Consider the following 117,928-nt stretch of genomic DNA (forward strand, 5'->3'; position numbering starts at 1 on the left):
GGAATGGAGGAGCTTTGTACTCTCTGAGTATTGCCCTCTGGCATACAAGTGGTTGTAGGAGAGGGCTGGACAATGCCCATGGCAAAAAGGTGATGTTGTAGGAGCTATGTTATGTGGTTGCTTTTTGCCTTGTGATTTCCATCCTCCATCTCCCTTGTGTTCTTCCAAAATAGGGCTTCCAAGGTGCACCTCAACCCTCGGAGCCTTTTCCTATCCCCACAACGTTTCCCTCTTGCTATGGGCTTCATACCCTGTGATCAGGTGTTTTGATGGACCTGTTTGTAACCAAGAGCATGGCTTATTGCACTGATTGCCCAGTGTTCCTCATGCTTGGTGTGTTCTGCTTGTGTAGGTGATGGAACCTGCTTTATCATTCAGCAAGACCTCGATTACGTCCTGGATCTCACAGAAGCTGACTGCGACCCTGTGTACAAGGTGAGGACTACAGTGTGTTACCCCAGCTGTAAGGAAAGGCGATGCCAGGTAGCACGAGCTGCCTTTATCTTGGAATTTGGCAGCCCTCACAACACGTTCCTTCATAAAACTCACTTTTAAGCTTAGTGGTTTCTTCCTGCCTGAATAATCTCTTACGTTCTGCATATACAGCTCTGCTGGTGTTATCTCCATCACGCAGGAGCCAACCTGAAGCAGTGGAGGAGCCTGGTTGTTGGAGTACTCTTGTAGAATGGTGTTTCTATAAAGAATGTGAATTAATTATACTGAGAAGATCAAGAGGGTGAAAGCAGCAGCGTGGTGCTGCCTGTCCTTTCTTGTCCCCTGGTGACTTGAGACCAGAAACTAGGTCTTATCCTTGCGTTCCCCACTGCGCCTGTGCTGCTCAGGGATCCCTGAGCTCAACCCAGCGGTGCTGGTGGGAATTAGCTCTTGGTTTAACCCATTCCTGCTCCACAGTGCAGTTCTCCCACTCCTAGCTGGCACCCCCCCCCCCCCCCAAGATTAACCCTCTGCCTTGCATAGATTTGACCTGCGCAACTCGTTGGCATGAGGAAAGCATGGAAAAAGTCATTTTCCCTTTTGGATCTAAGAGGAGAACATTGTGTGAGCACTCACTTCATCTCCCTGACCTCCTGGGGAAACCTTGAACTGGCCTTTAAATGCTGCTTGAGAAGTCACTCAGCTCTTCCCTCTATAGGAAAACTGACCCCTGAGAGTTTCAGCTGCTACTTGGGAAGCACTGTGCTTCAGTACTGCTTTTCGCCCATCTTTTCCAGGTAGCTTCCTGGGAGAAGCAGATTTACACGTGCTGCAGAGACGGGATAGTGAGGAGATACCAGCTTTCCAATCTGTAAGCACCTGGATCGACCACGTAGCAGAGGGAAGAGCCAAAAGGGCTCCTCCGAGCTGGTTTTCCTGTGATGGGATGTGGGTGTTTTGGAGGCCGCTGGGATCACCAGCCTGCGGAGAGAGGGCTTTGGGACACGAGTATTTCCTATGACAGCACAGCTGTAGTTGAGAGCGGCTCCCCGGCGCTGGGCAGGGGTCTGTGTGCCACCAATTCCTTTTTCACTGCTGGAAATCACCGTTTCTAGGAGAAGAAGGTAGCAAGGAATGGGGTTGGGAGGGTGAGGGGGGTGCTGCCTCGCCGCGAGCACTGAAATAAAGCAGCTGCTTTCACATCACCCGGGTGGAAAAGGAGTTTTCCGTGAAAACGGGGGATTTTGGTGGCGAAACCAGCAGCGGCGAACTACAACTCCCATGATGCCCCGCGCGGGCACGGACCGGAAGTTCCGGCCGCGCTGTCTCCATGGCAACGCGCGCCGCCATGGGGCAGGATTACTACGCGGTGCTGGAGCTGGGCCGCGGAGCCACCGCCGCCGACATCAAGAAGGCGTGAGGGGACCTTGGGGGGGGACCCGGGGAGCTGGGGGGGGGCCGGGAGGTGGGGATGGGGATGGGGAACTCTGTGTGTGCCCCGGGGCTTTGCTGCCCTCCCCGCAGCAGGGGTGCTGTGGTAGCCGGGCCCGGCCAGGAGGGTGCGTTCCCCGCTCTCTGTCCCGTTCCAGCTATCGGAGGTTGGCCTTGCAGAGCCACCCCTTGAAATGCAAGGAGCCCGGCGCCCCCGAGAGGTTCCGGCACCTGGCGGAGGCCTACGATGTGCTCAGCGACCGTAAGTGGGGCTGAGAGCTGGGGGGGGGACGACACACACACACACAGGGCTCTGGTGGGGCTGTGGCTGCATCCCCATCACTGCTGCAGCCAGGCTGGGGGCTGCTGCCTCCATAGAAGGGTTTGGGTTGGAAGGGAGCTTAAAGCTCCTGCAGCTCCAACCCCTGCCACGGGCACGGACCCCTTCCATAGAGCAGCTTGCTCCAAGCCCCTGTGTCCAACCTGGCCTTGAACACTGCCAGGGATGGGGCAGCCACAGCTTCTCTGGGCACCCTGTGCCAGCACCTCAGCACCCTCACAGGGAAGAGCTTCTGCCTTATCTCCAACCTGAACTTCCCCTCTTTCAGTCTGAACCCATCACCCCTTGTCCTGTTGCTCCAGTCCCTGATGAAGAGTCCCTCCCCAGCATCCTTGCAGCCCCCTTCACACACTGGAAGCTGCTCTGAGGTCTCCACACAGCTTCTCTTCTCCAGGCTCAACAGCCCCAATGTTCTCAGCCTGGCTCCATACAGGAGCTGCTCCAGCCCCTGCTCATCCTCGTGGCCTCCTCTGGATTTGTTCCAGCAGCTCCATGTCCTTATGTTGGGGACCCCAGAACTGCACCCAGTGCTGCAAGTGGGGTCTATTGCTGGGCACAGAGTTGTGGGGACCCCCCCTCTTTCCCCTCTATCCAAGTAAAACCTGGATCTCTGGCCTGAGATTCCCAACTCCTTGTTCCCTAAGCTATGAAGAAAGGCATCTACGACAAGTTTGGAGAAGAGGGACTCAAAGGTGGCATCCCCCTGGAGCTGGGTGATGATAACGCCTGGAGCGATGGATACGTGTTCCACAACGACCCCCACAGAGTCTTCAAGGAGTTCTTTGGTGGAGACAACCCCTTTGCAGGTACACAGAGGGGTCCAGGACCCATCTGTGGCTGCCACCGTGCCATGGCCACCACGAGAGCTTGAAGCTCTGTGGGGCTGTTTCCCTGCCCAGTGACTCTGGTGCTGCTGGTTCCTGGGGGTTAGATCCTGATTGGCCCCAGTCTCAGGTGGGAGGGAGCCCTGAGGGTGTGAGTTCAGGCTCTCTGCTCTCCCCATAGGCTGTTGTGAGCCTTGTCCTGGAGGATTTCCATCCCCAAACCCAACCCCAAAGAGGGCTTGGGGTTGCTGAGGTGCCGTAAACACGGGAGCAGGATGGAACCACGAGCAGGAGCGGGACGGTGGTCACAGGCAGAAGCAGATGGGAGGTTTCTGCTTCTCGAGGTGTATTTGGGGGGTTCATCCTCCATAGGAGACCCCCAGGGGCTCCCCGACCCCCGATCCAGGTGCGATGAGCCCCTCTGCTTGTTCACACAGAGTTCTTCGCTGAGGATGGCTCAGAGCTGATCCTGCCCTTCGGGGGGCTGCGGGGCCGAGGAGCCAGGAAGCAGGACCCGCCGGTTGTGAGGGATCTGTACCTGTCCCTCGAAGACCTGTTCCATGGCTGCACCAAGAAGATCAAGATCTCCCGCAGGGCAGTGACCGTGGGGTGAAGGGGGAGGCTGGAACCCCCCGCTCCTGCAAAGGGAGCTTGGCACAGGAGGTGCTGTGAAAGCTGGGGGCGAGGCAGGGCTGAACCCGGAGCTGCGCCGTCCTTTGGAGGAGCAGGACTTGGGGTGCTGGGTGAGGAGGAGCTCCCCATGGCCCGGCTTCAGTGTGCGCTTGAGCCCAGAACCCCCCCGTGTGCTGGGCTGCACCCCCAGAGCGTGAGCAGCAGCTCAGGGAGGGGATCCTGCCCCTCTGCTGCGTGAAGGGGAGACCCCCCCTGCAGCCCTGATCCAGCTCTGGGGCAGCAGCACAAGAGGGACGTGGAGCTGTTGGAGTGAGGCCAGAGGAGGCCATGGAGCTGCTGCGAGGGCTGGAACAGCTCTGCTCTGGAGCCAGGCTGAGAGAGCTGGGCTGGGTGAGCCTGGAGAAGAGAAGGCTCCTGAAGGGGAGACCTGAGAGCAGCTCCAGTGCCTGAAGGGGCTGCAGGAAAGCTGGAGAGGGGCTTGGGACAAGGGCCTGTAGGGCCAGGCCAAGGGGAATGGCTTGAACCTGCCCGAGGGGAGACTGAGCTGAGCTCTTAGGCAGAAGCTCTTCCCTGGGAGGGTGCTGAGGCGCTGGCACAGGGTGCCCAGAGAAGCTGTGGCTGCCCCATCCCTGGCAGTGTTCAAGGCCAGGTTGGACACAGGGGCTTGGAGCAAGCTGCTCCAGTGGAAGGGGTCCCTGCCCATGGCAGGGGTTGGAGCTGGAGGAGCTTTAAGCTCCCTTCAACCCACCCCGGGCTGTGGCGCTGTCAGACCCGGTGGCAGCTCGGAGATCCCTGCTCCATCTGCAGGGCTGTGTCCGCACTGCAGGGTCCCGATCCAGCACAGCCGGACTCGGTGCTCGGTGCTGGCTGCTCGGGTGGCCGAGCAGAGCCCGTACCGGCTCACAAACGCTGATCCCCTCTTCCCGTCCCCCCCCCTCCAGGTGATGAACGAGGATGGTCAAACCAGCTCCATCAAGGACAAGATCCTGACCCTGGACGTGCAGCCGGGCTGGAAGCAGGGCACCAGGATCACCTTTGAGAAGGAAGGGGACCAGGTAATGCCTGCGGTGTGGAGCTCCGGGCCACGTCTCCAGCTCTCCTGGTGCCACGGGCAGTTGGGAGCGTGGTTAATGCAGCCACTCAGGGTCACTGTGCTCCACAGCGCTCCGAGGAGCCCTTCCTGCCTGGGTTATCCTTAGGATGGATGAAGCATCACTGAAAGGGGGTGGATTTCTGCCTGATGCCTGCTTTCCCCTGCTGAGTCTTTGACTGAAGCCTCCTTTTTCCTTCCCCTCTCCCTCATTTTTAGGGCCCAAACGTCATTCCAGCTGACATCACCTTCGTGGTCCAGGAGAAAACCCACCCGAGGTTCAAAAGAACCGATGACAACCTCGTCTTTGTCGCCACCATCCCCTTGGGGAAGGTAAAGAGCCCTGGAACCAGGCTCTGTGGGGGGCAGCAGAGGCAGCTCAGCTCCTGCTCCGTGCCCTGCAGGCACTGGTTGGCTGCACGGTGGAGGTGAGGACGCTGGATGGGAGGCTGCTGAACATCCCCATCAATGACATCGTGGAGTGAGTGCCAAGGGGGAAAAGGCTGCTGGGCTCAGGGGCCTTCCTGCACGGTTCGGAGGCCAAGGAGGTGAATGGGCACTGGGAGGAGCCTCAGCACTGATGTGTTCCTGCTGCCTGGATCACTGGGGTGCTTCAGCAGCTTTCCAGGAGGTTTGGGGGGCTCCTGCCTGCCCGAGGGTGCCCACAGTGGGCTCCTGTCAGTGTCTGTAATGGGGCTGTGCTGCTGGTAATGGAGAATCAGGGACTCCCTGGGTTGGGTTGAAGGGGAAGCAATAGAAGGGGCCATGGGGCTCCACAGGGACCCGTTGGGGCTTGGAGCCAGTGTTGGGATCTCCCTGCAGCTCCTCTCAGCCCCTTCCTTTGCTCTGCAGCCCCAAGTACTGCAAAGTGGTGCCAGGGGAGGGGATGCCTCTGCCTGGGGACACCCAGCGCAGGGGTGACCTCCTCCTCTACTTCAACATCTGCTTTCCCACGAAGCTCACACCTAACAAGAAGATGCTCCTAAGAAACGCCCTCCTGTCCTAGGGGCCGATGCCCTTCTCCTTCTCCTCCCACCAATAAAGCTCTGGAGCCCATAATGGGACGGGGGGAGAGGAGGTTCCATGTACGGGGCACGCTGAAACACAAGGATCATCCCCCAGCAAGAGCCTTGAGGCTGTTCCTGCTGCCCTCACTCAGCTTTGCTTTAGGGACTCTACCCCTTGGCTGCCACCCTGCAGCCATCCAGGGGGTGATGGAGGATCTGGGGGGGGGGGGGGGGTTGGAGTCCTCCCTGCTCCTGGTTTGGGGGTGAAGGAAGGACCAAAACCAAGGAGGAAAAGACCCCAGGATGTGCTCAGAGCCTCACTGTGCTCACTGCAGCTTTCTCCTTGCTGGGCACGGGTGATGCCCTTCCCTACGGCAGTGACAGCCCCGGGCTCAGGGACCTCCTGCCAGTGGCCCCCAGGTCCCATTTGAGCCACTTGTGATGTTCCAGGAGAGGAGGCACAGGAGTGAGGGCACAAAGGGGCTGGAACAGTTGGGATCAGCACATCCCGTACGGTCCTGGACCTCGTGTGTGAATCCCAAAGGGGTTTGGGTTGAAGGGACCTCAAAGCTCCTCCAGCTCCGACCACGGGCAGGGACCCCTTCCACTGGAGCAGCTTGCTCCAAGCTCATTCTTATCCCTACATCCCTTGTCCCAAGCCCCTCTCCAGCTTTCCTGCAGCCCCTTCAGGCACTGGAGCTGCTCTCAGGTCTCCCCTTCAGGAGCCTTCTCTTCTCCAGGCTGCCCCAGCCCAGCTCTCTCAGCCTGGCTCCAGGGCAGAGCTGCTCCAGCCCTCGCAGCAGCTCCCCTGGACCCAAGTCCTTCCCCTCAGGCTCCATCCCCTCTCCCCCAGCCTGTGTCTGTGCTGGGATTGCCCTGGGCCTGCTGGAGCCCCGTGAGGTTCCCCCCACATCCCTGGGGCAGAGGCAGCAGGCACAGCCCCGAGCCAGCCCCGAGGCGAGGAGCAGGGGAGGCCGTTGCTGTGCTGGGATTTGGGAGCCTGGATTATTGTAGGGATGTGAGCACCAAATCCCTGATGTGATCATGCAGCTCTTAGGGGCTGCAGAGCCCAGGGTGAGCGGATGAGGCCCCCTCCTTGGGGCTGGGGGTGCAGCAGGTTCTTTGCACCCATGGGTGCACCCATGGCCATGAGCCCACCGCGCTCCCATGCTTCTTTTTCCCTGACACTTGGATAAGCTTCCCCTTTTCCAGCAGCATCCCAGGGCTGCGAGGACAATCATAAACCTCCCCCAAAGTGACGGATCAGACCCCATAGGGGCTGTTTATTGGAAGCGTCCATAAGGAACAACAGGAATGCCCCCTCCCTGGCTCCCGTGTGAGCACCAGAGGGATTTCGAGCTGGTTTCACACCCTGAAGCCACCTTTGCTTCTGCTGCTCACCTGCTCCTCAGCACCATCCGGAAGTGCTGCTCTTCCCAGCTGGAAAACCATCACCGCTCCTCTCCTCCTCCCTAACGTCCGCCCTGGAAACCTCCCCTCCGTTCTCCCACGTTCCTCCTCCAATGCCATTGTTTGTCCTTCATCCATCCATCCATCCATCCATCCATCCATCCATCCATCCATCCATCCATCCATCCATCCATCCACGCAGTCCCTCTCAGGGGTCCCGTTGGCATCGCTGCTCCCCACGGCTTCAGTTAATGGCAATTAATGTAATTGAGTGCAGGTCCTCGCCGAGGGGCGAGCGGGGCCGGGTCAGGAGCGGGCCAGCACCGCGGCGCGCTGCAGCTGCTCGTAGGAGACGAACATCACCACGTTCCAGGAGCCCAGGCGCAGGAAGGAGGGCACGAACCTGCACCGGGACAAGCGGGACATGGGGAGGGCATCCCAGGGCTGCCCTGCCTGGGGCTGGGGTGGGTGCATCACAGAGACACAGAGGGGTTTGGGTTGGAGGGAGCTTAAAGCTCCTCCAGCTCCAACCCCTGCCTCGGGCAGGGGCACCTTCCACTGGAGCAGCTTGCTCCAAGCTCATTCTTATCCCTACAGGCCCTTGTCCCAAGCCCCTCTCCAGGATTCCTGGATTCACTGGAGCTGCTCTCAGGTCTCCCCTTCAGGAGCCTTCTCTTCTCCAGGCTGCCCCAGCCCAGCTCTCTCAGCCTGGGTTTGTGCTGGGATTGCCCTGATCCCAGGGCCTGGTTGAGCTCCATGAGCTTCACACTCTCCCACCCCTCCAGCCTGTCCAGGTCCTTCTGGATGCCATCCCTTCCCTCCAGCATGGCACAGCTCGCTGCTGTCAGCAAACCTCACAGCACGCTCCATCACTCTATAGGGTCCTGGCCCCAGTACAGACCCCTGAGGGACACCACTCGTCACTGGTGCCCATCCAGACATGGAGCCGTTGACCAAACGCTCTGGCATTCCCTCACCCCCCACCAACCCAATTCATCTCTCTCCAGTTTAAAGGGAAGCACGCGGTGGCTCCGGCATCAAAGGCTTGCTCAGGGCCCCGCTGTGCTGCTGCTCAGCACCGTCACCGCCAGCCTCACCCCTTGTAGAAGCCAGCGAGCCCGTCCTGCAGGAGCAGCGCCAGCAGGCAGCTCAGCGCGCTGCGGTACTGCCCGGGGCCCGCGTTCATGTACCGCGTCTTCACCACGTCCACCGGCGACGCCACCACCGTGGCGCAGAACCCGGCGCCGAAGGCGGCCACGAAGTGACAGGGGACGTTGTCTGTGGGGCACAGCACGGGGTGAGGGCCATGGGGATGGCACCCACTGCGTCTGCCCACACCCCCCAGGCTCAGCACCATCCTGACCTGTCATCAGCTGCGCCCGCAGCAGCGCGTCCTTAATGAGGTCGTAAGTGACGAGCTCCCCGCAGTTGATGATGGCGTTGCGGGCGATGTTGGGCAGCGTCCCTGCGCGGGACAGGGGTGGCAATGGGGAAGTGGCACGGCCCTGAAGGGAGCACCCTGCGTGGGTGCCCCGGCCCTGCTCTCCTCATCCCTGTTTCATCCATCCCCAGCTGCACCCCCCAGCCCATCGTTAGAAACAGGGAATGGTTTGGGTTGAAGGGAGCTTAAAGCTCCTCCAGCCCCAACCCCTGCCACGGGCAGGGACCCCTTCCATAGAGCAGCTTGCTCCAAGCCCCTTCCAAGCCATTCCCCTTGGCCTGGCCCTACAGGCCCTTGTCCCAAGCCCCTCTCCAGCTTTCCTGCAGCCCCTTCAGGCACTGGAGCTGCTCTCAGGTCTCCCCTTCAGGAGCCTTCTCTTCTCCAGGCTGCCCCAGCCCAGCTCTCTCAGCCTGGCTCCAGAGCAGAGCTGCTCCAGCCCTCGCAGCAGCTCCGTGGCCTTCTCTGGATCCACTCCACAGCTCCACGTCCCTCATGTGTCGGGGATACCATAACTACACACAGTCCTCATTGTCCCTTTCCTCATCCTCATCCCCATCCAAGGGTTGGAAAGGACCTCAAGATCATCCAGTTCCAACCCCCTGCCATGGGCAGGGACACCTCACACTAAACCATGGCACCCAAGGCTCTGTCCAACCTGGCCTTGAACACTGCCAGGGATGGAGCATTCACAACCTCCCTGGGCAACCCATTCCAGTGCCTCAGCACCCTCACAGGAAAGAACTTCTTCCTTATCTCCAGCCTGAACTTCCACATTCCCACCCCACCCCTGCCTCCATCCCCATCCCCATCCCCATCCCCATTCCCTTCCTACCTCTCCATAGCCCGCGGACCCCCTCCTCCCTGGCGATGGTCCGATAGGCATCCACGGTGCCGCTGTACCTGCGGGCACCATCCAGCAGCGCCCCGTTGGCCTGGAACCGCACCTTGACCACGTCGGTGGGCTGGGCACAGGCCACGGCCACCGCGCCCGTGGTGCAGCCCGCCAGCACCCGCGGGGCCAGCCCGGTGCCTGCAGAGCACAAGCACTGGGAGCCCCGGCTCTACGGGTCCCCCACCACCCCATTGAGTGCCCTGGGGCGCGGGGGGGGAGCTGCACGGAGGGTGGGGGCTCATAGGGACAAGGGGCGTGCAGGGATGGGGTGCTCCTGGACACTCACTCTCAGCACCCTTGGGGGTGTAGAGCTGCTTGACGGAGTCATAGAGGCCGATGCGGATGGAGGCGAAGCTCATCTGGCGCTGGAGCCCGGCCGCCAGCCCGCGGTACAGGCTGCGGGGTCCTTCCGTCCGCACCATGGTGCTCAGCGTCCCAAACACCCCCCGGTACTCCACGGCGCCGATGGGCCGGGGGATGCGCACCTCGCCCTGGATCTGAGGGACCCCCGCGTCACCCCAAGCACCCCCCGGCTCCGAGGTGCGCACCGGGGGCACCCGTGGTGGGTGCTCGCAGGGATGTGGGGCGCTGTGGGTCCTACCTGCAGGCGCACTTTGGCGGTGTCCAAGGGGAAGGTGCAGAGGTCGGCGATGCACCCGGCCAGCCCCGCGCTCACGAACTTGATGCCGGCTGTGGGGGGCACCTCGGGGGGCTTCAGACCCACCATGGTGGCTGGGAAGGAAAGGGGGCTTGAAGATGGGGAGCACTTTGGGGGCAGAGGGTGACAACGTGGCCTCTCGCTGCCTTCAGACACCCCAAAAGCCCAACTCTGCCCTGGTCCCTCGCCTGTATCCCTGGGGAAAGGGAGGCAGGGGCTCCACGCTGAGCCCAGGGATGGCACCGGATGCACCCACCCCATCCCGGACACAACAGGGGTGCTCGGTGGGGCCGTCTCTCCCAGGGTGACCCCCTCCATGGCCTCACCGTTGGCAGCCCAGCTCCTCACACGGGCATTACCTGGCTCCTTGGCTCCCCCTTATATAGCACCGGGACGGCATTCCAGCCACCGGGATCGGGTGACAGCGAAACCCAGGTCCCTCGCTGGCATTTGAACTGAGCAGAGTGGGGCCACCCGTGGCTGAGATCCAACCCTTGGGACCTGCCCAGACCCCCAGCACCCATCAGGGCAGGATCCTGCCCGTTTGGTGGCTGCTGGGATCTCAGATGGGGAATCCTTCGGGATTAACCCTAACCGTGCTTTGGGAAGGACGAGATGCAGCGACCACCTGAAGGGTTGAAAAGCGACCGGCTCAGGGCCAGGTTGATCCCCTCTGCCCCTGGCAGGGACCAGGGAGCTGTAACCCATTCCAGAGAGCAGGATTTCCGTGGCTTGCTGTAACGTGCCCCCCGAGCTCACGTGGAGCAGCAAAGAGGCTCCGGGCTGAAGCAGGATGTAAACCAGGATGACCTTTGGAGTGTGGCTGAGGGGAGGGATGAGGCTGGAGACCGAGGGGGGGTGAGGGATCAAGGAATGTCCCTTTCCCTCCAGTTCCTTAGGACTCCGTGTTTAACCCTTGGTGCTATTGAGCCCTACACCCACAAAGCCCAAAGGGGCACATGAGCTCACCCTGTGTGTGAGTACGGAGCAGGGATTTGGAGCTGGCTCAGCTCCAGAAGCCACCTTTGCTCCAGCGATGGGCTCCAGGCAGAAGCTCCTCACCGACCCCTGGTGTCCGGGGCCTTGTTGTCCCGTCTGGCTGGACCTTGCTCCATCACTGACCTAAATGCAAGAGGGAGAAGTTGTTTGCCTCCTGCCTGAGCTATAACCCAGGAGTCAACGTTGGCACCTCCACTGCTGTGCTCCCAACCCAGCTGGCATCCAGCCCAGGCTGTGCTGGGATCAGCTTGAACCTGCCCCAGGGGAGACTGAGCTGAGCTCTTAGGCAGAAGCTCTTCCCTGGGAGGGTGCTGAGGCGCTGGCACAGGGTGCCCAGAGAAGCTGTGGCTGCCCCATCCCTGGCAGTGCTCAAGGCCAGGTTGGACACAGGGGCTTGGAGCAAGCTGCTCCAGTGGAAGGGGTCCCTGCCTGTGGCAGGGGTTGGAGCTGGATGGGCTTTAAGGTCCCTTCCAACACAACCCATTCCATGACTCCATGGTGACTTCAGAGGTGGGAGGAAAAGGGATGCTGACGCTTTGGTTCCTGACATCCTGAATACAAAGAGTGGTTTGAATCCAGCACCTCACTTGGAGCACTCCCTCTCCCTCGAGGCCCACTCGCTCCAAGCTGATATCCAGTTACTCTGCAGTGACCTTTCCATGTGCCCCTGTGGGAAACATTCCATGACATCCTCTCCCCTCTGGCGCTGGAGGCTCCTGGAGGAAGGAATCCCATCCACCTGCCAACGACGAGCTCCAGCCCCAGCGGGGACACCTCGCACTGGTACAGCAAGAAACGTTGGGAATTTTATTGACACACAAACAGCATGAAAGACCTCAGCTCACTTTGTATCCAAACCCGTTTTCCAAAAGGCTCCTGACCTAAAAACGTACAAAAATAATTTAGGATAGAAAATTCCATATTTCTAGTAAAATCCTTCTGTACACATCCCAGTATTTTACAGTATCCTTGGCCTGGGCTTCCACACCCCCCTGGCCACATCCATTGCTCCAAGAAGGTGCTTCCCAGCGTGTGTTTTTGGAAGGTCCATGGGGAGGGAGCTCATCTTCCCACTCCTTCCACAGCAGCCAGGTCTCTGCTTGCTGATGGGCATCAAAGTTCTCCATCCTCCTTTGGTGGATGCTTGACAGAGCATTGCTGGATGCATGGAGCATCCATGGATGGATGGTTGAAGGAGCTGTCTCACTCTGTTGACTCATTAAAGGTTAATTAGAGAAATTCCCTATGATTTAATCCCAGAAATGGAATAACTGCAGACCAGAGGACAGCTCCTTGCCTGAGAGGGTGTCCCACTGGGGGCCTGCCCTTGCAAGACATGCTCTCGGCTCCTCCCAGGCCATCGATGGGATACCCATGTGGATCCACGCGCTCTTCCCTGGTGGAGGTGGTGCACCAAGGCCGTGGCTGGGGAAGCAGCAGCTCTGGGCGGGCTCTCTCCAGCATTATTCCTTCTTGGAAAGCCGAGCAGAGAAGATCCTGGCGATTCTCTGGGTCTCCTCTTCCGAGATCTGAGCTGCGGGCCGGGGCCGCTGGGGCCGCCGGTAGGGGATGCCCTGCAGCAGGGCTGTGCTCTGTGGGGACAAGGGACAGCAGTTAGGAGCCAGTGCCCACGGGACGCCCACTGGGGGTCCTGCAGCAAAGGAGACACAGGGAAAAAGTGGTTCCTGCTGCTCAGCTTGAGGGGGTTTCTCTTGCTCCTCACACTGAAGAGCAACGGCTTGGATAAACCCACGTTTGGTCCAGGTGTCTGGATAAAACCCCTTCTTTGTTCCAAGTGCTTGGGCAGAATCATACCCACCATGGTGAAGCACTCCCCTGCCTGACACAGCATCAGCTGCTGCAATGCTGGCTTTTCTCACCACTGCAGAAAGCAAAAGGTACAGACCTGTATTAGGAAGGTTTTTGGCACATGAACTCTCGATCTGTGCCTACCCTCCGCCAAAGGAGCCAGGGGAAGGTCTCCACTGGCTTCTGACACCCTGAATATTGGGGTTTAATCATTCAATCTAATTATTAATTAATGTAATTTGTAACTTTACTTTGCAGAACCCTAAAATGCAACCCCCTTTGCCACGGAGAGGCCAGGCTGCAACACAACAAATCCAACCGTGCCGACCACAGGAAGCCACACAGGAGCAGGCACTGCAAAACCATCCCGGAGGAAAACCTGGCCTCTCCTGCTCTTGCCTGCTTGCAGAAACTGCAACTGCTGTTAAATCAGCTTTTGGTTAACGTCCTGTGCTGGGGCTGCAGCAAACACAGGGACAGGCAGGATGTGCTGGGCACTGCGCCTCGGATCCTGTGTTCAGCTCTGGGCCCCTCACAACCAGAGAGACCTTGAGGTGCTGGAGGGGGGTAGAGAAGGGCAGCGGAGCTGGTGCAGGGCCTGGAGCCCAAGTGTGATGGGGAAGGGCTGAGGGACCTGGGGGGTTCAGTGTGGAGAAGAGAAGGCTCAGGGGGGACCTGATGGCTGCCTACAAGTGCCTGAGAGGAGGATGGAGCCAGGAGGGGCTGGGCTCTGCTCCCAAGGAACAAGGGATGGGACAAGAGGAAACGGCCTCAAGCTGCCCAGGGCAGGTTTAGATGGAGCTGAGGAACAATTCCTGCCCCAGAGGGTGCTCAGGCATTGGAACAGGCTGCCCAGGGCAGGGCTGCAGGCACCGGCCCTGCAAGTGTTCACACCCCGTGGAGACGAGGCCTCAGTGCCATGGGGCAGTGGTGGCCTTGGCAGTGCTGGGAATGGTTGGACTGGATGAGCTTAAAGGGCTTTTCCAACCTGGTTGATTCTGATTCTATGTAGACATCAGGGTGTGTTTCTTTCTACCTGCAGTGTTTCCCCTAAGGCTCATCCCCAGCGCTGCTGTCACTGGTTAATACAGTTAACACAGCTGAGCCTGTGAAGCACAGGAAACCAAACACAAACATCTCCAAAACCACTTATTCCTGACCAAAAAACCACCCCCATTTCCCACCCCAAAGGGTGAGGTCAGAGCAGGAACAGGATCCTGGAGCTGCATCTCACAGCAGGGAGCCCATCACCTCAGGAGCCCTTTCCAGTGCTCCCAGTGAGGCTGAGCCCGGGATGCAGGCGAAGGCTGGAGCAAGGGATTGGCTTTCAAACCAACCCTGGGTGCCAGGAGACCCAGTGAGCAGCACAGCCTGAAGCAGCTCCGCTTCTTTAACCCCCTGAGGGCAGCTCAGGCCACATCTTTCCTCTCTCATCTCAGCCTCCCCTCGGGCAGGTTCAAGCCATTCCCCTTGTCCTGGCCCTACAGGCCCTTGTCCCAAGCCCCTCTCCAGCTTCCCTGCAGCCCCTTCAGGCACTGGAGCTGCTCTCAGGTCTCCCCTTCACACAGCAGAGGGGCAGGATCCCCTCCCTGAGCTGCTGCTCACGCTCTGGGGGTGCAGCCCAGCACATGGGGGGGTTCTGGGCTCAAGCACACACTGAAGCTGGGTCATGGGGAGCTTCTCCTCACCCAGCACCCCAAGTCCTTCTCAGGGCTCCTGGTCTCCCCCATAGCAATTAAATTCCTCAAATCATCCAATTAATGCTATTCCAAAGGGCCACTGAACAGCGTTTCCTATCTCTCACTGCTCTCCTCTCAGCTGTATTCATGCTACACACTCCTTGTGCACCATAAGAACAGGGAAACAGCAACCCACATTTGTAGACATTAAAGGAGCTTTCCTCCTTTGTCCTCACAGTGAACACTCCACAAGGCTTCTCCTGCTTGAGGGGAAGCCAGAGGCACACCAAAGTGGAGCTGTTATGGTCTGAGAGGCTGCTGGAGGAACCTGCCCCTCGCTCCCATTCTGCCCCCAGTGCAATAACATACCCCAAAAGCACACTGAAAACACGACACAGGAGCAGGTGCCTGCTGCTGTTAGATGACACCGAGGGGATGGATTGCAGCTTGTGTGCTCCTGACTGCCAGTAAATGAGGTGTGCCTGGAAAACACTCCACTTGCAGCCTGTTTCAGATAGAAGAGGCTGAAATCCTCCTCCTCTTACCACTGGCTCTGGTTGCAGCAGTGCAGAGGTGTTAAGATGTGTGTAACTACCCCAAGGACCTTCCTGCAGATGAATTTCCAGCTCTAGGAAAGGTTTAGCAGCTCTTCCTGCTGCTCTCCTATGTGCAAAGGTGTGAAAGGCAACGAGAGAAGTTTAAAGGGGCAGTTAACACTTGAGCCTTGTTGGACCCCATGAGGTCCACACGGTCCCACCTCTCCAGCCTGTCCAGGTCCCACTGGATCCCCTCCCTTCCCTCCAGTGTCACTGCACCACACAGCTCGGTGCCATCAGCAAATGTGCTGAGGGTGCTGGATCCCACTGTCCATGGCACCAACAAAGATGCTGAACAGGATCAGTCCCAGCACCAACCCTGAGGACACCACTCCTCACTGGGCTCCATGCAGAAGAGCTCCAATTCCATACCTACCTCCACATAAAGCTACTCTCAAACATGCACACTCCTCACACAACAAACATTTATCAAGACCTTCTATGCTGCATCTTTAAGATGCTCCTTTGATAGATCAAAGGGGCTAGTTCAGAGATTTAACCCTCTTGGGTTTCTCCCCCTCTGTCTCTAAGCCAACACTGTCACAGCCTCCATGTACCCAACACTCAGCCACGGTTGCACACATTAATCAGGAAGATCCAAGAGGAAAGAGGACCTGGATTATGGAACTGCTGAGTGCCAGAGGCTGGAGGAAAGCAAAGAGATTCATAAGCATTGCTCAGGTTTTGGGGGATGAGTTACTTCAAGGTCAAAGAATCCTGGTACCGGAGGCGGGGAAGGCTTCAGCAAGTTGAACGTCTGGGTTTGTTTGTGCACAGGGCTGAAGGAGTGAAAACAGATCTGTGTTAATAGGCTAGAGCCTCCCCGTGCCATGACCTTGTACCTACTTCTGCTTTCTGGACAGGAAAAGGTTCCTATCAAAGCATGGACCAGAGCCAGCAACTCCAAAAGGGACGTCAGGAATTCAGTCCCGCAGTTTGCTGTCCTGCTTGTGAAAATGAAAGAGAACATCAGCATTTCTGTTCCAGGGGACAGGAGGGTGAGTTTAGAGACTAAAAACCTTAACTCTGCTCCCTGGGTAAGCTGAGGGAGAAAGAGAAGAGCTTTAGTGGCTGTGGCTGAAGTGGGAGCAGGTCAAGAGGAAACATTCCAGCCAGTAAAGGCTGTTTGGAGAGTTGGTGGCCATTTATAGAACAGATTAAGCCCTTTTCACCTGAATCTGTCAAGATCTGTGTTAGAAAAGTGTTGGTTCTAGTTTACACTGAAGGTAAATCTATGTATGTACAAATATGAATTATTCTATGTAAAACTGGTTCCCATATTGCTTGTCGTTCTGGAATATTCATAGAGGTGGGGTAAAACAAATCCAAGATATTTTAATGAATATTCTATTAACTCTCCAGCTCTTTAAATACTTCCTCCTGCTCCTCCAAACCAGCTCCATGCCCATTAGACTGGGCTGACTCTGAAAGGCAGCAGCCTGGCTATGGGTATCCCCATACCCATAGGTATGGTTTCAATGTGATTTCAATGTGATTCACTGGAATCACATTGGAATGTTTTCCCTCTAGAATATGATTGTCCTGAACCTTCCCAGAACCAGAAAGAGTAAATGTTGGCCCTGGAATATCAGCCATACTATATAAAATAATATGGAACATAGGAATGCAGTAAAGGTGAAGAGGGAGAATGGAGGCTGGAGCAACAGTCAGACATAAGACTTGGATAGTAATCATGGAATGGTTTGGGTTGAAGGGAGCTTAAAGCTCATCCAGTTCCAGCCCCTGCCATGGGCAGGGACACCTTCCACTAGGGCAGCTTCCTCCAGGCCCCATCCAGGGCTTGGAAAAGCACAGAGCTGCTGCTGAACCTGAACAGCAGCAGAAGTCACCCCAGGGCAGGTGGATCAGGCAGGACAGGGGGTGTCCAGTGTAGAAGAGAAGAGCTGGGAAGGAGCTAAAGAACTGGAAGCCCGAGTCTGATACAATGGAGATAAAAGGTCTCAAAAGGAAAGATTTCATGAGGCTCTGCAAAACTGAGGTGTCCAGAAGGTGACCACAGCATCCAGGCTGAGGCTGGAGCTGCTGTGGCACCTTCTCAGAACCTCATGTCCTTGCAGCCAGCTCCTTTGACATGAAGGCTTCCCCTTCTCACCACTTCTTCGTCCTCTGGAGGAGGAAGACAGGGAAAGCAGGGAGTCAGACAAGACAGGGGGAGCTGGCAGGAACACTGGGAAGGCCAGGAGAGAAGTTTGCCAGCTGCCACATGAGTGAGAGGGGACTGCAGCTCTTCAGACAACAACAGCTCTGATTTCAGCCTTGCTGTCACGCTCGGTGTTTGCTGAGCCGTGCAGAAACCAGCCCAGGTTTAGAACCTGAGGTTCTTAGAGCTAATTCAGGACAAAACTATGAGAAAGCAGTTTTCCTGAACTCTGTTTTACCATCAGCATAGGGCGCAAACTCATTCTTCATCCAGGGCGTTTGATGTTTGATGTGATGTGATGCGTTGTGCGCAACACAAGGCACAACTGAGTCCTGTCTCAACAGACCCCTACAAGTGCCACAGGGAAGGATTAGGTGTAGCCAATCCTGGAATGAAGCTGGGTTAAGGTCAGCTATATCCAAATAGTGCCAACAATATTCTCCCTCATTATTACTCACTTTCAGGAGGGTGTTTCAGCCATTAAGCTTAGCACTGCAGAGAGAAGGAACTCAAAGTAATGCTGGTGTTAATATTAATCCATGGGTCTGAGCGATGATTTGCAGATGCTCAGGAAGATCTGGAAGAACTGGAGCTAAGTCTGTGAAGAAAGCAAAACTCAGAGGCAGGGAGATGACAACAAGGCAGAGGAAAGGGGGAATCGGTGATGGACAGAGGCAAACACAGAGGATTTGGAGGACATTCCAAAGGAGTAACACAGCTGAGGTTCTGCTGCTGATTTCATTCGGAATATTTAGGCACAGCACAAAAAGCATGTGCCAAGACATGCTGCAGACTAGGTGTTAGCATCAAGACACATCTGAGGATCCTTGAAGCACACTGTACCCAAGTCTCCTCTGATAAAGGTTTCTACTTCCATAAGGAACAAGTTCCAAGAGCTTTAGGAAAAGGTAATATAGGGTAAATCAGGAAAAAAAAATCATTTTTACAAGACAAACCAGCAACAAGTGAGGTATTTCACCTGAGCTGTAAACATGTTTATTGATCTAAAATAGTTTCCATTACTTCAGAGCTATTACATCCTGCCCGTTTCCCTGCTCTTTAATCAAGCAAGCTGTTCCCAGTGACATAAATGTTCCTTAAAGCACGTGTTTCATAGGTCATGAGGAGGGGAACCAACACATTATGTATTCTGGGAGTAGTAAACAGACAGCCCAACTGCTGCAGCACCCAGACCTGCACCAACATCCATCACAAAGCTGGGGCTGGAAATGAATATTACGTGGACCCCAAAACAAGTGAGCCACAAACCCTTGCACTAAATACATGTTGATGCACGTCAAACCAATGACAAAACAGGAAAAGCAATCAACAGCTTTCCTGTATGAGGAAGAATCACTCCAAGTATTCTACTATCCCCTCTGTTGAAGACATGCTATGTGATGCCCCTTCAAGAGAGGCTTTTGCCACAAACTCCCTCATTTCATCCTCATCTAAAAGACACAAACTGGAGCTGTTGTTACACGTTACAGGTCGTGTCCTTGAAATCAGAGAATCATAGAAAGGTTTGGGTTGGAAGGCACCTTAAAGCTCCTCCAGCTCCAACCCCTGCCACGGGCAGGGACCCCTTCCACCAGAGCAGCTTGCTCCAAGCCCCTGTGTCCAACCTGGCCTTGAGCACTGCCAGGGATGGGGCAGCCACAGCTTCTCTGGGCACCCTGTGCCAGCGCCTCAGCACCCTCACAGGGAAGAGCTTCTGCCTAAGAGCTCAGCTCAGTCTCCCCTCGGGCAGGTTAAAGCCATTCCCCTTGGCCTGGCCCTACAGGCTCTTACCAAAGTTCTTACCTCACATTAAAGCCTGAAGAAGTGCAGAGTGAGCTCCAGCCCCTTTCACTGTCCCCACTGCAGAGGAGCAATGTCCACAGAGTATTTAGACACACTGGTTTATGTAAACCCTTAAGCATCACAGATGCTGCTGCCATGAACACTGAAAATGATTCTCACAGAGAGAAAAGGTATCAGAAAGATTCTCCTTGACATGATTTGTGACCCTGAGTGCTGACAGGTACTTTTGTTCCTGCTTTAATGAATGGACTCTGCTGAACTAGGACAAGAAAGGAAAGGATGTCCCATACTTACTTCTGGAGCTGTGGAGGGACGAGAAGAAATGCTGAGCAGTCTCATGGTGGCTTCCATCTGCTGGGGTGGAAGGAAGAAGTTGGGAACAACAACAGGATCAGATCTGAACAGAACTGTTAAGGTACAACCTCTGGCATGGTGTAGCTGCACAGAGCCCCACTGGAGCTGCAGATGTGGAATAAACCTCACTGCAACAGCTGTTAATGGCCTCCAGATGTTGAATCTCATTCATTTTAATCCATATTCTGTAATTCTCAACATCTGGTTCTCTCACCTGGCCTCACAGAGCAGGGGCCACCAACTTGCTTTACAGTAATACCTCACATACGTGTAGAGTGCTTCATCCTGCAGAAATCCCAACACAACTTAGTGAAACGGAATGGGAGATCTGGGATCTGGGCAAGAAATGTGGGAAAGAGCAGAACAAACTACATGAATACAGAAGAAACACAAGAGCTGTAATCCATGGGGAAAAAACATGGGCAAGAAATGGAAGAAGACAGGCTGACACTACCCAAAATGAAATACCTCGCATGGATATTGGTGACAAATTGCAAGGAAGCCATAGTATCATGGAATGGTTTGGACTGGAAAGGACCTTAAAGCTCATCCAGTTCCAACCCCCTGCTATATACAGGGACACCTTCCACTAGAGCAGGTTGCTCCAAGCCCTGTCCAACCCAGCCTTGAACGCTGCCATCACTACATGGTGTGAAACACAACGTAACAGGGTCTTCTGACACCTTCCCAGGTCACCAAGTCTCACTTCCCAGGGAAGAGCTCCCCACAGTGTATTTCTCCTTGAATGCAATGTGTGTGTAAGAAAAGGATACAAAACAATCTTGGGTTTGACAGCCTTTTCTGACTCTTCCAGTGGGTCTTCACTACTGTCATCAGAAAAGCTCTCACTGTTTCCTTCCGAGCCTGCTTGGGCTGACACACTCTTAATACAGCTCTCACCAGAACCACTTTCTTCCTTGTCTTGATGATCTTCATTTACAATCTCCCCCTTTTCCTCCTCTTCCTTTCTTGCTGTGTTTTCTGGGTTGGTCAAGCCAACATCTCCTGGAAATGGCAGTTGTTCTGTGGAGGCTGCTGGAAACTCTACATTTTGATCTAGAGGTTTAGCATTCAATGCTTTATCCCAGTTACAGGTTCCACCTTCTAAAGACCCATTGGCTGTTTGATGCAGCTCTGATAAGTGAGCAGGGTGAAACAGCTCCTTCTCTGTTGCTTCTGTGCCTCTATTCAAGCTCTGAATTCCTTCTGCTGCTGCCCAAGTACTGCTCCCATCTGCATGGAGGCTAAAGCACGAGCTAAAGGTGGTGAGCAAGCTTTGGTTGTCACCTTGGAGCATGCCAGAGAAGGTGCTGCTCTGTCTGCTGTTTCCTATTTGGAAACAATCAGTGTCCACTGAGTGTTGTTCTTCAGGCCTCAAGTCTATGGACTGCAGCTCAGCCCCCTGCTCCCCATCAGACAGCACACTGGACCAGGGACTGGTTTTGTCTGTCATGGTTGTTATATCATTGAGAGTTCGTGGTTCTATAACATCTTCTTCATACTCTTCTTCACTGTGTGGTTGGACAGCAAAAGCACCTTCATGCTCTTGGACAGAGCCCCTTGGCAAAGGATGCTCCTCATCAGGGACAGCTTGGTCTAGAAGCTCATGCAACATGTGTCTGTCAAACACAGGTCTCCCAAAAGAGCACGGCTCTTGTGTATCACTGCCAATGCTGGAGGAGTCCAACTCAAGTTGGCCTTGACACACTTCAGGTCCAGCTTCATCATCCTTCTGGCCCGGGACACGTGTAACACCCAGCTTTCTGCTGCTGTCTTGATGCACATGAGATGATTCTTTGGTGGTTTTAGTTATAGTCTGTAAGTCTGATGAACAGAAAACAGCATCAGTAAATGCACCGAGCCATGATTCACTTTTTATGTGATTTATTTGGGCTTTCTGCAGAAAATCCTGTATGTAAGAATGGGTTTGAGCTAAATGTGCACTGCTTTGTCAGACACTCTGCTGATGAGATCACATTCTGCTCTCTATCACTGACAAGGCCCAGAGAAGGGCAGAAATCTGAAGGGAAAAGGAAATGTTCAGGATTAAATTACAGGAAAATAACTGGAAATACCCAAATCCATGTACAGGAAAAAACTGGACAGTGAAAATACTCTGATACAGAGGACACCTAAAGCCAATGGAAAAAACACCTATTGCTTGGAGTGGCTGAAACCAGACTGGACAGCTCAGACCACATAGGAAGAGAAGAGGAATAATCTAGACAGGAAAGGTGGATAATCTTACCAGCTCTTCCTCTCACAGCTTCCCTAGTTTTATGCCCAGAAGACACAGTTGCTACTGATATTCTCAACCTTTCTGCTCAATTTAACAACTTGAATCAAATGACAGACAATTGTTAATTCAATATTTGAAAAACAGAAATTCCCTCCTTCCAAGTCCAGGTTGGACACAGGGGCTTGGAGCAAGCTGCTCTAGTGGAAGGTGTCCCTTCCCATGGCAGGGGCTGGAAGTGGATGAGCTTTAAGGTCCCTTCCAATACAAACTACTCTATCATTCTATGATTCTATGACTGATGCTCAGATGTGGTGGTAAAATTGTAAATGCCTGAGAAGAAGGAGGTGCCTGTGCTCCTAACACAGGTCCTGGAAAAATGTGACTGCAACAGTAACCTAAACATTAAAAAACCTCTTTGCAATCCTGGAAACCTCTGGGGATTTGACATTCCTTAAAAAGCCACAATCACCTATTTTTGGTTCCTAGTTAGCAGATCTTAGCAATTTCTTAGATAATACAGACTGGTTTGGGTTGAAGGGACCTTAAAGCTCCTCCAGTTCCAACCCCTGCCACAGGCAAGGACCCCTTCCACTGGAGCAGCTTGCTCCAAGCCCGTGTCCAACCTGGCCTTGAACACTGCCAGGGATGGGGCAGCCTCAGCTTCCCTGGGCACCCTGTGCCAGCGCCTCAGCACCCTCCCAGGGAAGAGCTTCTGCCTAAGAGCTCAGCTCAGTCTCCCCTCGGGCAGGTTAAAGCCATTCCCCTTGGCCTGTCCCTACAGGCCCTTGTCCCAAGCCCCTCTCCAGCTTTCCTGCAGCCCCTTCAGGCACTGGAGCTGCTCTCAGGTCTCCCCTTCAGGAGCCTTCTCTTCTCCAGGCTCACCCAGCCCAGCTCTCTCAGCCTGGCTCCAGAGCAGAGCTGCTCCAGCCCTCACAGCATCTCTGTGATGATCACTTTTCCACAGATCTCCCTTTTCCCACTGAACAGACACTGAAATTCCAGTGGAGTTCAGGCTCTATGGAGAGGGCCTTAACTCCCACTGAATCTTCTTTCTCAATGTTTCAGTTCAACATTGTCATTTGTGAGAGGGGTTTGGAAGTCTCTACAAGCCTTTCTCCCTCTGGACCAACACGCACTGATCACCAACACAAAGAAATGGTCCTCAATAGAATATTTGCAGATCCTTTAAGGCAGCTTCTGACAACAAACTCTAAACCAGGTGACAACTTACCACTGATGAGGCTGCTGACCTGAGACACCAACTGACTAGATCTTTCTAAAAGATGGCATCCATTGGGATCCACTTCTCTGCTCACTGAACCCCGATGATCACTCTCCTGCTCTTCATGACTTGGTCTGGATGTGTTCCCATAACTGAAGTCAGGAAAAGACTTGGTCAGCTTCTGATTGAAGTACCTTTGCACCTCATCCAGCTCACTCAAGTTTTTTCTGTAAGCAGAGGGAAGAAACTGGGTAAGAGGCAAAAAAGAAAGCTTGTGACAGAGTGGTTCCATTTGTATCATTCTAGACAATAGCATGTAAATATGAAATATGAGATTAAAGGTTATTACTGAAAAAGAGACCAGCAGGCAAGTGCTGAGGTTGACAGGATTAACACTCAGGAGCAAGTGCCCAATTAGGTATGAAACTTAGGCTGGAAGACACAGAAAAGAGCTTGCTTTAAACTTAAGGAGTTGCATTTGAGATGATTTTCCAACTGAAGTCATAAAGACAAGAATATTAATTGACAGAGGATTTCTACTTTATTAAGATCTAAGGACATTACTGATTTTAGTATCTATTTGAAATATACTTAGTGATATTTGGCTTGTTCACCCTGGAGAAGAAAAGGCTCTAGAGAGATGTTAGAGCAGCTCCCAGTGCCTAGATGGGCTGCAGGAAACCTGGAGAGGGGCTTTGCAAACCTGCTGCTTTGCTCACCACGTTGGTAGCAGATCTGCTTTACCTGAGAGCAGTGAGAAGAGAAGCACGTGAGGACAGTGACAACGAGTCCATCTTCGCTGCCCGTTGGGCATTCCCTTCTGCTTGCTGCAGGGATTCATGGAACCTGCGCACGTTCCGCATGTGCTCTCTGTGCCGAGGAGTGTGTGCCCCAGAGGGAACGGGTCGGTGAGAAACAGGCCTATGGGTAACAGAAAATAGGGTAAAACCTCTAATTGTGAGAAGTCTGAGAGCTGGGGGTATCCAACATCAGTGAAATGCAGCCCCAGAGCGTGAGCAGCAGCTCAGGGAGGGGATCCTGCCCCTCTGCTGCATGAAGGGGAGACCCCCCTGCAGTCCTGATCCAGCTCTGGGGCAGCAGCACAAGAGGGACGTGGAGCTGCTGGAGCGAGGCCAGAGGAGGCCATGGAGATGCTGCGAGGGCTGGAGCAGCTCTGCTCTGGAGCCAGGCTGAGAGAGCTGGGCTGGGTGAGCCTGGAGAAGAGAAGGCTCCTGAAGGGGAGACCTGAGAGCAGCTCCAGTGCCTGAAGGGGCTGCAGGAAAGCTGGAGAGGGGCTTGGGACAAGGGCCTGTAGGGACAGGAATGAGTCTGGAGCAACCTGGTCTAGTGGAAGGTGTCCCTGTCACTCCATTTATGACTGGTTTTGACAGTGGGAAAGGGATAGAATGACTCAGAAAGTCTCTTTCAGTCCTATATTTCTGGAGATAATAAATATTATTCTCCTAAATATATACCTGATTTAAACCTGGAATCTGATCCTGCTGTAAACTACACTGACAGCTCTTAATCAGTTATTGTGCATTTTCCTTTTCAGACCCAAACCATTCTGTGATTCTGTGGTTTTATGCTGAAGGCCTGGAAGAAGCACCTGACAGTTTCAGCAATGGCACAGTGTGAATCCTTACACTGAAGGGTGTAAAGGAAAGAAACTGGCAAATATTAATGAGAAGTAAAATGCACATCTGGGTTTAGTCCACAGGAACCTCTCTCGGGCAATCTCCTGGGCCACCCTCACACTGGTAAAGGGAATTTGGTGTAATCTTTAAGCCTAAACACAAGGAAAAACCTTTGGCAGGGTTTGGTGTTTTTTCACTAAGCCAACAGGCTTCAGATAGGTTGATTATTGAGCTCTTAAAGTAATCAAACTGTTGGATAGCCAGTGCACTTACCGCTCTCGAGTCGGAGCACTGACTTCCTTTGACAAGGTAGTCATCTGCTTGGAAATGCTTGTAGCATTACTGGGGAACTTTGGAATGTTGGCCTTCACCTAGAATAAAGAGGAACATTGTGCATGAGTCTTCCACAGCAAGAAAATAGGGAAAAAAAGCAGTATCTTCTTGAGGTATCAAACAAAAAGGGGGCCTATGAGGATGCTGGGGAGGGACTCTTCATTAGGGACTGTAGTGACAGGACAAGGGGTAACGGGTTAAAACTTAAACAGGGGAAGTTTAGATTGGATATAAGGAGGAAATTCTTTCCTATTAGGGTGGTGAGGCACTGGAATGGGTTGCCCAGGGAGGTTGTGAATGCTCCATCCCTGGCAGTGTTCAAGACCAGGTTGGACAAGGCCTTGGGTGCCATGGTTTAGTGTGAGGTGTCCCTGCCCATGGCAGGGGGGTTGGAACTGGATGATATTAAGGTCCTTTCCAACCCTAACTATTCTATGATTCTAAAACCTGAGGTTTCTAAATAGCTTTGAAATTCCAAAGGATTTCCCAGCACTGAGCCAAAGCACCACTTCACAACACTCTCATTTCAGAATTATTGGTAATTCCATCCACACCACTGGGGAGTAAACTGATGGTAAATAGGGTGTAGATGCTCCATTACATCTGTGCATCACTCCCCAGTGCGACTGGAAAGGCTAGAGAATAAGACAATCCCACAAGAAATGGCAAGTCTTCCCAAACCCAAGGATTTTTACTAAATTAGACATTTCCTAACCAGTGAAAGGATGAATTTATAGTGTTTGGGGCATCAGTTGCAACCCAAAGCAGCAAACAGAACAATGCCAGGCTCACAGACATCCAAACCCACAGAATATTCCCCTAACAATAAAAAAGAACACCACAAATACCCAAGAAATGACAAGGGAGTGAAGCCTTTGGAGATGCTCATGACCTAGGGTTGAATGAGTGCTCTAAGCAGTGTTGGTCTGCAGCGACCATGGCAACACACAGCAGAATCCTTAAGGAAGTGTTTCCTAAGGTTTACACAGACTGATCCATGACAGTGCTTTTGCTATTTGCTCATCAGCACAAAGTCAGAGAATCACAGAATCACAGAGTCATAAAATAGTTTGGGTTGGAAAGGACCTTAGGATCATCCAGTTCCAACCCCGCTGCCATGGGCAGGGACACCTCACACTAAACCACGGCACCCAAGGCTCTGTCCAACCTGGCCTTGAACACCACCAGGGATGGAGCATTCACAACTTCCTTGGGCAACCCATTCCAGTGCCTCAGCACCCTCACAGTAAAGAACTTCTTCCTTGTATCCCATCTAAACTTCCTCTGCTTAAGTTTTAGCCCATTACCCTTTGTCCCATCACTACAGTCCAAGTCAGTGCTGATTATGAGGAATCTGATCAGATATGCAGTGGGAGGAAAGTGAAGCACATACTGCAGAACTCGGTGGCTGGCTCCACATCCTTGCCTGTCTTTCTTCTTTGAGATGACTTAACTTTTGAAGAGGGGAGACTGCTACTTTGATCTGCCCTCGGCACTGTCCACTGAAGTCTGTGATATTGTACCACCCACACACGAGCTGGAAGCCAGAGAGGAGAGGAGACAGGTCCACTGATGCAAACCCTATCACTTGCTCAGTCTCTGGGGAAGGACAACAAAACCTGTGTATGAATTTGAACTGCATGCAAACAAAACATCTTCAGGAATGCTAAACATCAGTTGTACAGCCCCAGAAATATGTTTAGACTTCACAGGGAAAGGGACTGTACAGGAGTCGACATGCTGGAGGGAAGAGATGGGACCCAGAGGGACCTGGACAGGTCAGAGAGAAGGGACCATGGGAACCTCATAGAGTTCAACCAGGCCAAGGGCAAAGTCCTGCCCTTACGTCAGGGCAAGCCCCAGCACAGACCCAGGCTGGGTGAGACCAGATGGAGCAGCCTGAGAAGGACTTGGGGTGTTGGGTGAGGAGAAGCTTCCCATGACCCAGCTTCAGTGTGTGCTTGAGCCCAGAACCCCCCTGTGTGCTGGGCTGCACCCCCAGAGTGTGAGCAGCAGCTCAGGGAGGGGAAACCGTTCCATGATTCTATGAAATACAAGTCAGGGGTGCAGAGAGGACACTTCTCTCTACACTGCACTACAAACTGTACCTGCTTTATGCCACACTTTGAAGACCAAGGTTTGCTGTGGATCCAGCAGAAGCTCTTTGGATAACCTGTTAAGCACAAAACTCATTTGATACAAAGCAGGAAAAAGGACAAGCCCAGTAAAACGCCTCTGAAGTTTCAACCCCATTGTATCTATCCAGAGAAACCAGTTTCTTTCTGGGCTGATGGAGGAGAATGGAATACAACAAACCCGCAAACTATTGAGCCCTCAAAAGCATAACTATTTTTACATGGCTTGGGCTTTTGCTTATTCAAGAAGTATTTCCCTCTTCTCACTCTTGTAAATTTAAAAGCTAGGACAATAAACCCATGGGGAAATGGAAACTCAGTTTACTCATGACTCAATCATAGGGTGACAGCAAAGCTGCAACGTTTGAAGTTGATTTGTGGAAAGAAACCAACTGAAAATGCAGTGTCAAACATAGAACAGCTTTTACGTTGCCTGAAGCAATTCAGAATTGACTCTGAGCATAAGCAGACCCTGCAACAAAACACTTGAACTCCAGCTCCCAGTGGCTTTCATGAATTAATCTTTATAGTATAAATTCCCTAATGCCAAAATCCACCTCAGCATTCTGGTAGAATATCCCACTCCTCTGCAGGCACTGCTATATATTTGTGGGTGTCAAAATGAATTCACTGTGCTTCTTGCTGCCTGTAACAGATTTGTTCCACCTTGTTTAGAAAATGCCTTTGCCTCCTGCTTTGGAACTAGTTTAAAATCTGGTGTAGGAACACAGGAGAAGGCACAAGACCACAAAGACAGGGTCAGTACTGAGTATTACCATGTGTAACTTGATCTGATGGGGCTCCCTAGGAAGGTGAATTCATCTGCTAGAATTTAGGCTCAGATACCTAAGTCTGAGCTATGATTCCTACACTATTTTGGCAGTCACTGGCAAGAAGCAGGTATCCTTAGGGAATTTTGTCCAGAGCTGGGTCTTTAATACAGGTCAAGTGACTCACCATGTGGAGGTGCCTGCAGAGGAGGCAGAATCAGAAACCTAACTTCCCAACATATGAAGTTTCAGTAGGTGAACCCAAACTTAGACCTCTGCTCCCAAACCAGGGCACAATTTCTAAGCATGAAACAGAGTAAAACACACAGAAAAAGCTGGGAAATTGGATCAGGTCTAACTTAACCTTCCCATGAGTCCTGCAGCAACTAGCAGCATCTTCCTCTAGACAGGGAAACTGCAGATGGGTGGAAATGCACTGAGACACCCAAAGGCTTAAGCCAAAATACAACAGTCATTGGGACAAGCACTGTTCAACATCTTTGTTGGTGTCGTGGACAGTGGGATCCAGCACCCTCAGCACATTTGCTGATGACACCAAGCTCTGTGGTGCAGTGACAGTGGAGGGAAGGGATGGGATCCAGAGGGACCTGGACAGGCTGGAGAGGTGGGACTGTGTGAACCTCATGGAGTTCAACAAGGCCAAGGCCAAGGTCCTGCCCCTGAGTTGAAGTAATCATCAGAACAAACACAGGGGGGAGACTGGATGGAGCAGCCTGAGGGGAAGGACTTGGAGGTGTTGGGTGAGGAGATGCTGCAAGGGCTGGAGCAGCTCTGCTCTGGAAGCTCTGTCCTTCCTCCTGTTAACTTGAAGACCAAGCATTCTCAAACAGCTTTTTGCTCAATATGGAAATGTGGTGATTGTAAAACATGGGCACAAGCATTTTTAGCTGAGAATACAGGTCAGTAAGTAGAAGGCACTCCTAATGGCTATGTCCTTTTCACACCTAGCCTGGCTGTCACATCCAAAACATGTCTGTGCGAGCCCACAGCACTTACCTTGCTTCTTGCTGAAAGTCCCAGACTGGTGAGTCTGTATTGTCCACTATAGAAGTGGTTACTGGAGCATCTGCACCAGCAACAGCAAATGAGACGCAGCTACTGGGGGCTGTCACTTCACGTTCTGTCAAAGGACTCCCTAAAATCATACAGAATTAAATACAGATTTGTTATTAACATTTAAAATAAATACCTAAGTTCAGAATTAAAAGCATATAATTACACAAAGAGACCCACCATACAGGAAACACTGCTTTCCATTGATGGAGCTGAAAATACTTTGTATTTACAATGGGAGCAAACCTTGCATGAACCTTTTACAGAGCAGAAACTGGAATATTCAAGGGAGAAATGGGAAAACCACTTGATCATCTGAGGAGTCAGAAACAAAGCAAAGGAATAAAACCCCAATCCACAAGACCCTATTCCAGTGCTTGATCTGTCCTTCATGATGGGCCATAGAACTGGGCAATCCTAGCTGCATAAACAGAAAATACCCAGTGTTACAAAAAGCATTTTGACTTAATAGTTGACTTAATCCCAAGAAGGACATGGAGCTGTCAGATCAAGGCTCCAACAGAGGAGTCCATGGAGATGCTGCAAGAGCTGGAGCAGCTCTGCTCTGGAGCCAGGCTGAGAGAGCTGGGCTGGGTGAGCCTGGAGAAGAGAAGGCTCCTGAAGGGGAGACCTGAGAGCAGCTCCAGTGCCTGAAGGGGCTGCAGGAAAGCTGGAGAGGGGCTTGGGACAAGGGCCTGTAGGGCCAGGCCAAGGGGAATGGCTTGAACCTGCCCGAGGGGAGACTGAGCTGAGCTCTTAGGCAGAAGCTCTTCCCTGGGAGGGTGCTGAGGCGCTGGCACAGGGTGCCAGAGAAGCTGTGGCTGCCCCATCCCTGGCAGTGTTCAAGGCCAGGTTGGACACAGGGGCTTGGAGCAAGCTGCTCTATGGAAGGGGTCCCTGCCCGTGGCAGGGGTTGGAGCTGGAGGTGCTTTAAGGTCCCTCCCAACACAAACCACTCTGCAATTCTGTGACCTTCTCACACATTAAGCTGCTGAGTGTTCCTTTCCTGTGTTATCACCTGGACTGTGAAACAATTAATCTTAAGAGACATTTCCAGTCACCTCACCTCAGGTCAGTTCCTTATTCCTGTTTGTATTTAGGCAGTGTGCAATGGCCCAAACAAGATCAGATCACTCCAACTGCTGAGCAGACCTAAAATGGTTGAGTCATGCAGTGCTGGTGGTGCTCAAGGTGAAGGGGAGAGCACCTGATATATTAAAGGGTTTAAGTCATCTTTAACGAAGAGATTAATCCCCAGAGAGCAAATTGAGGGGAAAACCAAAAGGCTTCAAACCCCTGCAAATTCACCAAGTGCGTCACATCACTGAACATCCAGAACCAAACATCCTCCTAGGATGGAATATTTTAATACATTTAGCATAATTTAAAAGCAAAAACCAATTCTTTGGTGCCCCTCAGCAAAGTGATGAGCCTCACAACTGTAACTCCTGCTCTGCAGAGCAAGAAGCAGTGTGTCAAGCCTGGCTGAGCTCAGACTGCTCTGCTCTTATGCTGCCCTTCCTCACTGCTGTGTCTGGCAGTCTCCAGATAGCACAAGCAGTGCAGCTTTACACATTGATTACACACTAGGAATGCAAATTGGGAAGAGCCTTGGACATATGAGTGCCTGCGGGTGAAGTTATCCACACAAAGCTTCATTTCAGAATTCAGCTGTCATCTGCAACAGTGACCACTGCATTATTTATAATTTGGATTTTCTTAGGACCATAGAATAGTTTGGGTTGGAAGGGACCTTAAAGCTCCTCCAGCTCCAACCCCTGCCACGAGCAGGGACACCTTCCACTAGAGCAGCTTGCTCCAAGCCCCCATGTCCAACCTGGCCTTGAACACTGCCAGGGATGGGGCAGCCACAGCTTCTCTGGGCACCCTGTGCCAGCGCCTCAGCACCCTCACAGGGAAGAGCTTCTGCCTAAGAGCTCAGCTCAGTCTCCCCTCTGGCAGCTTAAAGCCATTCCCCTTGGCCTGGCCCTACAGGCCCTTGTCCCAAGCCCCTCCCCAGCTTTCCTGCAGCCCCTTTAGGCACTGGAGCTGCTCTAAGGGCTCCTCTTCAGGAGCCTTCTCTTCTCCAGGCTGCCCCAGCCCAGCTCTCTCAGCCTGGCTCCAGAGCAGAGCTGCTCCAGCCCTTGCAGCATCATTTTATTAATAAAGGCTGAACAGTTTAACCTCCTGCTTCTCCTGTACTTTACACGATGCAATCAATGCTCTTGGGGATGCAGCACTATGAATCCAAGTTCAAACCCATCACATCCCTTCACTGTGCTGCAGTAAGTCTGAGGATTAGTTTTTAACTTGGTCCATTCAGCCATACCTGGTCTGAACGGATCCCAGGAAATAAAAAGGGAAATATACCTTTGGAGGTGGTGATGTTACCTTTTAAACTCAGATGCATTGCTCTTTCCACAAGAATATTGACAGCAACTGTGTTTTCCAGTAACATCACATCATCTTCTTCTTCTTGTGGTTTGCCATTGGTGATTTCTGAACTTACACCATCCAGTTTGTGACTCTGATCTTCACAGACCTGTTGGCTCAGAGCAGGTGCCGTCCCTGTGCCTTCATCTTCACTGCTGCTGTATTCCTCAGCATAGTGAAGTCTGCTGGGCAGAGCAGAAGTGGTAGAAAGGACGATGTGAACACGTAGAGCAGCTCCTGCTAGGTTTGCAGCATTGCATCTGAACAATGGATAAACCCCTGCAAGAGAATCCACAAAGAACCAGCTAAGCAAGCCAAAGGACAAAGAGATCTTGGAAAACTTCCTAGAGTTCATTAAAGGAGACCCCCATCCCTAGTAGTGTTCAAGGCCAGGCTGAATGGGGCTCGGAGTAACCTGCTCTAGTGGAAGGTGTCCCTGCCCATGGCAGGGGTTGGAAGTGGAGGAGCTTTAAGGTCCATTCCAACCCAAACCATTCTATCATTCTGTGGTGCAGACAGGACAAACCAAAACTGAACATGTTTTTCTTGAAGTGCTTAGAGAATTAATGGAACTAAAACATCAATAAAGAGGGATGAAACATGACAATGTTCTTTGGAACTTACCACTGACACTTATTGTTTTCCTCGACCTTTCTGCCAGTGCTGCAAGGTCAACATAGGCAGATCCAATGAGACGATCTGTATCAAGTGGTCTTTCCACATCATTTTCTTTTCCATATGCCCACCACACCTGGATTTCTAATTTCTCCTCTCTGAGGAACCAATGCAGCCCATGGCTCCTTCTGAGCACCACCCTGTTTGGTTTCTTGAAGTTTATTGTAACGTTCTTGGTGTCATCACTCAGTTTTGGCCTTTTAAGCACAGTCCAAGTGGCTTCTTGGTTATACAGTTTATACCTGAGGTAGCAATAAGTGCTTTCATTTAGGTGTGTCTGGCCTGCAAGCAGCAAGCAGTGGATGGGCAGCCATACTCTTGGGGTTGAGATGGTCACAGTCACTGGCTGGGCACTCTGCTCCCACTCATCACTGTCATCTGTGCTATCCTTATGGATCTCCTCACTGTTCCATCCCAAGAGCTTAGCAGCTTCCAAAACACGCTCCCTGTCATCCTGATGAGCAAAGGTGACAGAGAGTTCCAGTCCTCCCACAATGGCCTGCATGATGCTTGTGCAGTGAGGAGGCATGACATCTTCAGGCAGGGTAACTGGGTACCAGCCTGAAATACCTTCAGGAAAAAGAGATCAGAATTAGACTTATCCAGCCTTTTGGAAAGCATCAGTAAAGGGTTTTCCACTCTCTGGTCATGGACCAGTCCTTGAGCTGTTTATTTCTTGTGAAATATGGAATTTGGCCAGTAAATTCTAACCTGAAACAGCAGCAAGCTGTTAGACCTCAGAAAAGCTCAGCAGTAGTTGTGATCCCAAAGGCATTTTCCTCTCTATTTCATTAATGATACTCAGTTTGCAATGAAACTATATCCCATGAATCTCCAGCTACAAAATGAGATATTTTCATTGCTTTCCTCCTCTACTTACCACTAAAAATAGACCCCAAATTTCGTGTTGAAGAAAACAATGACTGCACTGAAACTAAAGCAGAACTAACCAAGGCAGTAATGAAAATGTCATTATTACAAACATAATCATCACAAACTAACACTACACAGAGAAGCTATTTTAAATTTTGTTTAAAAATATTACTCCTGCTGCTTCCTAACTGATCTAAACCCTCTGTTTCCAGCTTGGACATCTGAAAAGCAATTACTAGTCCTCCACTGAACACTACAACTCTTGGACTGTTCATCTTGAGGTAGAAAATAAACAGCACAGAATAAAGAAATAAGGCATTGGGCTGGGTTTAGCTGGGATGGAGTTAAATTTCTTCATGGTAGCTTCATAATATTCATTCTCCTATAGAGCCAGGCTGAGAGAGCTGGGCTGGGGCAGCCTGGAGAAGAGAAGGCTCCTGAAGGGGAGACCTGAGAGCAGCTCCAGTGCCTAAAGGGGCTGCAGGAAAGCTGGAGAGGGGCTTGGGACAAGGGCCTGTAGGGCCAGGCCAAGGGGAATGGCTTTAACCTGCCCAAGGGGAGACTGAGATGAGCTCTTAGGCAGAAGCTCTTCCCTGTGAGGGTGCTGAGGCGCTGGCACAGGGTGCCCAGAGAAGCTGTGGCTGCCCCATCCCTGGCAGTGTTCAAGGCCAGGCTGGACACAGGGGCTTGGAGCAAGCTGCTCTAGTGGAAGGGGTCCCTGCCTGTGGCAGGGGTTGGAACTGGAGGAGCTTTAAGGTCCCTTCAACCCAAACTAGTCTGGGGTTCTGTGATTCAGCTACTATACATCATACACCCTAAAACCAGATCTTCAAACAACAACTTTTATGTAAACTTTCTAACACAGGATTTTTAAAGACAACATGTGCAATGTCTGAAAGAACTCTAAAAACCAAACAAACCCACAAGAACACCCAAAATGGGAATGAAAATTGTTTTAAGGAATTATAGTAGCGTTTACGCAGTGTCAGCATTGTAACACTGCTGTGTTACCTGATCTTCTTCTCAGCAGGTCCCTGGTTGGAATTGTGACTGTCCCAAGAAGAGAATCTCTTGATGTCCGAGGTGCCAATCTGTCAGTGGCTGGAAAAGAAATAGTTGTGCAAATGCATCAAACTGTAAGACAAGATTTAAAGTATTGCCTCAACAGCAAACCCTCAGCTGCCATTCTGGAAACACTTTTAACCCATGAGGAAAGGACAAATGCCAACATAAATTGCTCAGAACATATCAGACCAAAATCAGTGAGAAACAGGGGTATCAACAAAACTTGTCTGTTGGCACATTCAGGACATGCTGCAGCACCACTGAAACTGGAGAAACATTAAGGGAATACTTCCATCATAGAATCCCAGAGTGGTTTGGGTTGAAGGGACCTTAAAGCTCCTCCAGTTCCAACCCCTGCCATGGGCAGGGACCCCTTCTACTAGAGCAGCTTGCTCCAAGCCCCTGTGTCCAACCTGGCCTTGAACACTGCCAGGGATGGGGCAGCCACAGCTTCTCTGGGCACCCTGTGCCAGTGCCTCAGCACCCTCACAGGGAAGAGCTTCTGCCTAAGAGCTCATCTCAATCTCCCCTCTGGCAGGTTAAAGCCATTCCCCTTGGCCTGGCCCTACAGGATCTTATACAAATTTCTTGTAAGACCCCTTTAGGTATTGGAAAGTGTGATCCAGTCGCCTTATTTTAGTTTGGAATAGAGACTATCTATAGAAACATAGAATGATTTGTGTTGGAAGGGACCTTAAAGATCCTGGCAGGGGGCTGGAACTGGATGAGCTTTAAGGTCCCTTTCAACCCAAACCATTCTATGATTCTTTGAGTGTGCAACAACATTCAGTCCTTGCAATCAAACTAAGGTTCTCCTTACCTGACCTGGTGCTCTGATGATAGATAGAGAAGGTGATATCAGCAGACTGCAAGAGCTCCCCTAGACAAGAGGCTTCTCCACTGCTCTTCTGAATGATGAGGTTACAGGGAATCTCCACGTGATGCTCAAACACAGGGCAGAAGGAACAAGCCACAGCTCGTGTGTGGCGTCTCTCTGCCTCAGGTAGGAAGGAGAGGTGCACAGAGACATAAGCATTGACTCCAACACCTGCACAGTGCTGGAGGGAAGGGTTCTTTTGCGCCACAGCTCTTGATTTAGGATATAAAGAGAAGAAAGGGAATGAGTATAATGTGCAAGGAATCTAGGAATCGACAGAATTAAAGCAAAAGTTGCAAGACTTTATGGTGAAGACATGGGACAAACCAGTGGATATCTGAAGTCAAAACACATGTGGATTCTCACTGTATATTATCTTTTACCATTTTTTTTGTCATCTGATCATCCTAGAAACAGATATTAAATGGTGAGAGTAGCTATCACAAGGTTCATCACTGGTGGCTGAGTTCTTATCACTGTCAGGATCTGAGACCAAAGTGGTTGAGAAAGTAGTGAGCATCTTTAAACATATCCCCTCTGCAGAAAAAGCTGTAGGGTAACTGTAGGAGAACTTGCTTTAGAAAGATGCAAAGGCAAAGCCAAATTATTTTTAGAGAGCAGTACTGCCAAGCAAAAGGAGGTGAAATCAGCAGATGGAATTATTTACAAGTAACACAGACAGAGGTATTTCTCAGGTCACAGAATCCCAGACTGGTTTGGGTTGGAAGGGACCTTGAAGCTCATCCAGCTCCAACCCTTGCCACAGGCAGGGACACCTTCCACTGGAGCAGGTTGCTCCAAGCCCCTCTGTCCAACCTGGCCTTGAACACTGCCAGGGATGGGGCAGCCACAGCTTCTCTGGGCACCCTGTGCCAGCGCCTCAGCACCCTCCCAGGGAAGAGCTTCTGCCTAAGAGCTCAGCTCAGTCTCCCCTCGGGCAGGTTCAAGCCATTCCCCTTGGCCTGTCCCTACAGGCCCTTGTCCCAAGCCCCTCTCCAGCTTTCCTGCAGCCCCTTCAGGCACTGGAGCTGCTCTCAGGTCTCCCCTTCAGGAGCCTTCTCTTCTCCAGGCTGCCCCAGCCCAGCTCTTTCAGCCTGGCTCCAGAGCAGAGCTGCTCCAGCCCTTGCAGCATCTTCCACTTTCTTTACTGCTCCAAGCACCATATGCTAGTGATCCTCAACCAGCCTACTGGAATTAAGATGGATCAGGAGCTCAGCAACATATATAGAAAGGGCCAGTGAACACTGCTCTAGAATGACAGGAGCCACTCATCTCTTATGGAGTTAACTCCCTCTCTTCTAGCTCTTTCTTAATTCTTGAAAATCCCCTACTGGAACTCAGTTCAGGTCATACCATGCACTTAGAGCAGCAGCCTTCTGGTGAAATGGAACATGTTTCATTTACTAGATAATTTACTGATGTTTCCACAGTGAAATTCAAGGAAACCAATCTCAGCTAGCTCTTACATCAGTAACACCCAGATCCAGTGCCCAAATAGGTATCACTTTGTATCTGTCAGTTTTATATCAGCCTTTGGTATAGAAAAATGTGCCCTTCCAATCTCCATCCTTCTGCAGAACAAGTGCTATCACATTTTACTGCAGCTTCAGGGACAAAAATAACCACTAATGATCTTTATAAAGCTATTTTCACTTCTGATGAGAAACCAGTTTGAGTCCCAGACTCTGCAGAGGGGAAGTTGGCCAATTCCAATTTATTCTTATCTAATGTCTCAGCCTGCTGCCTCCTGATAAAGCTATTTTAGGAGAAAAAAAACCTTCCTTTTTGACTCAGGCTTTACCTCGCTGCTGCTTGCAAACCAGCTGCTCTGTGTATCTGTACAGCAAGAGAAACAGCTCGAGCAGTTCCTCCTGCTGCTGTCCTCACGGATCGCTGGTATTGCACGCTCACATCCAGCAAGCCTGTTTGAAATGAAAGAAAGAAAGGAAATGGTCAGCTTTTGATAGTTACACCCAATATAATCAAGGCTCAGTTGTACCTCCCAATACAGAACTTACTCTATTAATGCAAAAAAAGAAAGCCAACTATGTCCTGGGCTGCATCCCCAGAATGTGAGCAGCACCTCTCTAGGGAAACCCCACTTTACAGCAGTTCTGGTGGACATAAGGACATGGAGCTGTTGGAGCAATTCTACAGGAGGCCACAAGGATGAGCAGGGACTGGTGCAGCTCCTGTATGGAGCCAGGCTGAGAACACTGGGGCTGTTGTGCCTGGAGAAGAGAAGCTGTGTGGAGACCTCAGAGCAGCTTCCAGTGTCTGAAGGGGGCTACAAGGATGCTGGAGAGGGACTCTTCATCAGGGACTGGAGTGACAGGACAAGGGGTGATGGGTTCAAACTGAAACAGGGGAAGTTTAGATTGGATATAAGGAAAAAGGTCTTTACTGTGGGGGTGGTGAGACCCTGGCACAGGTTTTTTTTGGGATGTGCTTTAAACCAGAAGAGGGCAGATTCAGATGCTTTTCTAGTTTCTAATACATCAACAACCTTTGTGTCTTTGCTGCTGATCACCATCCTTTACCTCCACCAAGAGAGCAGACTGAGGGAGCTCTCTAGCACACTGTCCCTCAAACATTGGGATGCCAACCCCAGGCTTAGCTCTAGTGAGCCTGGTTTTATCACATAGGGTGAAAACCCAAAAGTCTTCCTTACCTGAAGACCTCAGATGAAATCCCTCTGAGGAATCAGTCCGGGGAACCAATGGAAGATTAAAAGTCTGTATACCTATTTCTTCTCTATGCTGCATAGTGACCATGGCACAGAGCCGCGACAAAGGCAAGGTTCCTTTGGCAACCACCTGGTCTCTGACATTTGGGTAATAATACCTGGTAAGACATAAAAAAAGCAGCATCAATCATGGTGTTTTGAGGATGACAAAATGATCATCATTTCTGTCACAACTGCATACGAGTCACCTTTGAGTGTCTTCAAACATGGGCTCCTGATGGCTAAGGGATAGCTCAAGTAAATGCTTTTGCACAAAATGAAACAGTAAATTAGGGAGAATGGCTTTAACCTGCCCAAGGGGAGACTGAGCTGAGCTCTTAGGCAGAAGCTCTTCCCTGGGAGGGTGCTGAGGCGCTGGCACAGGGTGCCCAGAGAAGCTGTGGCTGCCCCATCCCTGGCAGTGCTCAAGGCCAGGTTGGACACAGGGGCTTGTCTAGTGGAAGGTGTCCTTGCCCATGGCAGGGGGTTGCAACTGGATGGGCTTTAAGGTCCCTTCCAACTCAACCCAGTCTGGGATTCTATTTTATTTGATTTCCTACTTGATTCTATTCTATGATTCCAAACTTATAGTGTTTTTTTTTGTAATCAGTAACTTGTATTAGGGAATAAAACCCCAACCTGAAACAATGAAATTATACTGCCAGGGTGCTATTAAGTAAAGTTTAGATGTGCCAAGCATTTAAAGATGACTTCTAGATCCCTATCCTGATAACAAAGTGGAACAAAGCAAACTAAGAGCACACATTCTTTACAGAAGTTGTAAGAAGAGCAATTAGCACTCCTGGGTGTGGGGAAAAAGGCTCACATGTCTTCAGTGCAATCTTAAATGCAGATATCCATCACCAAACGTTGATGAGCTCACCATTTCTTCACATATTATTGCATATCCATCCCCAAACTAGAGATTTTTCAATACCATATATGTCTCTCTCTGTATTGCTGAAAGAATAGGATGTTATTCTGTACCTGCACCAGACTTCAAACTGGATTCCTCCTCCAGTCACTCCTGGTGCCGTAAATGCATTGACCAGAAGCCTCTGGACTGGGACATCAGCAGGAACCAACAAAGAGTGATGATGTGCATCATTAAAGACGGGATCAGGGACACACAAAGTGGTTGCTGTGCGGAATGGCTTCAATTTGATGCCTACAAGTCAAGCAGAGGTGGTTAGAAATGGTTGTATTTGGGGGTTTCAACCTTTTTCTGTTTGTAATCTTTGCTCTCCTGAGTTTTCACAAGCAATCCCATGAGCCTGTGAGCCACAAGTGGAAAACAACAGTTCAATGTGGCTGGAAGTTGACACAGTCCAGAGGAGCCGCTATGGAACCATGTTACTGACCGTGTTTTCCACAGGAAATACATGTTAGTGATTCAAAGCCCTCCAGATCAACACTAAGTCCTTTTCTCCAATTCAGTTATTTAAATACTCCTTCATAGTCCTTACCATCTAAACCAGCAAGTCTTCTTTTGGTGTGGCCACGAAAATGTGCATTTTGAGAGGCTTTGTAAGGAAAGCCTTCATTGAATTTAGCTGTATATAGTGTCAGTATTCCCTGTATATCTGTTCTTTGTAGGATGAGTTGGGGAAGCCCTCTGGGATCTTTAACAAAAAGATGCTATGTGAAGAGACTCAAAACCAGGCATCGTTTTTTGTTGGGAACTTCGTCACCTGCCTCAATCAACGCAGGCTTTTCATTTACTGATGCATCCCAAGCACAGTTGTGTGCAGATCTGAGGACAGCAAGCTCTGGCTGCATGAAAGCTCTGAAATCACACACCCTTTTAAGTAGAAGTATCATACATGAAACAAGATTTAACTGAAGCAATGCTCTAAATTAGGACTGTAAGAGAAACTTACCATCCTCCTGCAATTCAGCTCCTTGCAGTGCACCACAACCAGCCTCTTGAACTGGGAAGTAGTACTGTACGTAGCAGTCAGCCTCTCCCCAGACAGTGGACTGTAACGGTGTCAGTCCTTTCACACTCTCCACATGGATCTCAAACACATGTTCCAGCAGGTCTTCCCCTTCTGGGTCTAACTGCTAATAAAACAAAGGGAATCTATATGGAAAGGATGATTCTTTAGGAAACAGCATACAAGAGGATGTTAGGGGCTGATAAGAAACCTGGAGAGGGGCTTTGGACAAGGGCCTGTAGGGCCAGGCCAAGGGGAATGGCTTGAACCTGCCCGAGGGGAGACGGAGCTGAGCTCTTAGGCAGAAGCTCCTCCCTGGGAGGGTGCTGAGGCGCTGGCACAGGGTGCCCAGAGAAGCTGTGGCTGCCCCATCCCTGGCAGTGTTCAAGGCCAGGTTGGACACAGGGGCTTGGAGCAAGCTGCTCTAGCGGAAGATGTCCCTGCCCATGGCAAGGGGTTGGAACTGGAGGAGCTTTAAGGTCTCTTCAAGTCAAACTAGTCTGGGATTCTATGATATAGAACAAAATTGGCGTCAAAAGATTGGGGATCACTGCTCCATTAAGGAACTCACTGGTAAAATCCTTTTCACTTATCCATAACAGCAAGAATGGGAATTTATTGAACAATACCATGACAGGCTTTGTAGGAGGAGGATCCAGAGAGTGGGAAGGTCGCTGTGTGATGGGAGGTACCATCCCTTCCTCAGTTTTTAGCCTTTGCAGTGCTGCTATTTGATTCGCTGACCCCATTGCCAGAATGACCCTCAGGCTTCCACTTCTGCTGCCAGTAAAAACATCCACCACAGGCATGTAGCTGTCCACAGCCACCACGGGATACTGAGCTTGAAGCAGCAAGTGGGAAATCTTTGGATCTCTAGAATAGATTACAACAAGAAACACCACAACAAACAAGTGAGATTGAGCCATTGGAATATGAACACGATCACACAAAGCTCATTTGAGACGGGACTTTCAATGCACTTAGAAATAAATCTGTCTCAATTCCTCCAAAACTTGGCTCAAGTGCATGAAGTCTTCACACAGCCCAGCTCCATGAGCTGCCAAATGGAAAAGGCTATTTTCAGCAATGACAAAATACAGCTTTCCAAAAGCTAACATAGTTATAAGTCAGCCTAGAGACACGTGAGCAAGGGGATGAACTGGAACAAGACTCCTATTAATATGCTGCAGCCATATTATACTTTTATGAGGCTGTTACACACCTTTGGGGATGGATTTGGGCAGGAAGGAAAGGAACAGGGACAGTCTCCCACAGAAATGTGAAAACTTTTAATAACTGAAGTTAATCCAAGTGAACTACAGTGGATTACTGAAAAATTATACAAATTATTATAAATTATTAAATAGCAAAGTAGTCAGTGAGCCCCAGCACCATCTGATTTGCACCTATTATTAGTGTGACCAAAATATACCCCATCCCTGGCAGTGTTCAAGGCCAGCTTGGACACAGGAGCTTGAAGCAACCTGCTCTAGTGGAAGATGTCCCTGTCCAAGGCAGGAGGTTGGAACTGGATGAGCTTTAAGGTCCCTTCCAACACAAACCAGGCTGGGATCCTATGGGTCTATGAATTAATCTTTTGCATTAGAAAGAATCAGTCCTGTCCAGTGTTTCCTTTAATTTACATAGTTTTAAGCAGTTATATTACTTGACTGAACAAGAAGACAAAATATTGAACCAAAAAGATCAGAGAGCTCTGAAGAGACCCACTGGATAAGAGGACAATTAAAGCATGAAGTATTTAGAGCCCTTTTTGATACAAGCATTATCCTGTGCTGTGCACACTGACAGCATCCCTAGCAATGGGATCCATTGCAGAGCATAAGCAGGAAGAAAATCACTCTGTCAGTCACAAGCTTGGAAAATCACCGATGGAATGCCATGCTTCATTTTCCTGTGCAGTCACTTTCATTTCTGACAGTCTTCATGCGTCACAGGGCCACAAGTTAAACTGGCACCAAACCTCATGCAGCAGTGTCTTTCTCACAGAGTACTTGTACTTCTGTATGAGGACAGTGTGACTCACACCCACAGTGGGAGAAGAGAGGAGGAGGAGAGAGAGAGGAGAAGAGAGGAGGAGAAGAGAGGAGGAGAAGAGAGGAGGAGAGAGGAGGAGAGAGAGAGAGAGAGAGGAGAGAGAGAGGAGGAGAAGAGAGGAGAGAAGAGAGAGAGAGAGGAGAGAGAGGAGGAGAGAGGAGAGAGAGGAGGAGAAGAGAGGAGAGAGAGAGGAGAGAGAGAGGAGAGAGAGAGAGGAGAAGAGAGAGGAGAGAGAGGAGGAGAAGAGAGGAGGAGAAGAGAGGAGGAGGAGAAGAGAGGAGGAGAAGAGAGGAGGAGGAGAGAGGAGGAGGAGAAGAGAGGAGGAGGAGAAGAGAGGAGGAGGAGGAGAAGAGAGGAGGAGAGAGGAGAGAGAGGAGAGAGAGAGAGAGAGAGGAGAGAGGAGAGAGAGAGAGAGAGAGAGAGAGGAGGAGGAGAGAGAGAGGAGGAGGAGAAGAGAGGGGGAGAGACAGAGGGAGAGGGAGAGAGAGGAGGGGAAAGAGGAGAGAGAGAGAGAGAGAGAGAGGAGAGAGAGAGAGGAGAGAGAGGAGAGAGAGAGAGGAGGAGGAGAGAGAGAGGAGAGGAGAGAGAGAGGAGGAGGAGAGAGAGAGGAGAGAGAGAGAGAGAGGAGGAGGAGAGAGAGAGAGAGGAGGAGAGAGAGAGAGAGAGAGAGAGAGAGAGGAGGAGAAGAGAGGAGGAGGAGAAGAGAGGAGGAGGAGAAGAGAGGAGGAGGAGAAGAGAGGAGGAGGAGAAGAGAGGAGGAGGAGAAGAGAGGAGGAGGAGAAGAGAGGAGGAGGAGAAGAGAGGAGGAGGAGAGAGGAGGAGAAGAGAGAAGAGAGGAGGAGAAGAGAGGAGGAGAAGAGAGGAGGAGAAGAGAGGAGGAGAAGAGAGGAGGAGAAGAGAGGAGAAGGAAGAAGAGAAAAGGAGAAGAGAAAAGAAAGGAGAAGGAAGAAGAGAAAAGGAGAAGAGAGAAGAAAGAAGAAAGAGACAAGGGACAAAAGCTTCTCTCCCTGAGCATGTCAGGATATTTCCCAAGCCACTAAACTACAGAAGAAGGATGTTTACCTGAATGAGATGTAGAACTGATGCAGAGGCAGTTTCACTAACCCCAGCAGCCTATCACAGCCAGGGCTTCCCATCTTGTTCCATGCTTCAATAATCATGACATTGTTCTTCAGCCGCTCCAAGTGTTTGGAAGTCAAGGAAAAAGGCACCACCTGAAAAGGTTTAATGCAGAATTAGCACACAGACTACACTGGAAGCTATTTGTTAAGTACAAAGCAGTCTGGTAACACTTCATTACTCCAGTCTACAGAACTGTGCTCCATAGAAATGGAAATTAAGAATTAAATGTACACTTGCCAAAGGAGTTTCAGAGAACTGATAGGCCTGGGAAAGAGCTAGCCAGGAAAATCCATGTGATTTGGATAAATATAAAATAACATCATAAACTATCTGTAAAACATTGCCTTATCCTTAAATATCTGTTTAGTGAACAACAGATAAATCTTTTCACACAGCTCACTCAATGTCTTCTGCTACCTTTTCAGGTTTCACTCTTTCAGCTGAAGACTAACAAGTCACACAAATACCCAAGTATTGTTAAAACAAATGCAACGTGGGCCTGTGTGAGCCTCATGAAGCTCAACAAGGCAAAGTGCAAGGTCCTGGCCCTCAGCTGGGGCAATGCCAGCACAAACCCAGGCTGGGAGAGACTGGATGGAGCAGCCTAAGGAGGATTTGGGGTGCTGGGTGAGGAGAAGCTCCCCATGACCCGGCTTCAGGGTGCGCCTGAGCCAGAACCCCCCCACATGTGCTGGACTGCACCCCCAGAGCGTGAGCAGCAGCTCAGGGAGGGGATCCTGCCCCTCTGCTGTGTGAAGGGGAGACCCCCCTGCAGCCCTGATCCAGCTCTGGGGCAGCAGCACAAGAGGGATGTGGAGCTGTTGGAGCGAGGCCAGAGGAGGCCATGGAGCTGCTGCGAGGGCTGGAGCAGCTCTGCTCTGGAGCCAGGCTGAGAGAGCTGGGCTGGGGCAGCCTGGAGAAGAGAAGGCTCCTGAAGGGGAGACCTGAGAGCAGCTCCAGTGCCTAAAGGGGCTGCAGGAAAGCTGGAGAGGGGCTTGGGACAAGGACCTGTAGGGCCAGGCCAAGGGGAATGGCTTGAACCTGCCCCAGGGGAGACTGAGCTGAGCTCTTAGGCAGAAGCTCTTCCCTGGGAGGGTGCTGAGGCGCTGGCACAGGGTGCCCAGAGAAGCTGTGGCTGCCCCATCCCTGGCAGTGTTCAAGGCCAGGTTGGACACAGGGGCTTGGAGCAAGCTGCTCTAGTGGAAGGGGCCCCTGCCCATGGCAGGGGTTGGACCTGGATGAGTTTTAAGGTCCCTTCCTACCCAAACTAGTATGGGATTCTATGATTCAACGGAACAAAAAAATCTATTAGGATGCCATCAATAACATACTTTCTTGCCAAAATGGCAGAAAAGCCAACAGTTCCAACCTAAACTTGACTATTTCTCTCTCATTCTTCAAATATCTTACTTATTACTTAGATGACTCAAGGAGCTGCATTTCACACTGTGCCATCCAGCCAAAACAATACTGAAAGTAGTTTTAATACACTGGATAGAGCCAAGAAGAGAAGTTCCTGCATGTATAAAAGTAACTTACCTTTGACATGTTTGTCAGTGTAGAATAACTCACTTCAATAAGTGCTCAATAGCAAACATGTGACTTGCCTGAGAAAAATTGAAGGCAGGTTGAGTTGTGCCCCATACAACAGCAGATCTCGTTGCCTCCTCAGTGCTGAGCAGCTTGCAGTTTAAATACACATTACAAGAGCTGGGGAGCCCTTGGTCTTCAGCAACAAAATCCTTTCCCTCAGGCACCATCAGCAGCACATGCAGCAACAACCCATCTTCTTCAGACGTGGCTATTTGTGTCAGCAGATGATGGCCTACAGAGGTTGGTGCAGCCTGTGGTGGCTGCACCCTGTTCATGGTGGCTGCCCCTGTCTTCTGTGAGTCAATGTGGTTAAGTTTCAAGCAGTGAGGGCTTCCTGGACTTAAACTCTTCCTGTTGGGCTCCTGGAATTGCAGCCCAGGACTTCTCACAGCATGCACTGGAGCTTGCTGTGCAGCCATAGGTGACCGGGCAGTGGTGAGGGTGAAGTCTTTGTTGTTGGCTGCGAGCTCTAAGGACACCTGCATTGTGCAAGAATCAAAAACAAGAATAGGCATTGCATGTTTTGCTCAAGAATTGTATTAGGTACCACCCAGAAGGCTTTAGCTTCAGTCACGTGCTGGTTACAAGCTACAACTGTCACTGCAAAATAAATTACATGTGGTTTCATCAAATAAAGCCATACCTGAAGTACAAAACCACAGTTACAGCTCAATAAAGGCAAAAAATGAAAAGCAATCACAAAGCTGACTGAAAACTGAATACCTACCTAGCCACATTGAAAAGTACTGCGACAAAAAAGACGTGGACAGACTGGAGAAGGTCCAGAGAGGGCCACAAAGATGGCCCAAGGACTGGGCAGCGCGTGACGAAAGACTGAGAGAGCTGGGACTGTTCAGCCTGGAGAAGAGAATGCTCAAGGAGACATTATCCCCATGTGCCAGGAGTTAAAGGGTGGCTACAAAGAATGTTTTTACAAGGAATCCCATGGAGAAGATCAGGGGTGATGGGCACCAGTTACTCCTGGGGAGTAGCCTCACAGAGAAGAACTTCGGCCTAAAAGCTCAACTCCATCTCCCCTCTGGCAGGTTAAAGCCATTCCCCTTGGCCTGGCCCTACAGGCCCTTGTCCCAAGCCCCTCTCCAGCTTTCCTGCAGCCCCTTTAGGCACTGGAGCTGCCCTCAGGTCTCCCCTTCAGGAGCTTTCTCTTCTCCAGGCTCACCCAGCCCAGCTCTCTCAACCTGGCTCCAGAGCAGAGCTGCTCCAGCCCTTGCAGCATCTCCATGGCCTCCTCTGGACTTGCTCCAAGAGGTCCATAAGGACTTAGGAGGATTTAGGAGGGAGGAGACAAGATACTGCAGCAAAAGATCCCAAATGGTATCTACTCTTAACGGGTATAGAGAACACATCCAAAGATGAGAAGTTCAAGGCCATCTGTCAGAAAGAACCCAAGAAACACAAAGTGGATCCAGTGGCTGACATCCCTTGTCCTCTTTAAGTATCAGTTTCCCTTTTCTTACGTCCTTGCATCAAACTTCATTTCATTAATTCCCTACACCACTTCCTACCACTTTTCCCCCCTCACAACTTGTTCCATTCCCTCTTCTGTACAATACAAATTTCTCCTCCCTGCCTTCACTTTACTCCTCCCACATCCAAACTCTACTTTTCACATTTCATCCTTCTGTGACCCCTCTACTGGCAGCTCTGCTGAATGGCTTCTCAGGAAGAAGTATCATCATCCATAATACTCTCTTAACCCTTCAGTTCTAATCTAGAGAGCTCTTTGTCCTCAGATCCACCAGGTCTCTCACACTGTGCTGTGCAGGACTATTACTCCTTCTCAGTCCTAAACTGAGTAAGCTGGTAGACTGGAGAAGGCAACTCCTGAAGTGATCAGGTGGTACCAAAGACAGGGAGCATCAGGCCTCTGCACCAGGACACACCTCAGCTCATGTCATATGTGGAGCAAAAGCCAAAGCTCCCAGCGCTGAGGATGTGCTGCTCAAAATCTGCCCGTAGATTGGTTTCTGTATCTGAGCCCTAGATATTGAACCTTGTTTTAGCCTGCAGGCAGGGGAACATCACCCAGCAGCACCATTAGACATGCAGGAGGTTCACAGTACCTCTCCAAAACCCTAAGGAAAAGGTTTATGATATCTTGTATTGGTCTTACGAACCGAGATCACCAAATTAAAACAAAGAGAGGGAAACATTAAAAGAAGAGAGAATATGCAGCCAAAATTGGTGTTTAACTCCAACTCTACCTGGTAAAACACATACCTTTAGTGGCCCAACTTGTGTCTGATCTCCCTCTTTGTCCACAGGTATTTCACAGCTGACAGTGAGCAGCTCGGACTGAACAACCTGGCGTAACTGAAGCGCAGCTGAGCCAATGGCCACTGGCTGAGGGCAGAAAAAGAATCCACTTTGTAAGCTTCCTGTCAGCTTTAAAGAACTAAGGGCATATTGTGAAAGGAAAGTCTTCTGGGAAGTCATGCTCAGCCACTCACCCTCCCCACTACTATACCCATAGTTGTTCCAACAGGGATTTTGTAGGAAAGTTTCCCTTAGTTCCATTTTTAAGCCTCACCAGGACAACAGGAAGGAAAATTCTTCCATTACCTACGGCAAACAGTTCCAGACAAATGCAAAAATGAGCACCCCAAATCCTAACACTGAGCCAAATATCCATACTTCGAGGTGATTTATTCAGCCATTAAAAGAAAAGCTCCTGTAAGAGATGGGTAGATATCCTTGGTGTTGGTTACAATAAAACATGAGCTAACACCTCTCACTGTCTTCATCACATGCAGATGATCAAGCAAATATTTTTAGAGAAAAGGAAGATATTTCTTTTTCCCCCTAAATGAACAAGCTACACAGGATCTCATATCTCATGGTACTTACTCTGGGCAGAGTAATGCTATCAGCTGCATCCACATCATTCTATCTCATCATTCTACATTGGTGAATAAGCTGTACTAGATTTGGACTAATGAATATAATTGATTCAATATGCTTAAAAAGCAGGAGATAAGTTTTAAATCATGGAATTATAGAATCCAAGGCTGGTTCAGGCTGGAAGGGATCTTAAAGCTCATCCAGTCCCAGCCTTCCACTAGAGCAGGTTGCTGCAAACCCTGTGTCCAACCTGGCCTTGAACACTGCCAGGGATGGGGTTTTCTGGGCACCCTGTGCCAGCGCCTCAGCACCCTCACAGGGAAGAGCTTCTGCCTCAGAGTTCATCTCAGTTACCCCTCTGGCAGGTTAAAGCCATTCCCCTTGGCCTGGCCCTACAGGCCTTTGTCCAAAGCCCCTCTCCAGCTCTCCTGCAGCCCCTTTAGCTACTAGAAGGCTGAAAGATGAAGGATAAAGATGAAGGACAATTTCTTTCTGCCTGTCTGTCTCAAACTCAGACAATCCTTTAGCTGGGTGACAAGACTGAACAGCAATCAGTCCAACTCACAGGATCTGAACATTATGTCATTCCCCTTCATAATACCTGGCAATGGTTGATTAAGAAGTGGCTCAAGTCAAGCCACACCACTTAGTTTTGTCTCTGACAGTCAAGCTGTCAGCAATTATAATGAAGCATTGCAGAAGACTTAGAAAAGCCACTGCTGCCTGTGTGTTTGGAGGAAATAGAAATGCACAGAATTTCTTTGCTTTTCAATACAGAAAACAGAAATAACTTTTATTAAATACCTTTTTCTGTGTGCTTTTTCTCATGTAGATTTTAAAAGCAAGAGCAGAGCTCCACCAGTGCTCTATCATCGCTCCACCAAAGCGGACAGGGAACACAAACCGCTGCTGGAATGTCACCACTGCAAGGAAGAGAGAGTTGTGTGAGCTCCCAGCTGGGTTCGGAGCTAACCTGTCTGTTGAGCTGGATCAGCAACTGATAAAACTTCAGTCTCTGCAGAGGGAATGCAGGGTGAGAAGAGATACACGAGATTGGATATAAGGAGGAAATTCTTTCCTGTTAGGGTGCTGAGGCACTGGAATGGGCTGCCCAGGGAAGTGGTGAATGCTCCATCCCTGGCAGTGTTCAAGGCCAGGTTGGACGAGGCCTTGGGTGACCTGGTTTAGTGTGAGGTGTCCCTGCCCATGGCAGGGGGTTGGAACTGGATGATCTTAAGGCCCTTTCCAACCCTAACTATTCTATGATTCTATGATCAGAAGGTGTGAAGGAAAGTGCTAGCACTTCCGAGAAGGATTGTCAAACACACAGTGAGCATGTGCACAGAGATCAACCAAGGCTAGGAGCTGAGGGAGGAAGAGCTGAAACCCTCAATATGAATCTCTCAAGGTTTCAACCTATTAAATTATAGAATCAGAGAATCCCAGACCGGTTTGGGTTGAAGGAACCTTAAAGCTCCTCCAGTTCCAACCCCCTGCCATAGGCAGGGACCCCTTCCACTAGAGCAGCTTGCTCCAAGCCCCTGTGTCCAACCTGGCCTTGAACACTGCCAGCGATGGGGCAGCCACAGCTTCTCTGGGCACCCTGTGCCAGCACCTCAGCACCCTCCCAGGGAAGAGCTTCTGCCTAAGAGCTCATCTCAGTCTCCCCTCGGGCAGGTTAAAGCCATTCCCCTTGGCCTGGCCCTGCAGGCCCTTGTCCAAAGCCCCTCTCTCCAGGTTTCTTGTAGCCCCTTTGCTGAGCAGCACAAAAAAATCAGTATTATAGCAGCATCTAAAGTGTGAAGTTGATACCAAGTCTCTGTCATCCCAGCATACAGTAAAACATTTCCTTCCTCACCTGGAGAACCCTGTCTCCTTTTGAAGCAATATATTCCAAGACCTATCTTGAGCTAGTCAAAGCTGAGTTATAAGAATCACCACAGGTTCAGGAGAAAAGTAATATTTGCAAGAAAAGACTCAATGAATTGGTGTTTAGCCTAGAAAATAGAAGAGCAAGAAGTACAGGAACAATTCTTCCTTGTTCAGATGGATAAAGTATTCCTGGGATGTCAAAACGCTCCAGTTAGACATGAGGAAACTTGACCAACAGGAAGCACAGCACTTTTACACCTTGCCTGGACTGGCTATGGAATCCTTCCCATTGGGCATCTTAGTAACTGAGATAAAGAGCAATCAGGAAAGAGAATGACACAGTGGATGGACCCGATGGCTTCTTCAAGTTACTTTCAGCCCTGCCTGTTTTTCAGGGCTCCAAAAAGCTGGACTCTACTGCAGGAGGATGTGTTATTTCTTTAGTACAAAGAGCTGAGGTTCAGAAGAATTACGTGCTTTGGCTGGACACAAATAGATAACTCAGAATTCCCCCCACATCTCTCAAGAGCCACCTACAAAGATGCAAAGCCAATGAATGACCCTATGGGAGAGGCATTAGAAAGTAACCCCAGAATTCCAGTTGCTTGGAAGACAGGGAAAAAAGAATCTTGTTCATCCAGCAGTCTCTGCTCACTGAGGAAACATAATGTCAGTTGTTCTCAGAGATAGAAACACTGGTGACTCCCAGTAAAGAGATTAACGTTGATTGATTTGAGCACTCAAGATCTCTCAGATCCAGCACTGTGAGCTCTTGCAGATGTTACATGACATACTAAAACATCTGGAAAAATGATTTATTTGAGATATAAGTATCTCTGATATTTCTGAAAGTACTTTGTCATCCTCATACTACAGCAGAAAGGATATTTGGTTTCTATTCACATGAAGGAATGGGCTTATTGACCTGCACTGTGTTGGCAGAGGTGCCACAAATCATACAGCAGCAAAGAGAATACATAGGAAATGCTACTAAACAATTTATAAGAGATGAAAGATTCAACAAAACTAATGTAAAGGGGGAAAAGAATGTTCTCACCATCATTTGTGATTTTACTTGAAGCTATTCGAGTTACTTCTGTTGTTATGGAGATCTGTCCTTTTTCATCCCTGAAGGCTCCCACTGGAAAGTGGTACTCAACAAAGAAGGTACTGCGAGTTAAAAAGGGAATGGATGATCAGAATCCACCAGAAAGGTACTGGACATAACGGAAGTGAGCACAGAGGCAAGAGGCATACTCACAATCTACTGTTATTCTACTTCTTTAGAATAACCAAAGTACCTATTTCATTAATTACTTCAACAGATTGTGTAAATGTCAGATTCTGCACAAAAAATACCCCTTTTGTTTCAATGATTTGCCATGCACAAACCACGTTTGTACCTCCCCAAAATCCCTGATAATGCACAACCTGAAGTGAACCCATGCCAGGATAAATTATCCACATCTCTAATTTTCCAAAGCCCATAGTATACTATGCTCTGAAAGAACCACAGAATCATGGAATGGTTTGGGTTGGAAGGGAGCTTAAAGCTCCTCCAGTTCCAACCCTGTGCTACAGGCAGGGACCCCTTCCACTAGAGCAGCTTGCTCCAAGCCCCTGTGTCCAACCTGGCCTTGAACACTGCCAGGGATGGGGCAGCCACAGCTTCTCTGGGCACCCTGTGCCAGCACCTCAGCACCCTCCCAGGGAAGAGCTTCTGCCTAAGAGCTCATCTCAGTCTCCCCTCGGGCAGGTTAAAGCCATTCCCCTTGGCCTGTCCCTACAGGCCCTTGCCCAAAGCCCCTTCCCAGCTTTCTTGTAAGCCACATAAGGTACTGGAATGCAGAGCAGAGAAATGGGATGACCTCAGAATCCTGGAGTACTGGACTACACACAGAACTCAGAGGAATCTGTCTTGAAGGCACAAGTATCCAGCTGGTGAGAAACAATCTTCCTTACCGCTTGCTAACTGATGCAGGCCTTGGAGGCTTCCCCATAGCACCTTTCTTTCTTGGTGAGACCTGGATGCTCTCAGGAGGGATTTTCAAGCTTTCAATGATGACTCTGGCCAGGTGGATTCGCTCCAGCAATGCCAACCTGTCTGCACCCAAGGATGTGATGCAAGCAGCTTCTGTGAGATCTTCTGGAGGAGCAAGTGGTCTGCTAGCAGAGTGGCTGAAGAGAGAAAACAGAGAATCAGCACTACAGGAATGACCACCTGAAAGGAATATCGTAGCTTGGTGGGATATTAGTTAAATATTGATCATGGTTTCTTAAAAAGAATGGTTTTAAATGTATTTTACAACAAATCTGGTGGTCTCTATAACAGAAATCTTACAATATACAATAGCTGAGGTACATAAGTAGAAAAAGAAGAAATAAAAAGCCCATGTTCCACATTGTTGAAGTTTTGCATAAATCTTAAGCAGTCAAACTCTTCAAAAAGAAAAGCTTCATTTAATGTCAAATACAAAGAAAAGGAGATGATACAGTGACACACACAGACAAGTTACTGCTGCAGAGGAACAGCAATTCACTTGCAATTATTTATAAGATTTGACTTGTAAATGGGTGTTTGTACTTCTGGAGCGAGGAACTTTACCTGAATGTAAAAATAAGAGTAGCTGTAAGAAAAGTTGCAGAAAAAAATGTCTGGAGCTGAATTAGGGAAAAAAAAAAGTCATAAAACCGTAACACTAAATGGTATTGAAGCAGTAAAGCTCAATAACTGGAGTTATAGGGACATGTTTATTGGTTCTGTCATGGAGAAAAGCGAATATAATGTAGATCAGGTCAGAAGAGAGGTTTATTTATGACAGCTATAGGAGAGAACACAAATCAGCAGAGAAACAAACTGCTGATTCAAACTCTGTCCCTGGAAAGCAGATACGTATTTTATACACAGAAAGACCTTGTGCAAAGGCAGATAACGGGATGGGAGTTATTTTGTATCTGGTACCTACACAAGGCCAGAGAAATGCACAAAGCTCTCTGGAGTTTGTGTTTTTCAGCACAGGGATTAATTTATCATGAAGGTCACACAGTGATTAGTATTTCAGGAGAAAGAAAAGAGCAGCTAAAGGGGCTGCAGGAAAGCTGGAGAGGGGCTTTGGACAAGGGCCTGTAGGGACAGGCCAAGGGGAATGGCTTTAACCTGCCCGAGGGGAGACTGAGCTGAGCTCTTAGGCAGAAGCTCTTCCTTGTGAGGGTGCTGAGGCACTGGCACAGGGTGCCCAGAGAAGCTGTGGCTGCCCCATCCCTGGCAGTGTTCAAGGCCAGGTTGGACACAGGGGCTTGGAGCAAGCTGCTCCAGTGGAAGGGGTCCCTGCCCGAGGCAGGGGTTGGAGCTGGATCAGCTTTAAGGTCTCTTTCAATCCAAACCATTCTATGATTACATTTTTTGTCTACTCATGATTTTAACTAACTGCATCTCAATTGCTTCTTTAACAAACAGCAATTCCTGCGTGATGCTGATGCTCCAGCATTCCCAGTGATGCTAAGAAACATTCCAAGCCAAAAAGGTTATTCAATGAATTGTGGGATCATGACAGAGCATAATAACATCATGTGATTATTGCTAATACTAACTTACAATGAGCAAGATGCTGCAAAACAAGTCACTAAATTACCTGGGTACAATTTCTGTCACTTTCTGATCCTGATCAAAGGCATTAGAATCCTTCTGAGGGTTTCTTGTATCAGTGTTCTTGCCAGTTTGTGCCTTGGTTACTTTCCTGGAGGAGTTTACATCATCATCATCATCATCACTGAGCAAATCACTTAAACTGGAATCAGATTTCTGCAACAGAAATAATGCACATAAAGTAAGAAGTCGATGCTGGTTGTCAAGAAAGGTACATAATGGTCATGACACATAAAATAAAACCAGTCTGTGGATTGAATCAGTTGAAACAATTAAAATTGGATCAAAAGTTTTCAGAGGTTTAAAAGAAAAAAGCCTTCAAGGACAGCCTCAACCCCAGCAACTTCCACACTCCATGTTTGACTTTGAAGCCTTAATAGTATTCCTTTAATAACAGTAATTTTAAGCAATGTTCTCACAAGCTTCTGTATGATATTTAATGCTTATTAAGCCTTATAATATTGATTTTTCATTGGTTTTATGAAGATTTCTGGTTTTCTTCCCCTTAGGGACTACATATCAAGCACCTGCCTTTAGATCTCCACTTACAGGAGCTGTGTAAAAAAGACTCTCCAGCAGACTCTGGTCGTAATGGGGATCATTGAGTTCACTGTCATACACCTCACTGCCAAGAGACAGAGAATCCCAAAGGGAACCTGTCCGATCCCAGAAAGGCTCAGTGGAGAAATCAGCACTGTGGGGACAAGAAAAAGGAACATGACTTAGTGTTGCAAGCTCTGCAGTCAGTATTTCATGAATCCTGACAATCCTGTTGTATTTTAGATGGGATTTGTGCTATATTGGCCCAGAGAAGCTGTGGCTGTCCCATCCCTGGCAGTGTTCAAGGCCAGCTTGGACACAGGGCCTTGAAGCAAGCTGCTCTAGTGGAAGGGGTCCCTGTCCATGGCAGGGGGTTGGAGCTGGATGAGCTTTAAGGTCCCTTCCAACACAAGCCCTTTTGTGATTCTTTCATATCCCTGACTGGGACACAGTACAAGCATCTTTTATGCCTTTGCTACACAAAATGAGAAGAAAAGGTCAATTTAATACTTGGAGGAAGATTAAAGATAACTACTGTTTGTCTCAATTTTTAATTTAAAGACTGTAGATTCTTCAAAGAAACTGTATTTGTTTTATGTACTTTTAAACATTTTAGGACACAACAGTTCCAACCATCAAATAACTTAATTTTATTAAATATCATGGTTAACCTTTCTAGCATCACTTTTATCTCAAGGGACTTTGAGGCATCGTGGTTGTCATCTGCTAAAGTTTAGTGCAAGCCACCCACCATTTGCACATGTTTGCATCACTGCTTCATTTCCAGGATTGTGGAGAACTTGAAGAGTCAAGAGACATATTTCAGTATAAAGTGATCAAATAAGGACCATTTTGGACTAACTTTCAGTGCACAGAGTGGTGAGGCACTGGAATGGGTTGCCCAGGGAGGTTGTGAATGCTCCATCCCTGGCAGTGTTCAAGGCCAGGTTGGACAAAGCCTTGGGTGAGATGGTTTAGTGTGAGGTGCCCATGCCCATGGCAGGGGGGTTGGAACTGGATGATCTTAAGGTCCTTTCCAACCCTAACTATTCTATGATTCTATGATCCCACTCACCTGCCCAAGAGTAGCTCGATTGCTGTCTCTTCAGAGTTCAGATCAAGTTGCTGACCAGAAACTTCAGAAGGAAGGGGATCTTGAATAGTGGGCAGAAAACTTGAGTTCAAGCCTTTGGGGCTCCTGGATAACAGTGATTGCAGCAGAGAGTAAAAGGACAAATAAAGATATTAAGGCATGTTCAAGATTAATCCATCCAGGATAAAAATGAAAGGTTATGAACAACCTTCCCCAGTTTGTATCTAAATCTCTAGATAACACAAAACCCTTCTGCAGCCCTGCAGTCTGCTGCAAGTCACATTCAAATCTTATACTTTGCAATGTCTCATAGAACCATGGAAATATCTAGCTTGGAAATCACTGAGTCCAACCATAAGCAGAGCTGCTGCAAACAAGAAGATAAAGAGCAGGAGAAAGACAAGTGAGATGTTTCTAAATGATGATCTATCAATTTTTCCTGGAAAGACCAAAATCCTCTATTTTTAAACAAACTGGAGTAGCTACAGCAGAAATAATTCAAACTGTGTTTGCAACAGCAACAGTGACTCTTTAAGGCAATAACATGATTTTCTGGTTTATAGAGGAACAAAAGCCAATATTCCTGTTTTTCCCCAAATAATAAAGTTTCTCCTGTAAAACCCAGGCATTTGTCTTAATGCTTCTAAATTCCACTGGATTGAGAACTTTTACTAAGCCCAGTACTAAACAAAGGTGTAGTTAGGGTTGAAAAGGCACAAACACTTTAGCAATCAGCTGATAAATGTTGCATAGAAGATAATGACTTGTAATTCTGAGAATACAGAGATTCAACTTCTCATGTGTATTTTGGCACCAAGAGATGCAAACCAGAATACAGAGAAGTACTCAATTTATGCCACTAGTGTCTTTGAAAACCTCTTCTCTCTGCTAAAGTACCATTTCATTTGCTATGTCCCTTCCATTGCTCTTATTCCTTATCAATGTCTAATATTTCCTTATCAAATAATTCTGTACTAAATACAAATATACTGGGAAAAGAAATTCAATGAGTTAAATCAAAACTTTACTACATGATGATTAAAATCAATTCACAAAATCAGGCTTTTATTCACAAGTAGAAATTAATTTCCCATTTGAATGAGAATCCTAAAATACATTACCAAAAGTTTTCCTGATAAGGCTTCAAAATTTATAGTTTGGAACTTAATCTCACTTCCCCCTTTCCAAACTCACTTGGCTGGTGCTTTGAAATCATCTCTCTCTATAAAAGGAGACACTTCGGTCAGCTCAATCTCCATGTCTGGGCTTGACTTCATTGCAGACACAACCATGGCATCACGGAGTTTATTGCCTTGATCCAAAAGAGCTGAGAGATGAGGATTAAACCTCAGCATTTAAATGCAATTTAAAAGCAATATCTATAAACACAATAAATCATAAAATCAGAGGATGGTTTAGGTTGGATGGGCCTGGAGAAGAGAAGGCTCCTTAAGGGGAGACCTTAGAGCAGCTCCAGTGCCTAAAGGGGGTCCAGGGAACCTGGAGAGGGGCTTGGGACAAGGACCTCTAGGGCCAGGCCAAAGGGAATGGCTTTAACCTGCCCGAGGGGAGGCTGAGCTGAGCTCTTAGGCAGAAGCTCTTCCCTGGGAGGGTGCTGAGGCGCTGGCACAGGGTGCCCAGAGAAGCTGTGGCTGCCCCATCCCTGGCATTGTTCAAGGCCAGGCTGGACACAGGGGCTTGCAGCAAGCTGCTCTAGTGGAAGGTGTCCCTGGCCCATGGAAGGGGGTCGGAGCTGGATGAGCTTTAAGGTCTCTTCCAAGCCAAAGCATTCCATGATTCTATGATTTCAACTGACAGGTGATGGAAAAGAGAACATTTTCCATCCGAAAAAGTTACAGGCACAGAAACCCTTCCATGTTTTGTTTTTCTTTTTTTCACATGAGTGGCACCTTCGATGGCCACCTCAGCAGATATGTCAATGAATAAACAGCCTGTGAAGCTGAGCTTCCTTTTCTTTTACCCCTCCTGGTCAGAGCAGCATACGCCTAGGACTGCACATTCTGCCTCAGCTGAATACTCACACCATCTTCCAACAAGACCGGATCAGTAGTTTCTAAGTAAAGACATCTGTGTTATAATTAACTGTTTGAAATAATGTGGTGAAAGCATTCAAAGAATCACTTTTCCTTAAGTCTTTATCTCCAAATAGGCACCTGAAATATCAAGAGCTACTGGCAGTGAAATCTAGAAGATGATGCTGACTATATAGTAACCTGAAAGCAGGTCTTTTGTAGCTGGACTATGTAAAGAGAGCACCCGAGTGTTTGTTCTGGCAGGTCCTTCAGGATCAGCACTGGTGGGAAATGACACTTCTTCATTTGAATGATTCATTTTCAAACATTCATCTGGTAAAATCAGAGGATGATGAGAAGCAGGGAAAGTGTCCTTTATGTTTTCAGAGTTCTCTTGAAAGAGAAAATGGTCCTTTCCTCTGTTAAAAAAGAGAAACATTATTTCAGTCAAGTGGATCGGTGAAAGGGATTCATAGAATCATCAGAGAATCATGAAATGGTTTGTGTTGGAAGGGACCTTAAAGCTCCTCCAGTTCCAACCCCCTGCCATGGGCAGGGACCCCTTCCACTAGAGCAGCTTGCTCCAAGCCCCTGTGTCCAACCTGGCCTTGAACACTGCCAGGGATGGGGCAGCCACAGCTTCTCTGGGCACCCTGTGCCAGTGCCTCAGCACCCTCACAGGGAAGAGCTTCTGCCTAAGAGCTCAGCTCAGTCTCCCCTCGGGCAGGTCCAAGCCATTCCCCTTGGCCTGGCCCTACAGGCCCTTGTCCAAAGCCCCTCTCCGGGTTTCCTGCAGCCCATTTAGGCACTGGAGCTGCTCTAAGGTCTCCCCTTCAGGAGCCTTCTCTTCTCCAGGCTGAACAACCTCTGACTCAAACCTCTTCAAATTCTCCCCAGCTCTGCAGCTGCCCCCCTTCAGTACATGCTCCAAAAAGAAACGTGATGCGCTACGTTAACTTAGAATCATAGAATAGTTAGGGTTGGAAAGGACCTTAAGATCATCCAGTTCCACCCCCCCTGCCATGGACAGGGACACCTCGCACTAGACCATGTCACCCAAGACTCCAGCCAACCTGGCCTTGAACACTGTCAGGGATGGAGCACTCACAGCTTCCTTGAGCAACCTATTTCAGTGCCTCACCACCCTCACAGTAAAGAACTTCTTCCTTAAATCCAATCTAAACTTCCCCTGTTTAAGTTTGAAGCCACGACCCCTTGTCCTACCACTACAGTCCCTGATGAAGAGTCCCTCCCCAGCATCCTTGCAGCCCCCTTCAGATACTGGAAGGCTGCTATGAGGTCTCCATGCAGCTTCTCTTCTCCAGGCTGAATAGCCCCAGCTTTCTCAGCCTAAACTTATACCCATTATTTCCACTTACACCATCAGAGAAACGGACTCAAGCTGTCAATAAAAGATTTGTGGCACCTCTTGTGTCAACTACCATTGCTCAAACTAAGTCAACACAGGATGTAAATTTGTATCAGACGAGAAACTGTCCCTGCAAGCTTTGAAACACTGGGTGTTCTGGATTCTACCTGAAATGCACGTTCAGAAAGATGAAGTATTCCATAACTCACAAGTGTATAGCCTTAAGAAATGTGTGAACTGCAAAATAAACCAGCATTTTGAGAACAAAAAGGTACCTGTGCGTTGAGGCTCTGCCATTGTTAACAGCCTCCTGGTCAGCAACAGTCACTCGTGTTTGCCTGGACTGCTGTGATGGAGCAAGGATTTGGGGTTTGCTGCTTCCAGGAGCAGTATCCAAACTCCCATCTGTGGTTGGGATACAGCTGCTGGTGTCGTACCGTCCTGGTAGAGGTTCTAGAGCCAGTGAGACCTGAGGGACAGAGTATGAAATAGCATTTTGTTCTTTTCTTCATTAGGCCCTAGACACATTGCACTCAACTTTACTTGTCATGCCATGAAAAACTGCTGCTGTTCTGTGCAGAGTAGTATTTATGTCATGCAGTGATGTAACATCAGAAAACTGACATATTTATAACTACTTATTTTATATTCCCTGTTTTCAAACCACAGGCAACTATCTTGCAGCATAAATTGCCCGGATTTGGGGTTGTAAAGGAGAACTCCACCTTCTTAATCCCAGATTTCAATATCTTCTGTAACGTCAGCCCAGTAAGGCTCTGGGGAAGTGTTAGAACTGAGTATCTGGTTTGAAATCTGCTGTTAAAACTCACTCAACTTTGTAAAGTTGAACTACACAATCCTAAAGAGAACAAAGTCAACACTGTTCAGTATTCATATTCCATTTGCTACCTGAACTCATGAATGCCTTCTGCAGGGACCAGCTCTGCAGTGCACCTACTACCGCTTGATCCAGGCACCTGATTATGTTACAGATGTTACAGCAATATGACTTATAATTATAAATTACAAAGAGCAAAGCCATAAGAAGGAGTACCTGCAGCTCTCCAAGTTTATCAGATGTGGGTGAAATGATGGGGAAAACCCCACTGATGGGATGGCTGGGAGAAAGCTGGGACAGGCTGCTGATTTGTACTCTGCCAATGGGAAGATGGTCCAGTTTGGTCATTACCTCCAGGACAAGCACACCCATATCTGTGAAATTAGGAACAGCTTCAATTCAGTCTCCCACAGTGCGATCACAATTAAACACAAAACTTTTTTGTTAAGGTGACAGAGATACAAGGGGTTAATAATCATAGAATCATGGAATGGTTTGGCTTGGAAGGGACCTTAAAGCTGATTCAGTTCCAACCCCTGCCATGGGCATGGACACCTTCCACCAGAGCAGGCTGCTCCAAGTCCCTGTGTCCAGCCTGGCCTTGAACACTGCCAGGTATGGGGCAGCCACAGCTTCTCTGGGAAGCCTGTGCCAGCGCCTCAGCACCCTCACAGGGAAGCGCTTCTGCCTAAAATCTCATCTCAATCTCTCAGACAGACTCTAGACATTAATTTGCTTGCATTAATTTCCTGCAGAGCTTTCACTAAATTAAGTACCTTAACAACCTCAGAAGCTCTTCTGTATATCTTCTTATTCTTTACACCCTTCTTCACACATTCAAAAACTGAAATGCCTATTTAATATGATATGGATAAAAATAAAAATCACCAAATCTTGACACTAGGGGCTACAGGAGATTTCAGTAGTTTGCAGACCTAAAATGCTAAAGCTGACACTAGAGAGACTGATGCCAGCAATTTCAAGCTGAGATTAAAAGCCTTCCAAATCAGGAAACCAATCTAAAAAGCCATAAGTGAGACCAGGACAAGGTTTACTTGGTGGATAAATAACTGCTTGGCTCTTTCAGGGCTCCCTGTAGCTCTGGCCCTGATGAGGGTGAAGCATCTCTACCTGTCAGGTAGGCAGCGAACTGCCTGGGCCCACAGCGGACTGGGTAGCGAGCGGTGGTTCTCCCTCCTGGCTGCCCTGGTCGGGAGGTGGGCTGGAAGACGGTGCCATCAGAGGTCTCTCCCCACCACCTCAGGCGCACGAGAGTGGCAGCAGAGGGTGGCTTTGGGGTCGTCCAGAGGGCTCGGGCCACGGTGCAGCGGAGGAAGCAGCGCAGGGGTCCCTCCACGAGCGGCGGCAGGCTGGTGGAAGCAGGGATGTCATCGAGACCTGTGGGGACAAGGGACCAAGTGGTCAGTGGCTGTGGTGGTGAATCCACCCCCATCTTCTGGGCTGCTCCATGACCTTGGGAATCGAAGGACAGGTTGGATGAGGCTTGGAGCAAGCTGCTCTAGTGGAAGGTGTCTCTGCCCATGGCAAGAGGTTGGAACTGGATGAGCTTTAAGGTCCCTTCAACCCAAACCAGTCTCCATGATAGACATGACTTCCTGCGTGCATAGATCATTATAACAATTGTATAGTAAATTCTATTGACTCAGTTTACAAGATCCACATTAAAACTGCAAACTGCTGCTAAATGACACTTGTAACCCTTTAGATGAAAACCACTGACCAAGTCTGACACTAAGACTAGACCCAGCTGCATCCAGGCTCTACCAGCGGTTACAAAGCAAGGGGGTCTCTTCTGAACCTCATGACTCAACAGGGATTTCCTTAGGCCCTGTATAAACCACTGTCCAAGTCTGAGACTCAGACTAGACCTGGCTGCACCAAGGATCCCTCAGGACTTTAAAAAGCAAACCTTGTGACTCAACAGGACAGTCTCCCTTTATGTCTTTGATCTCTGTATCAGTAAGTTTTAGCTCGATTTTACCTTGATTACCCATTCTATGCTTCACCCATGTAATGAGAATGAACCTTGCTATAGAATCCTGTTAAGTTGTGCCTTTAACCCAGTATCTCCCCTCACTACAAGAGAGACACTGAGGGGCTGGAGGGGGGGACAGAGAAGGGCAGCAGAGCTGGTGCAGGGCCTGGAGCCCAAGTGTGATGGGAAGGGCTGAGGGACCTGGGGGGTTCAGTGTGGAGAAGAGAAGGCTCAGGGGGGACCTGATGGCTGCCTACAAGTGCCTGAGAGGAGGATGGAGCCAGGAGGGGCTGGGCTCTGCTCCCAAGGAACAAGGGATGGGACAAGAGGAACCGGCCTCAAGCTGCACCAGGGCAGGTTTAGATGGAGCTGAGGAACAATTCCTGCCCCAGAGGGTGCTCAGGCATTGGAACAGGCTGCCCAGGGCAGGGCTGCAGTCACCGTCCCTGCAAGGGTTCACACACCGTGGAGACGAGGCCTCAGTGCCATGGGGCAGTGGTGGCCTTGGCAGTGGTGGGGATGGTTGGACTGGATGAGCTTGAAGCTCCTTTCCAACCCAGCTGATTCTGTGACCCATTACAAACCATGTTAAAGCCGCTCGTACCAACACCTCTGAGCGCCGCGCTCCGAGCCCCTCACTTCCCGACCACGGCCCCGCACGACTCCGCGCTGCCCCCCGCCACCCCCCAGCCCACGCCACCGCCCTACCGCCCCTCCGGGACCCGTCCCACCTCCCCTCCGCCGGCCGCCCCCCGCCGCCGGGCCCATCGCCCTCGGCCTCTTCTGCCGCATCCCGCCTCGCCTCAGGCCGCCCGGCAACCGCCGCTTGGGCGGGAGCGGGACCGGGACGCGCCGCCTCAGAGCCGCACTTCCTGGACTACAACTCCCGTCATGCACCGCGCCCCCTTAACACTTTACGGAGGCGTGGACTACATTTCCCACAATGCCCCGGGAGCGCGCTACGGGTGCCCGCGGGGGCCTCCTGCCCGCCCCGTGGTGCCGCGCGGCGGCGCTGTGAGGGGGAACCCGCTTCCGGTGTGCGCGGAGCGGGGGCTGGCGGCGGCCGAGCCCCGTGGCGGGGGGGGGGTGGTTGTTCCGCGGTGTGTCCTTGTGTCTCCTGTCGCCTCCTGCGCCCTCATGTCGGCTCTGGAGAAGCAGCTGCACCTCGGCCGCCTCCCGCCGCGGCCCCCGCTGCCCGGTGGCGGCGGTCAGTCCGGCTCCAAGATGCGCATGGGGTAGGTGGGGGAAGGGAGGCGGCGGCTGAGGGGATGGGGGGGGGGGAAGAGGTGGGTAGCAGCGGGGGAGGGGAGGGATGCTCGGTACTGTGGGCTCGCTGGCAATTGGGGCTGGGGGCTCGTTACCGGCGGGTCTGGAGAGAGGGGAGGTCGTTTTGGGGGGGTCTGGAGGGAGGGGTGCTCGTTATTGGGGTGTTTGGAGGGAGGGATGCTCGTTTGGGGGAATCTGGGGGGGGCTGCTCGTTATTGGGGGTGTTGGTGGGAATGGCGCTTGTTATTGGGGTCTGGAGAGAGGGATGCTCGTGGTGGTGGGTCTGGAGAGAGGGGTGCTCATTGCTGGGGGTCTGGAGAGAGAGATGCTCGTGGTGGTGGGTCTGGAGAAAGGGGTGCTCATTACTGGGGGTCTGGAGAGAGAGATGCTCGTTGTTGGGGTGTCTGGAGAGAGGGATGCTCGTTATGGTGGGTCTGGAGAGAGGGGTGCTCATTGCTGGGGGTCTGGAGAGAGAGATGCTCGTGCTGGTGGGTCTGGAGAGAGGGGTGCTCGTGGTGGTGGGTCTGGAGAGAGGGATGCTCGTGGTGGTGGGTCTGGAGAGAGGGGTGCTCATTGCTGGGGGTCTGGAGAGAGGGATGCTCGTTATGGTGGGTCTGGAGAAAGGGGTGCTCATTGCTGGGGGTCTGGAGAGAGGGATGCTCGTGGTGGTGGGTCTGGAGAAAGGGGTGCTCATTACTGGGGGTCTGGAGAGAGGGATGCTCGTGGTGGTGGGTCTGGAGAAAGGGGTGCTCATTACTGGGGGTCTGGAGAGAGAGATACTCGTTGTTGGGGTGTCTGGAGAGAGGGATGCTCGTTATGGTGGGTCTGGAGAGAGGGGTGCTCATTACTGGGGGTCTGGAGAGAGGGATGCTCGTTGTTGGGGTTTCTGGAGAGAGGGATGCTCGTTGTTGGGGTGTCTGGAGAGAGGGGAGGTAGTTTTGGGGGGGTCTGGAGGGAGGGGGCACCCGTTTTATGGGGATCAGGAGGAATGGTGCTCATTCCTGGTGGTCTGGAGGGGTGTGTGCTTGTTATTGGGGTGTCTGGAGAGAGGGGAGGTCATTTTGGGGGAGGGTCTGAACAGGAGGGTGCTCATTATCAGGGGTGGTTTAGGAGCAGGGGATCCTCTTTGGAAGGTGGCAGCTGAGGGGAGAGGGTCCCCCATGTGTGGGCAGGCTTGGGGGCTCTGTCCTTTGGCAGAGCTATGGGGTGCTTTAGGGGGTGGGTTACACATTGCTGGGAAGGATCAGGGGCTGTGGTGCTGATTGCTTGGGGGGGTGGCAGCATGGTGGCTGTCCCTGGATGCTGACATGATGGGAAAGACCAGTCCGACCCTGCTCCCCCAAACGGCACCGGGACCCAGCTTCTCCAGCCCCCTCTCCTTGGCGATGGAGCAGGCAAAGGTGTCACTGCAGGAAGAGTGCTGAGGGGGGTGGCTGGTGCTGGGGTTGCTCTTCAGCAGCTCTTTTTGCCATCTGTACTTGAAGGGAGGATCCAACGTGTCGTGATTTGGCTGGGTGGTACCTGAAGAGCTGCTGAAAGCAGGGTTGGGGGAGAGGGGTGTATTTAAGTGTTACTCCTCAGCAGCAGACACTTACATGGAGCTGTAGAGGAGGTGAACTCTGCCAAGTGCCTGAAGTCCCTGCTTCAGATGATGGGAAATCTGGGATAGTCCAATATAGCTGTCAAACCCTTTAAGCAGTTTTGGAAACTGAGAGAAGATTGACCAGTGTCTAGTCCTGACTGGAGAAGAACAGCTCTAACACTGAGTCAGAGGGGTTGGAAATGGGATGGCTTTGAAGGGAATGTCATGACTTCACTTCCAAAGGTGTGAGGAGAACCTTGTCCTTCCAAGCAGGTGCCTGGTTGTGGTAAAAGGAGGGCAAGATAATCATAGAATCATGGAATGGTTTGGGTTGGAAGGGACCTTGAAGCTCATCCAGTTCCAACCCTGCCACAGGCAGGGATACCTTCCACGAGAGCAGCTTGCTCCAAGCCCCTGTGTCCAACCTGGCCTTGAACACTGCCAGGGATGGGGCAGCCACAGCTTCTCTGGGCACCCTGTGCCAGCGCCTCAGCACCCTTGTAGTAAAGAATTCCTTGGAGCAGGGCTATGGCTTGGTTGCAGAGATGGAAGTTGCGGTTGCAAAGTGAAAGCAGCTGGTAGTAATCGTGGGGAGCTGAGCTCAGGAGAGCTGTGACAGAACACATTGAGAGCCCTGTGCCAAAGTGGAGCTTTAAGCAGAATGGCAGAGACATGGAGGTTTTATTACACCTAAAGAAAAGGTGTTTTCAGGACTGGGTGACTTTTTGATCAAGGCTTATTGCTACAGAATGGAATCTGAGGTTTGGATTGCCTCACAGACCAGGGGTTGATCCTCTGGAGGAGCAGCAGCCTGGGCGCTACCCTCTGGGAGGTCCGTGTGTAAGCTGCACGACACAAAGTGCTCCATTTGGAGGATAAAAATACCCTCCAATTCCTACAGGAAATCTCCTTTGCCTTGGTGCATGAAATCAGATAACTGAAAGAACCGATGGAAAAGGCAGCTACAGGGCTGGGACTGAAATAAGCTGTTTAGTATTTATGGATGGGAGAGGACTGTTTCTCCTCTCCTTAAAACATAGTTTTAAAACCTTTATTTCACACCTTATTATTTGCATGATACTTGGAGAGATGTAATGCAATTGATGTCGGAGGTATATGAGCTAATACTAACACATCTTCATCAAATACTCCCTTTAATATGAATTATTTTATAGCTAAGCTTCATGTGTTTAATGACATGGCTTTGAGGCTGAGCAATAAAGTTGTATTTAAGGATTAATTTGTACTGTTAGTAGAGAAATAGGCATAGAGAGTAAGAAGAAGAGGCTTTGGATGGCTTTTGGAAGGGGTTCCCATCTCAGGGCTGCTGTGTCCTCTCCTGTATCTCTTGGTTATCTGAAACTGAGAGCTGGGACTCGGGGGCTCCATTTCCTGATGTTGTATGAAACCAGGGGGTTAAAAGCAAGCCACTAAACCACCCATTTGTGTTGTGGAGAGTTTTGTGTTTCACAGGACTGTGCTGAAAGTTACATGGTGCATACAAGGCTGGATTTAATGTTCAATACACTGTTTAATTCTGCTGGCTTTGTTCAGAGTTAACCAAACCAACGCTTATGCTGTGCACAGTCTGCAAACCCACAGTATTTCTAAGGGAAGAAATAAAGTTCTTGTTTCTTCCTCTCGTTTCATCCCATTTAACTTTAGAGTCTCATCCCTTGTGGTTATTTTGTGCAGTTTTGAATGTACTTTTTACCAGTTCCATCCACTGTAAACTCTGTCAGCACCCATCTCATTCTTTCCATGCAGTGTGTACACCTGTGGCACCATAACCGCACACCATGACACATGGCTTGTTGAGTGAGGTATTCCTAAATAATAATAAATATAAAACCATTCAACACTGGTGCTAAGGTGGCCTTAAACAGGATGAAAATCCTACTGCAGCCCTGAGGAGGAGGACTTGGGCTGTTGGGTGAGGAGAAGCTCCCCACGACCCGGCTTCAGTGTGTGCTTGAGCCCAGACCCCCCCCCATGTGCTGGGCTGCACCCCCAGAGCGTGAGCAGCAGCTCAGGGAGGGGATCCTGCCCCTCTGCTGTGTGAAGGGGAGACCCCCCTGCAGCCCTGATCCAGCTCTGGGGCAGCAGCACAAGAGGGACGTGGAGCTGTTGGAGCAAGGCCAGAGGAAGCCATGGAGCTGCTGTGAGGGCTGGAGCAGCTCTGCTCTGGAGCCAGGCTGAGAGAGCTGGGCTGGGTGAGCCTGGAGAAGAGAAGGCTCCTGAAGGGGAGACCTGAGAGCAGCTCCAGTGCCTGAAGGGGCTGCAGGAAAGCTGGAGAGGGGCTTGGGACAAGGGCCTGTGGTGTAGGGGGATCAACGCTATGCTGCGAGACCTCAAAGAGTCAGTAAAGCTGCAGGAGGTGATGGGTTTTTCATGTGCCCCTAATAGGCTGTGTCCCTGCAAAGTGCTGCCCTGCTGCGGGTTGTGTTTTCACATCAGTTTTGTCATTAGTGAAAATCCATCCTGGTGCTAAGTATTGTTAGAAATAAGACAAAAGTAAAGGCTATTAAATTCCTGCCTGCATGAGGCACTGGCAAAGCCCTCATGATATTTGTTGCTTCACTTACTCAGCACAAGTAAACAAGCAACTTCTAATTGAGCGCTTCCAGGGATTTTAGCATGGGTTTGATGATGGACATCTATCATTGTACACCTGTAGGGTATTTCTGCTCATGCAGTGCTTGTTAGTGCTAATCCTGTGCAGGAATTTATATAAAGCTTCCTATCTTGCCAATGTTTGAGGGTTTTTTAACACTTTCTGTTAGGGAAATGATCAAGAAAAGAGGTTTATTTCCTACAGTTTTATAATGCTCTTCTTCCTTTCAGTACATTGAAATCATGGTATGAAATCCGGTGTTGTGGGTAAGGAACAAGAATTCCCATGTCCTTCCCCTTCAAAGCTCCAGGGTTCGTGAGCACACTGTAGTCGTGTAGTGCAGTTGTATTTTTGCGTTACTGCTCTGACATTTAGTAAATCCCTTTATGGGTGATGTTCCAGTTGTGTGAGGCACTGCATGTGTGACATGAGAACACCCGCATCCAGAGAGACTTATGGAATCACAGAGTGGTTTGTGATGGAAGGGACCTTAAAGCTCCTCCAGCTCCAACCCCCTGCCACAGGCAGGGACCCCTTCCACTAGAGCAGCTTGCTCCAAGCCCCTGTGTCCAACCTGGCTTTGTGACTTGTGTGAAAAGGTGACAAGGACTGGATGGATACAGGGACAGCAAAGTGCAAATAATGGGTGAAGTTTTGCTGTTCCATGGCTGTTGTTACAAAGCAAGGATGGAAGAGAGTTCTGCAGGGTGCTGAGGTGGCTTTTTAGGTGGTATTGACCATCCCTCCCAAGTGGGTAGGGTAGTGTGTAGGAGAGCTCCAGTACTAGTCTGAAGATCAACATGGGTGATGGATGCTGCTGTGGCAGAAGCTTTGCCTCTGATACTTAATCAATGCAGCTGTATGCCAGGAGTGCAGGGGACTGAACCATCAACCTGCCTTTGTTGGTTGGCTCATTTACTTCTCTCTGGTGAAGAGTCTTGCAGGAGACACCTGTGGCTGGATGTCAGCATCACCCAGACCCTTGCTTCTGAACCCAACCAGCCTTCAGACTCGGTACTTTGTTCCTTCACCTTTTATTCTCCCTCCAACATCTCTCATCTCTGCTGTTGATCTCATCCTAAGCTGTGATTTATTGTTGGACAGCAGTGCCCAAACCTGGATGTGCAGCTTCAACAGAGGCTTTCACACAGCTGTGAACTGGAAAGACTATTTCATCTACGCTTGTAGAGGAGAACTTCATTCATACATCTCAGCAGGGCTGTATTATTTTGGCGGTGTGACTCTGACCTTCTTCTCAGCTTGTGGGCTGCAGTTCTGTGTGGCTGCTTGTGTGTGCTCTGCATTCAAGTTACTTCTACCTAGGTTTAGCTTAGGCTTAGCTAAGTTTAGCCTTATTAAGATTCACTTGAATACAATCAAGGGCAAGATTCCATAGTCGGGCCACCACAAGAGAATGTGATTTGTTGTACAGAGAAAAATGAGTGTGATTTATGGTGCTACAAATACAAAAGCCTATAGTGAAATAGTCCTTAAAATTCACACTTCTACAGGGAATAAACTAAAATATCCTCTTCATTTTGCTGTGTTGAGCATCTCATGTTTATGAATCTGTTTTATTTCTACACCTTGAATTTCTGGAATTGAAGGAAGGGCCATTCAAATGGGTTTAAACTTAATATCCAACAGTGCTGGTAAGCTGATTTTTCCATGGCTAAATGCTTTGCATGCAATGCAAGCATTTAAATGCAGTGCACCTCTTAGTATCATGTTGGACACTCTTTTTATTCTTTCCTTCTTTATCAACCAGGCAGATCATGTTATCATGACTATGCTGTGGTTGAAAGCAGATCATAAGAAGCAGAGAGTGGGGCAAATAAGATTGCTATAGGGAAACAGGAAAATCATTTACTGCAGCAATGAGATTTCTCAAGCTTCAGTCATCCTTGACCAGAAAGAAGTTACAGGCCAGGATGCTCTTTTAAAACCATTGTTTGAGATTACTCTTGAGATTATTCGTTCTGAAAAGGACCTTTTGCCATTTATACTGAGGATTCTCAGCCATAATAAAGTCTTACATCTTTTTGGTAATTCACTGCTAAAAGGTTAACACATGTTTCAGTTGTTTGTAATAAATCAGCACCTATTACTGCATTGAAATGGGTGAAAAGAGACTTATCTGTTCTTCTCTAGGTGTCTGTGCTTGTGACAGGGACACTCTCCATTGGAGCAGCTTGCTCCAAGCCCCTGTGTCCAACCTGGCCTTGAACACTGCCAGGGATGGGGCAGCCACAGCTTCTCTGGGCACCCTGTGCCAGCGCCTCAGCACCCTCACAGGGAAGAGCTTCTGCCTAAGAGCTCAGCTCAGTCTCCCCTCGGGCAGGTTAAAGCCATTCCCCATGGCCTGGCCCTACAGGCCCTTGTCCCAAGCCCCTCTCCAGCTTTCCTGCAGCCCCTTCAGGCACTGGAGCTGCTCTCAGGTCTCCCCTTCAGGAGCCTTCTCTTCTCCAGGCTGCCCCAGCCCAGCTCTCTCAGCCTGGCTCCAGAGCAGAGCTGCTCCAGCTCTCACAGCAGCTCCGTGGCCTCCTTTGGACTCACTTCTTCATGTGTCTGTGCTGGGGAATCTCATTTGAGCAAAGTGGCCAAATCAAAGAGCTTTGTCCACTTTGCTGTGCCTGTGGGACTGCAACACGAGGCTGAGTGCTCTGATCCATCAATCTTCATCTTAGCTCTGCTTTCAGCTGCTGTTCTTTCCACACTTCCAAAGTAATGGTACACGTGAAAATGCAAACAGCAGGATGTTGGATCCTTGACTGTGTGAAACACTGATGTTAATGTCTAAGGAAAAGCCCTCTCTAGTTAAAATGGCTGCTGCAGAAACGTTTGGACTGGCTTTTTGTGATAGCACAAGATGTGCGCTTAGGATTCCATCATATTTCAAAGCACCTCACATTGATTTCTGCTGCCTTGCTTCCCCTAAACTACAGCCCCCTTGCAGGTACATATGTGTGTGCACCATCCAGCAGTACCCTCCCTTGATGCTATAGCACTCTCCTGCCTGTATTCAGTCCTCTCCAAGAGAACTATCCAGCTGAATCATGTTTTATGCTTCTCTTTGACTTGAGGAGGACGTGAAAATCACACCGAGAAGAACTTGAACTTCATTTTTTTAATGTTCATTTATTTTAAGGAGCAAATTCATCTGAGGTTGTGTTTGAAATCGTCAGCGTCTTGAAAGTGATTGGTTTGAATTGCTTGGTCGCAATGGAGATAAAACCAAACTTCATGGTCAGAGTTCTGTGGGGAAATGGAATAAAGGAGTTTGCAAAGTCACTGGTGAAGCCAAAGGGTTGAGACCCTCCCCTCAGCAGCTCCTGAAGGCTGCAGCACCTGCTGCATTTGCTGTCTGATTTTGTGTCTTGAGTTTAGCCCATGTTTGCTTACAGAGCCAGCAACGAGAGTTAAGGATCTGGATGGGATTTGAATATGAAAGACTGTTTGCTGTTCACTTCCAATATGTGAATAAAAATGATGTATGATTATAGAATCCCAACCTGGTTTGTGTTGGAAGGGACCTTAAAGCTCCTCCAGTTCCAAACCCCTGCACAGGCAGGGACCCCTTCCATAGAGCAGCTTGCTCCAAGCCCCTGTGTCCAACCTGGCCTTGAACACTTCGGTAGCTTTAAGTACAGACTTTCAGTAAGCAAAAAGAAAGAAAGAGATTACTAAAAATACTTCCCCTGCTTGGTGCAATCTCTTCAGTTTTAGGAAAATAGCACAAAAACCCGTTTAAGAGCTGATGAGAGGTTTGTTGAGCCACGTGAGCTCCTACTGCTCCCGGATCTCTTGCAGTATGTGTTCAAGGCCAGGTTGGACAGAGCCTTGGGTGACATGATCTAGAGTGAGTCATCCCTACCCATAGCAGGGGGCTGGAACTGGGTGATTTTAAGATCCTTTCCAACCAAAACTCTTCCATGTGCACATATTCCTTACATGATGGAGAGGACAGACGGCACAATAGGGTAAAACAAGTTGTAGATGGTGCCCAGAATTTGCTTTGTGATTCCAGTTTCCTAGGTTGGCTTGGAGTATAAGGAGCATTCTAGAGAAGTGCTTATGTTGGATCCATCTGTGGCTTGGGCTGATGGAGACTTTCAAAAGCAGTGATTAGCCCTCTCCGTTTAAATATTTGGTCAGCAAAATACTGCTCCAGCAGAGGAAGGTGCAAAATCACAGCTGCTGTTGATGGGGTTTGCTTCTAATTTTGGGTGTGTTGATGTATCACTAACAAAAAAGCAGCTCTGGAAAAGGAACGAATCAAAGATATTAATTCTTTTCTTCAGAAAAGAAGAATTCTTTCCTCTTGAGTTCAGCCACTGCCCAACCTTCTGCTGTCACCAGGTGATTTGTGGACAACTACACATTTATTCTGCCTTAAATTCAGCATTAAATCAGAGATTTTTAACGTATCTTTTCCCAGCGTTATTCGGAGGGGAACATTTTGCTTTAAAGTAGAATCTACAGGTACCAGCATCAGAGGTGACAAAGGTTTTTAATTCCCAGCTCCTCTTTGCTTTCTGCTCTAATTGCCCTGCAAACCTTGGAGGTCTGGTATATATTATTCCCAGATATTCACATACAACACCCAAATAATAACTTCTTCTCTGGGGGTGATAACCCTTGTTAAACTGAATTTGAAGCATATGCTGATGATGGTACATAAAGCAGTGGTAAGTTCCTAGGGAAGGGCTTGGCTCTGATATCATGGGTTCCTCTTGCAATCCATGAGCTAATCCTCATGGATCTGTCTTGGTATTGGCATCTTTCTGCCGCTTGCGTGAACATTTTAGCTGTGGTCCTTGTGTTGGACCTCTGCTGTCAGGGATGATGTTGGAATGGGATACAGAAATGCTCATAAATTTTTTGATTGTGCCCTTGTTGCGTTTGTTTGTTGGTTTTATTTCCCATTCAGGTTTTCTCCAAGCAAAGGATGTGGAACATTGACCAACCTAATTCACTTCTTAGGAATTAGGGATGGCAAAGTGGAACCGAGCAAAGTTTACCCTTTTCATCAATAGTTGCCTCACAAATTCAGACTGTGGCAGTGTGCTCAGGCCAACCCTGTGTGGGTTTGTGCTGCTACTGAGAGGAGCAGTCTGTCTCCTAATGTTCTGCTGCTTCATCTTCTCCATTGTACTGTGCTTGGGTGGCCTTGCAGTTAGCCAGGTAGGGGACAGGGCTGAAAGATCAGAGCAGTTGTGGCTGCCCCATCCCTGGCAGTGTTCAAGGCCAGGTTGGATGGTGTTTGGAGCAACCTGGTGCAGTGGAAGAGCTAGTCTCTGCCATGGATTGGAGCTCTTCAGGCTCTTTCCACCCCAAATTATTTTATGATTCTGTGTGTCAGTGCTGTTGGTGACTGCAGGGTCACCTTTTCTGTTTATCTGCCAGCTCCAGGAGAAATTGCTGCCAGAGGCTGATACCAACTGCTCCAGGTTATCTGACCTCATGACAGCATCTGTTTGAGAAAATGAGCTGAAGAGCTTCACCCTGAGCAATGGAGATGGAGTCAACTGAACTTACTCCTTTACTTCTCTTCTGCCACCCTGTCCCACATAGTCCTGGCATTGTGTATCATAAAATCATGGAATGGTTTGGGTTGAAGGGACCTTAAAGCTCCTCCAGTTCCAACCCCCTGCCACAGGCAGGGACACCTTCCACTAGAGCAGCTTGCTCAAGATCTGACCAGATGAGGCTCTGTAAAGCTTCTTGCTCTACATCCTGTTCTCCACTCCTGATGATTTCTACTCTTCTTTGAATCCTCTTCACTTTATCCTGAAATTATTGATGCAGCTGCAGGTACAGTATTCCACCATGGTGGCTCCGGTGCCTTACGCAGCAGATGTGCAGTCTGTGCTCCAAGCTGAGGTTGTCCTTTGATGCCTGAGAATCACACCACAACCAGGGTCACCATGCTCTTGCTGCCCATCACAGGACCGTGTGTCCTGTCTTATTAATGTGGTTTCTTGCCTAGATCCTGGGTATGTGACTTTACTTTGTTAGCTCTGAGATCTGTCCTTCATCTGTCAGAAAAGGAACAATTCCAAGTCCTTCTACACCTGCTCTTGCCCTTGCAGGATGATGAATATTTTCTGTGTGGCTTGGCTATTGGTACCTGGTTTTGGTGAGTGTTGTGCTTAATATTCCCTCTGGAAGCCCTGAATGCTTAAAAATCTGGTAGAGACTGCAACATGGGTTTGCTGTTCGGGGTAGATCCTGAGCCCAATATGATCAGGGACAGCTGAAGCTGCTTCACATTATTGCACTTTGGGCTTGTAGCATTGGTGTGCAACTGCAAGAAATTCAGTTCATGCTTTTTGTTGTGAGGAATTTTGATGCTAAATATCCCGGACTTGTGCCTACTTGTGATTCATGTGATTTTGTACCTCTCCTACACAGTATAGGTTTAATGTCAACAGGCTTCTGTGTTCCCTTCCCTTCTGCAATAGTGGCTGTCCATGCACCAACCTCATTTCACAAACATGATTGACTTCATAGAATCCCAGCCTGGCTTGGGTCGGAAGGGACCTTAAAGCTCCTCCAGCTCCAACCCCTGCCACGGGCAGGGACCCCTTCCACTGGAGCAGCTTGCTCCAAGCCCCTGTGTCCAACCTGGCCTTGAACACTGCCAGGGATGGGGCAGCCACAGCTTCTCTGGGCACCCTGTGCCAGCGCCTCAGCACCCTCGCAGGGAAGAGCTTCTGCCTAAGAGCTCAGCTCAGTCTCCCCTCGGGCAGGTTAAAGCCATTCCCCTTGGCCTGGCCCTACAGGCCCTTGTCCCAAGCCCCTCTCCAGCTTTCCTGCAGCCCCTTCAGGCACTGGAGCTGCTCTCAGGTCTCCCCTTCAGGAGCCTTCTCTTCTCCAGGCTGCCCCAGCCCAGCTCTCTCAGCCTGGCTCCAGAGCAGAGCTGCTCCAGCCCTCGCAGCAGCTCCATGGCCTCCTGTGGCCTCGCTCCCACCACCACAACTCTTCATCTCCCATGCTACAATTACCCAGCAACTTGCTTGAGCATTTCCCATGTTCTGCCTCCCTTAAAGAGAGTCCGCTTATAAACTTCTTGGTCTCGCAGTCCCAGGTTACCAGGGAGCTCCTGATGTTTACCAGATTTATGGATCATGTTGGAAGGGCTGTAACCAGGATGATGACAGTGTTTCCTAATCACCTGCAACTACTCAGGACAGTCCAACCTAAACCAGCTGTAACATGCTGCAGCAAAGTCTGCCTGCAGTGAAACACCACGTCTATAAAGGGGATGAAATTTGTTGTTGCTAACTTCACATCCTGCCTATTCAAACTGGAGAAGGGAAATGATCCAAGCTGTGGGCAGCACTCTCCATCTCCAGCAAGAACCAGAAATGGTACGGAGGGAGCGCATGATCGGCACTGGGATGGCTTCCAGGCAAGGGGACAATCCGTACAGTAGGAATCTCGGCTTGAAAACTACATGGACCAGGCAAGATGGGTGTAGACAGTCATGAATATTGTAGAGAACAGGCAAATGTTGCCTTAGTGTGGGCTTCAGAGTAAACAGGACTGATCCTTTGTGCTCAAAGCCCAGTTGAATCATGGCACTGTTGTCACAGATGCTGTGGAAGGAGCTCTGGAAGTGGCTCCTGTTCTATGTGATGAACTAATGGAAGCTGCCCATCCTGGATGTAACAGTGCTGAGGATGCAGCTTCTGGAGATGCCAGTCCTCTAATAGTGAAAATTTGGAGGCAGGATGTAACCTGTTCATGGCTTAACCCTTTCCAGAGCATTGCTGTGCTGGCATCTATGGACAAGGGCCTGTAGGGCCAGGCCAAGGGGAATGGCTTGAACCTGCCCGAGGGGAGACTGAGCTGAGCTCTTAGGCAGAAGCTCTTCCCTGGGAGGGTGCTGAGGCGCTGGCACAGGGTGCCCAGAGAAGCTGTGGCTGCCCCATCCCTGGCAGTGTTCAAGGCCAGGTTGGACACAGGGGCTTGGAGCAAGCTGCTCCAGTGGAAGGGGTCCCTGACTGTGGCAGGGGGTTGGAACTGGAGGAGCTTTAAGGTCCCTTCAACCCAAACCATTCCATGGTTCTATGGAGCACTTCTACCCGGAGAGGTTTCTTCCTTTTGTACAAGCTGGGACCTTCCTGCCAGAGCTCCGCATGCCAAGGGAATAACCCCCGAACAGAGGCAGTAAAAACTAAGCCTGGTTTTCCCAGTAACACATTTCCAACATGTGAATCACATCCTTCCTCCCCAGGCAGTTAGACTCAGCTCCTCTTTATATATCATAAGGCTGATTTCTGGTGCAGTTTGTTGACAGGCACATCACAAAGCACTGCAACAAATTACTCTTGAAATTAGCTGCTCCTGTAGTACTAATGGCAGGTTGTATCCAGTGCCCTAGGGAGTGTGAATTACTGGGTGAATGCAGAAGACCTGTTCTGTGGATATTGTATAAACCAGGACTCTCAAAGGTGCCATTAGACAAAGCAATTGAACAGCTCCCCATGACCCGGCTTCAGTGTGCACTTGAGCCCAGACCCCCCCCATGTGCTGGGCTGCACCCCCAGAGCGTGAGCAGCAGCTCAGGGAGGGGATCCTGCCCCTCTGCTGCATCAAGGGGAGACCTGAGAGCAGCTCCAGTGCCTGAAGGGGCTGCAGGAAACCCAGTGGAAGGGGTCCCTGCCCGTGGCAGGGGTTGGAGCTGGAGGAGCTTTGAGGTCCCTTCCAACCCAATCCATTCTGTGGCTCTATGAAAGGTGCAGCTGTGCCCTCTCCTTGTATCCCTATTGCTAACAAAAGGCTCTGCAATCAGAATTTTCTTGATGACTCAGTTGCTGCAGAAGCTGTTTCTCAGGCTCGCAGTCACTCAGCGAGGCTAAAAGAGTAGTGCTTAATTTTGGCAGGAACATAATTAGGCTACATTGGAGCCCAGGATACAGGATGAGTAACAGAGCATCGTTTTAACAGCCTTTTTGCACTTCCTCTCTTCTGGGGGAGGCAGTCAGCAGAGAATATTGAAATCCAGCCTTGGCGTGGGGGTGAAAGACCTTCACAGGGGAACAATCCCTGTGGAAGGAAGTTTCTCCTCAATTCCTGGCTTCCTAAAGAAGTAGCAAAGAACAAGCAAAGCTCTTCAGTTGTACAGAAACAAAGCTCCTGTTTCTCCTGATATTTCTAGAGTATGAAATAGAAACCGACCACCTCCTGAATGGTCCAGGTTCACTTCTGGGGGTTTCCAGACCTCAGTGCTGTTCCTGTCAAATTCCTGTTAAAGGAGATGTCACACACCTACATCAAGCCAGAGAACGTTAATCTCTGTTAGTGCCTCAGCCTAAATCTCATTCTCAGATTAAAGGAAAAATATCACATTCCAACCTCAGCCTTTCAAAGAATGCTGTAGATCAGGAAGAACATCCCCGGCAGTGTTCAAGGCCAGGCTGGACACAGGGGCTTGGAGCAAGCTGCTCCAGTGGAAGGGGTCCCTGCCCATGGCAGGGGTTGGGACTGGATGATCTTAATGTGCTTTCCAACCCAAACCATTCCATGAGTGTACATTTTCTGAGTCACTCTAAGAAGACAGAATCATAGAATGAATGAGGTTGGAAAAGCCCTTTAAGCTCACCCAGTCCAAGTGTTCCCAGCACTGCCAAGGCCACCACTGCCCCATGGCACTGAGGCCTCGTCTCCATGGGGTGTGAACCCTTGCATGGCTGGTGCCTGCATGGCTGGTGCCTGCATGGCTGGTGCCTGCAGCCCTGCCCTGGGCAGCCTGTTCCAATGCCTGAGCACCCTCTGGGGCAGGAATTGTTCCTCAGCCCCATCTAAACCTGCCCTGGTGCAGCTTGAGGCCGGTTCCTCTTGTCCCATCCCTTGTTCCTTGGGAGCAGAGCCCAGCCCCTCCTGGCTCCATCCTCCTCTCAGGCACTTGTAGGCAGCCATCAGGTCCCCCCTGAGCCTTCTCTTCTCCACACTGAACCCCCCAGGTCCCTCAGCCCTTCCCCATCACACTTGGGCTCCCAGCCCTGCACCAGCTCCAGTGCCTTTCTCTTGACCCAAAGTGTTCATTGGCCTTTTTTTTGTGATGCTGTTCTCATGGTCTTTATAGTTAAAGGATAGATCTGGGAGCACAGCCTGAGTTAATGTAACCCTGTTCTTTTCCTTCACAATCCTGATGTTGCCCTGCATACAATATCAAAATAGAAATCTGCTTGCAAATATGTTGAAGTTTTAGCCATTGCAATAAATTCCAGGAATCCTGAGGTGTGATTAGAACTTGGTGTTGCTGCTAACTTCAACCTGGTGGTTTTTATGTGTTCTGCTCCCACCAGTGTTCCTAAGTTTCTTCTATATAACCCACTGCTCAGTTCTCTCTGTAGTTGTTCTGCAGCCACGCAGCCTTTGGAACAGGTTGACTCTTCAATTGAGTGATACTGCTTTTATAAGGAAGAGGAGATTTCTAGGAAAGCTGTAATCCAACAAGTAATACACGGAAGGTAATAGTAATCATTAGCAAATAGCTGGCACTCTGCTTTTCATTGCAGTGGTGTCAGGGTGACTTCTGAGTGGGACTTACTCTTTTTCCTTTAATTATGATTCATGGGGTAAGTTAGAAATTTAGGATGGCTTCCTGAGTTCCTGAGCACTCCGAGTCATGCCAGCATCAGGCTTGCTGTAAGGCTAGGGCAAGACCATTAAACAGAAGGGTATTTTCTTTATCTGAGTTTGGAGAAGAAAAGGCTCCTTAAGGGGAGACCTGAGAGCAGCTCCAGTGCCTAAAGGGGCTCCACAAAACCCAGAGAGGGGCTTTGGACAAGGGCCTGTAGGGCCAGGCCACAGGGAATGGCTTGAACCTGCCCAAGGGGAGACTGAGCTGAGCTCTTAGGCAGAAGCTCTTCCCTGGGAGGGTGCTGAGGCACTGGCACAGGGTGCCCAGAGAAGCTGTGGCTGCCCCATCCCTGGCAGTGTTCAAGGCCAGGTTGGACACAGGGCTTGGAGCAAGCTGCTCCAGTGGAAGGGGTCCCTGCCCGTGGCAGGGGTTGGAGCTGGATGAGCTTTAAGTTCCCTTAGACTGAAACCAGTCTGTGATTTAATGACTTTTATCTCTGTTTTGGAGCACCTTATGTGTGGATGCAGATGGGGAGATTGTGCAGGAGCAGCATCACTCTGTGCCCTGTTCTTTTTCTTTTCCCTTGGCTGAGGTCTGTGTATTCTAAAACACCATGGTCCAGTCTTCCTTGGTATTGGTTTATGAGAAAAATACTCTTCCCTCTGTGTCTTCAGTAGTTACCCTGAGCATCTTTGTGATCTCCTTGGTAGGAGTAACAGGCAGGAAAGAAAGGGAGGATTTCCTTAGCGATAGTGGAATCACTGATTTTATATGGGGATTTCAGTAACATCATTTGCTTCTAGTCAACTGGTGTGTAACTCTGCTGTGTTCTCTTCAGGGAATTTAATGACACCTGTATTTATATTAATGACTTTAAAAATACCTCTTTCTTACTGATGTTTTTTTGTCTTGCAGCCCTGGAAGGAAACGTGACTTTTCACCAGTGCTTTGGAGCCAGTACTTTGAATCTATGGAGGATGTCGTGGTAGAAAATGAGACTGGCAAGGATATATCCTTTTTTTCCCAGATGGAATTGTTCTTACTCTGAGTGACTGGAGCAGTTTTATGTGTTATTTAGTTTATTGGGGTTCTTTTCAACTTTTTAATGTACCACTACTCTTCTTTCATTTCTTCTTTTGCAGCAATCCGTATCAGTAACTAGAGCTGTCCCTTCTAAACTGACTGTGAGGATGTTGTGGCTGCTCCATCCCTGGCAGTGTTCAAGGCCAGGCTGGACACAGGGGCTTGGAGCAAGCTGCTCTATTGGAAGGTGTCCCACCCATGGCAGGGGGTTGGAGCTGGATGAGCTTTAAGGTCCCTTCCAACACAAACCTGTGGTGATTTTATGATCTGATTGTACGGGAACCACTCATGCTGCTCCCACTAACACAAATGGCACAGAGGAAGCAGCATGTGAGTTCCCATATATACACACCTGAGCTGTGGGTCCCTCCTTCTTGCACCTCAAATTGTCAGTCCACTGGCTTGTGTGCAGACTGGGAAACTTCTTGCTCTGACCAAGGTGGAGGAGTTTATGCCATAATAGGGTCTTCTGGCAGCATCAAACCAATTATGACTGCAGTGGTTTCATCTCCAAGGTCTCTTCTCCTTTTGCAAACATTCATATTTCTTCTATACTTCTTTTCAAGCTGACTCTTTGTTACTCTTCAGTTGTAGTTTAATCCAGTTAATAGCAGTCATCCTCTCTTAGGTGCTCAAATTGCTGTTGTGTCCATCCCATTTGCTACCTGGGAGCTTCCCAACAAGCATAGTGTGAGCAGGTGCTGGGACAAGGCTTCCCATCAGTCTTACCTTTGCCTACAGCTCTGGCAAAAGCAGGTTTGAGAGGTACTTCCAGGTCTCTTGACCTAATTGCAACATGAAACCATTGTAATCTGTGTTTAAATAACACAGCCTTGTAGTTTTAATAGTTGCATCCTTTTTAAGCATGCATATTCTAGCTTGGCCATTAGGAAGAGTAAACTTCCAAGCTATTTTCCTCCAAATGCCAGTCAATTTAGAATTGAGTCTCTAATGCCAGCAGCATATTTGAGACGAGACAATTCTCTCTCCATGTTGTTTTGCTCAGTTTGTCATTATTTTCTGTCAACGAGAGGCATTTTTCCAGTTAATCCCATTAATTCTCCATGTTTTGCACCATGTCTGCTTCTGATGTAAATGCTGTGCACACGCCTGAGGCTTCATAAGTAGTAAAATGGAAAGGATAATGGACCTATTTGCGTAGGTGATGTCCATAAGCATCCCAGGTTTAAGCAAATCTTAGTTGTTTGGGATTTATTCAGCTCCCTTTAACAGAAGCTCGAGCTCTTGTATGAAAGGTTATGGACAGATGTGTACTGACTTCATAAGTGGAGCTGGTTCCCACTGGTCTGCCCAGCTACCTGCTGCCATTCCATCACATCTCATGTGGACAGACCCCAGCTGAAGAAACTGCTTAAGCTGACACAGCGTAACTGAAATGCCACAGGGAACACCTGCATGAACTGTTTGGCAAAAGCAGATCCAAAGGGAACTGCAGAAAACCAATGAACAGCCTCGTCAGTAACAGCAGCAAGCAGGGTTGGGTTCAGCAGGATGCTTTTGTTCACCCCAAGAGCAGGAGAGCAGTGGAGGGAGGTGAAACGTCTTGTCTGATCTGTTGGTCACAGTCCTGGGCACTGAACACACATCTCATGACTTCCAGTTCTGTGCCTTTCCCTAGGTGACATTGGTTTTAGTGATTGTTCAACTGATTTTTCTCCATCTAAATATATACTGTAAGGGATTTTAGCTGCTCTGGTGAAGCATCTTTGCTGTGTGTGTTCCAGAGAGTAATTACATTGCCTTAAAAATCTCATTTCCTGGCTTATCTGGCAGTTTTCCTTGGAAGTAATAAGGAGTTACACCAAATCAAAACATGCTCCAAAGTGTTGGTCATGGTTTGCTTTTTCTTTTAGTTTTTCATGGAGTCACAGAATGGTTTGGGTTGGAAGAGACCTTAAAGATCATTCAGGGAGGATTACATGGAAGAGGAGACCTGGGCAGCAGGAAAACAACTCTTAAAGCTTAAATCAAGTTACATTTTGTCTCGGTTGTGCTTGCACATGCCTGTTGATAAGAGGAAAAATCATAGAACCATAGAATGAACTGGGTTGGAAAAGACCTTTAAGATTATCCAGGCCAACCATTCCCCATCAGTGCCAAGGCCACCACTGCCCCATGGCACTGAGGCCTCGTCTCCATGGGGTGTGAACACTTGCAGGGCTGGTGACTGCAGCCCTGCCCTGGGCAGCCTGTTCCAATGCCTGAGCACCCTCTGGGGCAGGAATTGTTCCTGAGCTCCATCTAAACCTGCCCTGGTGCATCTTGAGGCCGTTTCCTCTTGTTATATCAAGCCTTGGGTGCACAAGGGTGGAAACAAACCCCTGTTGGGTACTGGGGACTCTAAAATAGACTCAGCAGAGTGACTTGAGGTAACTCTGTGGAATGTCCTTAACTGTTCATACACTTTTCGAATTTACAAGAGTGGATTGGAGGGGCCTGTCCTGCTGCTCTTACATGGTGGAGGCCATTCTGCTCTTTCCTGGGCTGTATTTACTGTAAGTAACCTGCTGCTTTATGCAAGTATGTATTTGTGTGAATATAGTCATGTTAATGTGGAAGGCAACTCACCTCTCGGGTATGTTAAACACAGCAGAATCAGTTCAGAAGCTCTCTTATGATCTGTTTTGCACCTGATTCAGGTCTTCTAAATAGCTCCTGTGAATTTCCAAGGCATTTCTCTATGTACCATACCCATTTATTTTCCAGAAGGCTGCTTTTTCATGACTACCAGTGAAATTCCAGCAGCTTTATCTCATCATAATCCTATCTTTGTGTGTTGAAGCCCTGTTTGTCATGTCAAGGAATCTCCTTTGGTGCTCAAGCAACTCTGAGATGGTGTCAGTAAGGGAGTGAGTGTGAGGACTGGCCAAACAAACATCTGTCCCACTCCATTCTCTTTGGAAAATGACAGGAGTTAAGGAAGAAAACCTCTGAAGGATGACAAGTAAAGTAAAATCACTTGCAGGGTGTGATTTTTATTTGGGACCTTATTAATACAGGGACTCTTCTCAACAGCATGATGCTCTAGGATGACTTCCACGGAGTAGTGACTGAAGTCTCTGTATCTACCCCATGCTTCTGGCTGGGTCATTGGGCTGGACATGACTTAGTCTTTAAGCAGAGATTCAAATGAGTTACAAGCATGAACATTTCACAAGGGTCACTAGTGACTGCTCTTGATTTCCCCACGTGATTCCTGAGTAATCCTGGTGTAATCATAAACCACCTTATAATATAAGACACATTAGAAAAATACTTTGCCAACTGGGCTGTAATTGTGGTCTTGAATAGTACCCAAATTACAGTTCATTTTTAACTTTACCTGAACTGGAGACTGCTGCAGATCTGGGTCTCCTGAAACTGTTGGACTTTTAGTAAACTGGAGATTTAAGGCTTAAGCCTGTAGGTACTTGCTTGTAGCTCACTAGTTGGTTGGATGCCTTTTACTCTTCTAGTTTAGTGCTTTTGTTATGCAGTGAAGGTCATTGCTCTTAGAGGCAGAGGCATGAAATCACCTATTCCTTAGTTAAGGAAGAGGCTTCTTAAAAGTCGCTTCCACCCTTTGTAGAGCTCTATTTGCAATAGCAACACCAATACTATGTTGGCATTTTAAACCCCCTAGAGTTGAATCTAGCAGAGTGATTGCAGTCATCACACTGTATTGGCTTTATATGTTACTATATGTTGTTATAGCAATTAACAGAGATCACAAGCAGGATTCACATAGATTTACATCTCACACTTGAGACTGCATCTGCAGGAGGAAGCTGCCACAATTAGCTCATGCCTTTGCGTGGCTGCTATAGAATTACTTGCTTTGTGCATCTTGAAATGAAAGCTTGCCCCAGGCAATCAAGTGTTAAATGTTTGGGAAGAGCCAAATGTTAAAAAAAAAAACCCTGATCAAACCTTTCCCCTAAAAAAAACAGGAAGAAATCCACATTGGGGAATATTGTGAGTAACCATTGATAAATAAAATAACAGCCTGCAGGAGCAGTGTGCTCCTTTCTGCTTTTGCTTATTGGCCTGGTAACATCCTGCATGGTGTTGGAGTGAGGCCAGAGGAGGCCACGGAGCTGCTGCGAGGGCTGGAGCAGCTCTGCTCTGGAGCCAGGCTGAGAGAGCTGGGCTGGGGCAGCCTGGAGAAGAGAAGGCTCCTGAAGGGGAGACCTGAGAGCAGCTCCAGTGCCTGAAGGGGCTGCAGGAAAGCTGGAGAGGGGCTTGGGACAAGGGCCTGTAGGGCCAGGCCAAGGGGAATGGCTTTAACCTGCCCCAGGGGAGACTGAGCTGAGCTCTTAGGCAGAAGCTCTTCCCTGTGAGGGTGCTGAGGCGCTGGCACAGGGTGCCCAGAGAAGCTGTGGCTGCCCCATCCCTGGCAGTGTTCAAGGGCAGGTTGGACACAGGGGCTTGGAGCAAGCTGCTCCAGTGGAAGGGGTCCCTGCCCGTGGCAGGGGTTGGAGCTGGAGGAGCTTTAAGGTCCCCTCCAACCCAAACTTGGTTTCTTCTGTGAAATTCCCCCACTCCTGCAGGGCTGTTGTTTAAATAATCAATGATTCCTTAACATAGAAACCTGCCTTTCAACACTTAATCACTGTGATGCCTGAAATAACTTACAGAACTGGAGCTGTTGGGCTCAAATAGAGCATAATCTTATTGCAGCCCTCCCTTACTTTAAAAAGATCCCTCACTTGTCCCCCCCAGTCCCTTTGGACTGACCAGTTGTTGTTCACTTCAACCTCACTGTAAAATTCTGTTCTTTGAGAGCAAATGGAATCTTTGCTACTTCATCTTCATCCCTGCTGTACAGCCAAGACTTAGCTTTGTCAGGCGTGTGGAAGGGGAGGCATTACTTTGGTGTCTGATCCCACTGCTGCACTTCGGTTTGCAGAGGTGCCACAGAACTTGAATCCATTACCCTAGGAAACACTCCTAATGTCTTATGCACCATGGAATAAATGTCCTCAGATAGAAAGGATGAAGCTTTGGTGTATTAAGGGTAGTTCATACAGAATATTCGTGCTTGCTTCTTGTGACACCTTGTGCAATCCAGGTTCAGCCACCCGGACTGTAGAAGGGGTTTTGTCACCTTTGCTGCTGTTTCGGGCTGTGCTTGCTGTTGTTAAGCCTGTTGTAGCTGAGGGGGTGGCACTTTGCAAATGACATCCTCTTTGTCCCCTCTTGCAGGCTGCAATCATTAACAGGATTCAGTGCAGGATTGTGGCTTTAGATCTCCGAGGGCATGGTAAGTGGAAGAAATCAAACCAAAATCACAAAAAGCATGTTCCACACTCTCCTATTTTAAAGAAGATGTAACAAATCCCTGCTAAAAGGACTTAAAAAGCATCCTTAAGGCATCTCAGTGTTTATACCAAAGCAGGGATGGAAAAGGGAGCTCTGCAGCTATCCATCCTCACGTGCCAGAACTGAGACTCCCCGTGCCTTTGTGTGAGGCAGTGGTGGACTTGTTCCTTCTCACATAGTGCTACCAAGCCCTTCCTTCGTGTTTCATAACCCATAGCTGATCTTTACCATTAGAAATAAGCTCTGTTCTTTAGTTTTAAGGTACTCTGCAAATATGGAACATTATGGGGAGTGTTTCCAACTGTTCTGGTAACTCTGGAGTTCTTCATTATTCATGTTAACTGTAGTAGCCTTGCTCTTAGTAACTGTGCCAAAAAGCTTTGTGCAGTTTCTGCTCTAAATCCTGAGGGGTTCTGAAGGTTTCCAGCTTGTGTGAACTTGACTTTTGCTTGTTCTTTCAGGAGAAACCAAAGTGAGGAATCCTGAAGATCTGTCTGCAGAGACTATGTCAAAGTAAGGATGCTGATGCTCTCTTTAGTGTTTCTCTGTTCACAAACCTTCATCTATTGAGAGCAGTAAACTGCTTGAGGACACACAGCCTCTGTTCAGAGAGCTGGAAGGTGGTTTCATTTCACATGAGTCTGGTAGTTATCCCTTCTTCTCCTTCCATTTTGGGACAGTTTAAATCTGTTTGGAATTAGATCTCTTCCAGCTAAGTCAGATTCCCAACTGAGTTGTTCTCCAGGTTTTAAACTCACTTTAAAGATCAGTGGCTTCACTGCAGTGAACACTTTAAAGCTGCAACATGCTGTAACACCAGCAGAAGGGGATTTCTTTCCTTGGACATAACCAATTGGAGCATTTTAGCTTGAAATCACCAGTTTGGTGTCACCCCCAAAGTGTGGGGCACAGACTGAGACTTTAAAGCATGGAGGGAGTTGCTCTTTCAGGCTGCCATGACCTGCTTTGGGATGCAAATCTCCCTCTTGACAAAGCTGTAAGAAAAGCAAATCCCCACTGTTAAACTCATTGTTATGTCCATAGTTGATACAAAGAGACTCTTGGCTATGAAACAATTAAATCATGAAGGATTTTGTAACCTTCCAATGAACAAATCCACTTGGTTTGTTGAGGGGAGGCCATGTGTGAAATGGATTCTGACTTCCATTGTGTACCTTATTGCTACTGCTTGTGGCTTGTGAGATCCTGATGTGGTGTTGTCCTGAGGAAACACTGTATGGAATGATGAGAATTTTTTAGATCTGAAGCAAAACTACTTGGGGGAGAACAAGTTCCTTTTGATTTTAAAGCATTCTCTCCTTTTAGCAATGATCTTGAGAGCTATCCCTGACTTTAAATAGGAGCCTTAAATTATAGTTGGGTTTCATTTTTCTTCTCAAATCCTCAAGGAATTTTCTCTGACAGAGCAAACAAACTGGTCATCCTTGGGTTTTTGACTCATTTTCCAGTTGCAGTACTGCTCAGGTCTCCTGTCTCTGAATGCTTTTAGGCAGGAAAGCAAATTTGGATGTCTTAAACTACAGTGCTCTGTCAGTCACAGAATCATAGAATGGTTTAGGTTGGAAAGGACCTCAAGATCATCCAGTTCCAACCCCCCTGCCATGGGCAGGGACACCTCACACTAAACCATGGCACCCAAGGCTCTGTCTGACGTGGCCTTGAACACTGCCAGGGATGGAGCATTCACAGCTTCCTTGGGCAACCCATTCCAGCACCTCAGCACCCTCCCAGGGAAGAGCTTCTGCCTTATCTCCAACCTGAACTTCCCCTGTTTCAGTTTGAACCCATCACCCCTTGTCCTATCACTGCAGTCCTTGATGAAGAGTCCCTCCCCAGCATCCTTGTAGCCCCCTTCACACACTGGAAGCTGCTCTGAGGTCTCCACGCAGCTTCTCTTCTCCAGGCTCAACAGCCCCAGTGTTCTCAGCCTGGCTCCATACAGGAGCTGCTCCAGCCCCTGCTCATCCTCGTGGCCTCCTCTGGACTTGCTCCAACAGCTCCATGTCCTTCTGATGTTGGGGACCCCAGAACTGCACCCAGTGCTGCAAGTGGGGTCTCACCAGAGCAGAGGGGCAGGATCACCTGCTGCTCATGCTGGGGATGCAGCCCAGCACATAGCGAGGTTCTGGGCCCACTTCCTCCTCCTCAGGGCTTCTCTAAATCACTTCTCTGCCCAGCCTGCAGCTATACCTGTACCCCAACCCAGGGCAGGATCTTGCTTTTTCTTTTATTAAAAGGCACTTAAATGAGCATTTTCCTTTAGTAAAAGCAGAAATGATGTGCTTGTTCAGGAGCAGTATTGGCTTGAATGATTTCCTGTATTGGTACCTAGATTAAATCATAGACTCATGGAGTGGTTGGGGTTGGAAAGGACTTTAAAGCTTATCTAGTGGTCAGAGAATAAATTTGTCTGTTACCTGTGGGTTAGAGCATACGGAGAGCTGGAAACGGGTCTTGGGTCTGTACTATCTCCTCCTGCCATACAACTCTTCAGGAATACCTCAGGATACAGGCACCAACTACTGTGTGGTCTCATTTGGCAGAGATGTTGGCAACGTGGTGGAAGCTCTGTATGGGGACCTCCCGCCCCCCATCATGCTCATCGGGCACAGCATGGGGGGGGCCATCGCCGTGCACACGGCAGTCGCAAACCTGGTGCCGAGTTTACTGGGGCTCTGCATGATCGATGTGGTGGAAGGTGAGTGTGTGTCCCCTGGGATGGGGGTCTGTGCCCTGGGATGGGGGTCTGTGTCCTGGGATGGGGGTCTGTGCCCTGGGATGGGGTTCTGTGCCCTGGGATGGGGGTCTGTGCCCTGGGATGGGGGTCTGTGCCCTGGGATGGGGGTCTGTGCCCTGGGATGGGGGTCTGTGCCCTGGGATGGGGGTCTGTGCCCTGGGATGGGGGTCTGTGCCCTGGGATGGGGTTCTGTGTCCTGGGATGGGGGTCTGTGCCCTGGGATGGGGGTCTGGCCCTTTGGATGGGGGTCTGTGCCCTGGGATGGGGGTCTGTGCCCTGGGATGGGGGTCTGTGCCCTGGGATGGGGTTCTGTGCCCTGGGATGGGGTTCTGTGCCCTGGGATGGGGGTCTGTGCCCTGGGATGGGGGTCTGTGCCCTGGGATGGGGTTCTGTGTCCTGGGATGGGGGTCTGTGTCCTGGGATGGGGTCTGTCCCCTGGGATGGGGGTCTGTGTCCTGGGATGGGGTCTGTCCTCTGGGATGGGGGTCTGTGCCCTGGGATGGGGTTCTGTCCCTTTGGATGGGGTTCTGTGCCCTGGGATGGGGTTCTGTGCCCTGGGATGGGGTTCTGGCCCTTTGGATGTGGGTCTGTGCCCTGGGATGGGGGTCTGTGTCCTGGGATGGCTTTCTGTCCCTTTGGATGGGGTTCTGTGTCCCATTGGATGGGGTTCTGTGTCCTGGGATGGGGGTCTGTGCCCTGGGATGGGGGTCTGTGCCCTGGGATGGGGTTCTGTCCCATTGGATGGGGTTCTGTGTCCTGGGATGGGGGTCTGTGCCCTGGGATGGGGTTCTGTCCCATTGGATGGGGTTCTGTCCCCTGGGATGGGATTCTGTGCCCTGGGATGGGGTTCTGTCCCATTGGATGGGGTTCTGTCCCCTGGGATGGGATTCTGTGCCCTGGGATGGGGTTCTGGCCCTTTGGATGGGGTTCTGTCCCCTGGGACGGGGTTCTGGCCCTTTGGATGGGGTTCTGGCCCATTGGATGGGGTTCTGTCCCCTGGGATGGGGTTCTGTTCCCTGGGATGGGGTTGTGTCCCTTTGGATGGGGTTCTGTCTTCCACGCAGGTCTTTCATGCCCAAATCCAGAAGGTTTTGCCCAGTTTTAATCCAGTGCTGAGTCCATCCTACACAAAAGTGTTTCTGCTGTCACACTTCCTTTTGCTTTTCCCAGGCAGACACAGTTTGCTGTTTTCCCTGTAATTTCTTTGCAATGCTTTCTTGTTAGAGGGGAGGAGGGTGGCTTTTGATAGGATGCATGGTGTATGGTTAGTGATTATTGCCTTCTCTTATCATCTGAATGTCCTATCTCTTCAAATATTAATTTCCTAATGTGGGAGCAGGTATGACTTTGGGCTTAGGAGTACTGAGTTGTGCTTTCCTTAACAGCATTAAATCCCCAGTGAGCTCCAGCTCTCTCTGAGAGTGTTCCCTGGGAGCCAGTTCTCTGTAGAGGGATGTGGCAATAATTTCATCAGATGCCATAAAGTTACAATACTTGGTTTTAGGTACAGCCATGGATGCACTGAACAGCATGCAGAACTTCTTAAGGAGTCGTCCCAAAACATTCAAGTCACTGGAGAATGCCATTGAGTGGAGGTAATGCATGAGCTTATGTAGTCCCCAAAATCATGGAATCCCAGACTGGTTTGGGTTGAAGGGAACTTAAAGCTCATCCAGTTCCAACCCCTGTCACAGGCAGGGACCCCTTCCACTAGAGCAGCTTGCTCCAAGCCCCTGTGTCCAACCTGGCCTTGAACACTGCCAGGGATGGGGCAGCCACAGCTTCTCTGGGCACCCTGTGCCAGCGCCTCAGCACCCTCCCAGGGAAGAGCTTCTGCCTAAGAGCTCAGCTCAGTCTCCCCTCGGGCAGGTTCAAGCCATTCCCCTTGGCCTGGCCCTACAGGCCCTTGTCCCAAGCCCCTCTCTGGGTTTCCTGCAGCCCCTTCAGGCACTGGAGCTGCTCTCAGGTCTCCCCTTCAGGAGCCTTCTCTTCTCCAGGCTGCCCCAGCCCAGCTCTCTCAGCCTGTCATTAATTTCCCAGGAGAGTTGGCTGGGCACTGGGGAAGGATCCTCTTAAGAGTTTCAACTGATGGAAAGCCTCATGATATGAATTGCAGCTTCCTTGTAAGTGTCCCAGCTCTTACAGAAGAAGCTTGAGACATTGTTCCCATGTGTAAAAACAGGATTCAGCAAGAATTACTTTTACATTTGGCAGCTGAGTGTGAAAGGGAGAGGTTTTATGGTTACATTTGTAAGTTGGCCTACAGCAAGCCCATATCTGCTCCCAAATACCCACGTTGTTTCTGACTTCTCCCTGTCCCCTGCAATGAAATGGGTACAACCCTATTTCAGTGTTACCCCACCAGTGCTTTTAAATCCACAGTTACAGTGACAGTGAGGGTTCAGGTAGGTCAGTGTGTAGCATGAGCCACTGCAAATGGCTGAGAATGGGATGTTTTGGGGAAATAATGAGCTGCAGAAGGGTTTTACTCCTATTTCTGAGCCAGAGAGTTCCTATTTTTGTAACTATTTGTGCCCTTCTTGTGATTTTAGTTTTATTTCTTCCCTAGTGTAAAAAGTGGACAGATAAGAAACCTTGAATCTGCCAGAGTGTCTATGGTCGGTCAAGTCAAACAGTAGGTGGTTTTTGGTTTGGTTTTGGTATTTAAACCTCTTAGAATCATCTTTTCTGGTCTGCAATGCCACAAATGCACTTGAAAGGGGAGATTTCTTTTAGCAAATACAGATTTCTTACCATTTGATCACAGCTGATGCCAGCAGCAGCAAAAATCCACCTAGAGCCATGTTTTAACTGCTGCTGGTTGTGCATTCCTTGGGTTGTCTGGGTTTCTGCACACATTAAGAAACAAGTGTCAGTCTGATGCCTTCTCAGAAATCCTGTCCTAAATCAAACTGACCTTCTGGGTATGGACTCTTGCTCCCTTTTAGTAATGCTTTATTTACCTGTTGCATTTGGGGAGTGATCTGGGGTGGGTTGTGAGGATCTGAGTAACCTGGTTGTACCACTCTAATCCTTGATATATCCAAAGCCTTTACAAATACCTCATACTCCATGTAGTAAAGCAGTTGTTGATTGTTTGACCACTTTCTGCCTCTGTTTGCATTGATAATTGCTCTGGGATACACATGCTGCACAGGCACTTGGTCCCATGGCTGCTCATGACTGTGTCTTCCATCCAAAGCTACTTTTAAGCTTGAAAACACTTTTTCAGCCACTATCTGAGAAATTGCTGAACACTTCACATTGAAACCTGCTCTGTTTGGCAGGGAATCATTTTCTGGTTTTATTTCCCAGGTGTGAAGGGGCTGCAAGCCCTGAATGTCCTAAAGCCATAGTGGAGGGTATTATTGAAGAGGAGGAGGAGGAGGAAGAGAATGAGGAAGGGGGAGGCTCTGTCAACAAAAGGAAGAAAGAAGATGACACAGAGGTAGGCAGTTTCTTGCTGTGTTTTCAGCTGTGTTTGCACAATGTTCCCATGAAGAGCAGCCACCAGTAGTGATCCAGATCATCCTAATATAAAAGGGGCCAACTCCAGGGACTGAAAACTTTATACTGGGAATGTTGTTTTCCTCCTTCATCTCGTGCCACCAGTTCTATCTTGGACTGTTACCTGAAAACCTGGGTTTGGTTTCCTTCCCTGAGCTGCTCACAGGTTTAATGTGTGTCTCCTGAAATAAGGCTTCTGGCCTGAATGGGAAATGCTCTGTTCTGAGTCTTTGTGCTGTTTTTGTTCACTTCCAAGGCACGGGAGCATTCAGGAGCTCATCCAGATGATTGCAACCCAGGAATGTAAATTCCTCAAGGAAAATCACTGGAGCCAGCTTAGCCCCTTGTATTTCTGTGTCACCTGAGAGCCAAGTGTGAACGTTCAGACCATTTGCAAGCTATTTGTGCCAGTAAAACCAAGCAAATTGAGCACCTTGAATACTTCAGCGTTCTCTTGATCTGTAGGTGTGGGTCCTGCTGACTTTCTTGTTCCCTACTCGTGTACTTTGGCTTCATTTGGGGAGGAATTTAGGAGCAAGGAGGCTCATCCCCTTGGAATCACCTCCACCAGAGGGAGCCAGTTATTTCCTAGATGTACTTCCAAGTGGCCCTCCAGTTCATTTATCTCAGCTGCTTTAGTGATGCCTAATGCAGAGCTCTGTCTTTTTCCTCCCTGCAGACAAAGAAGGAGCACTTATACACGTGGCGGATCGAACTGGCAAAAACAGAGAAGTACTGGGATGGCTGGTTCAGGGGCTTGTCAAACCTCTTCCTGAGCTGCCCAACGCCAAAGCTCTTGCTTTTAGCTGGTACGTGGCTCTTCCAGTCCTGCTCAGCTTCAGTGGCTGTTGGCTTCACTGATGTCCTGCTTGGATTTCAGGGAATAGGGTTTGGCTTATGCCTTTTTCCAAGAACACCAGACCTCTCTGTTCCACCTTGGCTTCTCTACGTATCTTCAACTGTAAAACCATCCATTTAATCCATGCCAACCTGGAATTAGTACAGAACCTCTAATATCAAACTAGCATGTAATGCCATACTGTGTATGGCTGCTGTTGGAGGGGTGGGTTTGTTCTATGATGTGGAAGAGGGGCAAACAGGACAGATCCCAGCTGCCCTTCAGCCTCCGTTACTATCAGGGCATGATTTGAACTTTATTTCAACTGAAAGCCAAGTTTTTGATGTTCTGCAGCCAGGGATAGACCCCTTTTTGTGCCTTAATAGGAAATACAGTGTGTAACCAAGACAAATACCCTTTTAAATTGTAAGGAGGGATGTTTTCTTGCATTTTGGACTGGGATTTTTCCCTGTCACTTTACTCTCTTGAGGTGCAGCAGGGAAGTGTCCTTATGGTAGGTGTCAGGGATGTTTCTTCTGTTAAATCCCTCTGTCAAAGTAAAGAGTAAAGCTCTGCTTAGACAGTCATATTTCCAATCCATCTCTTTATTTGATTGTAGGTGTTGACAGGCTGGATAAAGATCTAACAATTGGACAGATGCAAGGTAAATATTTAATACTGTTACTCTATCTTATGGTAGTGCTCTTTTTGGGGGGTAGCTTGTTGCTATAGGTACATACAGGAGGTAGAGCTGGAATGGCCTCTCACCAGCTGCAGTCTGTATCAAAACAAGTGCACATGAATTCATCCATCCCAAAGTGTCTGTGGTTGTAGGGCAAGTGGGGAAGTTGAGAAGGGAAAGGCTGCATCAGGAGTTGGGAAGGGCTGTTGCCATGGTTCTCATTGAGTCTAGTGTTCAGCTCCAGACATGGAGCTGCCACACTTCTCTTGGATCAGAATGATCATGAGGGCTTCCTTCTGTTTAAGGCCCTTCCAACCCAAACCATTCTGTGATTCTATGAATTAAGCAGCTGATTCTGGCTTTGGAAACTGCTGTGTGTACTATATAATCTGCTCTGGACTTCTGTGCTTTCCCTGCTCCCTCTTCACACATGATATAGTGAGATCTAGTGAGGTTTGTTGCTAAAGAATCTGTTTTAGAAGAGTTCCTAAATTCAGAGTGCTGTTAAGGGTGTAGTGTGTGATGTTTCCTGTGTACACACAAACTGCTTGTCTAAACCATTGCTGTCAGAAATCAAGGTCATTTAAACAGCAGCTCCAGTGACTACTCTCTTGATCCACAGGGAAGTTTCAGATGCAGGTCCTCCCACAGTGTGGCCATGCAGTCCATGAAGATGCTCCAGACAAGGTGAGCAGCACCACTGGGGGGTTGAAGCTAGAAAAGTCATGGTCTTCACAGCTTAAATGCAAGTGGGGTCTGTGCCTTACTATGATGCAGAGATTTTACCTCGGGGGCAGTTTTTGGCACATCATAACTGGCCATTGGCAACTGGCTATTGGAGAGTGGTGAGGCACTGGCACAGGGTGCCCAGAGAAGCTGTGGCTGCCCCATCCCTGGCAGTGTTCAAGGCCAGGTTGGACACAGGGGCTTGGAGCAAGCTGCTCTATGGAAGGGGTCCCTGCTCGTGGCAGGGGTTGGAGCTAGAAGAGCTTTAAGGTCCCTTCAACCCAAACCAGTCCATGGTTCTATGACAGAAGTAGCAATGTGGTACAGCTGATGGAGCCTGTGGTTGGAAACACATCTGGTTTTAAGGCTTGTTCTGCACTGACCACTGTGAGGGTAAAACTCAGCCTTTCTGTGCTTCACCGGTCTGAAATAGGGTTTTTTATCTAAACATATGAAGTTCTTAGATTGTTTTTCTTTTTAATATACATTCTAAGCAATGTTATTACTGTCAGGATTTCTCCTTTATGGGAATAACTTGCTTCATGATCTCACCACATCCTTTTTCCCCTGCTAAACTTAGGCATTGTTGTAAGAATTACTGAAAGAGGTGGAGAAAGAGTTTGGTCAGATTGTGAGATCAGTGTCAGAGTAAGGCTGGAAGCATGTAGTTCCTTTTGGTTTCTTCTATAAAAGCATGTTATACAGAGCCCTTAACCTTAAAGGGGCAAACTTGATTCAGCAAGAGGACCTGAGGGCACGATCTGTTGTTGGAAATGCTTCAGGCTTTGAAAACCACCTGGGTTTCTTGTTATCTTCATGTCCCTTTTAAGTCTGACCCATATCCTTCCCCTTTCCTCAGGTTGCTGAAGCTGTTGCGACGTTCCTGATCCGTCACAGGTTTACAGAGCCCATCGGTGGATTCCAGTGGTAAGGCTCTGTGTGTGCTAGAGCTGTGCAGTCCTTGGGCAGAGCTGGGCTCTTACTGCCTGTGTGTTTGGCTCTCGGTGTGGGAGGCTGGAGTTCTAGCACGACGCTAAAAGCACATGTAACCAAACAGCTTTGAGTCACAGCCAGTAATGCAGGGACATTAGTGCAGGGTCCTGCACATGGGTGAGGGCAATCCCAGCACAAACCCAGGCTGGGGGAGACTGAATGGAGCAGCCTGAGGAGAAGGACTTGGGGTGCTGGGTGAGGAGGAGCTCCCCATGACCCAGCTTCAGTGTGCACTTGAGCCCAGAACCCCCCCGTGTGCTGGGCTGCACCCCCAGAGTGTGAGCAGCAGCTCAGGGAGGGGATCCTGCCCCTCTGCTGTGTGAAGGGGAGAACCCCCCTGCAGCCCTGATCCAGCTCTGGGGCAGCAGCACAAGAGGGACGTGGAGCTGTTGGAGCGAGGCCAGAGGAGGCCATGGAGCTGCTGCGAGGGCTGGAGCAGCTCTGCTCTGGAGCCAGGCTGAGAGAGCTGGGCTGGGTGAGCCTGGAGAAGAGAAGGCTCCTGAAGGGGAGACCTGAGAGCAGCTCCAGTGCCTGAAGGGGCTGCAGGAAAGCTGGAGAGGGGCTTGGGACACCCAGGGTGTCCCTGCCCATGGCAGGGAGTTGGAACTGAATGAGCTTTAAGGTCCCTTCCAACCCAAACCATTCTACGACTGTATGATTTGAAGATCACATTCTCTTTAAACTTCTCACGTACTAACTTGTCTTAATGAAACCTCCTTCCTTGGATGGGAGCAATGAATCCTCCCATTCTGATACCTTTCTTCTTAGCCTGCCAAAAGGCAGAATTATAAGTTTTATGGTATTTAGCTTAAATAATATTTTACTTAAATAATCAAGGCCCTGTGTTTTGGAAACAACTTGCACCGCACTGGCCAAGAAATACTGATGGGATTAGATGAGTAAAGGATGTGCTTCGCTTTGCAGACTTCCTCATGTGTTTTCATATCAGAGTGAACTGGGGAAGCCAGGTCTCTGCCAGCAGCCACAACGGTGAAAGGAGGTTGTGACTGATAAGATTGATTGGAAAAACACCCAAAGTCTTAGTTACACACCCTAAACTAATAAATAAACCAAGCTCAGAAGGTGCAGGTCTGCTTTGGGATCATCTTTCAGCTGAATGGTAAAATAAGCAGGTTTTTAAGCAGTTTCTTAAGCATTCCTGAGAAATCTTCCTGCTTTTAGCTAAGAAGCCCTCAACAAAAGCCCCAAAACGTGTGCTGCTGTAGGACTGGCAACGCTAAAGAGGTGTTGCTGGGTGATCTCTTCCTTTTATCCCCCTTTATCCTGTGCCCTTGGGGGTGAAACAGTGGAAATGCAGGACTCTGGGCTGCGTATTTTAAAGCAGTGCAAGGATATGGTGTAGGTTGGTGTGTAAATGGTGAGGGGAGGGATAAGACCAAAGGGCTGCAGTGTAATGTTGAATCTCCACAGCCTGTGCTGTCTTGAGGGTCTAATCTGCTGCTCCTGCTATTATGGTTTTAGCAAAAACAGCTTTAAAGCAAGAGGCTTGGAGGAAGGGAGGTGGCTTGAGTGTGCTTTAAGCCACATACCAAGCTTTTGTGCTTCTCACTGCTTATGTAGCTTACAAGTTACCGTTGAGTGCATTAATGCTGGTTCTGTTCTGCATGATAGACGTCTTTTGGCCTTGTTTACCAGCTGAATTTAGGCTGTTGCAGAGTCAATCTGCAGAGAATACCTTGGTTTTAACGTGTGATTTCTCTTCCACTCTCCTTTTTCCCCTCCTAGTGTGTTTCCTGCTTGTTAATACCCTGGTGTTCTCCAGCACTGAGTCCTGTTGTAAATAAACTGCACCAGAGGCCACTGTGATGTATCCATATCCTTTCATCTCTCCAGTTCAGCGGCAGTGAGAAGTTGGTGTGAGATCCATCCCCCTTAGAACTAGTTCTCCAGAACGTGTAAATGTTTAGGGACTTCCTTGCTGGGAAGCAGCGTGAACTGAAGGCCATGAGAAGCTCTTCAGGCCCTCAGAAGTGGGCTCCCCTCTGCTGCCACAAGGAAAGAGCTCCTGAAATCCCAAGTAGTTGATCATAACTCCATCAATTCTCAGGCTTTCTTGGACCCAACTGCAAAGGGGCTGTTGGCAGTCCAGATCCATCGAGGGCATTGCAGCGTAGCCAAAAGGCTTCAGGATTTCTCCATGGAATTGTTTCATCGTCTTTGAAGTGCCCCTTAGGTTTGCTTTTTATACACACATCTATTTCCCCTAAAGCAACAAGGAATTGGCTTCATTGGGAGCTCAGGTTTTGCCTCACCAGTGCCAACCTTATGGGTTAGGCTGCAGGAAGAGCCCAGATGCTGTCTCCTGAGCAAGGCTGGATGGGCCTGTAAACCAAAAAGATGAGGGGGGACCCTGAGCTCCGTTCCGGAGTCTTACAGCTTTCTTCATAACTCATTTCAAGTTCTTGCTGAGAAAGACATCCTGGATAAGTCCATCTGCTGCAGAAGATAACAGGCAGGAGCCTCTGGACCTGTGTTTATGGGGAAGACCCAAGAGCAGCACTAACAACATGCTCAACAGGCCTGGAATGTGTTTCTGCTTCCCTCCTTTGCGCTGCTGCACACAACTGAGCAGAGATCAGCACCTTTTGGATGAGAGAAATGGAAGATGCTCACGAAATAAAACCCTGGAAGAGTTTGGAGCCTGTCCTGCTGCTGCATTGCTCCAATACTCCCCAGTATTGGAGGAAAGACCTTGTTTTCACTGTCACCCTCGACCAGTTCGCTGCCTGCCTTCCGGATACCCATGTAAATGCCGTAGCTGCACGGAGAGCTTTGCTTCAGGGTTCAATTATCCACAGACAGTTTGCCAGGTTGCTGAAAGCAATCACTGGAAGAGCAAGCAGACATGTTTTGGAGCAGTTTTCCTCAGTGTTTTGCCAGTGGATGTCTGAAATCCCTTTTTCTTTTGCCTCGTGTCCCTACCCCTCGATGCTGTATGATGGAAGCAGCGTTTAACACTGGTTTGCTGAGGCAGAGTTCTGTTGTTGGCCTGATTCTGGGAGCTGTGATGTCTGCGTCCTGTGACAAGAGCTGTCATGAATTCTTGGCCTTTGAGAGGTGCAGGTGGGGTGAAGGGAGATGGCGTGAAGAGCTGGCAAAGCCTGGTTGGGCTTTGGTGTTCCCCCGATGGAGGCCTCCCTCATCTCCTCTGCTTCATTCACATGTGAGCCCTGGGCACAGCGGTCGTGGCCTTGCTCTGCATCCCTTCCCTGACCCATCAGGGTGGGAGATGCCTGGATTAGAGACAAGCTTCATCCCAGAGGGCTCTCCTCTCTCCTGGCACGTCACTCATCGGCACTCAGGTGTTCAAAGAGCAATTGTTGGCTCCCAGCACTTCCCTCTGTAAGTCACTGTTAATTCCTGCATTGCTTTGCTAGCACCTTGATGTAATGTCCACCCCGGTTTAGTTGCTGATGGATTACGTGGAGTTGAGGTGCAAAACAGCACTTTTCCCAAGCTGTATCCTGAAGATTGGCAAAACCCCCGGTCCTTTCCCGATGATCCCTGTGCTCAAACTGTTAGAGATGAAACAATGCCGTGTGTTATGTCCAGAGCCTCACTTCACGGGCTGGTTAAGCATGTGCCTGTTGTCATACTCATGAATGGTCTTGGTCAAGCCACATTCCTCCGTGCTGAAGTCATGTTGGAGCAGCTGGCTTTGAGGGATTCAGTGCGGTAACTCCTCGCCGTTGCCTCTCCCCCCTTTCATTGGCTTTCCCTCTTTGTGAGCTCTCAAACCACCCGAGCCCTCCATGGAGAAGCAGATGTGTTTTGTATCCCATCGAAGCCCCACTGGAAGGTGAATGACAGCTTCGGAATCCTCCGGGCTCCCTGGAATTCTGTTTTGTTGTTAGCATTGGAGAAGTGAGTGGGAAACAATAAAGAATTCAGCAGCCTCTTGAATGTGACATTGCTCCATGCTGAGCTCAGCCCTGGCTCACACAGAGGACGTGCAGGGGCTCCCATAGTCCTGGCTGCGCTGAGAGGTGACAACAGGGACAGCAGCACTTGGGAAGGGGGGGCTGGAGGAGGAATTCCTTTTGGCTGTGTCAAGCCCCAAGCGTTTTGAGACTGTCTGAAGAGTGTTAATGCTGCTGTGTGGTTTCTTGTCCTGTTTCAGGGAGCTACAAGCGGAGATGGATGGTGTTTAGGTGAAGGATGGTGCAGACCGTGGTGAAATGAAGTGCAAGGAGAAGAAATGTTCTCTTTGACTCATGAAAAATGGGGCACTATAGAACCCCCCCCTGAATTACCACCTTCTGCTGCGTTTTTCCACGGCCTGCAGCATTGTACTGTGTGTTAAAGAGCACATAAAGAGGAGGAGGGTGGCTGGAATGAAAGGACATTTGGGTTTAAGCTGGCACTAGACTGAGCTGAGCTCTTAGGCAGAAGCTCTTCCCTGTGAGGGTGCTGAGGCGCTGGCACAGGGTGCCCAGAGAAGCTGTGGCTGCCCCATCCCTGGCAGTGCTCAAGGCCAGGTTGGACACAGGGGCTTGGAGCAAGCTGCTCTATGGAAGGGGTCCCTGCCTGTGGCAGGGGTTGGGGCTGGAGGAGCTTTAAGCTCCCTTCATCCCAACCCATTCCATGGTTTCTGTGAGATTCTGTGCAATCTCTCCTGATTTGCTGCAGTTGTTGCATTGAGGAGCAGTGGAAACTTTCACAGTGGAAAATCCCAAGGCTTGGCAGGAGCAGAGGATGCAGTTTGGGTTAGTCACAGGGCTCGCTCGCATCAAACCCAGCGCCTGGATTTATGTGCACCAGAGCAAACCAGCGGTGCCTCGGAGGTCCCAGGAGCCCTGGGATTGCTGGAAAAGCTCTTTCCTGTATGCCAGAGCACATAGTTCTGCTTGGGCTGCAGATCCTGCTCACGCTGAGCTCACTGCCTGTGTCTGCACGCATTTCACCCTGCACAGCTCCTCCGTGCTGCTGTCTGGAGCTGGAGGTGACTGGGGTGATAGATGCCTACGGGTGCAGCCGCTCAGTGTTTGGTTGCTGAATCATGGTGCTGTCAGAGCTCATTTCTCTTTTGAGCCTTATCTTTGTCTTCAGCCTGCCCTGGGCCAGATGTGAAGTGGGTGGGAGGCGATACCAAAGCCAGTTAAGAACAGTGATGCTTCTCGTGGCTGTGGTCACAACGCAGAGATCCTCAGGCTGTTACAAGCAGGGGTCTTCCCTCTGACAGTGACAGTGGGCTTTCAGACGTGAGGCACCCATAGGGAATCCCTTTCCCCCCCTTTTGGCAAGGGAAGGGACTGGGCAACCTGAGAAAGCCCATTTCAGCCCTGATACCCACTTTGTGATTGCTGAGATGACAGCAGGTGGAGGGAGGTCATTGTCCCCCTCTGCTGCGTGAAGGGGAGACCCCCCTGCAGCCCTGAGCCAGCTCTGGGGCAGCAGCACAAGAGGGACGTGGAGCTGTTGGAGCGAGGCCAGAGGAGGCCATGGAGCTGCTGGGAGGGCTGGAGCAGCTCTGCTCTGGAGCCAGGCTGAGAGAGCTGGGCTGGGGCAGCCTGGAGAAGAGAAGGCTCCTGAAGGGGAGACCTGAGAGCAGCTCCAGTGCCTGAAGGGGATGCAGGAAACCTGGAGAGGGGCTTGGGACAAGGGCCTGTAGGGACAGGCCAAGGGGAATGGCTTGAACCTGCCCGAGGGGAGACTGAGCTGAGCTCTTAGGCAGAAGCTCTTCCCTGGGAGGGTGCTGAGGCGCTGGCACAGGGTGCCCAGAGAAGCTGTGGCTGCCCCATCCCTGGCAGTGTTCAAGGCCAGGGTGGACACAGGGGCTTGGAGCAAGCTGCTCTATGGAAGGGGTCCCTGCCTGTGGCAGGGGTTGGAGCTGGAGGAGCTTTAAGGTCCCTTCAACCCAAACCGGGCTGGGATTTGAGGACTTCTGAAAGTCCTAGAAATAGGAAAATCCCGCTCAGATCTGCCCTGGTGATGGAAACCGCTCCTGCCTGGCCACACGGGTCTAAGCCCATGGTCAGGAAGCTCTCAGAGGTGGTTTTGTGACAGATCTCAGTCAGACCGGGGCAGTTCAGAGCAAGCCTCCTCACTCTTCCTCCCTCCACTGGGTGATGGCAACAGGACAAAGCCCCTGCTCAGCTTCTTGCTCAGAGGGACCGTGCCAGGAGTCCAGAAACCATCAGTTCCCACCTTCCACAGGGCCTTCAGAGCGGAGGAGCCCCCGGCAGGTCCCAGCAGGAGAGACTTTAGCACTGATTTGCTTCCTCCCCTCCGCTATTGCTTTGGAGTTTGGGTGCAGAAGGAGCTGGTGGGAGGTCTCCAGCTGGGAGCCCTTCACTGGTTTGAACTGGTGCTCAGCACTGCTTCAAACCTAGCCCTGGCTCTCCAGGTAAGGCCAAAGCCACGGTGCATGGGTTGGGGTTCCCCATAACCACGTGGCCCTGGTGCATTCTAACCCCATCTCTGAGCCTGGTGCTTTGCTCCCACCCCAAACCCACCAGTTCTGTGCCCACCCCTGCCTCCCTCTGCCCTGATGCATCCGGATCCGATGGGATAATGCTGGGGGCTTTCATTCCAAGCTTTCCTGTTGGATGCTTGGCTGGTTTTGGCCGAGCTTTCCCTGCTGGGGTGAGCTCTATCCACATGCTGCTGTCTCCATAAGGAAGATGTGTGTGTGTGTGTGTCAGCTCCGTGCCCGCCTCATCCCCTCGTGTCCTGTTCCCTGTCCTACAAATAAAGCATTTGTGAAAAGCCTGGAGTGGGAATTCCTCCTTTTCCCTTCCTTCAGCTCCAGCCCTCGGCCTCCTCAGGGCACCCTGGCGAGGAAGAGTGTGAGTACATCCCAGCTCTCCCCTTATCCACCCAGGAGGAGGAGGAGGAGGAGGGAGGGAGGATGCTTTAGCTGCAGCTTTTCCCCTCCCCTCTGTGTCCAATGGCTCCAACATGGATAGAAACATCTGGAAGTAATAACCAGCATTGCTCTGGCTCTGGGGTTAACCTGTGCTGGGTTCCCTCTCCTTCCTAACAGCCGGAATGCTGCGGGGATGTGCCTGTGGAAAAAGCAGGAATTCAGGGATGTTTTGCTTTCATATCCAAACAGGTTTAACAGAGCCTGGAATTGCTCCTGGACCATGCTCCCAGCTCATCCTTGTGCCTGCGCAAGGGTTAACGTGGGGCTGGATGAGCACAGCCATGGGGTGATAAATGTGCAGTTTTGAACCCAAAACTGAGCAGGAGTTTCCATCCGTGGAGTTCTATCCCTCTCCTTCCCAATCTTTATCCCTTTTTCTTCCAGAAGCAATGGGGCATCCTGCTCCCTCCATGCAGGAGGATTGTAGTCTCCAAGCCTCACAGGGATGGGGCTGGATGGATGCAGGGAGCCTCAGTGCCGGGGCTGCTGCCACCCTCCACCTCGACCTTCCTCACTTCATCCCTGCTGTCCCTCCTGGGAAGCAGGAGCTCCCAGAGCTGCTTTTTGGCCTTCCAGTCACGCAGGTGCTGCGCTCGGGATGGACAAAGGGAGCCTGTGGTGGGGATCCCAGGGGATCCGTGCTCCGGATGTGGGCCAGGGCAGCTGGAAGGCAGCGGCTTCCTTCTCCCTCCCCACTTCCACCCCTTTACAGCCGCTGCCTTGTGAAGGAGAAATCCCAGCCCCCTTTTGGGGATGCAGGGCCCCCGGGCTGCATGCGGAATGTGGGGCTGCACACTCAGCTCCAGGCACCGCAGTGGGGCTGGGGGAGGAAGGAGGGTGAAGCCCCTTTGCTCTGGTTCCCTATGGCCCTACGGTCACTCTGAAGCCTACCGATGGCCATTGGAACGCCGAGGCACTGCCAGCCCTGTTAACCCTTTCCACCTGGATGAAGGAGCTTGAGGATGCATTTAGGATCCAGGCTGGATTCAGGTGAGGGGGACACACACAGACACATAACCCCCATCATCCTATGGGATACCCCACTGGAATATTCCCTCCAGGCTCCATTTCAGTGTCTTTTGTCTTTATTTCCACCCGTTTTAGCCACACTTCATCGGTGCCACCACCCCAAAGAGCACCCAACAGCGCTGCCGCCCCTTTGGGTGCACCCATGGGTGCCACATCCATGAGCCCACGGCGGCCTCATTCCTGTGGGTCCGTGCTGCACGGCCGCCGGAATTCCTGCCCGTACTCATGGATCCATTTATTGGCCACTGGAAGGGACAAGGACAAGGACCCCCGTCTGCCCCTGCTTTTCCCCATTATCCAGGTTTTCCCTGGGTCCCATCCCGGTGTCACCCCATTGCCTCACCCCATTTGTCCCCGGCCAGCACGGGGCAGGCAGCGTGCAGCGTGGCCCCGGCCCCGGCCCCGTTCCGATGCAGGTTCCACCAGAAGAGAGCCGCGTTCTGCCGGATACAGAGGGAATGGACCCGGAATGGGGCCGTGAGCACCAGGATTGGGGTTGGAGACCCCCAAAATTGAGCCAGGAGTCCCCAAAATCAGGGTTTCCACCCCAAAACAGAGCCTTGAGCACCAGGGTTGGGGTTTGGGACCCCAAAATTGAGCCAGGAGTCCCAAAACTCAGGGTTTCCACCCCAAAACAGAGCCTTGAGCACCAGGATTGGGGTTGGAGACCCGCAAAATTGAGCCAGGAGTCCCAAAACTCAGGGTTTCCACCCCAAAACAGAGCCTTGAGCACCAGGATTGGGGTTGGAGACCCGCAAAATTGAGCCAGGAGTCCCAAAACTCAGGGTTTCCACCCCAAAACAGAGCCTTGAGCACCAGGATTGGGGTTTGGTGCCCGAAAATTGAGCCAGGAGTCCCAAAACTCAGGGTTTCCACCCCAAAACAGAGCCTTGAGCACCAGGATTGGGGTTGGAGACCCCCAAAACAGAGCCAGGAGTCCCAAAACTCAGGGTTTCCACCCCAAAACAGAGCCTTGAGCACCAGGATTGGGGTTGGAGACCCCCAAAATTGAGCCAGGAGTCCCCAAAATCAGGGTTTCCACCCTAAAACAGAGCCTTGAGCACCAGGATTGGGGTTGGAGACCCCCAAAATAGAGCCAGGAGTCCCAAAACTCAGGGTTTCCACCCCAAAACAGAGCCTTGAGCACCAGGATTGGGGTTTGGTGCCCCAAAATAGAGCCAGGAGTCCCAAAACTCAGGGCTTCCACCCCAAAACAAAGCCTTGAGCACCAGGATTGGGGTTGGAGACCCCCAAAATAGAGCCAGGAGTCCCAAAACTCAGGGTTTCCACCCTAAAACAGAGCCTTGAGCACCAGGATTGGGGTTTGGTACCCCAAAATAGAGCCATGAGCTCCAGAACTGGGGCTTGGAACCCCCAAAACAGAGCTGCAAGGCCCAGAATTGGGGTTGGAACCACAAAATAGAGCCCTTGAGGCTCAAAACTGGGGTTTCCACCCCAGAACAGAGCTGGGAGCGCTGTGATTGGGGGTTTGCCCCCCGAAACAGAGATGGGAGGCCCACAACTGGGGGTTGGAACCCCTAAAACAGCACCAGGATCCCTAAAACTGGGGATTAGAACCCAAAATAGAGCCAGGACCGGAGGTGCTGGGGTGGGAAATCCCTAAAACGGAGCTGGGAGGTCTGAGCTTGAGGCTTGGCCACCCTAAAACAGAGCTGGGATCCCCAAAAGGGGACTTTGGCATTGCCAAAACACAGGTGGGAGCGCTAAGATTGGGGGTTTGACCCCCAAACCGTGACCAGGATCCCCGGAATTGGGGTTTGCCACCCAGAACAGCGCCAGCATCCCCCCAAAAACGGGGATTTGGGGCTTCCCCCACCACAAATGGGAGCCCCAAAGCTGCGGCTCCCCCTCACCTTGACCACGGGCACGCTGATGTTCGCGGCGATGAAGGCGGTGGAGCCGCCGGCTTCCACTGCGCTCAGCTGGGGGAGAAGGAGACAGGAGCATGGCCCTTCCCTTCCCTGGGCCATCCCGTGGTCCCCAGCCTCATTCCCCCCCCTATGGCACGGCACAAGGTGCAGACCTCATGGGAGAGCCCATAGAGTCCTAGGAGAGTTTGGGTTGGAAAGGACCTCAAGAGCATCCAGTTCCAAACCCCTGCCATGGGCAGGGACACCTCACACTAAACCATGGCACCCAAGGCTCTGTCCAACCTGGCCTTGAACACTGCCAGGGATGGGGCATTCACAACCTCCCTGGGCAACCCATTCCAGTGCCTCAGCACCCTCACAGGAAAGAATTTCCTCCTTAGATCCAACCTGAACTTCCCCTGTTTCAGTCTGAACCCATCACCCCTTGTCCTGTCACTGCAGTCCCTAATGAAGGGTCCCTCCCCAGCATCCCTACAGGCCCATCCCCTGATGGAGGGCTGTCCTCCCCCATCTCAAACCCTGTTCACTCTGAACCCCACTGAGGACCAAGGGCAGCGGTGAGGGCGGGAGGACTCACGTAGATCATGACCGTGGCGATCCTGTTGCCTGACTTCATCCTGTAAAGGGGGCTCTTCCTCGACTGCCCCGGGAGGGAGGATGTGGCCTGGTCATTCCCATGGGAATGGTCAGTCCTGTATGGATGCGGCTTGGCCTGGAGGCACCTCAGGCCCTACCCATGGGAATCCCTCCCTCTCCCTTCCTTCTTCCTTCCCTCTTCCCTGCCCCTCTTCCTCCCTCCTTTCCCAGGAATATCCCAGGCACCAACCCAGGGATCACCACCCCGCAGCCCTCCTATCCCATCCCCTCCCAGGACCATCCCAAGGTCCATCTCCAGCAATATCTCAGGGAACATCCCAGGGATCACTATGGGATGTTCACCCCCAGGGACCTCCCTTGGGCACCACCCCAGGATCCACCTCCAGGAGCATCCCCTGGACCACCCCATGGATCATCCCAAGAACCATCCCAGGGGCACCACCCCATGGATCCACCTCCAGGAGCATCCCCTGGACCACCCCATGGATCATCCCAAGAACCATCCCAGGAGCACCACAGGGACCACTCCAAGAGCACCACAGGAGCCACCCCAGGGACCACCCCATGGATCCACCTCCAGGAGCATCCCCTGGACCACCCCATGGATCATCCCAAGAACCATCCCAGGAGCACCCCAAGGACCATCCCAAGAGCACCACAGGAGCCACCCCAGGGACCACCCCATGGATCCACCTCCAGGAACATCCCAGGGACCATCCCATGGATCCACCTCCAGGAGCATCCCCTGGACCACCCCATGGATCATCCCAAGAACCATCCCAGGAGCACCCCAAGGACCATCCCAAGAGCACCACAGCAGCTACCCCACGGACCACCCCAAAGACGGAACCATCCCAGGAGCACCCCAAGGACCATCCCAAGGGCACCACAAGAACCACCCAGAGCATCACCCTGTGGACCACCCCATGGATCATCCCAAGAACCATCCCAGGAGCACCACAAGGACCATCCCAAGAGCACCACAGGAGCCACCCCAGGGACCACCCCATGGATCCACCTCCAGGAGCATCCCCTGGACCACCCCATGGATCATCCCAAGAACCATCCCGGGGCACCACCCCATGGATCCACCTCCAGGAGCATCCCCTGGACCACCCCATGGATCATCCCAAGAACCATCCCAGGAGCACCACAGGGACCACTCCAAGATCACCACAGGAGCCACCCCAGGGACCCCCCCCATGGATCCACCTCCAGGAACATCCCATGGACCATCCCAAGAGCACCACAGCAGCTACCCCACGGACCCCCCCATGGATCCACCTCCAGGAACATCCCATGGACCATCCCAAGGGCACCACAGCAGCTACCCCACGGACCACCCCAAAGACGGAACCATCCCAGGAGCACCCTAAGGACCATCCCAAGAGCACCACAGGAGCCACCCCAGGGACCCCCCCATGGATCCACCTCCAGGAGCATCCCCTGGACCACCCCATGGATCATCCCAAGAACCATCCCAGGAGCACCACAAGGACCATCCCAAGAGCACCACAGGAGCCACCCCACAGACCACCCCAAAGACGGAACCATCCCAGGAGCCCCCCCAAGGACCATCCCAAAGGCACCACAGGAACCACCCAGAGCATCACCCCGTGGACCACCCCATGCAGCCCCCAGGCACCTCCCTGACCGTGGCGTGGTCGAAGTGTGGCTCGTAGTGGCCTCCCAGCCCATAATTGACCACCTGCAGGTACTCGGCATAGGGCGGCCTCAGGTCCAGGCCGGTGACGGCCCCGATGCGCTGCTCCAGCGCCCGCACCACCGGGTCGGCCGTGTCCTTCAGCCAGGCACTGCAGGAGCACCCAACCCACCCAATGGCTGCTGTCACCCTCGCTGTGGGCTGTGGAGGGGTCTCCCCGGGGTGGCTTCACTGTCACCTTGGTGGTGGCAATGGGGCCGCGATGGTCCCGTTGGCCATAGGGCAAGGGATGCGATGGCTCCTACCTCTTGCTTATCCGGTACTCAGCTTTCTGCTGCTTCTCCCCAGAGGCGACCACGGACCTCTGCAGCTGGGGGGCACACGGTGGAGGGGATGGTGCTGCAGGTGGGGACCCCACCACCAAGCAGGGACCCCGGTTGGGGTCAAGCTGGTGGGTTTCTGCCAGCACGTCCCGGCCCCGATGTGTCCCACCGGGGTGATGGAAGCGGTGACAGCAGTAGGGTTGGATGCCACCACGTCAAGCGTGGCTGGGAAGTGGTTTAGGTGCACGCGTGGACCTGGTTTCTCCTTTGGGGCAGGCTCAGAAGGAGCCAAACTGGGCTCATCCCACCCTTGGGCTGGCTGCTGAAGGCTTTGGCTAAGCCATGGCTTAACCTCCTCCTGTCTCTGCATGCCCAGGTTGGTACCCCCTGCACCACCAGCTCCTGGGGCACCCTCCTTGAGGTCAAAGCCATCCCTGGGGATGGGGACAGCTCACCCAAGGCCCGGCCAACCTCTTGATGGTCTCAGCCTCGGCATCACTGATGAAATCGTGGTACAAAGCCACGTAGGGCTGGGTCTGGACCATCTCCTTCTTGGCAGGCTGGAGCAGGAGGAAGGGGCTGCCATTGGTCTCATAGGAGCAGACGAGGTGTGGGAGATGCTCCGGGGCTGACTGGGGAGAGAGGAGACCAAGGAGGGTGTGAGAGGGGGGACAGTGGTGGGGTGGGGACCATGGGACCCCTTTGCCATCCCCACCTGCCCCCGTGGGCGCTGGCACAGCTCCTCGTAGGCATCCCGGCTCTGTAGGTGGGTGCCATTGGGACGTCGCAGGGGCTCAGCGCTTGTCCCTGTCCCCTTCTCCAGCAGCTCCTCGTACTTGACCACGTTCCTCAACACCCTGGGGTTACTGGGGTCTGTTGGAGAGGAGGAGTCACCCCAAACGCCGCGTCCCCATCACCTCCCTTCCCTGGCATCGATCCCATACTGGGACAAGAATGGGGTGAAGGAGGCTGGTGCCTTGCAGAGGTGATGGGGACAGCCCAAAACCTCTCTCCTCCTCTTGCCACATCTGAGGTTGCCGCACGTACCATAATGGAGAAACTCCCTGGAGAGGCTCAAGGCATGGGAGACGTTTCCAGCCTGGATTGGGGGTGTGAAGAGCCCATCAGCACCCCACGGCTTGGCTCTATTGGGCACCACGGGGATGGGGATGGGGCTCGTGGCCGTACCATGAAGTAGGAGAAGGCGAGATGGTCCAGAGCATCCTCCAGGCTGCTCCGGTCCTCGGGGTTCCAGCTGCCGTAGGAGAGGCGGAAGAGGCCGACGGCCTCCTCCAGCCACGCGATGGAGTGGTAATAGTCACCCGTGTCATAGGCCACCTGCGAGGCAGAGCACCTGCAGCCTGTCCCCATCCCATCCCGCCCCACCCCGTCCCCTCCTGCACCATCCTCATCCCGTCCAGTCCCATCTCATCCTTTCCCTTCCCACCTCATCCCGTCCTGTCCCCATCCCATCCCGCCCCACCCCGTCCCCTCCTGCACCATCCTCATCCCGTCCCGTCCCATCTCATCCTTTTCCTTCCCATCTCATCCCATCCTGTCCCCATCCCATCCCATCCCACCCCGTCCCCTCCTGCACCATCCTCATCCCGTCCCGTCCCATCTCATCCTTTTCCTTCCCATCTCATCCCGTCCTGTCCCCATCCCATCCCATCCCATCCCACCCCATCCTCTCTTGCACCATCCTCCTACCATCCCTTCCCATCTCATCCTTCCTCTTCCCATCCCATCCCGTCCTGTTCCCATCCTATCCCATTCCATCCCTTCCTATCCCCATCCTATCCCATCCCATCCCACCCCATCCCCTCCTGCACCATCCTCATCCCATCCCGTCCCATCTCATCCTTTCCCTTCCCATTCCACCCCATCTTGTCCCAATCCCATCCCACCCCGTCCCTTCCTGCACCATCCTCATCCCATCCCGTCCCATCTCATCCTTTCCCTTCCCATCTCATCCCATCCTATCCCCATCCTATCCCATCCCATCCCACCCTGTCCCCTCCTGCACCATCCTCATCCCGTCCCGTCCCATCTCATCCTTTTCCTTCCCATCCCATCCCATCCTGTTCCCATCCTATCCCATCCCATCCCATCCTGTACCATCCGATCCCACCACATCCCCACTCCCATCCTCATCCCATCACTTCATCCTATCCTAATCCCCATCTTCGTCCCAATCCCACCTCTAACCCCTTCCCATCCTGTGCCTACCCTGTCTAACCCTGTCCCATCCCATTCAATCCCATCCCCGCGCCATGTCCTGCCCTCCAATCGCAATTCCTACTCATCTTGTCCCAGCACATCCTGTTGCTTTCTTATTCCCAACCCCATTCCTCCCATGTCATTCCCTTCCTTTCCTGTCCCATCCCCTGGATCCATGCTCCATCCCCATTTCCATCCCCATCTCAGCCTCCGCCTCCATCTGCACCTCCACCTCCATCCCTTCCCATCCCATCCCTTCCCATCTCATCCCATCCCATCCCATCCCATCCCTTCCCATCCCATCCCATCTCATCCCTTCCCATCCCATCCCTTCCCTTCCCATCCCATCCCATCCCATCCCACCTCATCCCTTCCCATCTCATCCCTTCCCATCTCATCCCTTCCCATCCCATCTCATCCCTTCCCATCCCATCCCATCACTTCCCATCCCATCCCTTTCCATCCCTTCCCATCCCATCCCATCCCATCCCATCCCTTCCCATCCCATCCCATCCCTTCCCATCCCATCCCATCCCTTCCCATCCCATCCCATCTCATCCCTTCCCATCCCTTCCCATCCCATCCCTTCCCATCCCATCCCATCCCATCCCTTCCCATCTCATCCCTTCCCATCCCATCTCATCCCTTCCCATCCCATCCCATCCATCCCATCACATCCATCCCATCCATCCCATCACATGCATCCCGTCCCATCCATCCCATCCATCCCATCACATGCATCCCATCCCATCCATCCCATCCATCCCATCCCATCCCTTCCCATCCCATCCCATCCCATCCCATCTCATCCCTTCCCATCCCTTCCCATCCCATCCCTTTCCATCCCATCCCATCCCATCCCATCCCATCCCATCCCATCCCTTCCCTTCCCATCCCATCCCATCCCATCCTGTCCCATCCTGTCCCCATCCCATCCCATCCCTTCCCATCCCATCCCATCCCATCCCTTCCCATCCCATCCCATCCCATCCCATCCCATCCCATCCCATCCCATCTGTTCCCATCCCATCCCATCCCTTCCCTTCCCATCCCATCCCATCCCATCCCATCCCTTCCCATCCCATCCCATCCTTCCCTTCCCATCCATCCATCCCATCTGTTCCCATCCCCATCCCATCCCATCCCATCCCATCCCATCTGTTCCCATCCCATCCCATCCCATCCCATCCCATCCCATCCCATCTGTTCCCATCCCTTCCCTTCCCATCCCATCCCATCCCTTCCCTTCCCATCCCATCCCATCCCATCCCACCCCATCCCATCCCTTCCCATCCCATCCCATCCTTCCCTTCCCATTCCATCCCATCCCATCTGTTCCCTTCCCATCCCATCCCATCCCATCCCATCCCATCTGTTCCCATCCCATCCCATCCCATCCCATCCCATCCCATCTGTTCCCATCCCATCCCATCCCATCCCTTCCCTTCCCATCCCATCCCTTCCCTTCCCATCCATCCCATCCCATCCCCCATCCCATCCCATCCCATCCCTTCCATCCCATCCCATCCCATCCCATCCCATCCCATCCCATCCTATCCCATCCCATACCATCCCATCCATCCCATCCCATCCCATCCCATCCTATTCATCCCATCCATCCTATCCCATTTATCCCTTCCCATCCCATCCCATCCCATCCATCCCATCCCTTCCCATCCCATCCCTTCCCTTCCCATCCCATCCCTTCCCTTCCCATCCCATCCCATCCCATCCTGTCCCATCCATCCCCATCCCATCCCATCCCTTCCCATCCCATCCCCATCCCTTCCCATCCCATCCCATCCCATCCCATCCATCCCATCCCATCCCATCCCATCCCATCCCATCCCATCCCATCCCATCCCATCCCTATTCCCATCCCATCCATCCCTTCCCATCTCATCCCTTCCCATCCCATCCCATCCCATCCATCCCTTCCCATCCCATCCCATCCCATCCCATCCCATCCCACCCATCCATCCCTTCCCATCCCATCCCTTCCCATCCCACCCCCATCCCTTCCCTTCCCATCCCATCCCATCCGATGCTGTCCCATCCTTTCCCCATCCCTTCCCTTCCCTTCCCTTCCCATCCCATCCCTTCCCTTCCCTTCCCTTCCCATCCCATCCCATCCCCATCCCTTCCCATCCCTTCCCATCCATCCCTTCCCATCCATCCCATCCCACCCTATCCATCCCTTCCCATCCCATCCATCCCTTCCCATCTCATCCCTTCCCATCCCATCCATCCCTTCCCTTCCCATCCCATCCCATCCCATCCCATCCCATCCCATCCCATCCCATCCCATCCATCCCATCCCATCCCGTCCATCGCATCCAACCCATCCATCCCATCCCATCTCATCCCATTGCATCCCATCCCATCCATCCCATCCCGTTGCATCCCATCCATCCCATCCCATCCCATCCATCCCATCCCATCCATCCCATCCCATCCCATCCCATCCCATCCCATCCCTTCCCATCCCATCCCATCCCATCCCATCCCATCCCATCCCATCCCATCCCATCCCATCCCATCCCATCCCATCCCATCCCATCCCATCCCATCCCATCCCATCCCATGCATCCCATCCTTTCCCACCCCATCCCATCCACCCCATCCCATCCATCTCATCCCATCCCATCCCATCCCATCCCATCCCATCCCATCCATCCCATCCCATCGCATCCCATCCCATCCCATCCATCCCATCCCATCCCATCCCATCCATCCATCTCATCCCATCCACCCCATCCCATCCCATCCATCCCATCCCATCCATCCCATCCCATCCCATCCCATCCCATCCATCCCATCCCTTCCCATCCCATCCCATCCCATCCCATCCCATCCCATCCCATCCCATCCCATCCCATCCCATCCCATCCCATCCCCATCTGATCCATCCCATCCCATCCCATTCCCATCTGATCCATCCCATCCCATTCCCATCTATCCCATCCCATCCCATCCCATCCCATTCCATTCTGTCTCATCCATCCCATCCTATTCCATCTCATCCATCCCATCCCATCTTGTTCCATCTCATCCATCCCATCCCATCCCATCCCATCCTGTTCCATCTCATCCATCCCATCCTATCCCATCCTATTCCATCCCATCCTATCCCATCCCATCCCATCCCATCCATCCCATCCCATCCCATCCCATCCCATCCCATCCCATCCCATCCCATCCCATCCCATCCATCCCATCCATCCCATCCATCCATCCCATCCCATCCCATCCCATCCATCCCATCCCTTCCCATCCCATCCCATCCCAATCCCATCCCATGTAATTCCATCCATCCCATCCCAATCCCATCTCATCCCATCCATGCCATCCCAGCCCATACCATCTCATCCCATCCTTCCCCATCCCATCCCTTCCCCATCCATCCCTTCCCATCCCATCCCATCCCATCCCATCCCATCCCTTCCCATCTCATCCCTTCCCATCTCATCCCTTCCCATCCCATCCCATTCCATCCCTTCCCATCCCATCCCATCCCATCCCTTCCCATCCCATCCCATCCCATCCCATCCCTTCCCATCTCATCCCTTCCCATCCCTTCCCATCCCTCCATCCCATCCCATCCCATCCCATCCCATCCCATCCCATCCCTTCCCATCCCATCCCATCACTTCCCATCCCATCCCATCTCATCCCTTCCCATCCCATCCCTTCCCTTCCCATCCCATCCCTTCCCTTCCCATCCCATCCCATCCCATCTCATCCCATCCCATCCCATCCCCTCCCATCCCATCCCCTCCCATCCCGTTCCTCCCGGAGCCGCATCCCGATGGGACCGGCGCTGATGGGTTCCTCCCTTCCCATCCCATCCCATCCCTTCCCATCCCATCCCTTCCCATCCCATCCCATCCCATCCTGTCCCATCCTGTCCCCATCCCATCCCATCCCTTCCCATCCCATCCCATCCCATCCCATCCCATCCCTTCCCATCCCATCTGTTCCCATCCCATCCCATCCCTTCCCTTCCCATCCTATCCCATCCCTTCCCACCCCATCCCATCCCTTCCCATCCCATCCCATCACTTCCCATCTGTTCCCTTCCCATCCCATCCCATCCCTTCCCATCTCATCCCTTCCCATCCCATCCCTTCCCATCCCATCCCTTCCCTTCCCATCCCATCCCATCCCATCCCATCCCACCCTATCCCATCCCTTCCCATCCCATCCCATCCCATCCCCATCCCATCCCCATCCCACCCCATCCCATCCCCATCCAACCCCATCCCGCTGCCCATCCAACCCCATCCCACCCCATCCAATCCCATCCCATCCCTTCCCTTCCCATCCCATCCCATCCCTTTCCCATCCCATCCCTTCCCATCCCATCCCTTCCCTTCCCTTCCCTTCCCTTCCCTTCCCTTCCCTTCCCTTCCCTTCCCTTCCCTTCCCATCCCTTCCCATCCATCCCTTCCCTTCCCATCCCTTCCCATCTCATCCCTTCCCATCCATCCCATCCCACCCTATCCCATCCCATCCCATCCATCCCTTCCCATCTCATCCCTTCCCATCCCATCCTTCCCTTCCCTTCCCATCCCTTCCCATCCCATCCCATTCCCATCATCCATCCCATCCCATCCCATCCATATCCCATCCCATCCCATCCCATCCCTTCCCATCTCATCCCTTCCCATCCCATCCCATCCCTTCCCATCCCATCCCATCCCTTCCCATCCCATCCCATCCCATCCCATCCCATCCCACCCCACCCCACACTGCCCCTCCATCCCGGCTCTGCAGTGACACTCAGAGGACTCTGCCCCCAACAGAAGCCTCGATGAGATCCCCCACATCCCACCCCTGGCATTCATGGACCCACTTTTACCGCTGGCTTCGAGCTGATCCCAGCTCCAACCAGGCCGCGGGGACAGGAGCTCTCCCTGAGGGCCCCGGCCCAGCTCTTCCCTCCCCACACCACGAACCAAGGAGAAGCCCCATTATTCCCCCATCCTCTACGGGGAGCGGATGCCTTGGGCCTGCCTCCGAGGGTCCCCTCCACAGCCGTCCCTATGGAAGCGCCATTCCGGGATGGAACACCCGCGGCCGTGGGGCAATCCCTCACCTTTCCCACATGGAAGCAGTCGTCGGCGGAGAGGGCCACGCGCCGGCGGGGGCTGTAGAGGTGCGGGCGGGCGGCCCCTGCGCGCTGGAAGACGCCGTTGGCCAAGCCCTTGACGCTGAGCCCGTACACGTCCTGCAGCCGCATCAGCGCCCGCGCAGCCCCGTCCAGGTCCTCGGCGCCCGGCAGCTCCTGCTCCACCTCCTGGAAGCCAGCGTGGAGCTCTGCGGGCAGGGAACGGGGCCGGGGGCGTGAGGGAGGGGTTGGGGGGGGTGGGATCGACCTTATGGGTGCTGCTTCATCCGTGGGGGTCTGCATCCTGCTCCTCCATCCATTGCCTTCATCCATCCATTGCCCTGCTCCTCCATCCCTTCCCCTGCTCCTCCATCCATTGCCTTCATCCATCCCTTCCCCTGCTCCTCCATCCCTTCCCCTGCTCCTCCATCCCTTCCCCTGCTCCTCCATCCCTTCCCCTGCTCCTCCACCCCTTCCCCTGCTCCTCCATCCCTTCCCCTGCTCCTCCATCCCTTCCCCTGCTCCTCCATCCCTTCCCCTGCTCCTCCATCCCTTCCCCTGCTCCTCCATCCCTTCCCCTGCTCCTCCACCCCTTCCCCTGCTCCTCCATCCCTTCCCCTGCTCCTCCATCCCCTCCCCTGCTCCTCCATCCCTTCCCCTGCTCCTCCATCCCTTCCCCTGCTCCTCCATCCCCTCCCCTGCTCCTCCATCCCTTCCCCTGCTCCTCCATCCCTTGCCCTGCTCCTCCATCCATTGCCCTGCTCCTCCATCCATTGCCCTGCTCCTCGATCCCTTCCCCTGCTCCTCCATCCATTGCCCTGCTCCTCCATCCCTTGCCCTGCTCCTCCATCCCTTGCCCTGCTCCTCCATCCATTGCCCTGCTCCTCCATCCATTGCCTTCATCCATCCATTGCCCTGCTCCTCCATCCATTGCCCTGCTCCTCCATCCATTGCCCTGCTCCTCCATCCATTGCCCTGCTCCTCCATCCCTTGCCCTGCTCCTCCATCCATTGCCTTCATCCATCCATTGCCCTGCTCCTCCATCCCTTCCCCTGCTCCTCCATCCCTTCCCCTGCTCCTCCATCCCTTCCCCTGCTCCTCCATCCCTTCCCCTGCTCCTCCACCCCTTCCCCTGCTCCTCCATCCCTTCCCCTGCTCCTCCATCCCTTGCCCTGCTCCTCCACCCCTTCCCCTGCTCCTCCATCCCTTCCCCTGCTCCTCCATCCCTTGCCCTGCTCCTCCATCCCTTCCCCTGCTCCTCCATCCCTTGCCCTGCTCCTCCATCCCTTCCCCTGCTCCTCCATCCCTTCCCCTGCTCCTCCATCCCTTCCCCTGCTCCTCCATCCCTTCCCCTGCTCCTCCGTCCCTTGCCCTGCTCCTCCGTCCCTTGCCCTGCTCCTCCATCCACTCCCCACCACCTCCTGGCTCTCCCCAGGGGACAGTGGGGACACACACTGGAGCTCCCCCCATACCCTGGGTGTTCTCGGCGGCCTCATCGCTGTAGATGACATTGGGCCAGTCGGAGTAGAGACGCTTGATGAGGCCGAAGGCCAGCAAGGGGTTGTCCACCGAGGCCTGCGGGTCCTGGTGCAGCGCCTGGACCTTCTCATAGAACCTACAAGGCACCCACTGGGTGACACTGCGAGTGATGCCCCGGGGCAGGGAATGGGGTCTGAGCCCCGCCATAGCTGGGAAACTCCATAGGATCGTGGGATGGTTTGGGCTGGAAGGGACCTTTGGAGCCCATCTGGTTCCGACCCCTGCCATGGGCAGACACCCAGCATCCACACTGTGAGCACGCCGGAGGGGAGGAGACCCCATCTGCTTTGTCAGCCCCATCCCTAGTGGGGACACGGGGATGTCCCGCGCCATGACCACATCCCTGCTCCTCAGCCAAGGCGTGGGGTGATCACATCCCACAGCTTGGACATAGCCAGGGGGCACAGGCAGCTTTCCCCATCCACCCACACCCTATTTGGGGTCACCCCAGCCAAGGCCAGGCTGGACACAGGGGCTTGGAGCAAGCTGCTCCAGTGGAAGGGGTCCCTGCCCGTGGCAGGGGTTGGAGCTGGAGGAACTTTAAGGTCTTGCCCAATCCAACCCGAACCCAAACCATCCCATGACCCTATGACCACATCCGCCAAGGTGGGGATACGTGGGCACCCACATCCCCTATTTATTGGGTGCTGCGTGGGAGGGGTCTGAGCTGGGTTAAACCCCCTCCTTGCCAGGCAGCACCCACCATTGGGACTGGGGGGATACAGGGATGCTCCCAGCACACCCACCCTTGTGTTAGGAGGACACTGAGATGGTCCCAGCACACCCAGTGGGGATGGGGGGGACCCAGGGATGCTCCCTGTGCACCCAGTCGGGATCGGGGCCACACAGGGATGCTCCCATCGCACCCAGCGGGGATCAGGACCACACAGGGATGCTCCCATCGCACCCAGTGGGGATCAGGACCACACAGGGATGCTCCCATCGCACCCAGTGGGGATCAGGACCGTACAGGGATGCTCCCATCGCACCCAGCGGGGATCAGGACCACACAGGGATGCTCCCATCGCACCCAGTGGGGATCAGGACCGCACAGGGATGCTCCCATCGCACCCAGTGGGGATCAGGACCGTACAGGGATGCTCCCCGTGCACCCAGTGGGGATCAGGGCCACACAGGGATGCTCCCCGTGCACCCAGTGGGGATCAGGACCGTACAGGGATGCTCCCATCGCACCCAGCGGGGATCAGGACCGCACAGGGATGATCCCATCACACCCAGCGGGGATCAGGACCATACAGGGATGCTCCCCGTGCACCCAGTGGGGATCAGGACCGTACAGGGATGCTCCCATCGCACCCAGTGGGGATCAGGACCGTACAGGGATGCTCCCATCGCACCCAGCGGGGATCAGGACCATACAGGGATGCTCCCTGTGCACCCAGTCGGGATCGGGGCCACACAGGGATGCTCCCCATGCACCCAGTGGGGATCAGGACCGTACAGGGATGCTCCCATCGCACCCAGTGGGGATCAGGACCGTACAGGGATGCTCCCTGTGCACCCGGACAGGATCAGGACCGTACAGGGATGCTCCCATTGCACCCAGTGGGGATCAGGACCGTACAGGGATGCTCCCCAGGTGCCGGTACCTGGTCAGGCGGCGCAGGCGGGCGCTCTCCTCCCGCAGGTAGGCTCGGAGCCGGCGGAGCAGGCGGCCCTCGGCGCCCATCGCCGCCCGCACGCTCCTCATGGCGCTGAAGGTCTCTGCCGGAGCGGGCGGCGGCAGCAGCGCCAGCAGCACCCCGAGCCCCAGCGCCCGCATCGGCCCCGCAGCCACCGCTCGGGGGAGCAGGAAGGCTCCGCCCCGGGGGTGGGAAATGGGGGTAAAGGGGAGGGTAATGGGGGGTGCCCCGGATCCGCCACGCTGGCTGCGGTGGGAGGGGGCTGCTGGCTCCCATCCGGACTGTCCGGTCCCCATCCCGGCCTGCCCCCTCTTCACTGTCCCCATCCCATCCTGCCCGTCCCTGTCCCCATCCCGACTGCTCCCATCCCATCCTGCCCGTCCCTGTCCCCATCCCGACTGCTCCCATCCCATCCTGCCTCCATCCCGAACGGCCCTGACTCTGTTCCATCCTGCCCCCTCCTGCCCATCCCTGTCCCCATCCCGACTGCTCCCATCCCATCCTGCCTCCATCCCGAACGTCCCTGACTCTGTTCCATCCTGCCCCCTCCTCACTGTCCCCATCCCGACTGCTCCCATCCCATCCTGCCTCCATCCCGAGCATCCCTGACCCTATTCCATCCTGCCCCCTTCTGCCTCGGACTCATCCTGCCTATCCCCTCTCCATCCCATCCTGCCCACCCCTGTCCCCATCCCATGCTGAGTGTCCCTGACCCTATCCCACCCTGTCCCACTCCTGACTGTCCCCATGCTGCCCCCTCCTGCCTCGGACTCATCCTGACTGTCCCTACGCTGCCCATCCCTGTCTCCATTCTGCCTGTCCCCTCTTGCCTCTCCCACCTTGGACTCCTCCTGCTCGCTGCCTGTCCCCGTCCCCATCCCATCCTGTCCCTTCTTGCCTGTCCCCATCCTGCTTTGGACCCATTCTGCCCGTCCCTGTCCCCCCATCCCCTTCTGTCTCCAACCTGCCCAAGCTCATCCTGCCTGAACCCTCCCGTTGTCCCTATTCTGCCCATCCCCTGCTGCCTGTCCCAGTCCTTCCTCTCCCCATCCTACCTTGGATGACTCCTGCCTGTCCCCATCTCATCCAGTTCCCATCTTGCCTGTCCCTGTCTTGCCTGCTCCTGTCCCCATCCCATCCTGCCTCCATCCTGCCTGTCCTCTCTCATCTCTCCCTTCCTGCCTGTCCCCATCCTGGCTTGGACTCCACATCCCACATCCCCATCACTCCACCGTATCCCACACCCCCAGAACTCATCCATGTCCCTCAATCCTCCATCACTCCCCCCTCAAACCTCCTTCCCCATCCCAAGAAGTCCCCAAATCCCACAGCTTTCCTTGATCCCCTTCCCACCCCTTTCCTGCCTTCCCATGGGTCCCCTCCATGTCCCCTGTGCTGGGTGTCCAAACAGCAGCGCTGGGATGGGGCGGGAGGCGGTGATGCTCGGGGGCATCCCCATCCTTCCCCAGCGGGGTCAAATCCCATTGGATTTTCCCAATATTGGCTGGATTCACCCCTTTGGGAAGGATTTTATTTGGCAGCAACACAGAGGCATGAGGTCGCTGTCACCATTGGGATGCCACAGCGTGTCCCTATGGAGCAGAACAAACCACCCCAGAGAGATCCGAGTGCTTTTCCCATGGGAATACAGGACAAAGCTCAGCCTGAACAAGGAAAGTGAATAGAACGGGATTAAAAACGGTAAAAACCGGGAATTCTCCCCCTGCCACACGGGAAGGACACGGGAATTGAGATATTTCCAACGCAACCACCACTTGCGGGCATCTTCCCCCAGGGAACCGCCTGCTCTTGGTGGCACCTTCAGCCTTTTTGCTGCTCCCAGGGGAAAACTCCGGATTCCTGACGAAGCAGCAGCATTCCCGGAGCCAGGCATCCCCTTGACACCCCCCCCATCTCTTTGCTGGGTGATTAAAAAGCCAAACGTTCACTAGTAACGAGGTAAAAGCTCTCCTTGGATGCTGCGCATCCCAAGGGCCCGGTGAGGCCCCGGCCCCGCTGCTCCCGGGATCCAGCGCTCGGGAATGCTGCCCCCGAGAGCCGGCTCCGTTCAGGAGGCACCGCTGCTCCTGGGATCCAGCGCTCGGGAATGCTGCCCCTGAGAGCCGGCTCCGTTCAGGAGGGATCCAGCGCTCGGGAATGCTGCCCCCGAGAGCCGGCTCCGTTCAGGAGGCACCGCTGCTCCTGGGATCCAGCGCTCGGGAATGCTGCCCCTGAGAGCCGGCTCCGTTCAGGAGGCACCGCTGCTCCCGGGATCCAGCGCTCGGGAATGCTGCCCCCGAGAGCCGGCTCCGTTCAGGAGGGATCCAGCGCTCGGGAATGCTGCCCCTGAGAGCCGGCTCCGTTCAGGAGGGATCCAGCGCTCGGGAATGCTGCCCCCGAGAGCCGGCTCCGTTCAGGAGGGATCCAGCGCTCGGGAATGCTGCCCCTGAGAGCCGGCTCCGTTCAGGAGGGATCCAGCGCT

At 51.4% G+C, this 117,928-nt stretch overlaps 5 protein-coding genes and 1 long non-coding RNA gene across 9 annotated transcripts; 4 read left to right on the forward strand and 2 right to left on the reverse strand.

The window, feature by feature from the left end:
* The first annotated feature begins 6 nt into the window (after window positions 1-6).
* LOC134169680 (uncharacterized) lies at window positions 7-1,368 on the forward strand. Its single transcript, XR_009966992.1, has 3 exons — window positions 7-261; window positions 353-435; window positions 1,233-1,368. It is a non-coding gene; the product is annotated as an uncharacterized LOC134169680 (long non-coding RNA).
* Window positions 1,369-1,747: 379 nt separating this feature from the next.
* Window positions 1,748-5,812, forward strand: DNAJB13 (DnaJ heat shock protein family (Hsp40) member B13). 2 transcript variants are annotated; one of them, XM_062630421.1, is made up of 8 exons: window positions 1,748-1,851; window positions 2,025-2,128; window positions 2,851-3,012; window positions 3,468-3,625; window positions 4,605-4,718; window positions 4,973-5,086; window positions 5,158-5,238; window positions 5,712-5,812. In XM_062630421.1, exons 1-7 carry the CDS (start codon window positions 1,766-1,768, stop codon window positions 5,236-5,238), a joined length of 819 nt encoding a protein of 272 aa, XP_062486405.1. In that variant the 5' UTR covers window positions 1,748-1,765; the 3' UTR covers window positions 5,712-5,812. The 2 variants fall into 2 exon arrangements, with proteins under 2 accessions (XP_062486405.1, XP_062486404.1); XM_062630420.1 differs by having other exon boundaries at window positions 1,749-1,851; window positions 5,158-5,234; window positions 5,606-5,812.
* A 1,575-nt stretch (window positions 5,813-7,387) lies between these two features.
* Window positions 7,388-60,050, reverse strand: C2CD3 (C2 domain containing 3 centriole elongation regulator). The gene is given in 40 exon segments (XM_062630422.1): window positions 7,388-7,573; window positions 8,268-8,448; window positions 8,534-8,635; window positions 9,444-9,641; window positions 9,790-10,000; window positions 10,105-10,235; window positions 11,185-11,199; window positions 11,202-11,283; window positions 19,503-19,605; window positions 20,336-21,386; window positions 23,033-23,250; window positions 23,768-23,944; window positions 24,934-25,031; window positions 26,387-26,592; window positions 27,102-27,166; window positions 28,916-29,054; window positions 31,364-31,684; window positions 32,030-32,650; window positions 33,965-34,054; window positions 34,839-35,107; window positions 36,697-36,817; window positions 37,567-37,739; window positions 38,608-38,788; window positions 39,501-39,684; window positions 40,187-40,430; window positions 42,675-42,826; window positions 44,342-44,806; window positions 46,569-46,691; window positions 47,994-48,112; window positions 50,119-50,231; window positions 51,024-51,239; window positions 52,694-52,863; window positions 53,257-53,401; window positions 54,323-54,445; window positions 55,535-55,667; window positions 56,575-56,792; window positions 58,018-58,211; window positions 58,797-58,954; window positions 59,712-60,026; window positions 60,029-60,050. Coding segments are annotated over 40 exon segments (7,944 nt in total). The 3' UTR covers window positions 7,388-7,476.
* Window positions 60,051-61,653: 1,603 nt separating this feature from the next.
* On the forward strand, window positions 61,654-96,458 carry PPME1 (protein phosphatase methylesterase 1). The gene is made up of 14 exons (XM_062630419.1): window positions 61,654-61,811; window positions 77,548-77,641; window positions 80,139-80,231; window positions 82,921-82,978; window positions 83,499-83,550; window positions 85,602-85,756; window positions 87,300-87,390; window positions 88,365-88,430; window positions 89,111-89,243; window positions 89,982-90,111; window positions 90,760-90,804; window positions 91,445-91,509; window positions 92,408-92,475; window positions 94,288-96,458. The coding sequence occupies exons 1-14, from the start codon at window positions 61,714-61,716 to the stop codon at window positions 94,304-94,306; spliced, it is 1,167 nt and encodes a 388-aa protein (XP_062486403.1). The 5' UTR covers window positions 61,654-61,713; the 3' UTR covers window positions 94,307-96,458.
* A 4,132-nt stretch (window positions 96,459-100,590) lies between these two features.
* Window positions 100,591-115,700, reverse strand: P4HA3 (prolyl 4-hydroxylase subunit alpha 3). 3 transcript variants are annotated; one of them, XM_062630411.1, is made up of 13 exons: window positions 115,414-115,700; window positions 113,737-113,879; window positions 112,253-112,473; window positions 106,123-106,272; window positions 105,982-106,033; window positions 105,650-105,807; window positions 105,390-105,566; window positions 104,917-104,981; window positions 104,603-104,762; window positions 102,929-102,991; window positions 102,334-102,402; window positions 100,803-100,899; window positions 100,591-100,704 (listed from the first exon to the last, which is right to left on the reverse strand). In XM_062630411.1, exons 1-13 carry the CDS (start codon window positions 115,584-115,586, stop codon window positions 100,634-100,636), a joined length of 1,599 nt encoding a protein of 532 aa, XP_062486395.1. In that variant the 5' UTR covers window positions 115,587-115,700; the 3' UTR covers window positions 100,591-100,633. The 3 variants fall into 3 exon arrangements, with proteins under 3 accessions (XP_062486395.1, XP_062486396.1, XP_062486397.1); XM_062630412.1 differs by having other exon boundaries at window positions 102,929-102,986; window positions 115,414-115,697; XM_062630413.1 differs by lacking the exons at window positions 100,591-100,704; window positions 100,803-100,899; window positions 102,334-102,402 and having other exon boundaries at window positions 102,961-103,043; window positions 115,414-115,698.
* LOC134169681 (uncharacterized) lies at window positions 108,891-109,875 on the forward strand (the record flags this gene model as incomplete). The annotated part of the gene is made up of 2 exons (XM_062630429.1): window positions 108,891-108,932; window positions 109,807-109,875. Coding segments are annotated over 2 exons (111 nt in total), but the record flags the coding sequence as incomplete, so codon positions are not given.
* Window positions 115,701-117,928: the final 2,228 nt, after the last annotated feature.

Source organism: Pezoporus occidentalis, unplaced genomic scaffold, assembly GCF_034315485.1.
Source record: "Pezoporus occidentalis ecotype Australia unplaced genomic scaffold, CSIRO_AGI_Poc_V1 ctg350, whole genome shotgun sequence".
Classification (NCBI taxonomy): domain Eukaryota; kingdom Metazoa; phylum Chordata; class Aves; order Psittaciformes; family Psittacidae; genus Pezoporus; species Pezoporus occidentalis.

What these genes read in the sequence shown, in the direction of transcription:
- DNAJB13 (XM_062630420.1), top strand. Translation starts at nt 1,766, where the DNA reads ATGGCAACGCGCGCCGCCATGGGGCAGGATTACTACGCGGTGCTGGAG. An exon ending in CTACGATGTGCTCAGCGACC is followed by an intron (nt 2,129 to 2,850) that starts GTAAGTGGGGCT and finishes TTGTTCCCTAAG; the next exon opens with CTATGAAGAAAGGCATCTAC. An exon ending in AGATCAAGATCTCCCGCAGG is followed by an intron (nt 3,626 to 4,604) that starts GCAGTGACCGTG and finishes CCCCCCCTCCAG; the next exon opens with GTGATGAACGAGGATGGTCA.
- PPME1 (XM_062630419.1), top strand. Translation starts at nt 61,714, where the DNA reads ATGTCGGCTCTGGAGAAGCAGCTGCACCTCGGCCGCCTCCCGCCGCGG. An exon ending in CATGATCGATGTGGTGGAAG is followed by an intron (nt 85,757 to 87,299) that starts GTGAGTGTGTGT and finishes ACTTGGTTTTAG; the next exon opens with GTACAGCCATGGATGCACTG. An exon ending in AGAAAGAAGATGACACAGAG is followed by an intron (nt 89,244 to 89,981) that starts GTAGGCAGTTTC and finishes TCCTCCCTGCAG; the next exon opens with ACAAAGAAGGAGCACTTATA.
- P4HA3 (XM_062630411.1), bottom strand. Translation starts at nt 115,586, where the DNA reads ATGCGGGCGCTGGGGCTCGGGGTGCTGCTGGCGCTGCTGCCGCCGCCC. An exon ending in GGCCGCCGAGAACACCCAGG is followed by an intron (nt 112,474 to 113,736) that starts GTATGGGGGGAG and finishes CCCTGCCCGCAG; the next exon opens with AGCTCCACGCTGGCTTCCAG. An exon ending in GCTGGCCGGGGACAAATGGG is followed by an intron (nt 100,705 to 100,802) that starts GTGAGGCAATGG and finishes TGTCCCTTCCAG; the next exon opens with TGGCCAATAAATGGATCCAT.